This window comes from Anolis carolinensis, chromosome 1 (genome assembly GCF_035594765.1).
Source record: "Anolis carolinensis isolate JA03-04 chromosome 1, rAnoCar3.1.pri, whole genome shotgun sequence".
NCBI lineage: Eukaryota > Metazoa > Chordata > Lepidosauria > Squamata > Dactyloidae > Anolis > Anolis carolinensis.
Window position 1 is genome coordinate 218162622 of NC_085841.1, and position 144179 is coordinate 218306800.

General features: G+C 39.2%; 1 long non-coding RNA gene across 1 annotated transcript; it reads left to right on the forward strand.

Annotated features, from left to right (window-relative positions):
- Window positions 1–1597: 1597 nt before the first annotated feature.
- LOC134294390 (uncharacterized) lies at window positions 1598–117325 on the forward strand. Its single transcript, XR_010001312.1, has 3 exons — window positions 1598–1793; window positions 82176–82275; window positions 116597–117325. It is a non-coding gene; the product is annotated as an uncharacterized LOC134294390 (long non-coding RNA).
- Window positions 117326–144179: the final 26854 nt, after the last annotated feature.

The following is a 144179-nucleotide window of genomic DNA, read 5'->3' on the forward strand; positions in this document are numbered from 1 at the left end:
ATGTATTTCGAGTAGGATTTCTCTTGTCTCTCTCTGTTGCTGTTTATTTTGCTTTCCTTCCAAATATTGAATTATGTGGTTGGTGTATTTACTAAACAATTACTATTTTCAATATTGTCTACCTTCTCATGAAAAACATTTTCTTTTTTAAAACACAAAAATTAAATGCCAGAAGCATTCAAACTGATACATCACTAAAAATGTAGCATTCCTTGTAGAGACACCTTATTCATTTGGGAGGAAGGGACCATATGTTGACACTGGGTTGCTTGAACTGGTTTAAACTAATTACATAGCTGTAATTATGGTTCTATAGGTACAAGTGCCTGAAAATAGCTTAATACAGGGATGGGCAATCTTCAGTTTTTCAATATGGATGTTTTCATTTAAAAACTGAAAAATGTAAAGACCCAGATAGATTTTATTTTAAAAAATGTTTCCAAGTTATTTTACAAAACAATAGCATATCAAAAATGTTTTAATGTAAACATAGATAATAGATAAATAGATAAACAGAAAAACAGACTGTGGAATTAAGCGGAAAGCTGACATTTTTTAAATTAAAGAATTCTTGGTAAAGTTAAAATGCAGAGTTTAAAGCTCACAACACAGACAAACAATGTTGGGGCCCTTAGATTCTGAATTGTATTATCTTAGGCCTCTTCCACACAATTGAATAAAATCCCACATTTTCTGCTTTGAACTGAAATATATATACAGTAGAGTCTCACTTATCCAACACTCGCTTATCCAACATTCTGGATTATCCAACACATTTTTGTAGTCAATGTTTTCAATACATCATGATATTTTGGCGCTGAATTCATAAATACAGTAATTACTATCAGCATTACTGAATATTGAACTACTTTTTCTGTCAAATTTGTTGTATAACATGATGTTTTGGTGCTTAATTTGTAAAATCATAACCTAATTTGATGTTTAATAGGCTTTTCCTTAATGCCTCCTTATTATCCAACATATTCGTTTATTCAACATTCTGCCGGCCCGTTTATGTTGGATAAGTGAGACTCTAATATATATATATCCAACATATATATATGGCAGTGTGGACTCAGATAACCCAGTTCAAAGCATATATTGTGGGATTTTCTGCCTTGATATATTGGGTTATATGGCTGTGTGGAAGGGCCCTTAACTGGAGAAGCTGTTTGTTTATAAAACCTGAATTTCAAGCAACTTTTCATTTCTCTATATTTCTGCCTTTAGTGGAAAGCCATTAAATCTGCAAGTGGGTAAAGCAGCACATAATATAACACAACATATTCCATTCAGTGGTATTTTCAACAGATGTCTGTGTGTGCGTGCATACACACAGATCCATGAAAATCCCTCAGGATGCCTATGAGAGAAACTGCCATCTGATTCACAGAGCAAGATGTCGAGGACAAATAGGAGTAATAGAATGGAAAAAAAGCATTGTCTGATTTGGTGGAGCAATATGAACATTGAACTAGGACTCTAGAGACCAGGATTCAAATCCCCGCTTGGTCGTAAAAAGCCATTGGGTGACCCTGTGCAAGTAACACACTCTCGGCTACAGAGGAAGGCAAACGAAAATTCCCACTGAACAAATCTTGTTAAGAAATCCCCCGAAAGGGTCACCATAAATTGGAAGCAACTTGAAGGCATACAAGAAAAAAGAAATAATCTACTTTTCTCTTTCATTTCTCATCAAAGGAGAGAATACTTCTGAAATATAGCCATACAGTCTGGAAAACATACAACAACCCTGTGATCCCGGCCATGAAAGCCTTCGTTCGACAACACAGGTAATGTGGATTTTATATGTCAGTGTAGATGGAGCCTTAGATCTGTCTGTAAAGTGGTTGCAAGCTGCAAAGGTAATATTCATGACTTGGTCCTTTCCTGCCTTGATTATTGTAATCTCCTTTTGATGGGTCTTCCATTACCTCATCTTACCCCTCTGTTTTCCATTAAACTGAGGTCGTATATTTTTGGCCTATCGTTTTGGCCATATTATCCCATTTTTGTTATCTCTTCCTTGGTTGCCTTTTTCCTATTTTGGGTTCAATGCAACTTCCTTGTTTCCATTTTAGAAGCCTTGAATTCTTTTTATCATCCTGCTTGTATCTACATTGTAGAAACAATATGGTTTTGCTTCAATGACCATGGTACAATAAGATGGAAAAATGAAAATTGTCGTTTGGTGAAGAAATCAACACTTTTTGGCAGAGAATGCTAAAAGCCTTGTTCTGCTACAACTCCCATTATTCCATAGCATTGAGACTTGATGGTTGGAGTCAAACTGCAATAATTGTACAGTGCGCCTTGCACCTTGAGTTCAAGGCAGTTTAGGTATTTCATTCAATTAAAAATTTCATCTTCCTTGGATTGGCTTTCTCCTTTCTCTCTTGCTGTTCCTATCCTTTAGAATTGCTTTCGCTTTCTGTGTAAATGATTGTGAGCTCAACCCAGATTTTGTTCTGAAATTTCTAGGCTCAGAATGTGTTTAGAAGTACCATAGTTTTGGGTCATGTAGTTCTAATCAAAAGGCAATTTAAATTTGACACGTCCTGTCTCTTCACTCTATCCAAAAATACAAGTCGAAGAGATGTCCCTGTTCTTGGGTTGTACATCTCTAGGTAAAGGTAAAGGTTTTTTCCCTGACATTAAGTCCAGTCATGTCCAACTCTGGAGGTTGGAGCTCATCTCCATTTCTAAGCCGAAGAGCTGGCATTGTCCATAGACACCTTTAAGGTCATGTGGCCAGCATGACTGCACTGTTACCTTCCCACCAGAGCTGTACCTATTGATCTACTCACATTTACATGTTTTTGAACTGCTAGGTTGACAGAAGCTGGGGCTAACAGTAGGAGCTCATCCCGCTCCCCAGATTCAAACCAATGACCTTTTGGTCAGAAAATTCAGCAGCTCAGTGTTTTAACACATTGTGCCACTGGGGACTCCCTGTATGTGTCTAGGTATTAAAAATTAATTCCTTCTCTTCCTTCTCATTTGACCCTGGTATTATTCTGTACAATAAAGTGAAGAGATAATTGTTTCTTATTTGAAGACAGGGCTTTTTCAGTGAACCAATAGTCATATAAAAAGCAGAGAATTTAGAACAAAGTAGTGGCAAAGAAGAGCTGTTTTTCCATAGTCTAATTCATACAACTGGTATCTAACTGCATGCTACACTGTTTGAAATCTCATCTATTGTTTTTTGGTCATTGTCCCTTTCTGAAGGAACTTTTAATTTCTGTAGAAAAGCATTGAGCACTCAGCTATGTGTATATTTGTCTCATCATATATATTTGCATCATATTTTTTTCAAAATTGGCATTTGACAATCTTCAGCTCCATTTCCAGAAACTTTGGAAATGTGAGTGGATTTCTTCTTCAACTACAATTAGGCTTAGTGATAGTAGAGTAGAAGTGATACATTTCTTCAGTGCACCAGTGAGCATGGCAGCTTTAGATTTAGCAAGATCTGAGATGTGAGTTTTCTCATCTATTTCTCTCCAGTCCATAAATGTACTTGACCTCTCTATTTTACTTACCAGATGGCAGCAGCAACTACTTTTTGCCTACTTTTTTCTAAATTTGTGTATCTCAAACTGCTTTTTTGGTGATCTTCTGACCCAACTAGTAATTTATCATCATTGAACAGATTTACAGAATTTACACGGAAAATGCTCTTTTTCACTCCCTCTCCAAAACAAATGGAAATATTTTCTTCTGCTAAAACTGACTCCCACACCTTATGGTGATGATTCTTTCTCCAATCTCCACATTACCATTCTCTAGCCACAGAGTTGAAACTAAATTAACAATCCCACACTACCATAACTTGAACCTTACAAATTCCATCGGACTCTACAATCTGTATCCCATCTGAGGCTGAGAAGGCCTTTAAATCAAAGTGACACATTTTGTATTATTCCAATTTTTTGGAGTAAAGTAGGAGTATTACTTCATTAACTAAGGAAGAAAAAGAGAGCTCTCAATCCTTTAAAAAAATTATTTCCTCTTGATGCAGTGAGGAAAACAAAGAATTGATCAGATAGGTGACTCTTTTTGTAGGGAAAGAAAGGGAAGGAGCAGGGTTTTGATAGCAGAGATGGAAAGGACTTCTCTTTTAAGTGATGACATGTGCTAAAATATTTGCACCCCAAAAGCAAGAGATAAAGGTTTATACTACAGTAGAGTCTCACTTATCCAACCTTTGCTTATCCAATGTACTCTATTATCCAACGCAGTCGGTCTTTAGTAGTCAATGTTTTTGTAGTCAATATTTTCAACATATTGCGATGTTTTGGTGCTAAATTTGTAAATACAGTAATTACTACATAACATTATCATCTATTGAACTGCTTTTTATGTTGATTTGTTGTAAAACATGATGTTTTGGTGCTTAATTTGAAAAATCATAATGTAATTTGATGTTTAATAGGCTTTTCCTTAATCCTTCCTTATTATCCAACATTTTCACTTATCCAACGTTCTGCTGGCCTGTTTATGTTGGATAAGTGAGAATCTACTGTATAAGAAAGAAACAATCCTTGTTCGAATGTGCAGATCCTGCCAGTTATCCCTTCTAGAGTAGACCCATTAAATCCCTGGGATCTGCCTCCATCCCAACATTCAACATATTAATTCAGTGTATCTGCTCAAATACAAACTGACCAACTAGACTCACATTATTCTTCCATTTGTGTAGGGCTAACCCAACATTTTGTCTTCTTGTTGCATCAAGGCATATTCAGTAGTTTCCTACACTGGAATAGCCTAAGCAGGATCATCCCAGAATAAGAAATCTATTTCCTGGCAAATAAAATACAGTATTAACCAACTAAATAATGATTTGCTATGCTTTTGTGATATGAAAAATCGGCTAGCTGAGGCACTCACTTCACTTTGCCTGGTGGTAGGCCAGCCCTGATCATAATATGCAGTTTAGGTAACCCCTGCAGTTTAAGTTATAACAGTTATATGTCAATTGTAGTATTTTTAAGCCCTTGGATTAAACTGGACTTCCCTAGAATACATCTACTGAATCAATAGGATATATTGACTTATCATTCAACAGTTTATGAATGGTTTTATTCCAGTTGGCACAAAGCTAGAAAACTGGCTTGGCTGAATGTCCATCTGTCTATAATAATAATAATAATAATAATAATAATAATAATAATAATAATAATAATAATAATAATAATTTATTTCTAGACTGCCCTCTCTCCCCAGAGGGACTCAGGTGGTTAACATACATATAAATGGCAAACATTCAATGCCACAATTTCTTCATTATATCAAAATTATAAAATGACAATAACATACACGTTATAATAAAATTCCACATTAGAAATAAAACAAAAAATTTAAACATGACAGTCAGTAAAAACATTATTGCACAGAGCGAATGTATACCTGGACCAATTTAAGTTATCAAGTTGCTGACGATGTTCAGTCCTTGTTAGAGTTTCACTTATCTACCCATCCATCCATTTCAATCAGTTTTTGGAAACTCATTGAATCATAATGAACATTGATTACATAAAAAGGTTGGATTTCAGCTCCCATCAGTGTAGAGCGTGGAGCTCATGTGATGACTTAATAGGATTTACAGTCTAGAGAGGTCTTCACAATAATAGAATTCAGCTATATTAATTTAGCATTTTCTTTTATACTTTTGTATTTTTATGAAAACACATTGTATACACTTCTATTATGTGCCTCATCACACTAGGCATGACTCCACTTTAAATCCAGTTTCTGCCTTCTGCAGAATTCTGGTGTTTGTGATGAGGCCCAGAATCTGTCTGGCTGAGCTATTGAAAGCCCCCTCCCTAAAGTGGATTTAAAGTGGATTTAAAGTGGATCCAAGCTCTAGTGTGATGAGGTCCACTTGTGAATCAATATCGAAAGGTAGTTCAGAAAGACTGATGAACATTAATTTTATTGGGTCTTACTTTCTGGTAATTGCATGTAGTATAGCAATCTTAAGTTATATTTAATAGTCATCAGATATAAAATTTGTCTTGATATTAATATTTTTGGAGACCTATCTTTTGCATTATTTTAATTCTAGAGTTGTTTGTTTTAATGTTTCAACATCCTAAACTTCCTCAGTCTTTCTAAACCACTTTTCAATATAGGTATACAAGAAAGTGTATGTAATGCTTTTAAAAAAAGTATAAAAGGAATCACAAAGATAGGCCCTTCCTATCTTTGTGATCACATCTCCCCCTGTGAACCTGTGTGGGCTCTAAGATCTGCCAGGGAGTCTGACTTCCAGCAACATCGCAATCACGGTTGGTGGCAACGAGAGAGAGAGTCTTTTCAGTGGTGGCCTCCCATTTCTGGAACACCCTCCCCAGGGAAATTAGGCAAGCTCCCGCACTGTCCTCCTTTCGTAGGGATCTGAAAACCTGGATGTTCCAGTAAGTTTTAGAGAATGATTCGTCCCTAGGTAACCAGATAGTACTCTGTCCTGCACTTCATCCACTTTCCCAGCCCTATGATACGTTGATCCCTGGCCCAGCCCTTTTATAGTTGGCCATGATCATTTTGTAATCCTGGCCGTTTGTTTGTTAAACCTTTTACTAAAGGAGCTACAATGAAATGGGTTTTTTAATATTTATTTTTTACTTCAAGTGTGTTTTAACAAGTTTTTGATATTTTAGAATGATAGTTTGGTTGTTTTAAGTTTAAAAAAAAGTTTTTTAGGTTTATTATATTGTTGAATAGGAGCTCCTAGTGGCACAGTGGGTTAAACCGCTGAGCTGCTGAACTTGCTGACCGAAAGGTCACTGGTTCAAATCTGGGGAGCAGAGTGAGTTCTCGCTGTTAGCCCCAGCTTCTGCCAACCTAGCAGTTCGAAAACATGCAAATATGAGTAGATTAATTGGTACTGCTCCAGCAGGAAGGTAATGGCGCTCCATACAGTCATGCCAGCCACATGACCTTGGAGGTGTCTACGGACAACGCCGGCTCTTCAGCTTAGAAAATGGAGATGAGCACCAACTTCCAGGGTCAGACACGATTAGACTTAACGTAAGGGGAAAACCTTTACATTATATTGTTGAATGTGTTTATTTTGATGTATTGTTTGTACGGTTTTCTTTCTAGCAATTGAATGTTTTGCCTTACATGTTGGAAACTGCCCTGAGTCCCTCCAGGGAGATATTTATTTATTTATTTGCGACATTTATATCTCGCCCTTCTCACCCCGAAGGGGACTCAGGGCAGTATATGGCAATATACAAATAAAGTTTATTATATTATTAAACACTTCATTCTCTAATTTAATATAGATGAATTTTATTATTGTGAAAACCCTTCTGGATTGCAGATCACATTTACTCTGTTCTCAGATATCACTGATGGGAGCTAAATCCAACAATTCCTGGAAAGCTATAAGTTGCTCACCATTGTATCAGAGAATTTTCACAAGAAAAGGTTCACATCCATACCGTACTTCCTAGATCAATTTGGTCGTTGTATTTGCTGGCCTGTTTGAATCTGGAAACAATCCAAGTTTTTGCATATCACAAAAAAGGAAGAAGCATTTCTAAAGACCCAACACAGCCATACATGCAGAAAATCTGAGAAACCGAAGTTTAGTTAATGGGATTTATAATGCAGGACAGTCATGTAACATTTCCTGTGTTGTAGCCCCAGGTCTTGACCATGCTGTTCTTGAAGCAGAGTTGCTATAAGCTTTTCCACAAAAAGAGCATCAACACATTTTCAGCTTTAATGATCTCCACTTTAGATTGTGATAGCATCAGACAGCTCTCATGCTTTCACACTTAAGTTGCAATGTGGGTCAAATTGAATTTGTGTGCTGCAAACTGATGCCGAAGTGCTACCAAGTGTTTGCTATGTACTTCTTCCATGTGTTTCCTTCCACTCATTTTGAGAAGTGATATTGACCTGGTGTGGCCCCTGAGCCAGGAGAAATTCCAGTGAAATAAATACATCAGATTTTCCTCTGACACCGATAAAGACCATGTCAGCAACATGCTGCTTGATTCTCTGTGATACATCTTATAGTGCAGGTTGAGCATCCCTTATACAAAATGCTTTCGACCAGAAGGATCTTGATTTTGTTTTGGGTAGGGGGAGATTTTGAATACATATATTTGCATATATGTACATAATATTATCTGAGAACAGTTACATATACATAATGATCTCTCTTGGAGAGAAGATCTAAATCTAAACATACATATTATACACATAGCTGAAAGTAACTTTACACAGTATTTTAAAATAATTTTGTACATGAAACAAAGTGTGTAGTAACTGAATCACTAGAAGACAAAGATATAAGTATCTCAATCACCCATTTGGACAATTTTGGATTTTGGAATATTTAGAATTTCAGATAAGAGATGCTCAACCTGTACCCGAGCCCTTCATTGTCCAGTCACAAAATATTTTTGTGCTTCTCTTGATACTAAAATTAGATAAAAAATTCAACACGGCAAAGAACTGTGTATTTTGTGTGATGTTTTAGATTAACTTTTAGATTTCAGTTGCTATCAGTAGTATCTACAGAATCGCTTATCTTGCCTTTGCATGAGATGTGTTAAATATTTTAAGAAACTGAAAGCTATGATTTAGATAAAAAAAGGCCTTTCCCCTTTTTAGAGATGAAATTAAATAGTTTGCCTTTTTCAAAAAAGGTTTGAGCAGTTCGTCATTTGGCTGTTTTTTTTAAGTAATTCATTGCACAGTTAGTAAACACACTGAACTATGCTTTCTGGGTACAGAAACATAGAATTGTGCAGTGCTGAATAACACATGTAAAAATATGCCATACTTCCAAAAAGTGGATGGATTTCTTCTATGATTTTTTAAAAAAATGGTTGCAGATATCACTGAGACCCTTGGTATGATTTTTCTTCTTCCCTGAAATAGTGACTCAGTCACAAAGATAGGGAAGATAGAGTTCATATCCTTTGAAACTCTTAAATATAGGGACAGTGGGAGCTGTATGTGAGTGTGCTTCAACCTGGATGCCCTCTAATCATATATAAAATCACTAGCTGTGCCCGGCCACGCGTTGCTGTGGCGAAGTCTGGTGGTATGGGAAATAAAGTATTGAGGAATTGGTGGTAGTTAAGGTAAAGGGTCAAGGTTTTCCCCTGACATTAAGTCCAGTCATGTCCGACTCTGGAGGTTGGTGCTCATCTCCATTTCTAAGCCAAAGAGCCGGCGTTGTCCGTAGACTCCTCCAAGGTCATGTGGGATGACTACATGGAGCGGCGTTACCTTCCCGCCGGAGCAGTACCTATTGATGCACTCACATTTGCATGTTTTCGAACTTCTGGGTTGGCAGAAGCTGGAGCTAACAGTGGGGGCTCTCTCCGCTCCCCCAATTCAAACCTGTGGCCTTTCGGTCCAGAAGTTCAGCAGCTCAGCGCTTTAACACGCTGCGCCATCAGGGGATATTATTTCCTAAAGGTTGTGAATATACAATATTTCTGATTGGTTTTTTTTGTTTGTTGGAGGCAAGTATGAATGCTGCAATTAGGAAAAATGATTAGGATGTAATGGCCTTGCAGCTTTAAAGCCTGGCTGTTTCCTCCCTGAGTGATTTTTTTGTTGGGAGGTGTTAGCTGGCCCTGATTGTTTCCTGTCTGGAATTCCCTTGTTTTTAGAGTGGTGTTGTTTGCGATATTTTATGTGCTTCTACTGTCTGTGGCCCTGAGAAAACAGAGGATTTTCCAGACTTTGATGATGGGAATACTTTGTTGGGAGGTGTTAGCTGGCCCTGATTGTTTCCTGTCTGGAATTCCCTTGTTTTCAGAGTGGTGTTGTTTGCGATATTTTATGTGCTTCTACTGTCTGTGGCCCTGAGAAAACAGGATTTGCCAGACTTTGATGATGGGAATACTTTGTTGGGAGGTGTTAGCTGGCCCTGATTGTTTCCTGTGTGGAATTCCCCTGTTTATTTACTGTCCTGGTTTTAGAGATTATATTGTTCTGCATTATTCTATCCCAGTAATTATTTCATATTAAAGAAGAATCTCACTTATCCTACATTCGCTTATACAATGTTCTGGATTATCCAACGCAGTCTGCCTTTTCATAATCAATGTTTTTGTAGTCAGTGTTTTAAATTCATTGTGATATTTTAGTGGTAAATTTGTAAATACAGTACAGTAGAGTCTCACTTATCCAACATAAATGGGCCGGCAGAACGTTGGATAAGCGAATATGTTGGATAATGAGGAATTAAGGATAACCCTATTAAACATCAAATTAAGTTATGATTTTACAAATTAAGCACCAAAACATCATGTTATACAACAAATTTGTCAGAAAAAGTAGTTCAGTACACAGTGCTATATAGTAATTACTGTATTTATGAATTTAGCACCAAAATATCACGATATATTGAAAGTATTGACTACAAAAATGCGTTGGATAATCCAGAACGTTGGATAAGCGAGTGTTGGATAAGTGAGACTCTACTGTAAATACTACATAGCATTACTGCGCATGGAACTACTTTTTCTGTCAAATTTGTTGTATAATATGATGTTTTGGTGCTTAATTTGTATAACGATTACCTAATTCGATGTTTAATTGGCTTTTCCTGAATCCCTTCTTATTATCCAACATATTCACTTATCCTGCCGGCCTGTTTACGTTGGATAAGTGAGACTCTACTGTATATTTCTAATCTTATATTATCTGCTCAGAACTGGATTATATGAGGCTCCTTCTTCACAGCTGTATAAAATGCACACTGAAGTGGATTATATGGCAGTGTGGAGTCAAGATAATCCAGTGCAAAGCAGATAATATAAGATTATAAATGGGTTATATAGCTGTGTGGAAGGGCCTTGAGTCTACACTGCCATATAATCCAGTGCAAATTAGATAATCTGTGGAAGAAGTCTAAGTGAGGCCTAAATCTGCCTGTCCCCTAACTGAAACCTGGCTGTCCCTTGGTTGCTAGGCAACCAAGTGGGCAGAGATTAGTCCTCTAAACTGGCAGCAATTGGATAAAAAAATTATTGCTCTCCCTCCAATTAGGACTTTATTTTTCTTTTCTTTTTGTTGTATCAACCTTGAGGCGTGGATGATGGGTTGTGTTGTCAAATTTTGAGGTTGGGGGGCCTGTACTTTTGTTGTTTTGTGCATCGCCGTGATGCCATCACTCTTTTATATATATAGATTGGATTGCTGTATGTTTTCCGAGCTGTATGGCCATGTTCCAGAAGTATTCTCTCCTGATATTTCGCCTACATGTATGGCAGGCATCCTCAGAGGTTGTGAGGATGCCTGCCACAGATGTGGGTAAAACATCAGGAGAGAATAATTCTGGAACATGGCCCTACAGCCCGGAAAACATACAGCAACCCTGTGATCCCGGCCATGAAAGCCTTTGATAACATTGCTCTTAAAATCTTTTAAGAAATGGAGATGAAGTCAAACCTATCAAAAGCTCCTTCTTTCCATTTTATATCTATTTTATAAGGTCACTTAAAAAGTTATTAGACGCAAAGGGGTCACAAGTGGAAAAAGTATAAGAAGCCCTGGCCTAAATAAACTAAAAGCAGTAGATTCCTTCTGAGAGTGGAAGGTAAATACAATTAAGTCTTTAGATGGGTGACCACAAACAAATATATAGCTGTAGGCTATATATCAGCGGAAGGAACTGGCAAAACCACCACTCGAGTACTCCTTGTCCAAGAAAATCCTAGGAAATCTCTGGGATCACCATAAATTGACAGGTGTCTTGAAGGTACATTGTTTGGCTGATGATGATATGTGGTGGAACATGCAACATTGACAACCAATCCAATTGTTCAATGAACAAAACATATCACAAAGGGTACAATCCAGTTTTATTTTTAAGAAAGGAAAGTTGTATACCTTCCTGGGATTAAAACCCCTCTAGTATCTTTTTCAGGACAGATAGTTAGAGGACTGAAAGTGAATGAAGGACTGTCACAATAATGGAAGGGCACCTAAATACATATACATTATGAGTTACAAGTGAAATTGACTTACTGTAGGATAAACTCTTGATGACCATTATAAGATCTGCATGCCAATTTGATTTTGCTTGACTGAAAGGCACACTTTTATTTCTGCAACATCCACTAAACTTTATCTGACTGGTAGCCAGAACAAAAGCAAAAACAAGCCAAATGGGAAAGAGGTTGAAAATGCAACATGTGCAGACGGGAAAATGTGAAAGCGCTAAACGTTTTAAACAATAGAACAACTTAATACAAGTTGTGAGGTCTTCTCTGTGGGAGATAAGTTAAGTGTCTGTCAGAGGTTATTTAAATGCAGCTAATCTTGCCAGTGGAAAGATTTGGATGGAATTTTTTTTGCTAAAGTTCCTTCCAACTCCATGTTTTATCAAATTAGAATTTGTGAGCATCCTGGGTAGTTGTTGTTATTATTATTATTATTATTATTATTATTATTATTATTATTATTATTATTATTATTTTATTATGACACAGCAAACAAGATAGATATGCTGGATTTCGTATCACAAAATCACAAGTCGAACGCTTCCCAAGTGTCTAGGACTGTGTGATGTATTTTCGGATGATGCGTGCAGATTCCAGTAGGGTGGCCTTTTGCAGTTGGCAGATCGTAATTTTGTCCATGTCTATTGTTTCCAAATGCCGGCTGAGATCTTTCGGCACGGCACCCAGTGTGCCCATCACACCTGCACTGGTTTCTGCCAGAGTCTTTTAAGTTCAATCTTGAGGTCCTGATAGCGGCTGAGTTTTTCCTGTTGTTTTTTGTCAATGCGACTGTCACCTGGGATGGCAACATCAATGATCCAAACCTTTTTCTTTTCCACAACTGTGATGTCTGGTGTGTTGTGTTCCAGAACTTTGTCAGTCTGGATTCGGAAGTCCCACAGTATTTTTGCGTGCTCATTTTCCAATACTTTTGCAGGTTTGGGATCCCACCAGTTCTTTGTGCTGGGAGGTGGTACTTGAGGCATAAGTTATTAATTATAATAATACGTATATAATTAATTATTATTAATAATTAATATTTATTATTATTATTATTATTATTATTATTATTATTATTATTTCTTATCCATTTCTCCTTGTGACTCGAGGCAAGCTACAACATAGCTAAAAGCACATCATCATCATAAACATTATATGAAATACACAAGTATAAAATGTATTTCTACAAAATACATATATTTAAAATACACAGAATAAAGATAGTTCACTAAGACGTGAGCTTAAAATTTGTAGTTAAAAGTAACTGAGTAGGCCTGCCAGAAGAGGTAGGTCTTCAGGTGTGTTTTAAATTTTGACAGCTCAGGTGATTCAGTGCCCCTGCGTGCCAAAATACACCCTTTTAAAATATGTGAATGTGCTTCCAAGGCATAGCTGTACAATCAATGAAGTACCAATGTGAATCTCTGAAAGATCAGGCAGACAAGAGATATGCTATTTCTTGATTCTATCAAATGCTAACTGATTTTGACAGATCGATAATTTCTAAAGACCTTTTCCATTAAAATCCATCACAAGTGTTTCAAGCAAGAACCTGCCAAAATGTTAGCTTTTTCAAACTAATCACACTTCTAAAACTGCAAACCAAATAGCGCATGGAAAAGGAAGTGAACTGTGTTGCAAAGGATGGTGTTAATTTTTCCATAAGGGTAAAACCCACTACTTTTAAACTTAATATTTAATTAAACCAGTCTTTGTTCTAACACTGATATAACATTTGCTGCTACAAATACTAATTCAAGCAGTTCTTTTACAACAACTAAAATACCCAGATAACTCTCCAAGATGTTTGGCAAATATCTAACTGCATAACACTGTTTTTGTCAACATGAAGAGCATAGAAAGAAAATATCAACACTTAGAAAGGGTTACCAGGTATCATAAATTTGTGGTACTGGTTCAATGGATGCATGTAGTTCTCATTGTAAAGAAAATCCATGTGCATCTGGAACCCTTCACCCACAAAACCCCGTTATGCAGTAAATGTGTTGGTGTTTATGACCATTATGGTACTTGTTTTACATCAGTGCATGACTGTCATGGTAAGCAACCATCTCTTATCTTTAGCACTTGCAGTGTTTCGCAATTAGAACATAGAAACACCCAGAAAATGTGCGGCTGGAAATATGATCCCAAAAGGATAACTTTTAAAAGCTATTAGAAATACAAATTGCATGATAGATGATGCGACCATACCCCATATTTCCCAGTCATTTAAGTATCATTCAATGAACTGGAATGTGTGATAGGGAAACCCAAGTATGATGCCTCCAAGGCTTGTGTTTTTGTATACTAAACATTCCTGGAAGTGTAAAGGGTGGAAGAAGCTTAGTGATTTCCTCTGTCAGTGATCATGTTTTGCTCCAACTAAATTTGTACTCAAGGAATTGCAATACCATTGTCATCGGTAAGGAATGTAAGTTCAGGTTCAGTTGCAAACAGTTCAAATAGCTCATGCAACCACTATAGGGCACCCAATTCCCCCACTGTATTTGAGCCCCAGTGGCGAAGTGTGTTAAAGCACTGAGCTGCTGAACTTGCAGACCAAAAGGTCCCAGGTTCAAATCCCGGGAGCCGAATGAGCGCCCGCTGTTGCTCCAGCTTCTGCCAACCTAGCAGTTCGAAAACATGCCAATGTGAGTAGACCAATCGGTACTGCTCCGGCGGGACGGTAATGGTGCTCCATGCAGTCATGCTGGCCACATGACCTTGGAGGTGTCTACGGACAACACCGGCTCTTCGGCTTAGAAATGGAGATGAGCACCAACCCCCAGAGTCAGACGTGACTGGACTTAACGTCAGGGGAAACCTTTACCTTTACCTTATTTGTCATCAAGTGCATGTAATCATGAATATTGCTGAGCTGAGCATAGACATCTATTTTCCCAAGTGTACTGAATATTGAAGACCACCAGGGAATGACTTTCTATGTGCAACATATTGTCAGAGAGTGTTTTCTGGTTCACCATAGAATATGAAATCCCAGGAGGATCCTGGGAACTATAGTCTTGAAAAGTAACTTTGCCTAGCTTATCTTAAAAGCTACAGATTCAAACCCTTGTATGTGCTTTCGACATGTTACAGATGGGCCTTCCTACTAATTTGGCAGTAACAAATTACCAGGGTTGCTGTACTTCTGCCTATATAGTTTTTCAGATACAGAACTAGATATCTGGAGAATATTATTATTTTAAGGTAAAAACGCTGAGCTGCTGAACTTGTGGATCAAAAGGTTGCATGTTCAAATCCGGGGAGCGGAGTGAGCGCCTGCTGTTAGCCCCAGCATCTGCCAACCTAGCAGTTCAAAAACATGCAAATGTGAGTAGATCAATAGGTACCACTCCGGCGGGAAGGTAATGGCGCTCTATGCTGTCATGCCGGCCACTTGACCTTGGAGGTATCTACAGACAATGCCAGCTCTTCGGCTTAGAAATAATGGTATATAATGCAAAAGTATCTTACTCAATATTAGAAATCAAACATGATGATATAAGTCTCTGCAGTCCTAGAAGGATTTAACTGGCTTAAAGGCAAACTGATTCAGAGTCTCTGTAGTACTGGAAGGATTCCTCAGGACTCCACAGGTTTAGAATCAATAGTAAAGCCAAGGAGACAGAATCACTGCAGAGACTTATATCATCATGTTTGATTTATAATATTGAGTAAGATACTTTTGTGTTATATACCATAGGACTGAGCATTGATTTTGTGAATGTAATATGTATATGCATATTATACATATATATACTAATATACATATTGTGTACTACTTATGTTTTGAACCATCATTGTGCTTGGTATAGCTCATTACATTATTTAGAATAGACATCTGGGTTCATCTAGTAGTACGACTGGACTTAATGTCAGGGGAAAACCTTTACCTTTACCTAAGATTGCTGAACTAAATATCTAGCTGACATTATACACATCTCAAGTGTGATTAGTCTGACATTTCAGTCAGTCAGAAGTGATACTCATTTCTCCTGCATCTGTGTTTTGGATCAATCAAGTGGCTGGTGTGTAATGGGATACTGGCAAAAGTGTCCACATGTGTATCAGAAAGTGCTGGTGTGCACCTGCTTCTGTTATGTTTCAGTCCCAATGCATTTCAGTTCCCTAAGCTCTTTGGCCCCATTGTGCATCAATCCCCATGTGCAACAGTCAATGTCTCCTCCATGCAATAACACCAATATGGAGCTCAATTCTATTTCACAGAGACATAATTCCATTTACAAAGATGTAAGCCCCCAAGTGGATTCCAGCCAGTGTTTTTCGCCACCCTCCCTTCATGGGGTTTCATAAAAATACAGTTGTATAACTTTTCACTCAACCATTCAATGTTAAGTATGTTCCAAAAGAGGCATAAAATGGCTTATGCTGGAAGCTGCACTTCAAAGAAAAACACAGTCATATCTGTGCATATGTCTTTACTTTTCAGAAAGTATTTTTGTCCTTAATTAAATTCACAAGGACTTGCTTCAAAAGTATGAGTTCCAAGAAAGTGTAGAAAAAGCTATATACTGTGCAAATGCCACTGTGTCGAGAACAGGAATAGGAGCAGGAAATTTGGCTCTTAAGCACCTCTGCTTTTCCAATTCAGAAATATGGACATTAGCTGTGCTGACTGATCCCTCGGTGGCACAGTGGCTAAAACTCTTACATTGACAGAACTGCGAATTCGAAGGTAGGGTTGCTGACCTGAAGGTTGCCGGTTAAAATCCAGCCTCGGGAGAGCGAGGATGAGCTCCCTCTGTCAGCTCCAGCTCCATGTGGGGACATGAGGGAATCCTCCTCCAAAGATGGTAAAAACATCAAAACATCCAGGCATCCCCTGGGCAACGTCCTTGCAGACAACCAATTCTCTCACACAAGAAGTGACTTGCAGTTTCTCAAGTCACTCCTGACATGAAAAAAACCCTCTGCTGGACCAATCTTGCTGCTGGTATTGGAGCCTAAAGTGTTCTTTGTACCATCCTCAGGTTAGTATTTTATGAAATCATGTTGTGTAATTTGAGCACCATTTCCTGCCCATATCTTTCCTTTTTCTTACTCCCCTGTCATGGAATTACCATTTGCACCACAATTCAAGGAAGATATGGACAAGCTGGAACATGTTTGGACCAGCGTGACCAAAATGGTAAAAAGTCTGGAAATCATGTCCTATTTGAAGTGGGGTAGGGAGCTGAGTTTGTTTAAACCACAGTAGTGAAGGTTAACATAGGACAATGTTCTCATACCTTCCAACCATTCACAGATGAAAAACGGAAGTTACCTCAAAGAGATCACATTTCTACATCTTCAAATGGGGAAGGAGATAGTAGCAAACAGGAAGAGAGGAGTAGAGACAGAAGGCCCTTATTGGAAGGCATGTATGGAGGATGGGGTTTTTCAACAATATACAATAGGGAGGGTTTTTTAAAAAAAATTACCAGAATTGCAGAGGTTTCTATTTCTGCTGCCACCAAATATGTAGTAGATTCAAACTCGCTACTTCTATCAAATGCTGCCACCAATGCTTTATTCAGGAGTCTCTTCTATTTTAGGATATTGAGAGAGAGAGACATGAGACACTTTATGTGAGAAGGAACAAGAAAGGATGCTCTGGCTCCAACTATCAATTTGACTCCGCCCATCTCCAGTTGCAACTTCTCATTTGCATTCAGCCAATCATACTGCAGCTATGGTAATGGGTGCTTGACTGCTCCTGGTTGGCAGACTGGTTGGCAAGAGTGACCAAAATGCATAGGTGTTTACTTCAAGTCATTTTAACCTATAAGCTATAACCACCCTAATTGCACTCCATGCAGTCATGCTGGCCACATGACCTTGGAGGTGTATATGGAGAATGCCAGCTCTTCAGCTTAGAAATGGAGAGGAGTGCCAATCCCCAGAATTGGGCACAACTAAACTTAATGTAAGGGGAAAACATTTACCTTTACTTACTCTAAAGCAAACCTAGTGTTTTCTTGAAAAGATTTGGGCCCCATCTACACTACCATATAATGCACTTTGAAACAGCGTTATATGGTCAGTGTGGATTCATGTAATTCCATTATATGGCAATGTAGACATACAGTAGAGTCTCACTTATCCAACATAAACGGGCCGGCAGAATGTTGGATAAGCGAATATGTTGGATAATAAGGAGGGATTAACGAGAAGCCTGTTAAACATCAAATTAGGTTATGATTTTACAAATGAAGCACCAAAACATCATGTTAGACAACAAATTTGGCAGAAAAAGTAGTTCTATACACAGTAATGCTATGTAGTAATTACTGTATTTATGAATTTAGCACCAAAATATCACGATATATTGAAAACATTGACTACAAAAATGTGTTGGATAATCCAGAATGTTGGATAAGCGAGTGTTGGATAAGTGAGACTCTACTGTATAAGAAAAGCCTTCCTCTGAATTGTCCAAACATAGTAACAGAAAATGAAGAATAAAGGGCAGGAAAAATTCATTGTACCAAACATGTCACTTATACACAGTTATACATGTTATACATAATGTGTTTTTTCTTCTTAATGTAACAAAGTGACTTTCAATCTGTCAAGAAGACTCACATTGCATTGTTGAAAAATAGACACACTCTCAGTTGCAAGATTTCAAGAAACATTTTATATAAACCTCCCAAGCCAAAAACAAAACAAACCACACCTGTCAATTTTAGTTAACCCAGGCCCAAGTGAACAAAAAATAAATGCAAAATTACAAATTCAATTACATAGAAACCCTATTAGAGGAAAAGAAAAAGGAGGGACAGAAGCATCTGTTAAAATATAAGTGCATTCCTGTTATTTTCTAGAACTTAATTGTTTTGGTTTGCAACCATATCAAATATTTCACAACCATGTGTATTTTTTACTTCCTCAGAATACAGTGTTCCTTCACTTATTGCTGGGGTTAGGTTTCAGGATCACCCGCAATAAATGAAAATCTGCAAAGTAGGGACTCTATATTTATTTTAATATTTATACATTATTTTGGTAGTTACACACTATTTTAAGTTTTTATCAACCGATCGTGTGTTGATAAATCGCCTCCTTCTCCTCCCGTTGCCACTTGGGCTCCTTTTCTCTCCCTTTGGCTTCTCCTTCCTCCTTTCCTTAGGCTGTAAACTGTAATTTTTTATGATAGTCTATAGTTTATTGAAAAACCGCAAAACAGGAAATCCGCGAAAAGTGAACCGTGAAGTAGTAAGGGAACACTGTATAGCCAAGAACCATGTTACTATTATTTCTCCAGATTCCAGTTGCCTTTCAAGGAAAATTAGGATGGCTCCATCTTTGCCTTTCAGCAACAGGTTAAGACTTTTACTTTCCACTAGGCATTTGGAAACTGGTTTTAACTTTAACAAAAATAAATGGATTTCATAGTACAGTAGACCCTTGGTATTTGCTGGGATTTGGTTCCAGGACTCTTGTGGATGACAAAATCCATGGATTTTATACATAGCATAGTAAAATGATGTCCCTTACAAAAATGGTAAAATTAAGGTTTACTTTTTGGAGGGTTTGTTTGTGTGTATGTGGCGGAGAGATGTTATGTGGTTTACACCTACACATGCTGATTTGCGTTACTATTTCAAAGTATCTTGCAATTTTGCTTATTCTTGCTTAACACTTCTAATGCATGTTCCTGCACATGTTTGCGCCATATGATATTAAAATCTGTGTTTTTGAAATGCCTTCAATCCATCTTAAGTGGTGAATGTAGGTGTGTTCCCACTTTGTCCCTGAACAGAGCTTGAAGTATTGGATTTTAAAAGATGATAGCTCCCAGCATGTCCATCTACAAGCTAGTATGGATAATGTTTGTGTTGGCTGGGATATTCTGAGAGCTATGTGAATATATTCTGGGATACATTCACTTTGATACCAAATAGCCAACCAAAGTGCAACTGATTCATGGCTAAAGACTGAACATGCTTGTAACCTCACTTTTGGGGAAACTATTGTGTGATTATATTGAGTGCCATGGTACCTAGGAAGTTGTCTTACATCAAGACAGACTATTGGCCTATTAAGACCATGGCTCTTCATAGTTTCAGACAATACTCCTTCCTAATCTAACTTGGAGACAGAGGGAACTGCTTAAAACTTTCTCTAGGTAAAACAACTGCTCTACCACTGAATTGTGTTGATTACAGAACATGGTAGACTAAGCATTTAAATCTTTGGGGTGCCCGATTCAAACCTCACTTCAACCCCAAAGCAACCACTTCTGATTGTAAAAAAAAATGCCATATGTACATGAAAAGCAAATGCATTCAGTTTGAGGAGATGTAATAGTTTGGAAAATTATGCACAACTAATTAATGCCAAACTTTGTTTATCAACAGTAATCCATAGTTGCTGTATCTTGTCTCAAAGGCATTCACAAAGACTTATCACCTGCTTCTTTGTTGGAATTTGTCTCAAAAGCAAATTAATAAAAGGGATAGATCTCTCTAGCAAATCCAAATTAGTTAGCTTTTCCAGCTTGAAGTTACAAGTGATGATGAGATGTGCTGAAAAACCTCCTGGTTTGTTTTTGTATTTCTGTTATATAAAAAGGCATGGTAGAGCTTAGTACCTGACAGACACCTAGCTGCTCTATAATAATCTGAGATGTAACCATGATTTGAGGAAAATAAGAGACTTTGCTCCTCTCAGGACTGAAAGAAGGTGGTTTTCAGCTTCCTAGAGATCCCACAGAGATAGGAGGGATACACCTGATGTCACTGTTGGAATGGGGAGTCAGAGAGGATGTTTGGGGAAAAGAAAAGAAAAGGTAGAATTTAAAAGAAGGACTGACCTTCTCTGCTCAATGGTGCCACTTTTGGCTGGATGGGGAAATGTTCTTTGATGCTTTCCTCAAAAGGAGCTCTGAGAAAGTAGAGAGAGTAGGTGCATATTTTAGGTTCTCCCAGAATACACTATTACTCTCCTCTCCTGATGGCTAGAGGCAGGGTACAACAAATTAAAAAGCAAATGAACATTAAAATACAATAAATTACATAGATAAACACACACATATATGAAAACTTATACCAAACACAGAATTTATGTATAGTGTCAATAGAATATAAATCAAAACTCACGATTAAAACTGGCTGGGTAAGCCTGCTGGAAGAGATGGGTCTTCAATTGCGTTTTAAAATTTCACACCTCATTTAGCTGTCAGAACTCTTCCAGCTGGTTGTTCCACAATCTTAGGGCAGTCGATGTAAACGTCCTCTGGTGGACAGTCACCAATCGAATTCTGTCTGGTTGGAGTAGCCTCCCGTCCAGAGGACCTCAGTATCTTAAAAGGTCGATTGTGCAGGAGAAGGTGATCTTGTAGTAACCTGGACCCAAACCATGCAGAGCTTTGAAGGTCAAAACTAACACTTTGTACTTTACTCAGAAACTAATTGGTAGCCAGTGGAGTGACTTTAATACTGATGTAATATGCTTACTCTTGGATGTTCCTATAACCAATCTGGCTTCCATGTTTTGAACTAATTGGAGTTTCTGAACATGGTACAGAGGTAACCCAATATACAGTGTATTGCAGAAGTTCAACCTTGAAGTTACCAGTGCAATCACTACCATCTTTAGGTCCTCCAAATCTAGAAAGAAACCCAGCTGGTATATCAGCCAAAGCTTGTAACAAGCACTCCTGAACGTTGCATCTACCTAGGCTGACATTTGGAGATTGATCCAGGAGCACTCCCAAGCTGCGAACACAGTCTTTCAGGAGGAGTGTAATCTCATCCAGAATTGGCTGACACACCTCCATTCCTAGGTTAAGACTCCTAATGACAAAGATTTCTGTCTTGTCTGTATTCAGTTTCATTTCCCCCCTCATCCAGCCCATTACCTCCTCCAGTTATTCAGAAGAGACACAGTATCTTTAGATGAGGCTATTTTTGAAGGCATGGAGAAATATATTTGGATGCCATCAGCACACTAATAACACCCCACCCTGAGCCTACAGATGATCTCTCCCAGTGGTTTCATATAAATGTTAAAAAGCATTGGAGATAGAATGGTCCCTTTGAGATGCCATATAACAGCTCCTTTTTTGAGGAGTAGGTATCCCCAAACATCAGCATCTGGAACCTGCCAGAGAGATACAACTGGAACCACTGCAACACAATGTCTCCAATTCCCAGCCCCTCCAGGCATTCCAGAAGGATACCATGGTCAATGGTATTGAAAGTCACTGCAAGATCTAGAAGTACCAACAGAGACATACACCCCTTGTCAATGTTAAGATGGAGATCATCCACTAAGGCGATCATAGCAGTCTCAATGTAGCCGGTTTGAAATGGGTCAAGGAAGTGTGTGGCATCCAAAACTGCCTAGAGTTGGAGTGCAACTGCCTTCGCAATTACTTTTCCCAAAAAAGGAAGGATCTGTAGTTATTAAGGTTCAGGGATCAAGAGAGGGGTTTTTCAGCAGTGATCTAACTACTGCTTCTTTTAAACAGGATGTAAAATTCCCCTCCCTGAGAGATGAATTAATAATATGTTGGGTTGTTGTATGTCTTTCGGGCTGTGTGGCCATGTTCCAGAAGTATTCTCTCCTGACGTTTCGCCCACATCTATGGCAGGCATCCTCAGAGGTTGTGAGGTATAATATGTTGTATTTGATATATAATTGCATCTTGTCTCTGGACAACCAGCCAAGAGGGGCAGGACTCAAGAAAGCAGATTGACCTCCTTACTTGTTCCAGCATCTTGTCCACATCAGCAGTACTCACCAATTGAAACTGATCCAGTGTAATCCCACTCACAGAGTTGCTGGGTACCTCGTTGTGGGCCTCTGCTCCAATGACAGCATCTGTCGGCTTTTATGTAAGGGAATTTTTCTGCAAAATTGTTATTAAAAGCATCACATTGAGCCACTGAACATTTGAATAATGGTTTTAGAGGGGAGGGTACTTGAGTTAAACCTCTCACTGCTCTGAATAGCTCAGCTGGACGTGAATCTGCAGACACAATGCATGCAGAGAAGAAAGTTTTCTTTGCTGCAAATATTGCCACCTTATAGGAGCAGAGGTGCCCTCTAAACCATGTTTTGTTGCCTAAAAGTCGAGTTTTCTGCCATCTTCACTCTAGTCATTGTCTTTCCCATTTCAGTACCCTGTGGGTCTCTGTATACCAGGGAGCCTTGTTAGTAATAGATCAAAGAGGATGTTTGGGAGCGATCATGTCAATAGTTCTGGTTAAATTTTGTTTCCACTTATTGACTAGGGCTTCAACAGTATCGTCAGTGATACCAGCCATAGAACCCTCCAAGACCTCAAAAGTTCCATTAGCCTTCAAGGGCGAACCATTTTAGTAGGCCCTCGACCCCTGCATAAGAAGGTGAAGGTTCTTTTTTTGACATGAGAAGGTGATGGTTCCTTTTTCGATCAGAGTTAATACCACACCTTGACTTTATTTTTTTAAAATGCACCCTCTTCTCTGAGTAGAGAAGGCCTGGATTGGGAAATAGTGGTGGAAACTGAGGTGTCTGCCCGGCTGGCATTTTCCTCTCTCAACAGAATTAACCTCAACTTATCTATGTCAGGATGTGAAAGCCCAGCATTCATAACAACTGTACTCTCCACATCCTGCCAGAGCAATAGGGGGTGGGAGATAATCTAAATGATAAGAGCCATCTGGCCAGGGATGGGTTTTATGGCCAGCTCTGGATTTTCAAGCCTGGGAAAGGACTATATAACAGATACGTGTGAATGTGGAAAGCGGGGAAGGTAGGAGGAAGTGGATATACTCTGGGTTTGGCGGGAATACGTCAGTTCTAGCTTCATTTCCATCTTGTAAAGAAGATCTTCAATAAAACGTTTCCATGGAACTGCCTGTGTGAGCCTGCTTCGAGTCCTATAGCTTTCAAGAGCTGACAATCTATGGGTCATATCAAAATCCAAAATTCTGGACCTCAAACCTGCCATTGACTTATATAAGCAGCTGACTTATGCACAAGTACAGAAGAGTTTCTCTTATCCAAACTTCGCTCATCCAACATTCTGTATTATCCAATGCAGTCTTGCCTCCCACCCGGATTCACAGCTGTTTCTCTAGGCAGCAACACGCAGAGGGCCAACATGCCTAACAACAACACAAGTGCAGCCACGCTCCCAAACAAGTGACAGACATGTTGTAAAATATGATGTTTTGGTGATTAATTTGTAAAATCATAACGTAATTTGATGTTTAATAGGCTTTTACTTAATCCCTCCTTATTATCCAACATTTTCGCTTAGCCAACGTTTTGCCGGCCTGTTTATGTTGGATAAGCAAGACTCTACTTTATATACAATATATTCATGGGGGCCACTTTTGAATAAGCATGTGCAAGATCAGTATCTAATACGCAACATCACAGAACGTATTAACTGAAGATTTGAAAGAAGCAAGCATAATTCAGGCACACTCTCCCCGGTGGCGAAGTGTGCTAAAGCACTGAGCTGCTGAACTTGCAGACCGAAAAGTCGCAGGTTCAAATCCCGGGAGTGGAGTGAGCACCCGCTGTTAGCTCCAGCTTCTGCCAACCTAGCAGTTCGAAAACATGCAAATGTGAGTAGATTAATAGGTACCGCTCATGCAGTCATGCCGGCCACATGACCTTGGAGGTGTCTATGGACAAGGCTGGCTCTTCGGCTTAGAAATGGAGATGAGCACCAACCCCCAGAGTCAGACATGACTGGACTTAACGTCAGGGGAAACCTTTACCTTACCTCTGTGTGTGCATTAAGGGTGTGTGTGTGTGTGGGGACGGGGCAGAAATACAGTATTTCAAATATATATCATGTTTATAATAGCTGGAATGCTTAAAAGTCCAAGATATGAACATTTCAATCCAAGAATAGAACTCACTTTATAAATAAACGACATGCTGCATACATTAAATAGATGAGCATGTCAACCTCAGTACCTTCTTCTGACTGAGAGCTATTTCTACTGATGACAAACTTCACAAACACGACTACTTTGAGCAAAATGTGAATGTTACAGAACTCTCCACTTGTCTATGTTCCTGGCTCATATGAAGAAGAAAACACAGAGGTGTGATCAAGGGAAGTGATCACAGAACAGTTAAATTCCCCAAGTTTTCAGATTAATTTCTTATCATTTTAAGAGATTGTTAAATGTCAAAAAGTGGGTCCCCCCCTTCTCAGCTATCAGTATAAAACTGAACATACTGTGAGACATAAGGTAGCAGGTGTCTTGGCTCTAAACTATCAAGTCTGTGGGCATTCTGTTATAACAGGTGCTCCAAAAATTTGAACAGATTTTAACAAGACTGTATGGGCTTTTTAATTAGCCTGGTTACTCAGCATGTGTAAGAAAGCGCTAGGTATATGCTTAAGACACTACTGTGTCTTACGGGGGGAGTAGGAGAGAAAGAAACCTCAGATGGCCATAAAATATTGCCTTTTGAGCTCTCTCAGGGCTTCTTTTCTTCCTTCTTGTTGATGCAAGGATTTTAATCCTCCCTTTGTGAAATAAAGGTGCATAGCGATGAAAAGCGGATGAACATGACCTGGCTGTATCCTCCTTGAAGAACAATAGCGTGGCAAACAAGAGTAAATTCTCTTTCTGTCACATCTTGAGCACCAAGGCACCATATTTTCCTTTCTGTTTTTGCCTAAATCATGATCACAATGTGCATTAAGAGAATATCTGAAAAAGCCTAAGCTAGAAGGGAAGGAAAATACGTTTTATTTGATATGAATGTTCAGTTGGGAGGGGGAAAATTGCTTTTGCTTAGGGTTGTGCAGTAACAGGGAACAGAATGACTTACGATAGAATATAAATTTGTCTTAAAATGCAAGTCAGTGACTGTTTCTTCAAAGAACAAAATAAATTATAGGTTTAAAGAATGGCAATAGGGGTGATACTTGTGCTAAAACTCTTTGATATCAAATGAGTCTATTTTTTTTTTGGTTTGTGCAGCTCTTTATTAGCAACTAAAATAGAAGATATTCGTTGTACAACATGGGTAGTAATTGACTATACTGGGAGTTTTATTATATTCTAATACAGGATCTTTTATAAATGCATCTTTTATTAAAAAGCTTCCAACCTTTTTTTGTTTACAACTTGCAAAACTATTCTGAAAGCGGAGTACATGTGCTCAGGTCTGCAGAGTGCAAATCTGGGGATGTGGTAAATGAGTCTATTCTAAATACAGATTATTTCTATCTACATTTTTCTATATTTTCCCTGTTATATTAGACAGTATTATGCAGAAATATCAAAATATTTAAAGTTTATTATAGTTTAACCCATCACAATTATTTCAGTCTCATAGATTCAAGATCTTTTGCTTTTTAAAACACCTTTTAATATACCTATTTATGTGCTAGGTTAGGAACCACAACTTGTGCCTTCTATGAAAATATTGGGCTAGTAATTTGAACCAGATAAATAATTTCTGTATACATATACATGATAACAAAATCTATATAATCTAATGTGGCTTATTTTGCTATATACTATACAGTACTTTCCCACCACACAGATTCTTTCAAAGATCAGATATTTACAGTATTTTAATTGTGTGTGTGTGTGTGTGTGTGTGTGTATGTGAGATACTGTGATACTGCTTTGTGTATGCTGTAAGGATGAAAACATGTTTTTAGAACTAAATGTTAAACAGTTTTAGAATTACTCAACTCAGAGAATTCTGGAAATTATGTTTAGTGGAATTTCTTTATATCAGTATGCACAAAACGTAAGGACCAGAAACTTGAAGGCACACAACAATGAATCCAATTGGATGCTTAAATAGCAATCCTATTAGGGATGAAGATTCAACTTCATTTTCTTCAATTAATTGTTCAAACTTTATTCTTGATTCAAGCCTGAAAAAAAAGCAAAAAAAGAAAGAAAAAGCTGTGATTCATCCATTCAGTCAAGCCCAGGGCCTTAAGTCCCAATTCAAGGTGCAGACCATCACCTATAAAGCCCTAAACGGTTTGGGACCCACCTACCTTCGTGACCATATCTCCTATCATAAACCTGCCCGATCCCTTCGATCTTCAGGGGAAGCTCTCCTGTCGCCACTGCCAATATCTCAGGCCCGCCTTGTGGGAACAAAGGAGAGGGCCTTTTCTGCTGTGGCCCCCCGATTGTGGAACTCACTGCCCGGTGAGATTCGGCAAGCCCCCACACTAGCAGCCTTTAAGAAAGACCTGAAAACATGGCTCTTCCGTTGTGCCTTTGGAGAGTAATCACTACATACATCCCTTTTGCTGCTCTCCTTCAATATTTGTCCTCCAGATTGCACCGCCACTTTATGACCCTGTCCTCTGTGGTTTTTACTCCTACTTCCTTTCTCACCTCGAGTTTTAATCTAGTGTTCATGTGGCCCGCCCTTGGTTTTATTGTTCTTTTGATCTTGTTTAATGTAGTGTATATTTTCTTTTATTGTGTTGTTTAATGTGCTATGATTTGTTGTTCTGTTATATTTTGTTATATTGTATTTTTCTGAGCATGGCCCCATGTAAGCCGCCCCGAGTCCCTGTTGGGGAGATGGTGGCGGGGTATAAATAAAGATTATTATTATTATTATTATTATTATTATTATTATTATTATTATCTCTTAATGAAATAGGTTCAACTACTTGTATATTTAGCCAAGTTTAAGGGCTGAAATGGGTTACCGTTTGTTTTCTTTTACTCTTTCCTGAAATACTCATTATCCTTAGCATTTATTATTATTATTATTATTTTATTTTATTTTATGACACAGCAAACAAGATAGATATGCTGGATTTCGTACCACAAAATCACAAGTCGAACACTTCCCGGCTGAGTTTTTCCTGTTGTTTTTCGTCAATGCGACTGTCACCTGGGATGGCAACATCAATGATCCAACCCTTTTTTCTTTTCCACAACTGTGATGTCTGGTGTGTTGTGTTCCAGAACTTTGTCAGTCTGGATTCGGAATTCCCACAGTATCTTTGCGTGTTCATTTTCCAATACCTTTGCAGGTTTGTGATCCCACCAGTTCTTTACTGCTGGGAGGTGGTACTTGAGGCAATGATTCAATGAATCATTTGGGCCACATAGTTGTGCCTCTGTTTGTAGTCTGTCTGTGCAATTTTCTTACAACAGCTGAGAATATGATCAATGGTTTCGTCAGCTTCCTTGCACACTCTGCATTTTGGGTTGTTGTTGTTGTTGTTGTTGTTGTTGTTGTTGTTATTATTATTATTATTATCATCCTTAGGTACAACACAGGCCTTTCTGTGCTGAAAACAGCAATATACAGTAGATTCTCACTTATCCAGGCCTCGCTTATCCAAGCCTCTGGATAATCCAAGCCATTTTTGTAGTCAATGTTTTCAATATTTCGTGATATTTTGGTGCTAAATTCATAAATACAGTAATTACAACATAACATTACTGCGTGTTGAACTACTTTTTCTGTCAAATTTGTTGTATAACATGAAGTTTTGGTGCTTAATTTGTAAAATCATAACCTAATTTGATGTTGAATAGGCTTTTCCTTAATTCCTCCTTATTATCCAAGATATTCTCTTATCCAAGCTTCTGCTGGCCCGTTTAGCTTGGATAAGTGAGACTCTACTGTAAATAAAAAGATTCTATTCTCCATTGGGGTTTTTTTATAAAGTTCCAAATCATATTTAAGGCTTCTTCTGAAATTAATATTGCCATGTTAAATTATTCTTATTTCTCTTCTTTCCATAACATTTTGTCATTCCTATGATTTTCTCTGTTTGTTTGAATTCCCAAGCAATGATATTGAGCCAAAAAATATATGGCATGATTATCATATTGTGTGTGCAATTTTAGTAGGGGAACGGTGTAAAAATCAAATTCCTTATCTGTTATTAAATAAGACAGAGATGAGTTGAACTACTTGTTTTCTCCCCAACTGCATTGCTGAGTTGCTTATGGAATGTACAAATGGACTGGAGATTATGCAAAGTTACACAAAACAAAATGTCTAACAGCCCAAAGACCTTTAGAGCAGCGTGAAATGTCAATTTTAAGGAGTGTGTGTGTGTGTGTGTGTGGGGGGGGGGGGGGTATTGATCTGGGAGTTATTGCCTAGACAGGTTGTAAACATAATTATCCCATTTACATGCACAACATCTTTGATCTCCTTATTCTGAAAATGTAAAAAGCAGATCAAGCCCCTTGATACAAAAAATATTGTACTGCACAAATTTAGATTCAGTTTGTCCAAAAGCCCTAATCAGTGAAGCTATAGATTGTGTTTTGGGTTTCTCTCTTGCCTAATATTTCTCTAATAGGATTTTTTTTTTCTTAGAAGTAGATGATGTTGTGATTCTGGCTGTTCACATACAGTAAGATGGACATACAATATCTGTATGTTTAAAATTAACTTTTGAACAAGATGTTGCATTTAAAAGCAATACTTAAAAACAATAAATTGGGGAGTAAGGAGTTAAGTTACTAATTACAGTTTATTTATCTTCCTTATATTTCATTTGGCAGTTCTGATTATCTTTTTCACTGTACAGTGTTGGAGGTCAATTAGAATTCAGCTGATCCTGGAGTCAGTTGACAATGATATTTATAATTAGATGGCAGAAAGTAAAGAAGCCGATGTTTTCTCTTTTCCTCCCTCATTAGGGCTGGTTAGCTGAGCCAGTTTTATTGCTAGCTTAAAGTCAAGGAAAAAGTTCATGCAACTGTTTCCTAAATGAACTGCTTTGCAAAGTACTGTTCTCTTTTTTTAAAGAATGCCTCTAGCTTCGTGAAAAAGCAAAGTTCTCATTTTTTAAAACAAGTAATATTCCTCATTGTTGATTGCTCTCAATAAATTACACCAGCAAAATTCAGTTTAGATGCCATTTAAAATATTCTGTTTTCTTTCCCCCCCCCTATACCTCCATCTCTTACGTTAAAACCCTAGAATTAGCCTTCTGGCTTTCTTTCATTTCACACCTATCTCTATGAATCAGAATGCAAAATGTTCTGCAGGTGATCTCTCAATATTTCCACATACCATATATACTCGAGTATAAGCCGACCCAAATATAAGCCGAGACACCTAATCTTACCACAAAAAAACCTGGGAAAACTGATTGACTCGAGTATAAGAAGAGGGTGGGAAATGAAGCAGCTACTGGTAAATTTCAAAAATAAAAATAGATACCAATAAAATTACATTAATTGAGGCATCAGTAGGTTAAATGTTATTGAATATTTACATAAAACTGTAATTTAAGATAAGTCTATCCAACTCTGATTGCCTATATACTCGAGTATAAGCCAACCGGAATATAAGCCGGCCATCACCCTCACTTGAAGGGCTGAAAAACTCAGTTTATACTCGAGTATATATGGTTCACATGGAATTGTATATATTCAAATATACTGCCCATCTCTTGGCCCTAAGATATGTGCATAAGTTTGATCCATGTTATGGTCCATGTTAATTTATTTATAGTCAATGTTAATTTTCGCCCTTGAGCGAAGGTTCTGACTGTGATTGTTTATTTTATCTATTGTTATTTTAACTGAACTGCTCTGTCTTGTTTGAATGATTTGTTTTATTGTATCAAGTTACTGTATATTGTATGCTGTTTCGCACTCATTGGAAACTGCCCTGAGTCCCTGCGGGAAGATAGAGCAGTATATAAATAAAGTTTTATTATTGTATTATTATTATTATTATTATTATTATTATTATTATTATTATTATTATTATTATTATTATTAATGATTTATAATTTGAGTAAATGGTATTTTATTTTAATACTTGATTTCAAAAATCTGTTAGTTAATTTCCTTGTTTTTAGTCAAAGGCTCCTCACCTCAATTCCCAAGTCTTTACTCATTTTCCAGAGAGCTGGTGCATCAGCTGAACTGAGTGATGGAGGATGTCTTCTAATAGGTATAATTCAAAATTAATCATTTGGGAGAAGCTTACTTCTTCTGCTATGTCTGAGAGCTTTACTGAATGGCACCTAGCATTTAATATCCCCACTGTGATGCCCGTGAAGGTGCTGCAATGTTGCCAAGATGCAATGATGGACTAAATGACTCCTGACAAAATGAAGATGGGTAGATGGTTCTTGAGTCCAACAGGCTGGTGTTTCTTCTGTTTTGGATGTGGTTGCTCTCTTCCTAAAAGAACAGGCACAATACACCATTTGGGAGTATACATTTATCCCACTTTGTCCTATGTGCTCTTGGTGGGATGGAACATCTCTTGCCAACTTTGGCCGATGCATCATTTGCAGCCATTCTTGGACAGATCTGGCCACATAATCCATAATCTGATGACATTGCAAATTGCACTGTTAGCATCAGAATAAGGAATATTATGAAAATATTGGCCTTGTGATAACTTCTGGGCCTAGTTAAGTAATGGTGCTTATCCTTAAATTCTTAGGAGTCACATAATTCTGTAAGCTGCTTTGGAAGCTCCCTAGACATGAATAAAAACACTTGCTACCACACAACGTTATGCTAAACACATCCCAAACCAATTTTCAAGTCATGCTAACATTTTATTAAATGAAACTGCACCCCCCATTTTCCTATCTCCCAACTTCTGAGTATACATTCAAACAGCTTTAGAAAATAGGTACTATAGTGCGCCAATTGTATATTTATATGTACCGTATATACTCGAGTATAAGCCCGAATATAAGCCGAGGCACCTAATTTTACCACAAAAAACTCTGGGAAAACATTGACTTCAATATAAGCCAAGGGTGGTAAATTTCAGAAATAAAAATAGATACCAATAAAATTATATTAATTGAGGCATCAGTAGGTTAAATGTTTTTGAATATTTACATAAAGCTCAAATTTAAGATAAGACTGTCCAACTCTGATCAAATCATTATTCTAATCTTCTTCAATGTAAATGTGCTTATGTATCCTTTTAATAATAATAGAGTAAAATAATCCATGTAATAATAATAATAATAATAAATACAGGAAAATAATCCATGTAATAATAAATAGAGTAAAATAATAAATGCAATAATAATAATAAGATCAGAGTGACATAATAAATGTATTAATAATAATAAAAATAGAATAAAATAAATGTAATAGTAGCAACAATAATAGAGAAAAGTAATAAATGTAATAATACCAATAATAATAATAGAGAAAAATAATATATGTACCATATATTCTCAAGTATACGCTGACCCAAATATAAGCCAACCAGGACCCTCACCTGAGTATAAGCCGAGGTGGGCTTTTTCGGTCTCAAAAAAGGGGCTGAAAAACTAGGCTTATATTCGAGTATATACAGTATATTTTTATCAATGTTTAATGTATTAAACTTTAATTGGTTGAATTGTTGTAATATTTTTATATTGTGTTTTATTGTAAGCCGCCCTGAATCCCCTATGGGTGAGAAGGGCAGGATATAAGTATTGTAATAAATAAATAAGTTGAATTAAGATCTACAATGCATTTTGGGGGTTGTGATGCCCATTGTGGATGTGCTGTGGGCTGTCCTTTTCTCTGTAAAGCAAAAAGTCAACTCTTTCTCCCTGATTGTCAAGAAAAAATAAATAAAGGAAGGGAGGAACTGCGATGGTCCGTGACTGCACCAAGCTTCTAATATGAATTTCCCCTGTAAATTGAACAGTTCCTTTTCTGGCAAGGCAACAACTTCCCACTCATGCGTGTTTTTGCCTCATTACAAAAGCTATAAAAGTTCAAACGTCACCTCCCACTTGCGAATAAACACAATATGAAAAATATTTAAATTGCAAAGTGGTTTATAAAAATATTTAAAGTGTGCTCATGCCTGATGCTTAAGTACAGTGGAAACATGGAAGTTCAGAGATGCACAACTTTAAACCCGTGAACTCTTGAAGCTTTGCAGTTCTTACATAAAACAACAAAAATAACAGTTAAAAAGGGAGGGCATGTTTGAAGATCGGGATGGCATGGATTGGGAGGAGTTACGCCCCTGCAACTGTCAATGTGCTTTGAGTTTTCTCAAAAATGCTTTGTGCAGAAAGAAGAGGGGCTAGGCGGGCATGCTCCAATCTCAGGTAAGACAAGTTTACCACAGCAGAACCTGTTTCACGAGACGTGTGATAACGTCCTTAGACTGTCTGGGACCCTGGAACAGAAGGATGGGCTCTTCCCAAAGCAATCTGCCTGTGCTTCAATATACTTTGCCTGGGCTTTTCTCTGTGTGCATCTTTCTCTGAGGTACATCATCTTGGCAGAGGCATCCAAGGGACAGCCCAGTCATTTTTATTCCTACTTACTGCTTCCTAAAGGAACCATTTTGATGCTAAGCTGAAATTTAATTATTCACCAAATGATTTAAATTCGTTGTAATTTTTTAAACAATTGAGGCTTTTATTGCAGAAATGTTTTATTATTTGTAGAATAAATTGTGGTTGTACACTACCCAAAACCTTAATAAGATGAAGAACGGTACAAAAGAATTATATAAAAAACTACCGTATTCATATTTATAAATGGTTTCTGTTAAACACTGTTTTAAACACTTTAACTAGGATACAATAGATACATTTTCTGCAGTGTTCATTTAACAGGTGTGTGTGTATCTATTTATCTATCTTTGACATCACCTTGAAGGCATGCCATCAATTATAGGTAAAGGTAAAGGTTTTCCCCTGACGTTAAGTCCAGTCGTGTCCGACTCTGAGGGTTGGTGCTCATCTCCATTTCTAAGCCGAAGAGTCGGCGTTGTCCGTAGACAGCTCCAAAGGCATGTGGCTGGCATGACTGTATGGAGTGCTGTTAACTTCCCACCGGAGCAGTACCTATTGATCTACTCACATTTGCATGTTTTCGAATTAGGTTGGCAGAAGCTGGAGCTAACAGCAGGCACTCACTCCGCTCCCCTAATTTGAACCTGGGACCTTTGGGTTTGCAAATTCAGCAGCTCAGCGCTTTAACACACTGAGCCATTGGAGGCTCCTGGTGCATCAATTATGCACATACATATTTAATTCTCTAAAAAAGTAGTCTTCTAAAGCCTGATGAAAGCAAGGGAAAAGAGGCAATAAAACATATAAGTCCAAAACAGTTTTAGCATTTCAGGGACATGCTAGTTTTTTTTGTAAAAAATTATTAAAGTAAAATAATCATAGAATCATAAAATAATAGAGTTGGAAGAGACCTCATGGGTCATCCAGTCCAACCCCCTGCCAAGAAGCAGGAAATCGCATTCAAAGCACCCCCGACAGATGACCATCCAGCCTCTGCTTAAAAGCCTCCAAAGAAGGAGCCTCCACCACAGTCCGGGGCAGAGAGTTTCACTGCCGAACAGCTCTCACAGTTATTATTATTATTATTATTATTATTATTATTATTATTATTATTATTATTATTATATAATCATAATAATAACAGTTAGGAAGTTCTTCCTAGTAATAATAATAATAATGATGATGATGATGATGATTATCATTGATGTCACCATACCAAGTGACAGTCGCATTGACGAAAAACAACAGGAAAAACTCAGCCACTATCAGGACCTCAAGATTGAACTTCAAAGATGCTGGCAGAAACCAATGCAGGTGGTCCCGGTGGTGATGGGCACACTGGGTGCTGTGCCAAAAGATCTCAGTCGGCATTTAGAAACAATAGACATTGACAAAATTATGATCTGCCAACTGTAAAAGGCCACCCTACTGGGATGTGCGCGCATCATCCGAAAATACATAGACACTTGGGAAGTGTTCGACTTGTGATTTTGTGATACGAAATCCAGCATATCTATCTTGTTTGCTGTGTCATACAATATAATAATAATAATAATAAATCTTTATTTATATTCTGCTTTTCTCCCTCACAAGACCCAAAGCAGCTTACAACATATTAAACTCACATAAACAACAATCAGAGTATATCAACCACAAATATAAGTATAATAAAATAAACAAATTAAGAAAACAACTACAATATACATTCAAAATTCATGTGGCATCGTATCGAGAAATGTATTGCACTTTACTCCAGTCCATAACATATGATATTTCCTGATTAATCTTTGCTAAATGCCTGTTTAAACAGAAAGGTTTTTAGTTGGTTCTTAAAATAAACCACAAGATGTGTAAAAATAATCACCCTGCATCTTATTCCAAATAATCTAGATTAATTACCCCCAGTTTCATTAGTATCATTATATTAATATCATCCAAATTAATTACAATATTCTACATTTGTCAGCAGTCTATTTCCATAAAGTACTGTGTGGAGCAGGTGGTCAATGCTGCTTACTGGAGTTAGAATAATTAATACGTGGAATGAATTATGGGTGGACTAGTTTCAATTGGGAAAATGCTCTTTGCTTTATATATTGTCTGTTTCTATTCACAGCACCATTTTTTCACATTATTCATTTTTTCATATACTCCATTCATCACTTTTAAAATTATGGGTTAATGGTCACCCCTATATTTAGGTGGGACAAGCCTGCAGATTATGAATTACATGAAAAGGCTGTAAATTGCTTATTATTTACTTTGTTGTTGTTTTGCATTCATAGAATCCTAGAATTGGAAGAGAGCTCATGCGCCACCCAGTCCAACCCCCTGCCAAGAAGCAGGAAAATCTCATTCAAAGCACCCCCGACAGATGGCCATCCAGCCTCTGCTTTAAAAGCCTCCAAAGAAATAGCCTCCACTGCTAGTCATGGAGAGAACTACTACTGGGACTTTCTGCCCAGGTTCAAAAATAACGGTTCTGTCTTTGGAAATCTGTGTGGTGTAGTGATTTGAGCATTGGCATACGACTCGGGAGGAAAGGGTCCAAATTCTTCATTGGCTATGAAAAACCACTGGATTATTTTGGTCAAGTCACATTCTCTCAGCCTCAGAGGAAGCCAAAGGCAAGCTCTCCTCTGAACAATATTTTGCAAAGAGAGAACCCAATGATTAATTGACATGAGATAGTTATTATAGGTTCACATTTGGGTTGTATGAAATCGGAAACTACATGAAGACCCACAACAACTTTGATTTATTATATGGCTCACATAAGAAGAATGCCTTGGGCCATTTAAACTCTTCCTCCAAAGAAGAGTAGTTTATCCATGGATCACAGAACATATCCTATTGAGGTGGTTTCCTGTTTCATTTCACCAGTTTTGTATCTCTTCTGTTCATTTCTCTCTCTCTCTCTCTCTCTCTCTCTCTCACACACACACACACACACACACACACACACACACACACATACGAACACGCTATCCCCAAGCTGGTGATCAGTATGTGTAATTGCCAATCCGGGATCTGCCACTAATAAATACAGTACGGTTTTAGAACACAGATGGATCCACAGGTATGTTTAGGTGTGTTTTCAGGTTGTCCAGAATAATGACACACACACACACACAAATCTCACTTGTCCTCAGATTTTCTTGTATCTGATCATCTCAGCCTGACAAGGCAGCAAAAGCCTCAGAAGATTTGGCATGAAAACAAAACTACAAACTATTTTTTTCTTATTACACTTTCCATAATGTTCATAAATTATAAACATAGTTTGTACAAACACCTAATCACTACATGTAAGTATAGGCTGCTTTTTAAGAACAAAGTTTATTTCGGGATTTTTCTGTACGACAGCGCCATAACTCAAGGGATGGGAAGTACACCCAAAGCGACTAAGTTTGCACAACACCCTGGAAGGTGACAGTATTTTCCTATACTGTGCATTTTCCTCCATTTTCATTATGAACCATGTGAGAAGAAATCTAATCAGGAATTACAGTGTGTCCGGAAAAAAATACGTACAACATTAACAACTTACAATTCTGGATAACAATTTGAACATTGTACATAATATTGTCATTTAAGATGGAATTCTGAATAAATAATTACTCTAACATTTATTCTTCAATATTTCCTTAACCTTCATCAAATGACCATAGTTTCTTTTAGCTGTTAAATGGTGTAAATATTGGGGGGGGGGGGGATACTTTGTATAGGCACAGTCCAGACACATACACACACCAGTGTGATATGAAGCCTTCATGATATTCAAACCTAACCTCTTTCTTTCTCTCTTTTGCTTGCTGCTGCTTCTCTTCCTTCACTCTCTTCTCACTCTACCAAACATTCATACATACAGTAATATATCTATATTTATATCCTGCTTTTTTCCCTCTTAGGATCCAAAGCACATATAGTACTCCTGTAGCAATTTGCCATCTTTGCCATTATAAACTGTCAAATCAATTCTGCCTTATAATGATCCTCCCATAATGGTTTTCTTGGCAAGATTAATTCAGAGGAAATCTGCTATTGCTTTCCTCAATCAGGGGAAACCTTTACCTACCTTTACCTTTAGTTGAAGACCAAAACATCTGGGGACCCACAGGTTGAGAACCACTGATCTAGAAGAAAGGTGTCTGATGCTTTGGAGACTGAGGTCAGCTTAAATCCCATTATATCCATGGGGATTATTAGGTAAAGATTTCCCCTGACATTAAGTCCAGTTGTGTCCGACTCTGGGGGTTGCTGCTCATCTCCATTTCTAAGCCGAAGAGCCAGCATTGTCCATAGACATCTCCAAGGTCATGTGGCCGGCATGACTGCAGGGAGCGGTTACCTTCCCGCCGGAGTGGTACCTATTGATCTACTCACATTTGCATGTTTTGAACTGCTAGATTGGCAGGAGCTTGGACTAACAGCGGGCGCTCATTCTGCTCCCGGGATTTGAACCTAGGACCTTTTGGTCTACAAGTTCAGCAGCTCAGCGCTTTAACACACTGTGCCACCAGGGGCCCCATGGGGATTATTGGAACATGTTTTTGTGGGTGGGCCTGCTCAAACCATCTCATCAATAGCAATGAATAACATGACCCTAAATAAACTAGTCCTCATTCAATGTCCTGATTTAAACAACAGTAAAACCACACAGAGGAGCAATGACATTTCTTGAAAGTAGCTCAAACTGGTCTGAAACCTCATGGGCAAGAATAGATCCCAGTAAATAATTTCCTCTGACAAAAGCATTTAAGTGTTTACTAGCATATGAGCTGGGAATGGGTCTCATGCTATGTAGTTTGATGTCATATATGGCTGTATTTGTACCTCATTAGACATGTACAGTACCTAAATTGCACAGGTATCTTCAGGAAGGAAGTCCTGTGTATGCATTATTAGGAAGCCTGGAGGCATAGCGGTCAAGTCATTTCCATCTTATGGCCATGCCAAGGTAACCATATCATATTTCTTTTCTTGGCAAAATTTGTCCAGAGCAAGTTTGCCTTCCTTTTTGGCAAAGAGGGGGTGATTTGCCCGAGGGCACCCAGATAGCTCCCATAGCTAAATTGGTATTTGAACCCTCGTCTTGAGAGTTGTACTCCAATACTAAAACCACTACACTACACTGGCTTTCCTGGTTTAAAATACGGACACCATTTTTTAAGTTTTGGAAAAATACTTTAATATGCCAGCTTATCATTCAGCCTTTGGGGCAGCAACCATAGCCATGATGCCAAGATTTCCTTTATAGCTGGAAGAACTAAACTAGGCTTTTGATATTTTTTTAATGCCAAAGCCTTTTTTCCATTTCTGTTCTTCTTGTTTTTTTAAACACCACCGAAATTACTGAATCTATTGTAAAGATAAATCTCAATGATGTGTCAAAATACTAAAGCCCGAGCCAGTTGGCTGCTCTGGCTAGCATGACCAAATGCCAGCACAATGAAAACCTTGTCTAAGAAGACCTCATGCTGAATGTGAAGCTGTTCCTACATTGTACAAAGAATTCATCTTTCTTTTGTGTTGACTTTGCCATTAGATAACACATTTTAGGGGACGATGGAAAATTTCCATCAATCCTCCTCTCTTATTTTTGATGAAGAAGCCCACCCTCTCGAAGCAGTTAGAACAAAACTGAAGTGTTATGCAGTCCAGAAAGGTTGCACTCATGGAAATGTGTTACGCTCAATGCCGAGTGAAGATGGTGGACCATCATAAAGGACAAAAAGGATATGCTGATATGTTACCTGAAGATATATGCTGAGCAGCACTGACAAGTCGACAGTGATCTTCAAATTGTAGTGGATGTTACTTGTGCCATTTCTAGGAAAACATTTCTGAACATGGTCCATAACGTCTTCAATGGATCCTCACGATATAGTTCCATCACCAATGGACACCTTCCTCATGAAAAGCCTCCAAGGAATAAACCAGGATTTGGCTTGTTGTTACTTTAAAATTGCAACCTTTAGCATATACAGTGTTCCCTCACTACTTTGTGGTTCACTTTTCGTGGATTCGCTATTTTGTGTTTTTTCAATACATTCTAAAAGACTATTATAAATCATAAAAATTACAATTTACAGCTCAAGGAAGGGAGGAAGGAGAAGCCAAAGGGGAAAAAAAGACCCCAAGTGGCAACGGGAGGAGAAGGAGACGATTTATCAACACATGATTGGTTGATAAAGATTTAAAATGGTGTGTAACTACTAAAAATGTATAAATATTAAAATAAATATAGTGTCCCTACTTTGTGGATTTTCACTTATTGCAGGTGGTCCTGGAACCTAACCCCAGCGATAAGTGAGGGAACAGTGATGTATAATGTGGTATGAACTGCATTATATGGTCATTGTAGTATATAATGCAGATTGAACTGCTTTTAACTGGATTATATGAGTCTAAACTGCCATACACTGGAGCCCCAGATGGCACAGCGGGTTAAACCACTGAGCTGCTGAACTTGCTGACCAAAAGGTTGGCAGTTTGAATCTGGAGAACGGAATGAGCTATTAGTCCCAGCTTCTGCCAACCTAGCAGTTCGAAAACATGCAAATGTGAGTAAATCAATAGGTACTACTTCTGTGGGAAAGTAACTGCGCTCCATGCGGTCATGCCAGCCACATGACTTAGGAGGTGTCTACAGACAATGCCGGCTCTTCGGCTTAGAAATGGAGATGAGCAATAACCCCCAGAGTTGGGCACAACTGGACTTAATGTCAGGGGAAACCTTTACCTTTACACTGCCATATAATCCAGTTCATTCTGATGTATAATGGCAGTGCAGATGGGGCCTTTGACATAAGTAATCATGTTAAGGATTGGACTAAAAATATGCACCAGATTTTCTTTTGGTGGAAAATAGTGCTGACATTTTTTCAGTCTGATCAGGAGGTCCTTCTATCCAGGACTACCCTCAGGGGTAAAAAAAAAAATAGGCATTCCAGCTTTCCTTTAATTAATGAGAATATGGCATTACACATTTGTTCATTCTGATGGATCTGGTCCCTATATGGAAATGAAAACAAGTATGTACGTCTGCGACTGAAAAAAAAAAAAAAGAACTCTGAGTGTGCTCTGATAATACTGAACTGGAACATTTGTCCAAATGCAATTCCACAAGAACAAATCCTCAATTCATGCTATAATGAAAAGCTCAGTTGTTTGGATGAGATGCTTTTGTATGTACCCACAGAGATGAGATGTTTTTGTATGTATCTAGGGAATTGTATCTGGAAAAGCTGCACCACAGTCTCTGGTGACTAAGAATTAGGCCGCACTGACTCTCTAAAGAACATAGGAACATACTTGTTCATGTGATCTACCTTGATTTCAATTTTAATTTTGATGAAAATTGAAATGATTTCAATTTTAATTTTTAATTTAAAAAAAACCCTCTATAAAATAAAAAGAGGAAATAATCACTGCCTTAGCTATCACCAAATCTTAAATGGCTTCTTTATGTTTTCCAAATACAGAATGATCATAAAAATAAAATATCTTAATAATTTCTGAAGTGGCAGCGAGGAAGTAACGATTTAAATAGATTTGAATCTTTTCCAGATTTGTCTTCCAAGCATCACTTCAGAAACTATTTGTTCACTTTCATATCAAGAGCTGCCAAAATACTTAGTGCCAGCGCTGGTGCCTGATTGCAAAATAAACTGTGGTCACTTAGCAGTATATAAAGGAAGTTTTTTGTTTTGTGGGCAAAGTTTGGAGTGTTATTCTAGTTTTTTCCCCTTTTCAAAAGTAAATTGCTCTGTTGAGCTGTTAAGAACCAACTGGGTTTTGTTCAGCTTTTCACGGCTTACCATAAACGTATTTAACTATGGTCTGGGGGATTTACAGTCTGTAAGCTGTTGTGCTGAGCTTCAGCTTACATTCATAATGATTTTTGTAGCATAATAGGCTGTCAAAACAAATCTGTCTCTTTATCTCCCTCTCTCTGTCTGCTTGCTTTCTGTCCATCTCGCTGAATGTTATTCTAAAGAGTTGACTATAGGGCGTGTCAATTTTAAATGCAGATAATATTGACCAACTTGTAAGCAAAAGATAAAAAATTAAGAGAACAAAGTAGTGATTGCATGCTATCAGGAGCAATGTGGGACTTGATCAGGTGTAATGTTTGGATTTGTAAGCATAATACAATACGATAAGAAACAGAGTTTCATTGATACGCACATTCATCTAATTCTACTTAATTTTTAAAAAGGAGAGGTGTAACAACATGAACTTGTTAATTTGTGTGAAAAGATCTGGTAATGTCTTTTTTTTTAAGAGAAAAATTAAAGAAAGGCAGCCAGATTCAATAAAGAGCTAGACAAAATAAGAAAGTCTTGTTGATTATTATCAATATCCTGCTTATTCTGAGAATCTCCAAGTTTAGTTAATTGTGTATATATGTGTATATGTCTGTGTCAATAGATAGATATAAATGACACAGCAACTGTGCAGATCATAAGCATAATACAAAGAGCTGAGTCATTTAAAAACTATTTTACTGGGAAATGTCTTAGAGAGCAAGAAAGGGATAGAGGATAGGGAATAATTTTTGAATAATCTGAGTACTGCATTAAATGTTTGCCATTGTATGTTGGAATCTGTCCTGAGTCCCCATGGGGGGATAGGGCAGAATACAAATGTTGTTGTTGTTGTTGTTGTTGTTGTTGTTGTTGTTGTTGTTGTTATCATCGCTCAAATAAAATATAAAAGGAAACATTCTTGGTGACTCGGCTGCACTAAGCTCTAACTGGTAATTGTGTCTAGTCACTGCTTATTATTTTATAAAGTGCTAATGCTCAATATTGTTTCCCAATGGTGTGTTGGTAAATTCTGAAGTGCAGAAATGTCATCATAGTGGTCCCTATAGTTCAATGCAGGCAAACATGTGGACATCAATTAACCAATTCTTGCAGTTTTTAAGTTTTCAAGATCAGGAACAATCTTTGTTGTTGTGTGCCTTCAAGTCATTTCTAATTTAATGGCAACTCTAAGGTGACAGGATTTTCTTGACACAATTTGTTCCTCTGAGGCTGAGAGAGTGTGATTCGCCCATGGTCACCCAGTGGCTTTCCATAGCTTAGCCAGGGTTCAAACTGTGCTCTCCAAAGTCGTAGTACAACACCCAAATCTCTACATCGTGCTGGCTAGTGGATCTGAAATGCAAAATACTTCACCTTACTCAAGACCTAGTGCAATATCTTATACTATGAAAAATCCATCATGTGCACTACTCTAGCTACCAAATTCATTTTTGGGATTGGAGTTCAGCACCTTAAATATCTCTTTTAAAGTTTGATCTAAAACTTAAGAGTGGGTTCATCAACATAGAGGGCACAATCTACACCGCCTTGGAAGACAACATTACTATGGAATAAATAAGAATCACAAATTGCAAATGTTTTCTTTTTCTTTCTGCAACACAATCATTATCAAAATGCAACATTTACACCTAATCGGTGTTGTGGGCCTACAAATAATTTCTAATTAATGGTGATAAAAAGTAAAGGTTTCCTCTGACGTTAAGTCCAGTTGTGTCCAACTCTGGGGGTTGGTGCTCATCTCCATTTCTAAGCCGAAGGGTCGGTGTTGTCCATAGACTCCTCCAAGTCATGTGACCGGCATGACTGCATGGAATGCCGTTACCTTCCCGCCGGAGTAGACCTATTGATCTACTCACATTTGCATGTTTTCAAACTGCTAGGTTGGCAGAAGCTGGAGCTAACAGTGGGCACTCACTCCGCTCCCTGGGTTTGAACCTGGGACCTTCAGTCTGCAAGTTCAGCAGCTCAGTGCTTTAACACACTGAGCCACCGGAGGCTCCGATTAATGGTGAACCTAAGGCTAAATTAAGATTTGAACCCTGCTCTTTCCGTGTCCCAGTCCAACATTCAAATGACTACACCACGCTGGCTCTCCAGCCACCTAAAACCCTATATTACCTCACAACCTCTGAGGATGCTTGCCATGTGGGCAAAACGTCAGGAGAGAATGCTTCTGGAACATGGCCATACAGCCCGGAAAATGCACAACAACCCATCCTGTATATAATTTAGTGCTCTGTCAAGATATTCCTTCTCCAGGGAAAACCATCACTACCACAACTGTGTTTGTTGATCAGTCAACTTGCTTATGATATTTTTTTCCTCAACATTATTATTTCCACCACGAGAATAATATGCAGTTAAAGTATAGCACTAAAAATTCACTGAGTTTGCGGCATGACTATTTTCCTGCTAAAAATACATGGGGATGGTGAGATAAGAACCATACTCCCCCACCTCCACAAATATTGTGCTTATCACCCCATCTGCCACCCCAAATGCTAGGCTTTAGCAACATCACTGCTTTCCAATGTGGTTTATTACTCAAATTGTCAGAGATGGAGAGATACAGGCAGCACAGATATTTCAGGATTAAAGGAGCACAGTGGAAAATGTGGACCTCGCATAAACAGGGATGCTACTTTGCTGAGGATTTTGTCAGGAATTACAAAATTCTCCCTCTGTTCGTCTGTATGCGGGTTGCGCTGTATGCATCCTTATATAATATCTATACTACATCTAGAATTGCTTTAAAAAACCCAATGGATTCTGGTAAGCAGAGCACTAAGAAGAAAGATTCACGCACATCAGTTCCAAGAGGCTGGAGATATTTATGTAGGCTATGAACATATGGCAGAAGTAAGCGAGCCTGTAAGAAAAAAAGTCAGTCATGGAAAATGCATGAACGTTCCGACTATTCACTATGAAACTGTCACGAAATGTGAGCACTAGGATCGGATCCCAGTTTGAGAATGTGTTCTTGCTAAGGGAGAAGCAATGCAGTTGGAATAAAATCAGCTCCTGATAAATGCGAGTCGAGAGAGAAGTGGACTCCGAGCCTGCTTTGAAACACTTATTGATGATGTCTACACTTGAGTATCTTGTCAAAATATTTTCATTTTTGTTACCACTGTGAGATCCTCCAGGACTGGCTCCCGGAATTTTGCTCACTGTATTTAAGACTCTTTCTATATGATACACAATGTAGAATTTATTTAAAAATAGAGCTTCATTGAAATAACCATTTACAATTCATTCCCCTCCCCACTGTGTATGGTAGGTTTTTGATATATCCCTTTTCTAAAAGTGATGCATACTGTCTAGTTTATTGCATACTTTTCCAGTCCTAATTGGAGAGAAATTCCAAGAATGATGAGAACAATAGGCTAACATGGTGTGTATTTGTTGCATATTTTTGTGATGCCCTAGACCAGGCATGGGAAAACTTTGGTCCGCCGGGCGTTTTGGACTTCAACTCCCACAATTCCTAACGGCCGGCAGGCCATTAGGAATTGTGGGAGTTGAAGTCCAAAATGCCCAGAGGGCCAAAGTTTTCCCATGCCTGGACTAGACAGAAGATGGAGAGGTGTAGGAGATGGAAATTCATTTGGCTGTTTAGCCATGATAATCTCTGTATGGTATTCCGTAAACTAAACTGTTTTAAAAATTATTATTAATAGTTTTCTCAATTCACACCATCCTTTCTTGAAATGTTCCCAAAACGTTCCATAGTTTTGCTATTTCTTAGCATTGCAAAGGAAAAGGAAGCTGTCATTAAGAGATGTGACTACTGTTTCATTCCTGATAGGTCTGTAATCACAAGCACCACAGATAGACAAAAACACATTTAGCTGGTGAGTATCCCAGAATCTATATACTGACAGGCCCCAAAATAGTTCCTCAAAGTTGATTTTGACAAGATGAATAACCAAAATTATAAATCTGGTTTTAAAAACTCCTTGTGTGGGAGCTGATGAGAAATCCCCCCAGATAGGGACAGCTTTAAGCATGTTGGCTATACATATACTTCTTTAAAGTAATGTTTGGCTTCAGCATATATTTAAGGTAAAGGTAAAGGTTTTCCCCTGATATTAAGTATAGCCATGTCCGACTCTGGGGGTTCGTGCTCATCTCCATTTCTAAGCTGAAGAGCCGGCGTTGTCTGTAGACACCTTCAAGGTCATGTGGCCAGCATGACTGCATGGAACGCCATTACGTTCCCACCAAAGCGGTACCTATTGATCTACTCACATTTTCATGTTTTCCAATGCTAGACTGGCAGAAGCTGGGTCAAATAGCGGGAGCTCACTCCCTGGATTCGAACTGCCGACCTTTCGGTCAGCAAGTTCAGCAGCCCAGTGGTTTAACTCACTGCGCCACTGGGGGCTCCTAGGATATATTTAATAGGGCCTAAATACTCTAAAGCCACCAGATCCTGTCATATCTTGGAATCTAAGGGCCCTTCCAGGCAGGCCCTCTAATCCCGAATCTAATCCCAGGTTTTCTGTTTATCCCAGATTATCTGGCAGTGTGGACTCATATAATCCAGTTTAAAGCAGAAAACCTGGGATCTGATCCTGGGTTGTAGGGCCTGTCTGGAAGGGCCCTAAATTAGGCTAAACCTTGTTAGTACTTGGACAGGAGACTGCCAAGAAATACTAGGTGCTATAATAATAATATAATATAAAGTAAAGGTAAAGGTAAGGTAAAGGTTTTCCCCTGACGTTAAGTCCAGTCGTGTCCAACTCTGGGGGTTAGTGCTCATCTCCATTTCTAAGCCAAAGAGCCGGCGTTGTCCATAGACACCTCCAAGGTCATGTGGCTGGCATGACTGCATGGAGCGCCATTAACTTCCCGCTGGAGTGGTACCTATTGATCTACTCACATTTGCATGTTTTCGAACTGCTAGGTTGGCAGGAGCTGGGTCTAACAGCGGGTGCTCATTCCGCTCCTGGGATTTGAACCTGGGACCTTTTGGTCCGCAAGTTCAGCAGCTCAGCACTTTAACACACTGTGTGTTTATTTATATACCGCCCCATCTCTCCTAGAGGACTCAGGGCAGTTTCCAACAAAGCAAAACATTTACCGTATATACTCGAGTATAAGCCGACCCGAATGTAAGCCGAGGCACCTAGTTTTACCACAAAAAAATTGGGAAAACATTGACTCTAGTATAAGCCGAGAGTGGTAAATTTCAGAAATAAAAACAGATACCAATAAAATTACATTAATTGAAGCATCAGTAGGTTAAATGTTTTTGAATATTTACATAAAGCTCTAATTTAAGATAAGACTGTCCAACTCTGATTAAATCATTATTCTCATCTTCTTCAATGTAAATGTGCTTATGTATCCTTTTAATAATAATAGAGTAAAATAATACATGCAATAATAATAATAATAATACAGACTACAAACAGAGGTACAACTATGTGGCCCAAATGATTCATTGGAACTTATGTCTCAAGTACCACCTGCCAGCATCAAAGAACTGGTGGGATCACAAACCTGCAAAAGTATTGGAAAATGAGCACGCAAAGATACTGTGGGACTTCCGAATCCAGACTGACAAAGTTCTGGAACACAACACACCAGACATCACAGTTGTGGAAAAGAAAAAGGTTTGGAACATTGATGTCGCCATCCCAGGTGACAGTCGCATTGACGAAAAACCACAGGAAAAACTCAGCCGCTATCAGGACCTCAAGATTGAACTTCAAAGACTCTGGCAGAAACCAATGCAGGTGGTCCCGGTGGTGATGGGCACATTGGGTGCCGTGCCAAAAGATCTCAGCCAGCATTTGGAAACAATAGACATTGACAAAATCATGATCTGCCAACTGCAAAAGGCCACCCTACTGGGATCTGCACGCATCATCCGAAAATACATCACACGGTCCTAGACACTTGGGAAGTGTTTGACTTGTGATTTTGTGATACGAAATCCAGTATATCTATTCTGTTTGCTGTGTCATACAATAATAATAATAATAATAATAATAATAATAATAATAATAATACAGTAGAGTCTCACTTATCCAAGCTAAATGGGCCCACAGAAGCTTGGATAAGCGAATATCTTGGATAATAAGGAGGGATTAAGGAAAAGCCTATTAAACATCAAATTAGGTTATGATTTTACAAATTAAGCACCAAAACTTCATGTTATACAACAAATCTGACAGAAAAAATAGTTCAATAAGCAGTAATGTTATGTTGTAATTACTGTATTTACAAATTTAGCACCAAAATATCACGATATATTGAAAACATTGACTACAAAAATGGCTTGGATTAACCAGAGGCTTGGATAAGCGAGGCTTGGATAAGTGAGACTCTACTATAATAATAATAATAATAATTGCTTCCTGTTGACCGATGCCTGCAATTTTTTTTGGTGGCAGCAGGGTTTTGGTGACAGTTCCTCCATGAAGTGGCCCTGGAAGTACTTTTCTGGGGTGTGATGGGAGACACAAGGCTCCATGGAAGAACGGCTAAACACCCACTGCTGCCGCCAAAATATAGCCTGTGTGAAGTGGTCTTTGGAGAATATCTAATCTGCAGACCTGGGATTTCATGGGGATTGTAACCCCATCCAGCACAGGCAGAATTCCTATGCTCTGATCTGTCTCCTGCTTAACCAAGAGCACAATGTCTTGTCTGGATTAAGCTTCAATGCGTCATCCAGTCCATTACTGACTACAGACACTGGTTTGGGCATGGGGACAGCTTCCATGGAATCAGATGAAATGTGATAAGAACACTCTTGGCCTGGCTAAAATTAAAGAAGAAATCAGGAGGAACACCGAATTTGGCCCAATTAATAAGGCATCTCTCTATCTTTCTCCTTCTCTCTTACACATACACACTCTCTCACACACAGGCAGAGTTACTTCCCAGCAGAGAAGCAAAGAGAAGTATTATCACATTGTCAAAGAATCTTTTGATCTTGGAAAGATTTAATCTCCAGCCCATAACCATCCTTGACTGAATCACTAAAGAAATCTTTTGTTTTAATTGCTAATTCACAGGATGGAGGAGTTACATCTGCTGAGAATGGAGAGGGGCCACACACAGGCCCATTTGTTACCTGGAAGACTTACTAGTGGCATTCCCAACTCAGTGGGAAAGCACTGGGACTCACACACCGTCTGCTGCCTAATTGTCTTTTGGCTCCATTTGGTGCATGCAAATAGGACTGGGCTGCAAAAGATGGTTCAGGAAACCCTAACAGGATATCAAATACCAGGCAGCGCAGAGCAGATGGCAAAATAATTTTCTACAGCATTCTTCAGGAAGTTTACAGTAGACTAGAGAACGGGAAGATAGCAGGTGGGTAAAAAACGGAACTGTAACAGGTTAGGAATTGTCAATAACATATATTTATATTGTCTGTGGTGATGAATACATGGGGAAAATCAACAAGAATGATGCTAAGAGCCAAACGTCTACGGTCCAAGTTGACAACATTTGCAAGAACAGGGGCTAGAGTGGGTAGTGTGAGATAGTTTCAGTTTGAATAATGCCTGGTTCATCATTTGGTGGTTGCCAGATCAGACAATAATAACATACATGTGTGAACGGACCATTATAGAAATATCATGGACAATTCTTTCATTACTCCTCATGTCATCTCAAGCTCAGCAGTCTAAATGCTATCAGCCAATCTTGACTACAGTTAAAACAATAAATTGGCCCTTGAAAGGTGAACCAACACATCCCAATGAGTCCACTCCAGTCAGAAGGAACAATAGGATCCAGTCTATTGCTTTTTAGTGTAGTCGGGACAAACCTTTAGCTGCAAATAAGAAAAAAATATACCTCCCACTCTGGACCTTTCATAGATATATAAATCTTCCTTGCTTAGTTTTTCTAATATACAGTAGAGTCTCACTTAACCAAGCTAAACGGGCCGGCAAAAGCTTGGATAAGCGAATATCTTGGATAATAAGGAGGGATTAAGGAAAAGTCTATTAAACATCAAATTAGGTTATGATTTTACAAATTAAGCACCAAAACCTCATGTTTTACAACAAATTTGACAGAAAAAGCAGTTCAATACGCAGTAATGTTATGTTGTAATTACTGTATTTACGAATTTAGCACCAAAATATCACGATATATTGAAAACATTGACTACAAAAATGGCTTGGATAATCCAGAAACTTGGATAAGTGAGGCTTGGATAAGTGAGACTCTATTATACCTCACAACCTCTGAGGATGCCTGCCATAGATGTGGGCAAAACGTCAGGAGAGAATGCTTCTGGAACATGGCCATACAGCCTGGAAAACACACAGCAACCCTGTGATTCCGGCCATGAAAGCCTTCGACAACACAAAAAAACCAAAAACAAACCCTGTTTCTAAAGTATCATTGATATTATACCAATTTGTGAGATTTGCTTTAACTTTAGCTAGATGAAAATCAACACTGGGTAAAAGTGATCAAATAAATCAGAGGTAAAGAAATGAAATAAAACATGCATCCAAACATTCATGGTCTAGTGTCATTTACATTTTATCATTTAGCATAAGAACAGATGGAATTATGAGAACTATCAATCAGTATTTATAAATGATTTGAAGGCACATAACAACAACCACCTGTTTATAGAGTTTAATTTATACTAGTTTGTGAGTTTTGCTTTAGCAAAATGCTATTTAAAAATCAAGAAGTATACATTTCCAAAAGGAATGGAAAGAATCCTAAAAGGCTTATCCTGACCCTGTCCATAATGGAAGCATCTGATGACATTATGGCAGAATTTTTGACCAAAAGTGTTATATCAGAATATTAGGATTACTGGAGTACAAATGGAGATAGTGCTTATGACTACACAATGGCATTATTAAAATGTACACAAGAGATGAGATATTGTGTGTGTATATCTATCCACTATATCCTCTCAAAATGACAAGACTTGTTGGCCAATCTTAAATTGCAGAGAAACAGAAAATGCCATTTAAAATAGACTTAAAACTTAATCAAATACTACGTGAAAGTGACCATTCTTCAAAGGCATAGGAAATCTGACACACTGAAGGGCCTCCCATATTTGCAGGGCTTTGTAGGTCTATTGCTGCATTCTGTTGCACCCTTTCCTGTGACTAGGAAATACAAGCAAATTATCTGAATTCAGAATTTCTCTCCGCCAGAACAGTCTTTTATCGAACCACAGTGTTATCTCATTATTGCTTGATGCTTCCATGCAAGATACAAGGGATGATTTACAACACTTTTCTACTACAATCAAAGGACAAGATGATACTCCCTGCCTGCATCAACCTCCCCATGTACAGAAGCTGGTTGGCCTGGGAGCTGAACCTCGTACTTTTGTCAATCTTTATTGTTTCCAAATGCCAGCTGAGATCTTTTGGCACGGTGCACAGTGTGCCGATTACCACTGGGATAACCTGTACTGGTTTATGCCAGAGCCGCCGCCGCCGCCTTGACACAGCAAACTAGATAGATATGCTGGATTTCATACAACAAAATCACAAGTCGAACACTTCCCAAGTGTCTAGGACCGTGTGATGTATTTTCGGATGATGCGTGCAGATCCCAGTAGGGTGGCCTTTTTGCAGTTGTCTATTGTTTCCAAATGCTGGCTGAGATCTTTTGGCACGGCACCCAGTGTGCCCATCACCACTGGGACCACCTGCACTGGTTTCTGCCAGAGTCTTTGAAGTTCAATCTTGAGGTCCTGATAGCGGCTGAGTTTTTCCTGTTGTTTTTTTGTCAATGCGACTGTCACCTGGGATGGCAACATCAATGATCCAAACCTTTTTCCTTTTCACAATTGTGATGTCTGGTCTGTTGTGTTCCAGAACTTTGTCAGTCTGGATCATCATCATCATTATCATCATCAACATCATGTCCTCATAATGAACTGTATCTAAAGCCCCTGTCCATATTATCCATTTTCTGCTTTGAGGGTAGCAGGCCAGATCACAGAAGCATCTCTTCACAACCAGATACACATGTTGACATTCGTGCTGAGATTCACTTCTCCAATCCTGTCCACTCCAGTAAACGATGGACACACAGGGAGCTTAAGAAACTGTTTAGTAAGTCAAGGAGATGGCATATGGCTCATCCAAACCACACCGAGCTACATAATATTTCAGCCAGTGCATTCTAAGGACATTTGTATCCAATTGTTTCTGTCTTTGTTAACGGATTCCTATCCTAATTTGCAGTCATCCACTTTCTCTCTATACAGTTGGGCAAAACATTTCATAAAGCTGCATCATCATCATTATCACCACTACCACTATCCTACTTAACTTTGATGCTTAAAAAGAATACATTAAATAAATTGCTACTTAAAAAAGAAGATCCCAGAGATTTCATTAAATGTATAATTCCTGGACATCTGCAGGTATTGTTTTTTAGTGAAGGGAACCTTCACTATAACAGAGACCTCCAAACCAGATGACATCAGCTTACAACGAGTCTGTATTGATCTAGAAGTCCATATTTAACAGATTAAAAAATGAAACAAAACAGTAGCATCCTGATAGGCAGCTTGCTTTTGCAGATAGTTCCTCACATTTTTTAGTAGTAAAACTGAAAATTGGGAAGTCTTACTGCTGCTTTGCACATGTACAGTGTTCCCTCACTACTTCTCGGTTCACTCTTTGCGGATTTGCTGTTTCCCAGTTTTTCAATAAACTCTAAAAGACTATTATAAATCATTAAAAAATTACAATTTACAGCCTAAGGAAGGGAGGAAGGAGAAGCCAAAGGGAGAGAAAAGGAGCCCAAGCAGCAATGGGAGGAGAAGGAGGTGATTTATCAACACACGATTGGTTGATAAAGACTTAAAATAGTGCATAACTACTAAAATAATGTATGAATATTAAAATAAATATAGCGTCCCTACTTCGCGGATTTTCACTTATTGCGGGTGGTCCTGGAACCTAACCCCCGCGATATGTGAGGGAACACTGTACTGCATGTACAAGAACATAAGAATCTGGCTCATATTATGTCAAGCTTTTTTCTATCTAGTTCAACACTGTCTATTTTGTCGCAATGTGGCTCTTTCACATCATCTATCTGATCCTTCTCTCTATCGAGGTCATTGGTTGAACACATGCCATGTTCTCCACCATTATGCTGTGGTTTGTAAAATTTGAGGACTCCATTAAATTTGAGAAACATTTGAGTGAAAATAATTGTGTTTTAGGGGTTTTTTTTTTCGTGTCAGGAGCAACCGGGGTTGCTTCTGGAGTGAGAGAATTGGCCGTCTGCAAGGACGTTGCCCAGGGGACGCCCGGATGTTTTGATGTTTTTATCATCCTTGTGGGAGGCTTCTCTCATGTCCCCGCATGGAGCTGGAGCTGATAGAGTGAGCTCATCCACACTCTTCCCAGGTGGGATTCGAACCTGGCAGCTTTCAGGTCAGCAACCCAACCTTCAAGTCACTTAGTCCACTATGCCATCTGGGGGCTGTGTTTTAGGTTACACATTCAGAAATTGATGGTTATTATGAGATTGTGCATTTATATATCTGGAACCACTGAGCTGCTGAATTTGCTGACCGAAAGGTCGGTGGTTCGAATTTGGGGAGTGGGTGAGCTCCCGCTGTTAGCCCTAGCTTCTGCCAACCTAGCAGTTTGAAAACATACAAATGTGATTAGATCAATAGGTACCGCTCTGGCAGAAAGGTAACAGTGTTCTATGCAGTCATGCCAGCCACATGACCTTGGAGGTGTCTACAAACAACTCTGGCTCTCCGGCTTAGGAATGGAGATGAGCTCCAACCCCAGAGTCGGACATGACTAGACTTAATGTCAGGGGGAAACCTTTATCTTTACCGATATCTGGAAGTCATAATTACTTGATGGGTGTGAGGGCCGGGCTGTGGCGCAGCCGGCTAGTAACCAGCTGCAATAAATCACTACTGACCGAGAGGTCATGAGTTCGAAGCCCGGGTTGGGTTAAGCCCCCGACCATTAAATAGCCCTGCTTGCTGTTGACCTATGCAGCCCCGAAAGACAGTTGCATCTGTCAAGTAGGGAAATTTAGGTAAGCTTTATGCGGGAGGCTAATTTAACTAATTTACAACACCATAAAACTGCCAGCAAAACACGAGGAAAGGAATGAGGAAGTACAGCCCTAGTGGATGGTGAAGCAACAGCTCCCCCTGTGGCCGGAATCGTGAAGCTGGAAAAATGTTAAATGCCTCTGTGTCTGTCTATACTGTATGTTGTTTGTCTGTTGGCATTGAATGTTTGCCATAAATGTGTTCATTGTAATCCGCCCTGAGGCCCCTTTGGGGTGAGAAGGGTGGAATATAAATATTGTAAATAAATAAATAAACAAACAAACATACCTTTGGGAACCTGTCCTATGTCATCTATTTTTCCACTCTATTACAAATCTTTCAGCATTGGTAGCCTGAAACAGCCATTTCATCATTTTTGTCAGACTTCCATCATCCATTTTGGATAACCTTGAGTTATTTAATCTGAAAATGATTTTGACGGGGCTTCCAAGTTGTATAAGGAATTCTATATGTGTGAACCATTCTCAGCAGGGAAGCTAAGTCTTTGGGTGGTTTACCCATTGAAAGCCCAGAATCCTTGGAATAGTATCTGAACACTACTGATTCACACAGTATGTACCATAATGTAATCAATACAAGATGCTGCTTATAAATAAACTGTTTAGATTCTCACACATTTTAAGATTAGAGAGGGCACCATTCCCAGCAGTATTCCCCCTCCCTCAGAGTTCACACCTTTTAAGGGGAAATGGTTGCAGAGTATTAATTTAAGCCAATAGTGAAAGCTTATGTTATTCGTTTTTTCAGTGATATACATAGTGCTCTTTTTGTATACTATTAACTATAGACATATGTTTTTCATTTGACGATGCTACTTACACACTAGATTCTTTTAAAAAAATATAATGTAAGATGTAACAGCTGTCACGAGAATATTTTTAGATCATTGAAACATGAGCTTCTTGAATCTGGTGGACCATGGAAAGTCTTATCAGTTTTCTGTCACCAAAAAGGTGGGAGGGGTGGCAGTGGGAACCCTAACAATGGATCTGGACATTTAATGGTTCTCAGTTTCAGCAGCATTGCTTGTCTAGGAATTTTGAAGATAACGAAACTACTCCACCTGTCTCTTCCATGGAAAGGTACACATGACAACTCTTGACAGCAGTAAGAGTATAGCAAAACTCCTTGGACCCCACTTCTGTGGCTCCCGAAGTTCCTTAAAATTATGTAGGAAATTATGAACATACCAATAATCCACCCCAAGAACCCTAGAAGCCCAGAACTATCTCAAATACTGTCATGAGTCCCTCTAAAAACAGTGTGGTCACTTCACCATTTTGAGAAGTAGTCCTGAGAAAAATAACAACAACAACAACAACAACACAATCCAGAGCAGAAGAGAAAACTGGCAAAAGAAGGCTCTCCATGGGCAGTTCCTGTGAAAAATTGAGAGCCAAATTGTCAAAGAAAAAACATGGCTGTGGCTCACAAATGGAACTTTGAAAAAGGAGACGGAAGGCCTAATTCTGGCAGCCCAAGAACAAGCCATTAGAACCAATGCCATCAAAGCCAAAATTGAAAAGTCGACGACAGATTCCAAATGTAGACTCTGCAAGGAAGCAGATGAAACAATGGATCACATCCTCAGCTGCTGCAAGAAGATCGCACAGACAGACTACAAGCAGAGGCATAACACCGTTGCTCAGAGGATTCATTGGAACTTGGGCCACAAATACCATCTGCCTGCGATCAAGAACTGGTGGGACCACAAGCTGGAAAAAGTTACAGAGAATGAACATGTCAAGCTACTCTGGGACTTCTGAATTCAGACAGACAGAGTTTTGGAGCACAATACTGGAGACCTCACGATTGTGTTAAAAAACAAAGTATGGATTGTCAATGTTGCAATTCCGGGTGACAGCAGGATTGAAGAGAAACAACTGGAAAAGCTGACATGATATGATGACTTAAAGATCGAATTGCAAAGACTCTGGCACAAGCCAGTCAAGGTGGTCCCAGTGGTGATCGGCACACTGGGTGCAGTGCCTAAAGACCTTGGCCTGCACTTAAGCATAATCGGCGCTGACAAAATTACCATCTACCAGCTGCAGAAGGCCACCTTACTGGGATCTGCACGCATTATTCGCCGATACATCACACAGTCCTAGATACTTGGGAAGTGTCCAATGTGTGATCCAATACAACAGCCAGCAGAGTGTCTGCTGTGGACTTATCTGGTTGTGTTTCAAATAATAATAATAACTTTATTTTTACCCCACCACCATCTCCCCGAAGGGACTCGGGACGGCTTACACAAGAAAAAACATGAACAACAATATAGCGTTACAATACACACAATCTAATTAAACAATAAGATTTAAAAACAATGCAAACCAAGATAAAACAACATCACAGTTTCATAAAAACTTAAGCATAAGATTGTTCTGCACAGCAGAGGGAGACTTGTGTAGAGTTCCATAGGGTCCAAGGCTAAAATCCAAGAGAGTAAGGGTGGAACATGGGAACAATTCCACTTAAAGTGCTATAACAAATAGCGTGAGGAGCAAGATAAAGTGCCAAACAGATTAGTAAACATGATATAGAAACCGAGTCTGATGGGCAGTATTTCGATACAGTGCTTGGTTGGTGTGCGTATATGTTCAGTCCCAGAGAACCGAATTCTCTAAGGAGAATTGGCCTCTGGTCCATATGCAGTTGTCCTCTCTTGGTCTAAAATATTTCTGGCAATCCTACTGTGCAGGGCTGGTTCTCTGCTTTAATTGGCAAGAGGGTTTTCACAATGTGGCCAAACATACATTTGCTGCCAGAAAGTACATTTATCCATGTATAAATATGTGAGGGGAAGTCATGGGAAGGAGGGAACAAGCTTGTTTTCTGGTGCCCTGGAGACTAGGACACGAAGCAACGGCCTCAAACTAAAGGAAAGGAGATTCCACCTGAACATTAGGAAGAACGTCCTAATTGTAAGAGCTGTTCAGCAGTGGAACTCTCTGCCCTGGAGTGCGGTGGAGGCTCTGGAGGCTTTTAAGCAGAGGTTGGATGGCCATCTGTCAGGGGTACTTTGAATGCAATTTTCCTGCTACTTGGCAGGCGGTTGGACTGGATGGCCCATGAGGTCTCTTCCAACTCTATGATTCTATGATTCTAGTCTTACAAAGATGCTCTAAAGCTATCTTGGAGATATAATGACATGAGCATCAGATTATATGCCCCCAGTCTTTGAGGGGGATTAATGTGTCTTCTTCAGCTACCCCTCTTTCTTTCTGGGAAAGCTTTGTAGGTGTTTTTCATTGTATAGTTAGGCTTTTGGTCTTGATGCACTCCAAGTTCTAGTGAAGCCAAAATATCTCCATGGCCTCAAGCTTCCTCCTCCTGCCCTATTTATGGCTGCAGCGCAGCCCCTCACCACAGCTAACTAAATATCCAGCGTCTCCTTTGCAAAGCTAGAATATTTTCTTGTGACTAGTTGTTGTTTGTGTGTCTCTGCTACAGCTCCAAAACTGAAAAGCTAAACATCTCAAACTGATAAGATTGATACTAAGCTTAATTTTGCTCTTAAAATATTTTTTTAAGAAATTGCATCTGTAGGCTGCAGTACAATCTTCAGTCACTAGGTGGCAGATAGATTTCACTTGTCTTTCTTAACCAGCAGAAAAGAAGAAATTGTCATCAGATGGGATAAGTCTTTCTCCAAAGTACCTTTAGGAAACTTCACCGGTGCTTTTCTCTGAAGTGCTCCCACACTACTGTATTTAAAACATTAAAATACAGAGGGCCCTTCCACACAGCCATATAACCTGGAATATCAAGGCATGAAATCCCACAATATCTGCTTTGAACTGGAATCTAAGTGTGGACTCTGATAACCCAGTTAATGCAGATATTGTGGGATTTCCTGCCTTGATATTCTGAGTTATATAGCTGTGTGGATGGGCCCAGAGACAGGTGGTCATGTTGGGTAATGTGGGATGATGGAAGAGTTTCTAACCAATAAAAAGCTGCATGTATCTGCTAGACTTTGTATGCGATAAACTAAAAATTGTCAAGCTAATTTCGAAGTGACATTTGCAAAAGTGAAGCAGGAGCTCTTGCCACAATGTTTATGAAAATTAGGCTTCATAATAATAATAATAATAATAATAATAATAATAATAATAATAATAATAAACTATATTATTATATCTTGCCCCATCTCCCCGAAGGGACTTGGGGCGGCTCACATAGGGACCAAGCCCAGCAATACACAATAAAATGTAATCACATAAATACATTTAAACATATAAACATAAAATCATAAACCACATAATACATTAACACAGACCATAGGATAAGTCTGCCTGAAATGCAGGCATTTATATTCTATCATCTAAGGAAATACATTAAAAAGTATTCTTAATGTACTAAAAAGCAAAAATATACTATTCTAGGAGTAAGAACATGATTTATTACTAGCCTTAATGAAATATAGACTTATCATAAATGCACGTTATATTATCCTTCTATAGCTCTCTGTTAACCAAATGATGACTTTTTGCTTGGAAATCCTGATTATTATTATTATTATTATTATTATTATTATTATTATTATATTTTCCAACTGTTGTACCAGAACAACAATGATTGTTTAGTTTAACTTTAACAGTTTTTGGCAGTTCTTTGTTAGAACATTACCAATGTCAGCTGCTTCTAACCTAGCGATTTTAATCAAAGTGTTTAATGCCAGTGCTAATGCTTTTTTGCTTTTGCTTTTTGGTGTGTTTCTTTGCCAAGTACTTTGCCATTTTTATATCGCCATTTGGATAGATTTATTTATTTTATTTTTTATATAAATATGGACAATTTAGCTTTGTTTTTGGTTTTTAGTTTTTTTCTCTCTCTCTCCCTTTTTGATCCTTTTTTAATCTCAGTTTTCCTACTTTCTATACAATCAAATGTTCTCACTCTTTTGATGTTAATTTACTCTATCTTATAAGGTAAAACTTCAATAAAATATATATATATATTTTAAAAAACATACTCAAGCCATAGCTACTAGTCAGACACAGTGAACATATTCCACTGGGTGCAAGGCAAATGTTGTCTAATTACAATATTTTATAAACCTCTACTGAATGGACAGGAAGAAGAGCAGTAACTGTGTCTTAGTGGAGATAAAGGACAGTTGTCAATTTATGCCAATTTAATCAAAATTATGAGATATCAGAGCAAAAGTAGCCCAATAAATTAAAAGTACAACAGGGAGCCAGGAAACAATCAATCATGTCTAAAGCCCAACAAAGCAAAATAATTTCAGTAGCCTACCAAAAGGCTTGCAGTTTACTATCTCTCAGGAAGGTGGCTCTATGTCCTCACTGTTAAATGCAGTTCATAATCCCAGTCCTTTTTTTCTGCTAGTAGTATTCTCCAATCTCATCGAAGGTGCCTTTTTCTAAATTAGGATTATTCATTTGATCTATTAAAAGTTTGTGACACTTGAATTTGTCCGAGTGTGCCTCCATGTCAAAAAGTTTCCGAGTTTTATGCAGCATGCCTTAATACTTTTTTGTAATTGTCTCTTGCCTGTTTTACATTTTCCAGGTATACCTATAATCCCTTGGCTTGAAAAGCATATAACCTTTTAACAATGCTGCTGTTCCAACAGCACTGCCATATAATTTCTGCATTTCAGACTGTGTGCCTGAAACATTTCCAAAGCGACTTCATTCCCTATGATTCAAAACAATGCATGACAGCAACACTGCTACCTGATTGTTGGAGAGCAATGTGATCCTACAGTATGAAATCCACTAAGCTCCAGTTATGTGAGTTATTTTGAAAATAAACGTTGCATTACATCTTAAGAAATCTTTCTGTAGTAACAGATTTCTTTGCAATAAATATCAATGAATAACTATAATATCAAATAGGAATCAGTTAACTGAAGTCCATATATCAAAATGTGACATGAATAAAAACAAGAAACACAAAAAAAACTTTTTATGACAAAGTGGTGAGTTATCATGCTTGTTAAGAGAATCTTTCAAGACAAGGCTTTAGAGTTTTGATAGTGCTCCTGCTTATATTAACTGGGATCATTTCACTATGTGGTGCAACGGGTTGAATCCTTCTGCCTCTTGTGCCAGAAGGATTGATGACTTAAAGGTTGGGTTGCTGACTTGAAGGTTGCTGGTTCGAATCCGGGGAGAGCGGGTGAATTCTCTCTGTCAGCTCCAGCTCCCCATGTGGGGACATGAGAGAAGCCTCCCACAAAGATGGAAAAAACATCAAACATCCGGGCGTCCCCTGGGCAGATGGTCAATTCTCTCACACCAGAAGTGACTTGCAGTTTCTCATTATTTATTATTCTCAGTTATTATTATTATTATTATTATTATTATTATTATTATTATTATTATTATGCTTGGGCTGGAAGGGGTCTTCCAAGTATCTGTATAAACATCTGAGAAAGCAACAAGAGGACAGCTGGGGTGGATCAGTAGTTTATGAACAGGGATAGGGAGACTTCTTGATGCCATGGAAAATGTTGTTTGAAACTCTTAATTCTGTTCGAAGCCCTATATTATGGACCACAGCTGATTATTAAACTTAATAGGTTAAGTTTAAGTAGTCAGTCGAGGTCTGGAAATATGAGGTTCAACACTAACCATGACTTCAGGCTTTCATGGGGAGTCATGGAATGTATCCTCTATAGATATGGGAGCCTTAATTTATACTAAATCTCTTTACTGTATTATGGTATATGTAAGGAACTGGCTAAGTTTGATGGGATCACTACCAGGTGTGTGTGTTAAGAGAAAAATACTCACCCTGCTTACACAAGTTGGGTGAATGAGATAGTTAAGGTCAGCACATTTGGGCCACTCCGAAGTGATTGTTATTCGACTTCAAGCTTACTGATTGTTTGCTCCTGAGCTTACTCTGTGTTAGCTCCTTGCTTGTTGCATATTTTATGTAAGCAAGTTTATCTTCTCTGCTCATCTCCATGTTCAAGAAAGGAAGATTGGAAAAGGCACATTTTCTGTGGGAAGAATTGCATGAGTTAAATGAGTGTGCTACTCCAGAGGAGTGTGCTACTACTGAGCCCCGGTGGCGCAGTGTGTTAAAGTGCTGAGCTGCTGAACTTGCAGACCGAAAGGTCCTAGGTTCAAACCCCGTGAGTGGCCGCTGTTAGCTCCAGCTCCTGCCAACCTAGCAGTTCGAAAACATGCCAATGTGAGTAGATCAATAGGTACCGCTCCGGCGGGAAGGTAACGGTTCTCCATGCAGTCATGCTGACCACATGACCTTGGAGGAGTCTATGGACAATGCCGGCTCTTCGGCTTAGAAATGGAGATGAGCAACAACCCCCAGAGTCAGACATGACTGGACTTAGCGTCAGGGGAAACCTTTACCTTTACCTTACTCCAGAGGGACTGTGACTGTATTATTGCAATACTGCAAGATTGTGTTGAAGTTACTGGTTTTTTGCACACTGCTGCATAAGAGTAAAAATTATGTTTTCCTTCTTCTACTTGTGTTGCTCATATGAAAATACAAAAGGACGAAGCTTCTGCTGTTCTGCACACATTGTCACCTGTAACAACTATATGAGCAGCACATAACCAAATTCATGAATATTCAAAATATAAATTCCAAGAATAGGAGGCACAGTGGACAAAATAAACTTCTTTGTTCTTTGAGTGTGTTTAATAACTTTAAAATGGAATCTGTCACATCATCTTAGTCAAGTAAAACTTTGCATTCAGGTTTTGAGCTAAAATCTTCTGCCATCTGAACCAAGACTGGAAACAGGGCCTTTTCAGAAAATGGCACTACATTTGTGGAGCATGACTATCCATGAGTAAATTCACCAGCCACTACAACCCATTTGTTCCAATGATGTCAGGTGAAAAATTGTCATTTGCCCAGGTATTTTATATTTTATTTTTACATTTATGATTTATGATATTTTGTGCCTGATATTTGTTCTTCGATGACAGCAATCACTGTAACATCATTTAACTTACACAGAGCAGACAACCTGGGAGAAGCTGCAACAGAAAGCTTTTGTTTGAGGATGCATCTACACTGTAGAATTAATGCAGTTCAACAGCGCTTTAACTGCACTACTAAATGTGATGGGATCATGCAAGTTGTAGTTTTACAAAGTATTTAGCATTCTCTACCAAAGTGTCCTGGTGCCTCACCAAGCAAAGCATTTAGCTTTCTTTTTCAAAGAGGTCTGATGCTTCACCAAACAACAACAGTGATTCCACAGCATTGAGCCAGGGCAGTTAAAGTGGTGTCGAACTGCAATAGTTCTACAATGTAGATGCACGTTCAGACAGAACCTGTGACAGCCTCTCCTGCATCAATAACCATCTCAACTACATTTTGATATTGCTCTGCCCTGTGTTTTCTCTGAAATGCCAGAGGTTATGAAATGTGGGCAAGACAGAGAATGGGTGGGAAAAACATTCTTGAATCTAGTTGTAAGGATTATTTTAAAAAGAAATGGCCTATACAATAGCTTTGGAAAAAATAGAACAAAGCTGCGGTGAAATAACATTTTTTTAAAAAGAACCTGAAAGTCAGGAAGGCACAAGAAACACTCTTGTCTTTTTGACTTTAAAAAATAGGAAGCAAAGGAAGAACGAATGACTAGGAAATCTATAGGCCTGTTCACCAGGGATAAGAATTTACACTAGGGGGCAGCCTTTAACTGATATACTAGATTAGCGTAAAGTCTATTATCATCTGATTTCAATTAAAAATTGGCCCAGAAAGCAATTACACTCCCTGCACAGTTTCTAGGGGAAAATTTATGCTTGTAGAAACTGTTGAATCAGCATGCTCTCACAATTGTAAGTACAGGAAGGAAAAGGTCTTGCATAACATTAGTATTTTAGTGCACACACATACAAAAAGTAGAGTAAAACATACAGCACACCATGGCATTTTTGTACGCTGTAAAAACACTGAACACCATTATTTCCAGCTAGCAGAAAACAGTTCCAGGTTTTCTTCTACTAATATTACAGTTCAAGCCAATTGTAAAGGGAGCCCTGTGTTGCTAATCTGGAATGGGTGACCAAATGGAAAGATTCTGGAAGCCTTTAGCTGCCTGATGTTGCTAAAGATTTAGTTAATAAAAACACCCTAGCTATTGAAATGAAATGAGTATGCATGCCTTTTGCAAACATATAGAATTGTGCTTGGTATAATCAGATTTCTTCATGACAGTTTTATAAGAACTTCAATGACTGACCTTTTTCTTCTAGGTATAATTCAATATGGTGGTATTTACCATTAAAGTACTAACCTTGGGATATAAATATTTGAAGGAGAGCCTCTTATACCAGTTTGCAGCCAGTTCAGTCTTCCTCAAAAAGCGTCTGGGGCTAATGGGATACATGAGATTTGAACCAACCTTGCTAATCAGTGATTGACATTCATGTGGGAGATGTTTTAGGGCAATATACTTTCATCTTTCTATGATTACTATTATTACTACTACTAATATTATTAATTTATTTATATAACACTGTCAGAGTTTTATATTATTTAGGTCATTTCTTATGTGAAAATGGATAAGTGTTTGTAAGAATCATGTCCTATCCATGTATGACCAGCAGCAATCAAGACACCTGCTAAAGACTGAGGGCTATTAATAGAGACTAAGTAAATCTTGTGTTAGTGTTATGTGTTTGTGTTATGTGAAGTTGAATGTGAAGATGCTTGTGATGGTGGCAAAGATGGTATTGCTGCTGAAAAACTATTGAAGTGGAACCGAAGAGAGGTTTGAAGAGGTTTGAAGATGGAGAGTCCAGAAACCAGAAAGGTTAAAGCTTGGAGATAAGAAAGCTTTGTTTTTGCTGCTGATAAAAGCAAAGGACTGTGTTTTGTATGTTTTGTTTATATAAATCTTTCTTTGCCAAAGGACAGTTTGTTTTTGGGGTTTTTCTCCTTGGACGAGGGTGCAACTTCCGCAGAAGGGGTTGAGAGTTTGGAACCCAATTTGCTAGCTGTGACAACACCATGTATTAGACTTTCAATGCTCAAAAGTTTCATCTTTCTATTATTATTTATTTACCTGTACATAGCACAGCACATATTTGCATTAGGTCCAAATGTCTGGGGTTCGTCTCTGAATATCGGGCTCTTTCCAAGGACCTAGGATATTAGAGGTAGTTTTGTAGACGGTGTGCTGTTCAAAGAAGAGCTGTCTTCTGCAGCATGTAGATGGGTGTTCTGTCCAAATTAAGGCTTTTCAAGTGCTTTTTGAGGTTTCTTGGAATGCCTTCAAGAGCACTAACCACTATTGGTACCACTGTTGTTCTCTTTTGCCATAGTTGCCCAATTTCAATTTGTAAGTCCTTGTGTTTCATGGTAGCTCTTTGTCCTCTACTCTACTGTCTCCTGGTACTGCAATGTCTATAATAAAAACATATTTCTTTTCCACAACCATTATATATCTAGTGTGTTATGTGGCAGATGTTTATCTGTTTGAATTCTAAAACCCCAGATTATTTTTGGTTCTTTGTTTTCCATGGTCTTTTCTGGCAATGGTAAAAAGTGCACACTTTGTAATTTGGCCATTAGAGTTGCTGCCTGCTAAGAATTCCTTCTTTAAAAATAATTGTGTTCGAACACCAAAACTTCCAGCAATTGAAAGAAAAACTGTGGGGTATATCTATGCTGTAGAATGAATCCCCTTCAATTGCCTTGGTTTAATGCTAGGGAATCATGGAGGCTGTCGTTTCACAAAGTCTTGAGCCTTCTCTGCCAAAGAATGTGAATGCCTCACCAAACTACAAATCCCAAGATTCTGTAGTATTGAGCCATGGAAAATTAGAGAGAACATCCTTCAAAGAGGAGCTCCAGGTGCTCCCGAAGCAGCTTCCTCTTTTGCTTGGGCTAAGAACTAAGATGACCATATTATGCTAATCTAATGTCCACCCTAATTTTGGAGAGGTAATTATTTAGCCAAAAAAGTGAGTATTATATTCAAGTGAATGCAGCATTTATATTAATGGATGATGATGGTGTGTAACATGGTGTCTAAGGTTATTTAACAATATGTTAAAGGTTACATTTATATGTTCTTGCAATCACAAATGGACCTTTGAAGGCAACCATAGCACTGATGTGGCGCTCAGTGAAAATGAGTTTGACACCCCTGGCTTAGTCCATCCTGGGAGAGCATTAAAAAAGCACCGATCCTCTCTGGAGTTGTGCTCCTTCTGACCTTTTTGAATGCCTGGTTGGGAAGTGGCAGTGGTGGCAAAGGGCAGCTGGCCCCAGGCAGTGTGGCCATCTTTGTTCTCTGCAGAATGGTCCCAATGTATCTAAAGGTCAAATCAAAATCCATAATTTTGGCTCCAAAGCTTGCCCTTCATTTATACATAAGGTTGAATTATACATGAGCATATACTGTAATTCCCATAGTAAGCCTGTAAGATAGGTTTATTAAGAGGCAGTGGCAGCCCAGAATCATATACTGTATATACTCGAGTATAAGCCAACCCGAATATAAGCCGAGGCACCTAATTTTATCACAAAAAAACTGGGATAACTTATTGACTCGAGTATAAGCCAAGAGTGGGAAATGCAGCAGTTACGGGTAAATTTCAAAACAAAAATAGATACCAATAACAACAACAACTCTTTATTGATTAGTCAATTTTGACCATATCAAAACATGTGAAACATACAAAACGTACACACTTACCTATACATACAGTAAAACCATGTATAGATACAAAGCATCCCAGCCTACTAGCCTACCAACTCACTCCTAGGTAGTTGTGCAAATACAGAATAAAAAGATTAAAATTAATTATTCCCGTAAGGTAAGGCTTAAGAGGGGGCAAGGGTAAGTAAAACTAGTGGCTTGTCCATGGTAAATTTTAAATTTGGATTTTGTTATTGGCATTAATATCACAGCTCTCTCCTTCCATCTTCTTGCGGATGGCCAGCGCTTTTTGCACAAAAAGGGTCAGTTTTACCAATACCAATAAAATTTCATTAATCGAGGCATTAGTAGGTTAAATGTTTTTGAATATTTACCGTATTTCAAAGAAAAGCATAAACTAGCTCTATAAGTGGAAAAGTAGGGGCAACAAAAACAATATGGTATCAACAATAACCTAATAATAATAATAACAACAACAACAACAATAATAAAAACTTCTTTTGGATCCCACCCTATCTCCCCATGGGGACTCAGGCCAGCTTTCAACATAGTAACAGGCAAACATTCAATGCTTATATAAACAATGGAGAGCTAGATATAGATCTATAATTATAGATACTAATTTCACATATGCATTTCCCCCTGAAACGTTTGCAAATCCAGGGTTGTTGTATGTCTTTCGGGCTGTTGTCGAAGGCATGAAAGCCTTCGACAACACGTTTGCAAATCCCTCTGTGTGTGCATTTCCCCTACAATATTTGCAAGCCATATATATATACACACACTGTGTATGTGTGTGTGTGTGTATGTATATATATATTCATATCTATCTAGACATGTCTATATATATTTGTGTGTTCATTTCCCCCCTGTAATATTTCAAAGCCCTAAGAATATATTCATATCTATCCAGACATCTCTCTTTATATAGATATTTGCAGAGACTTGCAAACATATGAAGGGAAATTCATATATAAAAATAATGTATATGTATGGCTACAGATACACAGGTACATGAATCTATATGTATAAAGAATTTGCAAAGACCTGCAAACATATGAGGGTAAATTCATATATAAAATTAATGTAGATAGATAGATACACATATACAGGTACATAGAGATTGCAAAAGCTTGCAAGGGGTTAATGCCTATATATCTGTAGGAGAGTTTAACAAATATTTCAGGGGAAAATGCTTTCATAAGATTAATGAATATATATTTTTCTTCTTCCTGACTTGCAAGGGTGTCTCTCTTTTGCAAAAGTAAACACACTGATAAGGGAGGAGAAGAGAGAAATAGATCACATATTGCAAGCAATAGCCTGCAGGCTCCTTTGCCGGCCTTGACCTGATTATAAGCCAGGGGAGGCTTTCAGCTCATAAATAAGGGCTGAAAAATGATATACAGTAATTAATTCCATGACAAAGCCGAGATATCAATTTGGGTCTCCCTATTTCAGGTCCAGCACTTTAAACATTATTATTCACAGATTTGCTCAGATCAATTATAAAAATGGCATGAAGTTTGAAACCTAGTAGGAGGGAATGCAACCATTAATGTGTTTAATTTGCATAATAATTATTTCCATAATATGCATATTAGATGTCCAGATTTCAGAAAACAGAATAAGGCAACTCTAAGGAAGAATCAGTAAATAGCAGCAGATTCTTTTGAAGGTGAAATCTTTCTTTGTGTTCATTCACTCCTCAGATAGGTAGATGTGTTAACTCTTAACTAACTACAGAAAACTACATCCAACTGGAAGTAGTGTTATATTTTTCTGGAGCATCTATACAAAGTGAAATAACATGTTTTCTGGATGATGGGGATCCAACATCACAACAGGGTCACAACAAGGGAAGATGTTACTGCTGCAGAGAAGTCTACAGAAGAGAAAGAATTGGGAAGGGAAATCTATTTGAGCATGTTTGCGACGCTAGGTGTCAGAATTCTGCGGAGACAAGACAAGTCTAAGTGAATGCATACATTTTCTATTTTCTTACCAAATTTTAAAAGATACCTTTTGGGGAATAAAGTGATATATTTTTCTCGCATTTGTTTACTTTTCTGCAAGTTCCTGAGATGGCTAACATGCTAGTTGTTAACCACGCCATCTGCTCTAGCGGTTCTCAGCTAAATGAATCAATCCGTACTTCCTCTCTCTCCCCACCACACACTTTCTACTCAGTGTTTTATGAACAATATGTTTGTGTCTATTACCCCCATCATTTGGCAGTGTAATATGAGATATTTTAATTTTCCTATTTTTCCATCTCCAAATATTTTTTTAAAAATATGCGTACACCATGGAAAAGCTGTGTCTATTGCTTCCTCGAGCGTTGCAAACAGTGGGAAAATCTGTTTCTTTCGGCTGTCAAATTTCAACCATCTGATTATATTGCAATGAGTTGGTTTCAATATGTTTCATCTAAATGACCCTCTGTAATGGATTCATCTCTTGAACTGAAGATGGCAGTAGTATGCAGCATATCAGAGAGACCTGCCTTGGGAAAGTTTTATCAGTGCTTTGAGTATTCATTACAAGCAGTTACATTGTGAAGTCCTGATTCTGTTTCCATTTATGCTGTTTCAGTTCCAGCTCCTTCTTCAAACTTGCAATTGGATAAATTAAAACAAAAACTCCTTCTTTATTTCTTTTCCTCCCTCCTTCCTCTCCTTTTTTGGAACAGGTTAACACTTAATACAAATGGCTTTAAATCTTCTCTAGAATGCAAGCCAAGCACTCTTGCAAGTCCAAAAGGTTATACCATTTTGTTGTGTTTATTCTTTGCATTCCTCTCTACTCCCTTGCCTCAGCTGAGACCAGCAACACAAATACCGCAAGGGAGATTGCTTCACAACAGGGCCGGGGATTGCCAAAACACAGGCACGTTTGAAGTACCCAAGAATCCTGGGGAATGATTCTTGGCTGCACACTTTGATAAGCTTAGATAAATAGCCTCAAATCCTACATTGGGGTTTTTTTGACCCAAGATATTCTTTGACTCTTTTTTTTAAACGGTAAGAGGAAAAAAATGTAGGCTAAATAGCTGATGGGGTTGGGCAGAGGCTTGAGAAAATTCTTCCCGAGACTCAGATCCCCCATGTCTGATAGGCTTGTTGGGTGGTCTAAGTCTGCCCCTTCTCTTGTTTTGGCACAGTGCTCTGTTGATTTGGATTGCTCTGATATATTATTTTTAGTGGTTGGCTCCTTCCACATATCTGAACTGTATCTTTATCTTCAGGAATATGCTTACAGAATCAGTTCTAGCTTAGGAGATGATGTTGGTATAGCCATCTGGGGATTTGGGAGTTTGTAGTCCAAATTGGCATCTACTCAGTACTGTGTTTATGGTCATTTCTGAAGAAAGGGGCCCCTGGTGGTGGCGCAGTGTGTTAAAAGTGCTGAGCAGCTGAACTTGCAGACCGAAAGGTCCCAGGTTCAAATCCTGGGAGCGGAATGAGCGCTCGCTGTTAGCCACAGCTCCTGCCAACCTAGCAGTTGGAAAACATGCGAATGTGAGTAGATAAATAGGTACCGCTCCGGCGAGAAGGTAACGGCGCTCCATGCAGTCATGCAGTCATGACCTTGGATGTGTCTACGGACAACGCCGGCTCTTCGGCTTAGAAATGGAGATGAGACCAACCCCCAGAGTCAGTCACGACTGGACTTAACGTCAGGGGAAAACCTTTACCTTTACCTAATTGAATCATATTTGTTCTATTTGTTTAACATATCATGAGAACTGGGAAAAGGGAAACCATGGCAAAGAAGGTTTAAATGTGGTGCTGTGTCAGACAGGCACTTGTTCAGTCATGTTCAACTCTCTAGAGTAATAAGACAGGGTAGAGTCATTTAACTCTCCAATTTCAAAGTAAGCTAGGTGGCCCTTCCTGGACATTTTATCACTCAGCCTGGGGCACAACATACATCATTGGTGGCCCATGCTTCCCACTGGAGAGTTCTTTGTAATAAATAAGCTCTTCAGCTGACTGCAAAGCATGGTCTTTTCCCTTTGTATCTGTTCAATGTTAAAAGCAGCCCTTCATTCATGGCATTAATGTCATCCAAACATCACTGTAGGATCAGTGGCTAGGAATGCACTCACTACCACCCTCGATCCCAAGGTATTTGGAGGAGCAACTAAACCGTGTACAACACAAAAACTGTCATCCCTGCAAAGACACTTGTTTCTTCCTGAAGCACCCACGTCCCAGAAATCAGTCCACACCCAAATGACAAACCCAACTTAATTGAACACTAGGAGGAGAAGCTCAAATATTTGCAAGCATGAAATCACTTTATGGCAAACATCAAATGAATAAAAGAGAGCTTCAGCTTCATATCAACCGTACTTTTGATGACATTCATCATATTAAATCCTTTTCACAAGCAAAACCACACTGATTTACCAGTTCTTGATGCAATCTAGAGTGAAACACATGTACATGCAAGCATGTGCATAGACATACACACAGTTCTTTCCTCTGCAAGGGGTTTTTGGGCAAAACACAATTAACAACTGCATAAATGCGTTAGGTTACCACTTTCAGAAATATAGCATGTTATCTACAGTGCTGGTTGCATTATTATTATTATTGTATGACACAGCAAACAAGACAGATATGTTGGATTTCGTTTCACAAAATCACAAGTCGAACACTTCCCAAGTGTCTAGGACTGTGTGATGTATTTTCGGATGATGCGCGCAGATCCCAGTAAGGTGGCCTTTTGCAGTTGGCAGATTGTAATTTTGTCAATGTCTATTGTTTCCAAATGCCGGCTGAGATCTTTTGGCACATTGCTCATAAGAATATAATTTGTATGTATTTTTTCAATTTATCATAAGGTTTGGAAAAAGAAGAAAATCTTATAAACTTTGGACATGACTATAGCAACATTAAGACCTTTGGAGGTACTATTGGTCTCAAGAGGAAGCTACACATGTACTCAAATTTCCCGCAGTAATATCTATGGAATTTTAAAGGCTTAATTTTAGTTGGATATTGTTCCTTGTTTTCAGGATGTGGTCTCCTCAGTTGATAGCCAACATAATAAAACATGGAAAGGAATATAAGAAGAGCTGGAGACTGACTGCATGTTGGATTCTAAATTAATTGGACATGCTGCACATGTTCCACTTGTTGTGGATGGTGGAAGCAAGACAAAAAAGCACCATGAATGGGTGGGCAAGACAACCAAAGACTATCTCCACTCTCCATAATGTGCCAGATTGGCTTCAGGTGTTAATTGAACTGGCCCACTGTAATAGAAAAGTGAATTTTTTGCATTATGCATCTTTAGACAAGAGTCTAAAGATGCATAATGGTACTGTTTTGTAGCAATTTAACTGCCATGGCTGCAACTTTTGAAATTATAGGATTAGTAGTTTGGTGAAACACCAGAGGAGCTTTCTAGTGTGTATACATATGTGCCATCAAGTCACACAGCAATCCCATGGATTTCATAGATTTTCTTAGCCAAAGAATATTCAGAGGTGGTTTTGACAGTTCCTTCCTATGAAATACAGTTGGCCCTCCATATTTGCTGGGGTTAAGAGTTCAGGAACCCCAAGAAAGTGGGGGAAATGTGAATTAGAAATGCTTTTTACATGAAAGAACATCCCTTTAGAAATCTCTAGACCTCCCAGGTTGATTCTATGCTCACCTTCTGGCAGAAGTTAGCCAAAGAGTTGCACTGGATGACCAAGAGATTACTAGAGAGACTGTATTAATCATATCTCCAAATAATCAAACTTGTAAAAGGTAACAAATGTAAAGGATCAACTGTATAGGTGATACAGATATTTGATCTAGATTGGGACCTTGTTAACAGCTTGTTTATTTTAACTTCTGTTGTACCACGGGTGGTATGTCTATGTGTTAAATGTTTTGTTACGGCCGATGGGCTAATCAATAAATGTGTTGTTGTACAACATACAGCATGGGGTATTAGTTTGTAGTCGTCCATACAAATACTAACCAGACCTGACTTTGCTTAGCTACCAAGATCAGGTGGGATCTTTTGGGGTACCTCTTCCCAAGCTGCATGTCCCAGGATTCCATAGGATGGAGTCATAGCAGTTAAAGTGGACTCATAGTTCTATAACCGAATAATGTGAACAGGCTGGGGTCTTGGATTTTGTCTTGCAGTTGGCTGTATTTGCTGTGACATTCTAGGACTAGAGGTCTAAAAAGTGGCCTTTCCCAAATCTCGCTAGGTATACCAGAATTTTTCATTTTAGCATTTAAATTATGGTCCTCACAATTTATTAGTTCAAGTCAACCAATACTGATATGTAGCAAATACTTCTGCCACATCAGTATAAGAGTGAGAACAAGAAACTGTGAAAGTAGTGGGGATAATGCAAGGTGAAGAATGGGACCAAGTCAAGTCTTTCTCTGTAAGCCTTATATTTGGGGGAACGTCTGAAAAGAGGAGCCTGATCAATATGTCCAGATTCCTTCCCCCTGGCAAAATTTGAAAACCGTATGGTCAGGGGAAAAGCCTGGAAAAATTATTTGTTGGAATTGCAGTATACTTCTATTGTATTAAATCCAAGGATTTTAGATTTTTTTTTTTTTGTAAATGCATCTCAGCGATTGATAATGGCTAGTTAAAGGTAAAGTTTTTCCCCTGACATTAAGTCTAGTCGTGTCCAACTCTGGAGGTTGGTACTCATCTCCATTTCTAAGCCAAAGAGCCGGCATTGTCTGTAGATGTCTCCAAGGTCATATGGCCGGCATGACTGCATGGAATGCTGTTACCTTCCCGCCAGAGCGGTACCTATTGATCTACTCACATTTGCACCTTGGATATAAACCGTTCCTTTTAGTTAAAAGCATCCCCAGCATAGTCACTGCAATATCAGAAATTAGTCTTCCCCAGATTTTCTGTGCTGCCAGGGCAAAAAGAGTCACATTGTGAGTAACCATAGGGTTAGTGTCAGCCAAAAGGTAGAAAATCTTTTCTGACGCAGTATTAGTTTGAAGGAGATAAAAAGAATAGGCCCTAGGATTTTAGTTCTTGGCTCAGAATCCAGCCAAGTTTTAATAATGCTATATTTACTTGAGGAGCCCCGGTGGCGAAGTGTGTTAAAGCACTGAGCTGCTGAACCTACAGACTGAAAGGTCCCAGGTTCAAATCCCGGGAGCGGAGTGAGCGCCCACTGTTGCTCCAGCTTCTGCCAACCTAGCAGTTCGAAAACATGTAAATGTCAGTAGATCAATAGGTACCGCTCCGGTGGGAATGTAACGGTGCTTCATGCAGTCATGCTGGCCACATGACCTTGGAGGTGTCTACGGAAAATGCCTGCTCTTTGGCTTAGAAATGGAGATGAGCACCAACCCCCAGCGTCAGACATGACTGGACTTAACGTCAGGGGAAACCTTTACCTTTTATATTTACTTGGTTTTACCTGGTTTTTAATTATGCAGGTTCTAGTCCATGCAGCACCTTATGAAGTAGTTTAAAGGCATATCTCGCCATTGATATATGTAGCATTTTAGTGATTTATATAGGATTTCAATAGTGTATTTTATATTGTATTTAATAATTTGGTTTTCATGTAATTATTTGTTTGCCTTATATGTGAAAGACCTATGGTCTAAGCATTGAATAAAACTTGAAACTCACATATGCATGTTTTCGAATTGCTAGGTTGGCAGAAGCTGGGCCTAACAGTGGGAACTCACCCCGCTCCCTGGATTCGAGCCGCTGACCTTTCGGTCAGCAAGTTCAGCAGTGCAGTGGGGATAATGGCTATTAGTTTTAAAATACTGTAATGGAATATTTATAAATGATTGCTTCACAGCATGAATTTCATATGTATATAGGTTTAGGATTGTATGACTTCCTTCTTCATTCCCTATTTCTTGACAATTTTCTGTGACAAGTTTATGGAGGCCTAGTGAAGTGGAGTTTATCTACCAAGACAGAATCAGGCCAAATCCTTGGTGCAAAGTTCTGTTCTCATGGCTGTATGCAATCCGTTTACTCTATAGCTGCAAAAGGAATTGTGCAGTCTTCCCCATATTTTCCTCTCTTGGTCTCTGTGGAGATGTGTTTAAGTTTAGAACATCAACTAAGAAATTGACTTATTATGTCTGTAATGGAGATCCTGTGTGGCGGAGAGATTAATGACACCAGTCCAAATCTTTTTATAGTTCTTTGTTTGCCAGACCACAGAATGCAGTTATGTAGTATTTTCTTTCCCAAAGTTAACCAAAAAGGAAAAAAAAAAAGAAAGAGAAAAGCCTTACTTTGAATTAATCCCTTTTTTCAAAAATGAAGGCATATCCAAATTATAATCCAAGGAAGGCTAATATCACTCTTTTTACAGTATCATATAACTATTCTGTGTTACTTTTATATTCGTAAGTGGAGGTCTTAGTGATTCTTTGTACTGCAAGCCCATCACCTGTAATTTTGCAACTGATTTTTAAAGAAGTAATTGGAAAATCTATTCTGATTTTGTGTCTTTGAATTCTTGTTTATGCTGGACTTGGTCCCATGTAAGCCATCCCAAGTCTCTTCTATGAGATGGAGACAAGTTATAAAAGTAAAGTTCTTCTTGTTGTTTTGTTGTTGTTGTTGTTGTTGTTGTTATTATTATTATTATTATTATTATTATTATTATTATTATTATTATTATTATTATTATATAAACCTTTATTTATATACCACACTATCTCCCCAGGGGGACTCAGGGCAGTTTCCATCATAGGTAAAACATTCAATTGCCAGAACAAGAAATATACAATACAACCATAAGCAAAACACTGACACAGTTACTATTAGTGCCATAACAAAAACATCAACACAATTACTATTAGCAAAACATATTCATTTAAAATTAAAGCCGTTTCAGTACTAGTCCATTGGGTGAGATTCAACTGTCAATTGACAGTTGTTGTTGTTGTTGTTGTTATTTTTATTATTATTCTACTTCTGAATATTGATAATTCATTGAGTTACTTTTAAAAACAGCAATGTAACAGTAACTAACTAACATTGTGTTCTTAGAATGTACCTATAACACTTTCCTTTTATAAAATAACTCCCAACAGCTGGAGATGAAAATTAAGTATTTTAAAAAGCATTATTCCATCCCACTGGTTTAAGCAGAAACTTTAAGTACGTGCTTAGACCTCTCAGTGAAACCAGAATAACACAAATATACAGTACTTAATTTTAACAGGATTATCCTGCTTTCCAGATGTGTTCTAATCAGTTCTGAACAGTTGACAAGAAAAGTGTTAAAAGTTCTGTGCAGTCATTTACCTGAAACACCAGAAGGCCTAAGCTGGTTGTGCACCCAAGTCCTGCTCTTATGTCCTCAAATAACTCATTGCCTTAGGAATCTTACATATTTAGAAAACACCCCTTTTGGAGGAAACTTGTTTTTCAAGGTTCAAAATTACAGGATTACGAATGTATTTGCCTGAATGCAAAGCAAATTAGGCTTTCTAAAGTAGCACAGGGATATGATAAGGACGAGGCTTGCACATGCATTTATGTTGTGTCGCCTGTTTAAATTGAGTGAAAATTACATTTTGACTTTGACTTTAATTTGTGTCAATAAAGGTATGATAAGAATAAAGTAGAAAAGTGGGAAGAGGAAAGAGAAACTGGGACCACATGTTCATAAAGTCCTGTCTGTAGCAATCACACTTCCTAATATCAGGTGTTGGAAGAAGCAGTGGTCATGCTTTCCATCCGACATAATAGTTTCTTTAATAATAATAATATAATAATAATAACTATTTTCCTGGGAGACTCATTGTCCTCACTGCTTTTCATTATTGCCATGATCCTTCTGTCAACAATCTTACAAAAAACAAATTTCTGCTATCAAACATCTAAGAAATCTCACAAAATTTCACATCTGATGTACATGGATGACCTGAAGCTGTATGGGAAAACTGAAACTGAAATCCAGTCTCTGATTAACGCTGTCCGAATTTTTAGTGCTGATATCAGCATGTTTGGTTTGGACAAATGTTCGACAGTGGCACTGAAGAAAGGAAAAATCATTGAAAGTGAAGGCATAAATATGCCTAATGGCTAAACGATAAAGTGTCACCAGAGGCATGTAAATATCTGGGCATATTACAGCTGAACGACATCAAGCATGAACGTGTGAAAACTGTGGTCAGCAAAGAATACACACAAAGGGTCAGAAAAATTCTCAAAAGCAAGCTCAATGGAGGCAATACCATCAAGGCCGTACCTGTCATAAGATACACTGCTGGATCATAAATTGGATGCAGGCGGAACTGGACAATTTGGACAGAAAAACAAAAAACTCATGACCATTCATCATTCACTGCATCCTCGCAGTGATGTTGACCTCTATATATGCCAAGAACATCTGGTGGCAGAGGACTCTTACAAGTAAAACAAGCAGTCAAAGAAGAAGAACATGCCCTGGCAGAATATGTAAAGAAAAGTGAAGAACCTGCTTTGATTGAGGTCAAAAATCAAAAACTTCTCAAAACACAGCAGACAAAGAAGCAATACAAAACTGCACTACAAACTAGAGGTGACAGCTGGCACAACAAAGCATTGCATGGACTGTTCCTTGAAAAAATTGAAGGAAAGGTTGATAAGGAGAAGACCTGGCTTTGGCTCACAAATGGGGCCCTGAAGAAGGAGACAGAAGGCCTGAGTCTTGCAGCCCAGGAGCAAGCCATCAGAACAAATGCAATTAAGGCCAAAATCAAAAAATCAGCTGATGCAAAATGCAAAATGCAAACTATGCAAAATGCAATATGCAAACTATGCAAGGAAGCTGATGAAACCATTGATCATATCCTCAGCTGCTGTAAGAAAATCGCACAGATGGACTACAAACAGAGGTACAACTATGTAGCCCAAATGATTCATTGGAATTTATGTCACAAGTACCATCTGCCAGTAGTAAGGAACTGGTGGGATCACAAACCTGCAAAGGTATTGGAAAATGAACATGCAAAAATACTGTGGGAGTTTTGAATCCAGACTGACAAAGTTCTGGAACACAATATACCAGACCTCACAGTTGTAGAAAAGAAAAAGGTTTGGATTATTGATGTCGCCATACCAGGTGACAGTGAAATAGATGAAAAACAACAGGAAAAATTCAACTGTTATCAAAACCTCAAGATCGAACTGTGAAGGCTTTGGCAAAAACCAGTACAGGTGGTCCTGGTGGTAACTGGTGCACTGGGTGCCTTGCAAAAAGATCTCAGCTTGCATTTGGAAACAGTAAACATCGACAAAATTACTATCTGTCAACTGCAAAAGGCCACCTTATTGGGATCTGCGCACATCATCCGAAAATACACCACACAGTCCTAAACGCTTGGGAAGTGTTAGACTCGTGATTTTGTAATACGAAATCCAGCATATATATCTTGTTTGCTGTGTCATACTGTGCATAACTAGTTTATTCTTATATCCCACCCCATCTCCCCAAAGGGACTTGGGTTGGCTTACATAGGGACCGAGCCCAGTACTATACAATAAAATAAAACAACAACAACAAAATACAATCAATTACAATAAAATTAATACATAAAAATATATAAAGTCATAACACAGCATGGCAGCAGCCTAACCAGTAACCAAAGGCCGACAAACTGGTGTGTCAAATGAGTGGAGGCACGGGAATAAATTATGGTTGTGCAATATATTGTGGGCACAATAACATGGGGCAGTGGTAAAGTGCAATGGTTGGATATGGGTGGAGGTAAGGACTCAGTCAAATGTCCAATCTAGTCAAAGGCACATTGCAATAGCCATGTTTTCAAGTCTTTTCGGAATGAGGCCAAGGCTAATCTAATTTCTCTCGGGAGGGAGTTTCAGAGCTGGGAAGGCACAGCCGAGAAGGCCTTGACGGCATCTCTTTTCTGTTCTTGCTCCAAGGATGTAGCCCCACAAGATTGTTTTTGCAGCCCCTAAACCACCCCAACTCTCCTTGGAAATTTTGCAAATAGATTTTTGTGTCCCCAAAAGGTGAAGCACCTCTTCTGGAATACTGCTTGATCAATGATTCACATTTTAAATTGCTCACTAGTGGTGGGGGTGTCCACGGGTTAGTATTAAAAATGCCAGTTTCTCAAAACCCGGAAGCACTTCCAGTTTTGTTTTGTTTTGTTTCCATTGTTGAGTTGTCTGTGCACCTGCCAGAGGAAATAACATGGTCTTCTAAGCCTAGCTAAGTTGCAAAACTTTGCTTTATTCTGATTGGCTTCAGGAGAGTTCTAGATCAATGCTTCTTAAGTGATCTGATTTTGGGGACAGGACAGATATCTTTCACAATGTGCCAGAAAGTGGAACTACATTTAGGCCCATTGACTGCAACAGTTTCATCCATTCTTGGAAACTTGTTATGGACCAGCAGCAAATAGCTCACCAATTGGTTTGTTCCACTGCCCACAACATTCTAGATATCATAGTCATGAAGTTTAGCTGCGTGAGCACAATAGTTGATGGCACAGTAGAGTCTCACTTATCCAAGCTAAACGGGCCGGCAGAAGCTTGGATAAGCAAATATCTTGGATAATAAGGAGGGATTACGGAAAAGCCTATTAAACATCAAATTAGGTTATGATTTTACAAATTAAGCACCAAAACATCATGTTATACAACAAATTTGACAGAAAAAGTAGTTCAATACGCAGTAATGCTATGTAGTAATTACTGTATTTACGAATTTAGCACCAAAATATGATATATTGAAAACATTGACTACAGAAATGGCTTGGATAATCCAGAGGCTTGGATAAACGAGGCTTGGATAAGTGAGACTCTACTGTAATACCTTTTTCCTGACTGAAGATGTCCTTTGAATAGGAGGGAAACTTGCACTGAAAAATGAAGCCTATCACCAATGGAGAAAGTGACTGCCACCACCAAATTGTTCACTGCCCTCTTTCATGCCTGCTTCTGGCTTTTGTAGTCTTTAGACAAGGTGGGTGAGGTTGGGGTGGGTGCCATTGGATTTGGGTCTTTTAGTTTGCAGAACTAGCAGGATAACAGAGGTGACATCTGTTATTCATATTCATAAAATTGACTTACATATCTATGATTTATTTTGTGGCATTTTTTAAAAATATGGGAAAAATTAAATCCTGTATGGCTTCTTGTATGAAAACATGAGACAAACTATGATGAGAGACACAGAACTATTGGAGATGATTTTTCCAGACGGAGTCCTTGGCTGGCAATGATTTCCATATTCTACAGGGCCGGAGTGCCTTTGTTAGTTTAATAGGAAAATGGCGATCTCCCCAGTTTTATTGTAGACTTGAGGTCTGAGGTTAAGGGAGCATTAATCCATTTGAACAGAATATCTATCTTTAGGAAAATGCTTCAATAACAATTTAATACAGCCAGTAGTCTATAATAAAATGGAGCCTCCGATGGCTCAGTGTATTGATGTGCTGAGCTGCTGAACTTGCAGACCGAAAGGTCCCAGGTTCAAATCCGGGGAGCGGAGTGAGTGCCTGCTGTTATCTCCAGCTTCTGCCAACCTAGCAGTTCGAAAACATGCAAATGTGAGTAGATCAATAGGTACCGCTCCGGCAGGAAGGTAACAGCGTTCCATGCAGTCATGCCGGCCACATGACCTTGGACGTGTCTACGGACAATGCCGGCTCTTCGGCTTAGAAATGGAGATGAGCACCAACCCCCAGAGTTGGACTTGACTGGACTTAACGTCAGGGGAAACCTTTACCTTTACTAGTCTATAATAGTCCATTGATAGCAGGGGAAAGAAGTGTTGCCTATGAGACACACATGTCTCACTTTTAGGGCCCCTGAAAGCCCAGGTCATCCCTCCACGACCCCTGGGTCTCCCAAATTTGTTTTCAATCTTTTCATTTCTGATTTCTAGGTATTTTGTATCCAAGAACCACCCATCCCACCAAGCAGTACATGCCACTATGGCAATTAGGCAATTTTAACCACAAAGGGATGGGAAGAATGCCATGCCACTTCCAGTACACCCCCCCCCCCCCCACACACACACACAGCAACACCTAGTTGGAATGGAAAAGGATTGTGAGTTTAAATATTATTTTAAGTGTCTTTATTATATTTTAACTACAGTAGAGTCTCACTTATCCAAGCTCCACTTATCCAAGGTTCTGTATTATCCAGCGCAGTTTGCCTTTTAGTAGTCAATGTTTTTGTAGTCAATTTTTCAATAAATTGTGAAATTTTGGTGTTAAATTCATAAATACAGTAATTATTACATAATGTTATTGTGTACTGAACTGCTTTTTCTATCCATTTGTTGTAAAGCATGATGTTTTGGTGCTTAATTTATAAAATCATAACATAATTTAATGTTTAATAGGCTTTTCCTTAATCCCTCCTTATTATCCAACATTTTTCTTATCCAATGTTGTGCTGGCCCATTTATGTTGGATGTGAGACTCTACTGTATATTTTAATCTAAATCGACATCGTGCCATTTAATTGTTTTTTTTTAAATTTTTGTATTTGCTTTGTTTTACATTGTGACCAAAGTGTGTGAGTGTCCACTGCCATAAGTCCCCACAGGGAGAGAGGCAGGCTATTGATAGAGTAAGTAAATCAATCAATATTAAAATGAAGCTGGCAAGAAAGAGATTGGACATTATCCCATGGGCAGGAGGAAAGCAGGGGAAATTGTTTGGAAGAGTGGGGACTCATCTCATCTTACCCTGGCAAGGCCCGTCTTCAGGGATGGCCAACTATCCCAGGTCCTTTCCCCGTCTTCTTCCCGCTTCCCCCCTTTCTTTTGTCAGGAGTTGGCTAATACAGAATTGGCCATGCATCGTGGGATGGCCTCTTCATTTTGCCAGTGTGAAAAGGCAGAGAGAAAATGGGGAAGATGTTGACAAGCTGGAAAGCGTCCAGAGGAGGGCAACTAAAATGATCAATGGTCTGGAGAACAAACCCCATGAGGAGCGGCTTAAAGAGTTGGGTATATTTAGCCTGCAGAAGAGAAGGCTGAGAGGAGACATGATAGCCATGTACAAATATGTGAGGGGAAGTCATAGGGAGCAAGCTTGTTTTCTGCTGCCCTGGAGACTAGGATGCGGAACAATGGCTTCAAACTACAGGAAAGTAGATTCCACCTGAACATCAGGAAGAACTTCCTCACTGTGAGAGCTGTTCGGCAGTGGAACTCTCTACCCCGGACTGTGGTGGAGGCTCCTTCTTTGGCGGCTTTTGAGCAGAGGCTGGATGGCCATCTGCCGGGGGTGCTTTGAATGAGATTTTCCTGCTTCTTGCAGGGGGTTAGACTGGATGGCCTGTGAGGTCTCTTCCAACTCTATGATTCTATGATTCTATGAAAACATACAAAGGATAAGCCCTGTAAAATGGGTTGATGGACACTTCCTCTGCGATGCTGTTTCTCCATCTGTTCCAAATGGAATGACATTGCTCCAGGAGGCAGGTTCATACCTTGAGAGTGTGCCATGATTCGAAATTATTACTAGAGACTCAATAGACCATTATTTTTTGCTCAGAGCAAATGTTAAAAACTTTTGACAGGTGCTGGACCCCGCAAGCATACTACCTCCCTGCTAAAGTAACTGCACTGGGTACCAGTTCCTTTCTGGGCCTGATTCAAAGTGCTAGTTTGACTTTTAAAGCCCTAAAAGGTTCAGGTCCTACTTACCTATCTGACCACATCTCCTCATACTAACTTGCCCGAATGTTAAGATCTTCTAGCGAGGCCCTCCTCTCATCACAAATGCATTTGGCCACCCCAACTCCTTGGAACTTCCTACCCAAGAATGTTAAAACAGCCACCTCCCTGACATCTTTTAAAAAACAGCTAAAGACCTTCCTGTTCGCGCAAGCCTTTAATGAAGATACTTAGCTGTAATGACAGGAAGGCTAACTTGTATTGAGTTGTGCTAAGTTTATCATCTGTCTGTTGAGTTGCCTATACTCACTGGGTTAGATAAATGTTTTAAATTATGTTTATTTATTTTTATTGTAAATTGTTTTTATAGGTTTTGTTTTACATATGTATGTTGTCTTGTCTTGTTTTTACATAATGTTGTGAGCCACTTGGGGTCCTGCTTAAAGAGAAAAGCGGGATACAAATAAAAATTTACCACCACCACCACCACCACCACCACTACTACTACTATTATTATCTGAAACACAACAAGATGAGTCCACAGCAGATACTCTGCTGGCTGTTGTATTGGATCACACGTCGGACACTTCCCAAGTGTCTAGGACTGTTTGATGTATTGGCGAATAATGCGTGCAACTGGCAGATGGTAATTTTGTCAGCGCCGATTGTGTTTAAGTGCAGGCCAAGGTCTTTAGGCACTGCACCCAGTGTGCCGATCACCACTGGAACCACCTTGACTGGCTTGTGCCACAGTCTTTGCAATTCGATCTTTAAATCCCCATATCATGCCAGCTTTTCCTAGTTGTTTCTCCTCAAACCTGCTGTCACCTGGGATTGCAACATCAACAATCCATACTTTGTTTTTTAACATGATTGTGAGGTCAGGAGTATTGTGTTCCAACACTCTGTCTGTTTGAATTCTGACATCTCAGAGTAGCTTGACATGTTCATTCTCTGTAACTTTTTCCGGCTTGTGATCCCACCAGTTCTTTGTCACAGGCAGATGGTATTTGTGGCACAAGTTCCAATGAATCATCTGAGCAACTGTGTTATGCCTCTGCTTATTATTATTATTATTATTATTATTATTATTATTATTATTATTATTATTATTATTATTATTAAAAGCATTGATGGTATCCAGTTTAAAAAAACATAACAGGTAACAATTGAGGATTTGATTATTCCAGGTGTTTGCAGCAGGAGGAAAAAAATAAATACATGTCTTTTTAAAAGATTTCTACATATTTATTTCTCTGTTTATTTATTCAAAGGATTTCCTGGCTGCTGTTAGGATGGGCAAGCAAAGCAGACATCATCCCTGAAATGCTGGATCTGGAAGCTCTATGTTGTCATGAAATGGGGAAAAAATCAAGGAAACATCAACAGAAAAATCCACCCTTAGTTAGGACTCAGGCCCCATCTACATTGCCCTTATAATCCAGTTTCTGAATCCAGATTATCTGCATTGAACTGGCAGTATAGACTTGTATAATCCAGTTCAAAGCAGATAATATGGATTCAGAAACTGGATTATAAGGGCAATGTAGATCCACCCTCAGCTTTGGTGTGTCTGTGAAGACTGTGGATGTTATGATCTGCTACACAGCAGAAATTGCACCTGCTTCTGTCTCCATTTACTTCCAGAGTTTGAGAACCTGCTTTTAGAAAGAATGTGTGAACAACATCCTGAAGCTACCCTAAAACAGCTATGGTAGGATTATTCTCTGGGGACCTTATCAAACAGTCTTCGTGTCTTCTCTCCTTTTTCAGGTCCTGGAAAAATAGAGTCCCATGGAGGTCATCCCACGATGCATGGACACTTCTGGTGGCTGCCCATGGGAATTTTATTTGTCAAATAAAGTCACGCACCGTGAGTACGTTTTACCTTTGCTCAAAGAATCAGGCTGTCCATGGGAATGCATCTCTTATACCAGTCTGCCTGTTTGGTCAGAAATGCAGACTGAACCCAAGGGATTACAGAGGGACATCTTTCCCCCACACACTCTTCTTTTATGGCCCTCACCTTGATGCTGTTTCAATCTCTGATGAAAACATGTTGATGCAAGCATTTGCTGATTGCTTGTTGAACTCCTTTATTGTTTATTGTTGTATTCGTATTTTAATCTAATAGTTATTTTAATGACTTCTATGTACTATCTTGAAAAGTGTTAATAATACATATATGCCCAAGATGAAATTGTTCTTTCCATTTTTATTTCTGCAGAAATTAGCTTCTTGTTCTTAAAAACACACCAACAAATAAGAATCCTAGCATATATTATGGGCCGTTCTGCCATGAATTCTATTAGATGTTTCAGCACAAGCACTTTTAAACAAGACTGCTTAACAGTTTCTTCCAAAAAGGTTGAGAGATGCCATAATTTGGTCTCACCGTTGCTGTTCTTTCTATTCCAGTAGCTAATTTCTGACAGCCGCTCAACAATTGTTGATGTTAATATTTGCCTTCAAGATGACTTTGAGTTACAGGAACCCTATGGATGAGAGAACTACAAGAGCCCCGGTTATTAACAATCCTGAGTCTTCCAAACTCAGGCACCTTCTACACTGCCATATAACATCCAGATTACCTACTTTGAACTGGATTATTTGACAGTGTCTTCTTCTTCTTTATTCGTTCAGTCATTTCCAATCTGAATCAATCTACAGTAGAGTCTTGCTTATCCAACATAAACGGACCGGCAGAATGTTAGATAACTGAAAATGTTAGCTAATAAGGAGGGATTAAGGAAAAGCCTGTTAAATGTCAAATTATGTCATGATTTTACAAACTGAGCACGAAAACATCATGTTTTACCACAAATTGACAGAAAAAGCAGTTCAATACATGGTTCAATACATGGTAATGTTATGCAGTAATTACTGTATTTACGAATTTAGCACCAAAACATCACAATTTTTTTTACAGTATTTATATTCCGCCCTTCTCACCCCGAAGGGGACTCAGGGCGGATCACATTATATACATATAGGGCAAACATTCAATGCCCATAAACACATCGAACCGAGACAGACAGACACAGAGGCAATTTAACCTTCTCCTGAGGGGATGTTCAATTCTGGCCACAGGGGGGAGCAGCTGCTTCATCATCCACTGTGACGGCACTTCCTCATTCCAATGTCGTAAATTAGTTAAACTTGCCTCCCCACTTTTTTATAAGTGGTACCTTATTTCCTACTTGATAGATGCAACTATCTTTCGGGTTGCTAGGTCAGCAACGAGCAGGGGCTGTTTTTTATTTTTAATTGACGGGTGCTCACCCCACCACGGGCTGGCCTCGAACTCATGACCTCATGGTTAGAGTGATTTATTGCAGCAGGCTGCTCGCCAGCCTGCGCCACAGCCCGGCTCCAATGTAGTGAAAACATGGGTTACAAAAACATTGCCTACTAAAAAATTGACTACAAATAAAGATAGAATTGCATAAAATGAACTTACAGTAACAACATTGCCGGAAGTTAAATCCGTAAAAAATTCAGTCCTATGAAGGCAGACTGTGTTGCATAATACAGAAAGTTGGATGAGCGAAGGTTGGATAAGCGAGACTCTACTGTACCTCCTTTTCTTCTGCTGTCTTCCTCCGTCTGGTGCCATTTTCCCAACATAATTAGATGAAAGTCTCTTCTCTCTTAAATTACATTGTCAAAGAAGAACACTTCCTGGGCAAATCAGGAGTGATTAGTGTGGAAATTTTGTCAGCTCAAAATCCTAGACACATCTGTACAGAAACAGTCTGCTACTCATTTTTTCCCCACTTGGCTCCATGAAGTGGGCCTCAAGGTTCTACTAAAACAGTGGACCTTAACCAGTGGGTCCCCAGATGTTTTGGCCTTCAACTCCCAGAAATCCTAACAGCTGGTAAACTGGCTGAGATTTCTGGGAGTTGTAGGCCAAAACACCTGGGGACTCACAGGTTGAGAACCACTGTACTAAAAGGAAAGTCCCATGGAGATCCCACAAGATGGTATATGTCTACTAGTGATGTGATTCACAATTGCATAGATAGGCAACTGTGGTAAAGTCAAAGAGCTACACTTTATTTTTAAAATCTGTTATTATTATTACAAGTTGAGTCTTCCCTATCTGAAACATTTGGGACTAGAAGTGTTTTGAATGTTGACTTTTTCAGTTTTTCAATAATGCATGTATGTACATAATGAGATATCTTGGAAATGGGACTCAAGTCTAAACATGAAATTAATTTATGTTTCACATATACTTTAGACACATAGCCAGAAGGTAATCTAAATGCAATACATTTAATCATTTTGTGTACATCAAACCATCAAAAAGCAAAGGTGTCATTAGCCTAGCTACCCAAATAAACAATTTGGAGTTTTGGATTATTTTGGAGCACTTTGAACTTTAGATTTCTGGACGAGGCATATTCACCTTGTTGTGATAGTAGTGATTGTTATCACTCAAACTGGTTTTCATCTGAAGTTTCTTTAACCACTTTCAGTCATTTTAACTAGTCGGATTAATCAATATTAATAACAGCAACTATGCATACAGCAATAAAATGATCTGGTTCTCACTATCACTGCCAGATTATTATCTTTTCAAAAACCTGTCAATTCTTGTCTGTGAGGAAAGGCCTTTTTCACTTGGTCATGGGGGGATTGCTTTTTTTTAGTAAGCAGAAACCTCAGATCTTAGAAGAACCCTCCATTGCCACCGGAATAGCAGCAGCTTAATAGCAAGAAAATCCTGCCAAGTCTTCCACGGCTGTATGATGATTGCACACAAAGCTTTGGAGGACTTGTCAAGATCACTCCACTCCTTCCATGTAATGAGAAAAATTTCAAAGGCACTTTTTTTACTTGCTGGTTGGCCAATTTCCCAAAAACTGGAGGGTCTGCATTATTTCAAGGCCTCCATTATGCTCCATGCCTGGACTTTTAAAATTATTTCTCATCCGTTTTTTTTTTAAATATGGGGTTCTGGGAGTTGGAAGTCCACAAGGAGTAGCTGGAGTTAGTTTGCCATACTACACTTCAGCTGGATTTTATCAGTGTTGGTCTAGATTCAAAGCTCACATTTTCAAAGAGTAAGTCTCTTAACCCTTTGAAGAGGAGGTATGAGACAAAATGGGCAGTTAACAATCAATCCGATTGTTTGAGAAACAAATATGCCTCTGAATATGTGTATATGAAGCTAATAAGAAAAGTGTTATGCCTAGAGTTGGCATTTGTAACTCTGGGCCCTTGTATACAGCTGTATAAAATCCATATTATCTGCTTTGAATTGGATTATATGGCAGTGTAGACTCAAGGCATTTCCAGACAATGTTAAAACACGGGATTAATATGTGGGATAAACAAATCCCGGGACCTCACAGCAGTTCCCCATACAGACCTGCTTTCTTCCCCCACCGTTCTCACAGCCTTCTGTGCCTTGGGATAAAATGGAGGGTGGACAAGGAGACATCTGCCGTATTTTTAAAATAATCACTCAATTATATGCTGATGCTTATATGCGCATATGTGAATATCCTAATACAAATATGGAAAGCTTCCTATGTGTGCATATACACATCAGCTCATTATTTTTTTAAAAATATCACCTGATGTCCCTTTTTCACAATTGCTTCTTTAATATTATAAAATCTAAAACAAACACTTTCAGAGACTCTAATGTCTCTTTGCTTCTCCTCTCATGAAACCAGCTGGAAATCAGCTGTGTCTCCATGGAAGTCTGAACAGCTGATCAGAAACAGTCTCAACAGGGGTAAAGAGGGAAATCCCGAACTTTATATAACTGCAGGACCACACAGCCATGGGAAAATCCGCTTTTTTCACCTGGAATCGGGATAAAGGAGGACTTTTTTTAAACAGGTTTTCCCTCTGTTGCTGTGATTGAGTGTTCATTTAGCACAAACGTCATTTGGCCATCTCCCTTTTAAACCCGTCCTCTCCCAAATTATAGGTACTATGTGGAAGTGTCCTTAGATCATCCAGTTCAAAGCAGGTAATGTGGATTATTTGCCTTGATATTCTGGATTATATGGAAAATAAGTGCCCCTGGTGGCACAGTGTGTTAAAGCACTGAGCTGCTGAACTTGCGGACCAAAAGGTCCCAGGTTCAAATTCCAGGAGCGGAATGAGCACCCGCTGTTAGCCCCAGCTCCTGCCAACCTAGCAGTACGAAAACTTGCAAATATGAGTAGATCAATGGGTACCGCTGCGGCGGGAAGGTAACGGCGCTCCATGCAGTCATGCCGGCCACATGACCTTGGAGGTGTTTACGGACAGCGTCAGCTCTTCAGCTTAGAAATGGAGATGAGCTCCCACCAACCCCCAGAGTCGGTCACAACTGGACTTAACGTCAGAAGAAACCTTTACCTTTACTTTTAAGTGAAGCAAAATGCAAGAGTTAGCATGGTTTGTAAGTTTGTCTTCTTTATTTTCCTTGCATTTTTCCCTGTGAATCAAATAGCAGTTATTCCCAAGGGCTTCTTGTGATATTTACATGGATTTGTACTTTTTGCCATCAGGAAACAAAAAGCACTGATAGCAAATAATACTATAGTGGTTTTATGGGAATAGATATCCCTGTGCATGGCAAAATGTCATCACTGCCAAACTTATTTATTTTTTTGCCCTATTTATACCCCGCCTTTCTCACCCTGAAGGGGACTCAAGGTGGCTGACACATGGCACAATTTGATGCCCCAAAACACATATCAAATTAAAACTTCAAATATTAAATATTTAAAAAATTTAAAACATACAAATTTAAAACATTACAAACAGTTGAAAATCACGCCATTCAAAAATTGTGGTCTAAAGTCATTCCGAGGTCATTATACATATTAGGCATCCATTATTGCACTGCACAGTTATCCAAAAGCTTGATCCCAGAGACAGGTCTTCACTTTCCTTCTGAAGGCCAAAAGGGAGGGGAGTTCCTTAGGGCAAGATCACACTAGAGCAGTGGTTCCCAACCTGTGGACCGCGGCCCGTGAGACATGCAGGGAAAATCAGCTTTAGATGATTAAATATGGTTTTCTGTGGGTGAGCAGATGGTGACTATTGGATGGCATATGTTCTGTATCAGAAACTAGAGCTAATGTGGTCTATCCAATGCAGTTTTCTGAATCAGCACCCCAAATAACCAAACTGTATCTAAAGTTGATCACAAACTGATTTGTAACTCTTTTAGTACTAAAGTTGGGAAGTGGTCCCTGGTCAAAGTGGTCCCTAGTCAAAGTGGTCCCTGGTCAAAAAAAGGTTGGGAACCACTGCACGAGAGCATAAAGAGTAGAGAAAGAACATGCATCCCATCTGAAAACCTTTGGCTTCCTAATTTTATGTCATACAGTAGTTCAAATACCTTTGTATCTTTCGAATGTTATAAGATGGGCACCTTGATGGGACACTTGATATGGTGGCTGTCTTGCTATAAATCCTCACAACAATACCATAAGGTAGATTTGCTAAAAGCCATTATCATATAGTAAATTCCATGACCAAGCAGGATTTTGAACTTTGGTCACTTTTCTCCAAGTCAAGTACTTTAAACATGACTCCATGCTAATTTTCACAAAAAAGCAATTATTATAAAAATGGCATCAAGGTTGAAATGTAGTCTAACTATTAAAATGCTAAATGTGCACAATTACCATGTATGTTAAGATATGTAATTGTAATAAATGAAATAATGTCCTTAGATTTGAGAGGCTGGAATATGGCAACCCTCGCTGTATGAAGCATGCGAGTTGTCCTTACCTTAGCCCTGACTTAAAGACAAGTTTACTAAGGGCTTTATCACATGACCCTGTTGTTCTGTTGTAATCATGTTGTTTAAGCAAATGAAAACATACTATTATTGGAACAGTCACTTCCATATCTTTCTCTGTGAGCACTCTGTTGATTTGAATTTCTGCAAGCAGTCTTCGGCACAGCTTTGCTTCCTACACATGTCTGTTGTATCCAAACACATGCACACTATGCTTTTTTTCTGTCCCCCTATTTTGCCACAATTGTGTAGTCACAGTTTTGTCATTCTTGTAAGACCTTCTTCTGCTTTGCAATATTAGCAATACAGTGGAAGGAAATGATAATGCAAGGAAGAATGGCAGGAAACAGGGATATTTGATTCATTGAAGGGTTTTTCCATCAAAGGAAAGAGACACTCCATCACAATTCAAGCGCAATGCAACTACAGGAGGGATATAATGTCATGTCTATCAAAACTATATTTTCCTTCTGCTATAATCGCATTTTATCAGCCTCGTGTGATAAAGCCCCAAGGCACTCCTCACAGCAATTTTGTATTTCTACCCAGTGTTTCAAAAGAAGGAAGAAAATGGAAGCAGAAATGAATCTACCTCAAAATATGGCGCAAAAGCACACAGGCAGCACAAAACTTATGACTGCTGATTCTGTAAATACAGTAGAGTCTCACTTATCCAAGCTAAACGGGCCGGCAGAAGCTTGGATAAGCGAATATCTTGGACAATAAGGAGGGATTAAGGAAAAGCCTATTAAACATCAAATTAGGTTATGATTTTACAAATTAAGCACCAAAACATTATATTTTACAACAAATTTGACAGAAAAAGCAGTTCAATACGCAGTAATGTTATGTTGTAATTACTGTATTTACAAATTTAGCATCAAAATATTACGATATATTGAAAACATTGACTACAAAAATGGCTTGGATTATCCAGAGGCTTGGATAAGCGAGGCTTGGATAAGTGAGACTCTACTGTACTATGAAAAATCAGATTGTTCTCAGGAACATTTTAACCAACCTTGCCAACCTGTTCCAGTTTGCTAGTATGCAGGGATTTCCCCCTTTTACAAGACTTTTGTTAGTGTCATGAGTGACTTAAGAAACTGTAAGTTACTTCTGGTGTGAATGAATTGGCTGTCTGCAAGGACGTTGCCCAGGGGATGACTGGATGTTTGATGTTTTTAGTTTTATCATCCTTGTGGGAGGCTTCTCTCATGTCTCATGGAGCTGGAGCTGATAGAAGGAGCTCATCCACGCTCTCCTCGAGTGGGATTCAAAGAGCAAACTTCAGGTCTGCAACACAACCTTCAAGTCATCAGTCCTGCTGACACCAGAGTTTAACCCACTGTGCCACCGGGGGCTCCTTCACATGACTGTCTGTATAGCAATATTTTTTTACATGACTGGACATACAATATTGCTGTACGTGACTGTCTATATAGCAATATTGTTTTCCTGAAGCTTTCCAAGCAGGGTGACATGACCTATATTCCAGGAAGTTAGAAAAGCCAACTGGCCATTGAGCATCCATCCATATATCACTATTGGCTGCCTGGCCGTACAAAAACTCCATAGACATTGGACGTTTCCTGTTAGGGAAATCATGGCTATAACAACATTTTGAGAATTTGAACATTTTCTTCCTCTAGATTTCTCTTTGGGGGATATGGGTATAAACTTAAGGGATGCCTTCTGATATTCTCATAGCTTGATTTTAGAAGTGTCAGCAATTAGTCTTTTCATTTTTGTAACTAACACAGTCTTTCTGTTACTTTTGGTATTACAATCATAGTTCTACTTTGCTAGCCACACTTTACAACACTTTACACACATTACTTTTTCAACTTATTAATTTCTGAGGTGCAACAAAGAAAGGGCAGTATGGAAATATTTGATTTAGAATATGAAGCAAAATAGATAGTTTTAAAAATGAGAGGGCTGTCTCTTTAATACCATTGTCCTACTATCAGTAATAGCAACAAGAATATTTCCATCATCACCACCACTATAAGCAACACTCTTTGATGTATTTTTCTTTATGCTTTTCCAAAGCATTTCCATAATAGGAAATGGCATGACAGTCCTATTAAATGAAGTACTATTTTATCTCACAGAGTACCACTGGAATGTCCTTCCTAATTGTTGTGTATATACAGTTCAATTATATCACATAGTAAAGAACAGGAAATGTGATGTTTTTGTTACAGGGGAGTATGTCTTCCATTTTCTCTTTCCTCTTCATTATCAAATAGTTAGTGGATAAGTCCTTGATCATTTTTAATTCTCCACTATACACCGTTCCTTCTTCTCTTAAGAGAAAGGAAGTCTGATCTCATCAGCCTTTCTCGGTAATGAATCAAAAGCAACAATCTCCTCCTACATACATTTTTGTGCTGTTTTTGTCCTGAGAAATTCTCTTTGTGTAGAATAATATTTCTACTTAGACTTAAAAGCTATTATAAGCTCAATATCCTTTATCCAAAGTACTTGGGACCAAAAGGGTTTGGGATTTCATTTCCTCCCCAGATTTTGGATTACTTGCATTTGCATGTAAGTGAATAATGGAAGGAATAATGTCCTTGGAAATGGACAAAAGTGTAAACACAGATTTCATTTATTTTTCCTATCCATTTAGTGTGAAGGTATTTTTAATAATTTTAATAATTGGGGCATTTTTTTATCATGTCAGAAGCGATTCGAGAACATACTGCAAGTTGATTCTGGTGTGAGAGAATTGGCAGTCTACATAGACATTACCCGATGTGTTAGTTGGGAGGCTTATCTCATGTCCTCGCAAGCTAGAGCTGATAGACGGGAGCTCACCCAATCTCATGGATTCAAACTGGCAACCTTCAGGTCAGCAACCCAACCTTTAGGTCAGCAGTTCAGCCGCCACAAGGATTTAACCCATTGAGCCACCACAGCTCCATAATTTTTGGAATGGGGCCACATCAAATTTTGCATACACTGATACAACAGAAAGCAAAAATGTCATTATTTCAGACCCTCACAGGACAATTTCAGATTTCGAATAAGGGATGTTGAACTTGTACAGCGCAGAAGGATGAATCTGAAATTGAAAATGATAGGACTAGAAAACCATTTCCCAACACTGAAAATAGACCCAATAGGATTTTGCCACGAGATTAGATGCCACATATCCTGCCAAAACAAACAGGAGAGAAATGACACAAGGGTCAGCCACTTCTGAACAAAGCCACAGTGATTATGACTTTCTGTCCCCTTGTTCGTGACTCATCCTTACCCATATGCTGCCCTTCTTCTGTTCACAAAATGTCGAAAGAGATTGGTATTGTTGTTGAGTGAAACCACATTTATGCTCCAGAAACATTTCAGCTCCCTGACTCACGGGAAAGGGAGAAAAATGACACAGCCTCTCCAATCTCAAATGAATCTTATACTTAAAATCTTATTGCTACACCATTATCCTGTTTACACTGTTTTTTACATCATTTCTCACCAAAAAATTTTAAAGCTTTGGATTCAAATCTTCGCATGAATGCCAGAAAGCTTTGGCAAGGAGATGGTCTCAACAGACTCAGGGATATTTCATGGAGAAGCAAAATATGTTTGTAATCAGGGAAACGCAGAAGTGTTCTGCCTCCATCTGAACAAACCCAAGCCAACCAGCATTGCCTTCCAGAAGAATGAGTGTGTGATCTGAACTGAATAAACACAGTTTAGGGTAGAGTCACTAAGAGGAATAAAGAACTCCTGCCTTCTTTCTTCCCTCCTCTTTAACTCTTCCTTCAACACTTTTTGTAGCCTATTCTTGATTTTAAAAAGGTAGTCCTACCAATATAATCCCTCTGAATTTAAAAATAAAATAAAATTACAATAAGAATCAGAGATAAAAAAGTATGGAAATAAAAGGTAAAGGTAAAGGTTTTCCCCTGACAAATATAACCATTATATATTTATTGGAGCCCCCAGTGGCTCAGCAGATTAAACCGCTGAGCTGATGAACTTGCTGACCGAAAGGTTGGCGGTTCGAATCCAGGGAGCAGAGTGAGCTCCCGCTATTAACCCCAGCTTCTGCCAACCTCGCAGTTCAAAAACATGCAAATTTGAGTAGATCAATAGGTACTGCTTCTGCGGGAAGGTAATGGCACTCCATGCAGTCATGCTGGCCACATGATCTTGGAGGTGTCTACAGACAACGCCAGCTCTTCAGCTTAGAAATGGAGATGAGCACCAACCCCCAGAGTTGGACACAACTAGACTTAATGTCAGGGGAAACCTTTACCTTTATATTTATTGCATTTTAAATCAGTCTAGCAACTATGTGATTTCTGGAGAAGTTTTAACATAAACAAAGTTCATATTTACATAAATATGGCATTTATGCCTAAACTCTGGGCCATTTCACATTACCTAATTATGGCACAAAGGGTGCATCTGCATTGTAGACTTAATCTAGTTTAATACCACTTTAATTGCTGTCCCAAATTAATCCTCTTTTATCTGAGGCATCGTTTGGACGCTTCAGGTAAAAATACAACATGGACCGCATTTTGGGCCCTGCTTGGAAGCGCCCTAAGAAGGCGAAAAGGTCTTCCTCAGCTACAAATCCCAGGATCCCATAGGGTGAAACAACTGCAGTAAAAGTGGATATATAGTGCTATAACTGTATAGTGTGAAAAGACACCATATCCGGTCTTAACTATAATTAATGTGGCTTATTGCAATTACGGAAGGACAGATTTAGCTTTTTCTTGGATCTGTCTCTCTCCCACAGCACTTCTTTTCTGTTACTGATCTATACCACATCTGGAATTTCCATATCTTTGGGACTATAGTAGCAAATATTCTCCTTCTTAAGCATTAAAATTACGTTTCTGAACGTTTTATATCTCTTTGCATTGGTTACTTGCTAATATCTGTATTAGCATAAGTAAGGAAGAGGCTATCTAATATTTCTGATATCCCATCTTATTATGCACAGTTTTGCCTTCTTTCCCTTTTCTCTTCTCTCCCCTGCTTTGTTCTTTTCTGTGCTAGGAAGACTTTCCTCCTTCTGCCCATTTAAATCATTTCCCTTTCTTTTCTTAATATATTTCCACATCATTCACTTTCAGCAAAGCCTTTATTGAACTATTAAAACTGATACAGTTCAATTTTTAAAAAAAAGGGGATATGGGGAGAGAAAACCCAAAAAGATGGTAATGTAATTTCTAAAGGTGCAAGTAAGCCCTACCATTCATTTGTGTGTGTGTGTGTGTGTGTGTGTGTGTCAGGAGCAACCTGAGTTGCTTCTGGAGTGAGAGAATTGGCCGTCTGCAAGGACGTTGCCCAGGGGACGCCCGGATGTTTTGATGTTTTTTTACCATCCTTGTGGGAGGCTTCTCTCATGTCCCCGCATGGAGCTGGAGCTGATAGAGGGAGCTCATCTGCATTCTCCCCGAGTGGGATTCGAGCCTGGCAGCTTTCAGGTCAGCAACCCAACCTTCAAGTCACAAGGCTTTAGTCCACTATGCCATTGGGGGCTCCACCATTCATGAGATAAGAACATCGTCTTAGGTAACTGATGCTGAATATAGAGAGTGCCATGTATCAATGCTATGGGAGTTGTAGTTTGGTGAAGCATCAACCCTCTATGGAAAAAGGCCTTGAGAAACTACAACTGCCATGATTCCATCGCATTCCATCTATATATATAAAAGAGTGATGGCATCACGGCGACCCACAAAACAACAAAACTACAGGCCCCCCAACCTCGAAATTTGACAACACGACCCATCATCCATGCCTCCAGGTTGATACAACAAAAAGAAAAGAAAAAGAAAGTCCTAATTAGAGGGAGAGGAATAATTGCTTTTATCCAATTGTTGCCAGTTAGAAGGCTATGCTCCTCCAACTTGGTCTCCTAGCAGCCCAATAAAAAACACTAAAAAAAACTAAAAAAAAAACACTAAAAAAATTAATACAATAAAATACTATAATAACAGAAAATAACTAAAACTAATACAAGAAAATAATAAAATATAATAAATAAAAAGATAACTTACAATAAAATTAATTAAAAAATACAAATAACGTCAAATAAAAATTGCACAACAATTTTTAACCAATACCACCACCACTTTGCCACAGCAACACGTGGCCGGGCACAGCTAGTCATTTTATATATTTATTAAAGGGTTTAGTTTTGATAGAGTTTGGGGTATAGTTGCTGCTAGGTCCTTCCAAAGCCTCTAGCGCAGGCATGTAGCCAGCCCCCCCCCCCCCCCGCCCCGAAATTCTCAGGGTGGTCTGCGATAAGGCTTTACATTTATTATTTAAACTGTTATGTTTATTCATATCATGATCTGACCACCATGCTCAATATATCCCATAGGCATGGGGGTATTGGGATAACAATACAAAAGGTTTGCTAGGGTAGATCCTCTCTCACTTAGACTCAGCCCCTCCCCCGAATCAAAATCCCAGCCCCCCCCCCCCCAAATCATAATCCTGGCTACGGGCCTGGTCTGATGACTCCTAAGCTACTCTCCTGCCAATCTGGTGCTGTGAGATTTCTGTCCCAGCTGCTGGGATTGACAGGAATCTGTTTCCTCGTCAATTGAGAAGCAGCTGCTTAATGTTCCCAAACACTCACAGGAACTATCTTTGGTGCAGCCTGCAATAAGAGGACTCCATCACAGATCCTCTATATGCCAGAGATTGTTTAGAAATGGTGGAGTAGATATGTGAAGCAGCTGTTTTTCATTTGTACCCCATCAATCCCAGCAGCTGTTTACCAGGATTTGGGGATTTTTACAGTACCTATGTAGCCTCTAAATTAGGGACTATGTAGGGATTGTGAATATATAGCAGTCACAAATGTGTAACTGTAGGTTATATATTTGTGACTGCCCAACAAAATTCAACTATATGTGTGTGTGGCAATCCTCATTCAGGCCCACACATTCAACATGATTGAATACTTAAGGATTTAAAAGCTAAACTTTCAAACTGTATGGAGTAAAGCTGCTAGTTTTGTTTTCTCTCATATTCAAACTTCTGCAATCTCAAATCTCTTTCATCTGGCCTTTACGGCGAAAAAAATGTGAAATTGTTGGCAAGCTCTTCTCAGAAATAATAAACGGAACAAAGTCTTCAGTCATTGGTAGTACCAGAACATCCAAAGGGATGAACGTATTGTATTGCATGCAGATTTGTAGTCCCAAATGTTCCTCTAAATAGGTTTTCATAATAGATCACAAACTGATAATAGTTCATTCTTCCTGCACCCTGAGGCTACTGGTCCAGTGAGCTGACAATTCACATGAACGGCTGTGACTAACAAGCATCCCATCCCTCACTGGTGCCCATGCTGCTTTGAAGTACACTCAGATTGAACTGAGATTGCAAGTACAGACACTTTGTCTGTGGAAGAAACATTTTGGGAATTTGGGAGCCAAAAGAGAAATTGGACCTTTCAATACATAAAGTTTTATGTGCTGCCGCAGTCAGGGTTCTCTGAAGCTTGTATCTTGTCTCCTGCTGGGCTAACAAATTAACATTCTTCATATAAAAAAACCAAAGCACTTTCTCAGGAGAGAAGCAAGAGGGAGGAGACTGATTTTTACTGGATCCTGGCAGGGTGTAAATCTCTAGAGATGCCTTGAATTCCAGCCAATGAAGAAAAGCCTGTTGCTCATGGAGATCCTTCAAATGACCAGCCCTATGAGTGAAGTCCCTGACCAGGCTGAGGAATGAATGTTACACACACTACTACATTCCTATACAATCCCTTCTCCAAGCTTGGAAAGTTACTCTTCAAAAATAATTCACCTTGTGACGTGTAACATTGTTTTGAAAGTACAGTCAGCTCTCCATATCTATGGGTTCTGTATTATTTTTTTTTTTACAAATATCCAAAAAGCAAACTTTGATTTTGCTATTTTGTTTAAGAAGCACCATTTTAGTACACCCTTGTGTACTTGAGTGTGGGACTTGAGTAGTCATGGATTTTGGTATCCCTGAGGGGGCTGGACTCAAACCCTAGTGGATACCAAGGCTCACTGTAGTCAGTTTTTGTTATCATGATAATGAGATTAAAGTTTATCTAGTTTTCTACTTGTTATACTGCTCGTTACTTCCCACTATTATCTCTCAATTTCTTTTTTAAGGATGGGAGTTGTATGCCATTCCATTAAATCTGAAAAGGGAATTGCATGAAACTTGAAAACTCCCTGTCAAAAAACTTCTTAAAATCTTCTTTTTCTTCAGCATTTGTCCTGCTTTACTGGTTTCTTCAACTCGCGCCTCCCGGGCTACTCCATCCATTCAGCCTGATAGACCGGGAGGGGTCCAGTCAACCAGGACTCTAGTAGACTGGGAGGGTGGAACGAGAAAGCAGCACTGCCATATACCTGGGGGTACATCCCATGGTCCTTCGGCCTGGGGTCCGTGCGTGCCCCCCAGGACCAGGATGAGACGGGAGGGGCGGCCGATCCCGCAGAACCCAAAATGGCTTGTGCGCCTGGTCAGGGTATATGCCAGCAGTCTTTGGATCGATGTGCAATGTGTTCAGCCAGTGTTGTTTTGGCTGTCCCTTTGGTCTCTTGCCAAGCACTTCTAAATCAAGAACAATCTTGCGAATGGACTTCAGGGAGTGACCATACTATCTGAGCCGTAATTCTCGTAGTTTGTCAGCAATTGGAGCAATGCCAAAGCATTGCCGGATGTCAGTGTTACAGATGAGGTCAAGGCGTGTAACACCAGCTGTAGATCATGGCATCCTCATCTCCATAACACTGAGGTGGAGTTGTATTAATCCGTGTGGTGACTTCATCAAAAAGGTTGCCATCTGAAGTTATCATCGATCAGAGATACTTGAAGGTGTTGACTTTTGGGAGATCCACCCCATCTGCCTGGATGGTACCAGTCTCCTCCTCATTAGTTGTCAGGTACTCCGTCTTTTTGATGTTGAGGCGAAGACTGAAATGCGCCAACTGGTCACAACATGCTTTCACTTGACGTTCTAGTTCTTCCTTGTCCTCAGAAGCAAGTAAAACGCTTCTTAAAATGAACTTGAATTAGTTAATATTTACACCAAGAATGGGGAATGCAGTCTATGGACTGCATTTTGTTCTTGTGTAAAAATGTTTCATGTGTTCTTTTTTGGAATCCAATGATAACAAATGAATCAATCCCTACCTCTCAATCCCTTCCCCATTAACAATACAATTGCAGTTGGCCCTCTGTATCCTAGGTAAAGGTAAAGGTTTTCCCCTGACATTAAGTCTAGTAATTTCTGACTCTGCGGGTTGGTGCTCATCTCCATTTCTAAGCCTAAGAGCCTCTGTTGTCTGTAGACACCTCCAAGGTCATGTGGCTACTGGGGGCTCCCTCAACGTCAATGAATTCCACTATCAGTGGCCTGAAAACATCCCCCCACAAAAATGCCTAAATGGCCATTTTACAGAAGGAACAACATTTCACTACACCTTTGTATATAATGGGACTTATTCATATATATGGATTTTGGTATCCACAGAAGGTTCTGAAACCAACAACCAGTTGGTATCAAGGGTCCAATTGATAAAAATGGCCAACATAATTAATCACAGTCTGTGAAATGCAATATTCATTGCTGGAGTACAAAACTAGTTCAGAATTAAATCTCTGACATTATATGCTTAGATCCAGACTTTTCGATTTTAAAACTGCCTCATAGAATGATAGAATAATAGAGTTAAAAGAGACCATCTAGTCCAATCCCCTGCCATGCAGGAAAAGCACAATTGAAGTACTCCTGACGCAGGTTAAGGGGCTTAACCCCCCCCCCCCGAAATTCTCAGGATGGTCCGCGAGAAGGCCTTACGTTTATTATTTAAACTGTTGTGTTCATTCATATCATGATCTGATCACCATGCTCAATATATCCCATAGGCATGGGGGTATTGGGATAACAATACAAAAGGTTTGCTAGGGTAGATCCTCTCTCACTCAGACTCAGTCCCCCCCCCCCCCCCCCCGAACCAAAATCCTGGCCACGGGCCTGCCCTGACGGATAGCCATCCAGCCTCTGCTTAAAAGCCTCCAAAGAAGGAGCTTCCATCACACTCCAAGGTAGTAGATTCCACTGTTGAACAGCCCTCCTTACGGTCAGGAAGTTCTTTAGAACATTCAAATGGAATCTGCTTTCCTGTAATTTGGACCCATTGCTCTGAGTCCTTGTCTCCTAGGCAGCAGAAAACAAGTCTACAATGTACAATGACAATAAAGTTACTCTATTCTATTCTATTATCCCTCTTCCTTATAATAGCCTTTCAAATATTTAAACATGGTGATCGTGTCTCTTCTCAACCTTCTCTTCTGTAGGTTAAACACTAAAGATCATGAAACCTCAATAACTTCAAGATCTGCAAGGGTGGGCTTTCTCTTGATCCCATCCCTTTAGTGAGGACACAGGAAAGAGTTGTCTTAGTAGCCACTAGAGTACGGCCTGGTATTTGTTTCATATGTTTTATCTCTGCTTGGTACGGTATAGCAGATCCCTCTCCAAACGGATGAAGCAGTGAAATGAAAGTGAAAGCAGCACAAAACCATTTGCCTTGCTGCTATTCACGTGGCTCCCCTGAGTGGTCCTGGGAGCATATCCTGGTTTTCTGAGCCAGTTTTGGCCAATCAGAAGAACTGAATGTTCTGACATCGCCATTCAAGGCTCTGGCTATTTAATGGGGTGAACGCCCCCAAAGAGCTCATTGCGGGCGAGTCCTTCTTAGCTGCTGGGTGGTGGTGCTGCTGCTCTGCCTGCTGCACTCATTGCATCTTGCATCCCTCAGTGCCTGCCTTGCAGCCTGCTTATTTTTTAACCTTAGGTCTCCTCTGCAGATCAGCAGGAAAACCTCTCAGAATCAGTGGTACAGTAGAATCTCACTTATCCAACACTCGCTTATCCAACGTTCTGGATTATCCAACGCATTTTTGTAGTCAATGTTTTCAATACATTGTGATATTTTGGAGCCAAGTTCGTAAATACAGTAATTTCTACATAGCATTACTGTGTATTGAACTACTTTTTCTGTCAAATTTGTTGTATAACATAATGTTTTGGTACTTAATTTGTAAAATCATAACCTAATTTGATATTTAATAGGCTTCTTCTTAATCTCTCCTTGTTATCCAACATATTCACTTATCCAACGTTCTGCCAGCCCGTTTATGTTGGATAAGTGAGACTCTACTGTACCTAAAAACCTGTCTTTAACCTCAGTTCTCCTCTGCATATGGAAAAGATAACCTCTCAGAATCAGTGCTTTCTTAACCCCTGCCTTTAACTTCAGGTCTATTCTGCAAATCAAGAGGAAACCCTCTCAGAATCAGTGGTAGCTTAGACCCTGTCTTTAACCTCAGTTCTCCTCTGCATATGGAAAGAAAACCTCTCAGAATCAGTGCGTCCTTAAGCCCTGCCTTTAACTTCAGGTCTATTCTGCAAATCAAGAGAAAAACCTCTCAGAATCAGTGGTACCTTAAACTCTGTCTTTAACCTCAGTTCTCCTCTGCATATGGAAAAGATAACCTCTCAGAACCAGTGCTTCCTTAAGCCCTGCCTTTAACTTCAGGTCTCCTCTGCAGATCGAGAGTAAAACGTCTCAGAATCATTGGTATCTTAAGCCCTTAAATTAGAGGGCGGGACCAGTGGGGAAAGAGCAAATGTTTTTAAGGAAATTTTATGTATAGAAAGAAAAAAATTCCTAAAATTCAGGGGATGATGCAAGCCTTGTAAAAGTTGAAGGGCTAAAAGTGGTAGATATGCCCTACATGTGTGGGGATTTTCACCCCTCTAATCCTAAAACTGAGTGGAAGGGGAGCCTGGGCCGCCAATGGGACAAATGCATTTGTATATTTGGATGGTGAAACACAAGAGGTCATTTGGATGGGCACCGGTTTCAGAAGGACATGGAAACAGGACCATACAAATAGAACAAACAGGAATGGGTAGCGATTTTATACAAACGCACAAGACTAGTAGTCACTTCTCCTAGGCTACAAAACTCCCTTTTTGCCAGAAGTCTAGCTGAAACCCTCCCTTCTCTCTTACACCCCACAAGTAAAGGCTCTTTTATTTAGGGAGGTGTTTGGTTTTTAATGTGTGGCAGTGGATGGAGCTTTTAGTGCGGTCGTTGTGTCTCTATTTTATTCTGCTCTGGATGTATTGTTAAGACTTTTAACTTTAGTTTTTGAAATAGAGATTTGCTTTGATCATGTTTTAACTTTTCTCTGAATTGTTTTTAATGGTGCTGCATTTTAAGTGGTTGTAAGCCTCCTTGAATCTCATACTGGGAGAAAGGTGGGGTGTAAATTAATTTAATGAAGTGAAATAATGTTTGAAAACACACAACCAAATAGTTAGAGGATTGCCACAGTGCACAAGGAGGCACTATTAGAGATGTCCTGTTGCTCAGTGGGACTCTCATTCCACAATGGGGCACCATGACGGGCTGTGGCGCAGGAGGGAGAGCAAGCCAGCTGCAATTAACTGCAATGAATCACTCTGACCAGGAGGTCATGAGTTCGAGGCCCGCTCGGAGCCTATGTTTGTTTGTCTTTGTTCTATGTTAAAAGGCATTTAATGTTTGCCTATATGTGTAATGTGATCCGCCCTGAGTCCCCTTCGGGGTGAGAAGGGCGGAATATAAATGCTGTAAATAAATAAATAAAATAATGAAAAATGAGGATATTTTTATCCAGATGGGTACAGGACACCCCCCAAAATTTCTACCTGTAAATTCACACCAAACTGTCCGAATTCATGCAGAGGTGCAGCCATTTGTCTTTTTACTCTCCCAAACTATTTATCAGCTTGTTTTTCAATCCAAAATAATGGTTAGAGATGAGATTATGTCACTTCCATCATGTGGCGATGCAACTTTCAGGGTAGGAAATGAAAACTGTATCCCAGTTATCCATTATTATGCACTACGCTAATGAACAGGAAGATTGTTATATCATTACTCAGAAAGTAAGGATTTACAGATAGCAATGATATCTGCATTTTGTGTAGTTGGTTAACCCTCAGCATGCGATTGCAGGTGTGATATTGGCCATCAGCAGGAAGCTGGAATGGATAGCAATGCCAAGCAACCATCATGTCTATGAACCACATTTTGGCAAAACTGGCTGCTTCATCTTGATCTGCAAAAGGTGTTCCTTTGATGTTTCTCATAACATCATTGCTTAAGGCTATAACTTGCCACAATCCATAAGAAAGTGTGATCTTCTCCTGAATACTTGGCTAGCAATTATGACCAACAAGCAATGAAATTAGGGTTACTCTTGTTACAACAGTTATGGTATTTCCTAGGGCAATTGGTAAAGCAATTCATGTGATATATATACATACTCCTGATTTCAAAGGAACTGAACTTCATCAATATAATTACAGTATGTTAACATATGTTTATATGTATACACACACACACACACACACACACACACACACACACACACACATATACAGACAGTAATTACTATATTGCTGAAGTCAAGTTCCTTTGAAAAATCAGAAGTTTTTCTCTTGGCTAGTCTAACAGCAGGTTATTAAATGATGAAAGGTAAATTCAAATTTTACATGGCTCATGTGTCAAATTTTCTGTGAAGCACCACATGTCAATCTATTGACGCCTTCCATTTCATAGTATGCATTAAAAAGTTCTTTTAATCTGTGGGTAATATTATGCTATAGTAGTTTGCCACAAAGGATGTTACACCCACACAGAAATTCCTTAAATGCAAGCCAGATTCCTGTGGAATCATATAAAAGAGTCTCGAAGCAGCTACATAATGCTGGCTGGTCCCATTTCTCCATTATTCTCTGGAGGACTGGCTTATTAACTTGAGCCATCTGAGCCATTATGTACAAAACATAGTTTTTACCTGGTAGGTTGTATTATTCACTCCTATCATTTGTTGATTCTTTATTGTACCTTTTGATTCACACACAATTATTCTGTTATTTCAGCTAATACGCTAGGTTTGGCTACAGAGTCTCATGCTTTGATTCCTTTCTGTGCAATATGAACTCTTTCTATTTTGCTGGAGAGCTATCATCTATAAAGATCACTGAAAAGAGAGACTGAGATAACAAATACATCTTACTTGACAAGGAGTTCTGAAGATCTCAAAAGTCTTTCCACACATTTTTGTGATCTTTTGGTAGTCTTGGTAAAAAAAAGTTATTTTTCTTATGGCCTACACTGCTGCCTCAGTTTTTGAATGATTGATTGATCAATTTCTCCATGTCATGGAAAATCATAGAACTGGGATGGGAAACATGTAGCACTCAACAAGATGTTTGATCTCAGCTCACATCATCTCTAGTCCCCTGGGCAACGTCCTTGCAGACGGCCAATTCTCTCACACCAGAAGCGACTTGCAGTTTCTCAAGTCGCTCCTGACACATACACAAAAAAAACCCATTGCCAATGTTGAGGAATACCATAAGCTGTAGATTAACAACACAGGGAGGATTGCATGATTCCAAGTCTCGACTTAAAAGGAGCTGTGACAAACATGCAAAGTGAATACTTAAAATGTTGTTCTTCTCAATGGTTTGAAAAGATGAATGTAGAAAAGTCAGCCAAAAACTGAGAGCTTACTTTATCTATTGTTAGTGCTGTGAACTGAATAGCTGTTAAGCCATCAGTTTTCAACAGCTTATGTACAACAGATTTCCAGTGACTTCTGAGTTACTATTAGTTGAAATACATCGCCAACATGGACACAACCACCACATAACCTTAGATGAACCAGTAAAGACCTAGCCCGATAGCCTGTGTTTGCCATGTGAGCCATTTCCAATGCTTTTGTGTCATGCTGGCAGCTCAGAATAAATCATAGTGGAAAGTTTCTCATTTCTGGCAGCTTTGTGTTTAAATGAATTTGAAACTGAATTCAGCTATCCTCTTAAGGAGCAGTGTGGATCAATTGCCCAGGGCACCTTGCTACCATGTCAGCCAGATGAAGAAACACAGACCGGGTTTGAAGGCAGCAAACAGAGGTTTGTTAACTTTCAGATCTGAAAGGTTGTCTGATACTGAATCTCTGCTCTAAAACAATCTGTTATACCCTTGCAACCGAATGCAAGGCATTTTATCTCCTTTGACAGCCATTCAAATGACCAGCTCCTTCCCCTGATTGGCTCAGAAATAGTCAAGTTAGGATCCAGGCTTTCATTGGTTGTGGACTCCTGCTAACATCAGAGATTGAAGGAGTTTTCTCCTGAGAGCTGCCATTTGTCTGTTTGAAGTTGGAGCTGTTTATATACTCTTCCCAGGCTGGCCTAATCATATAGTTTAAGGCAATAACCACAAGTATTTAATTTAAAAGAAACTAAGATTGGAATTTATAGCTTCTGATATGAAAAAGAAGAAGGAACTAGTCTTGTACATCAAATACAAGTTCCTACCAGAACAGATAAAATCAGATAAGGATGGTCGCTACCAATTAATTACTATAAAAATTGCAAATCAAAAATCTTGATCGTAAATCTATATGCCACTAATAGTGCCAGGGTGATTTTTCCTCAAAAAAATTACACAAAAAATTGCCTCAACAAATTATACTGATATAGTTCTTCTTGGAGATTTTAATGCTGTAATAAACAACAAACTGGATAGGAAAACTAGCAAGGGAGGATTACAGCAAAGTGGCTAAGTATCATCCAGCTTTCAGAGAATGGCAAAAGACTATGCACTTAAAAATATATGGAGGTTTCAAAATCCAAAAGATAAGGATTAGACATTTTATTCTAAACATCACCAATGCTATTCCAGAATAGACATGATCTAGGCCTCCAGCAAAATTTACAACTGGATAAAAAACCTCTACGATCTGTCTAACACTCATCCCAGACCACTCCCCCTATATCCATGGAAATAAAATTAATACCAAGAAAATTTACATGGACACCAAATAAAAATCTAAGACAAAAAAACAATGTAGAAAAATGTAAAGACAAATTAGTGAATTTTTAAAAACTAACCTGACTCCGGGAATGTCACCAAGACCTATTTAGGACACGATGAAGGCCTATATGAGGGGCATTTTCACCCCAAAAAATAAACTGCAAAAGAAGAAACAACATCAAATAAATGAAATTCAAGACAAAATTAAAGATAAAGAAAACCAAATTAGATCCCTCTGAGCAAATATTAAATTAAATGATGACCTAAAACAATTTAAAATACAAACATCAATGCTCCTTAAGGTCGAAACTGAAAAAAAGAAATTTTAAAAACAAATTCATTTTGAACCACAAATAAACTTGGAAGATGGCTTGCCAATAAATTAAAAACAGAAAATCAGAAAAAGATAATTGTAGTGATTGAAGATATTGGTCAGGAAATCGTGGGAGATACAAATATACAAAAAGCCTTTGTGAAGTACTACCAAAACTTATACCAACTAAAATCTGTCCATCAAACCCAGATGGGTTAACTGCCATCTTCTACAAAAAATAAAATAAAATAGATGTTCTAATTCCCCAATTACACACATTAATAAATTGGATCCAGAATTTCTGGTAAGTTCTTTTTAATGTGCAGTTTCTGGCTGGACGCAAGTTGGAGGTCTCATTGAGGGGTGTACATTTTACAGACACCCTAACCTTGAGCCGGCTTTAAAGTGGTTTATAATGCCTGTGTAGAAGGGCCCTAGATTAAAGTAAAGGCTGTTTCTATGCCTTTACCATCTACTTTTATGTAAATCATTTGTGGTCATTTTTTGTTTATTTTTGTTCAACTTAACTCTGCTTTTGCACTTTCTTCCTTTACTTTCCTCAATGGCTGTTCTGAGTCACTGCTATTTCTGCTAATAGTTATGGTGTCATCAACATATCTTAAATTGTTGATGTTGCTTCCTCCAATGTTCACAGCTCCTTCCTACAAGTCTAATGCTGTTTTGCATAACATGTGTCAGAAGGCAAGTTAAACAGATAGGGTGCTAAAGGGCACACTTGGATTACTCTTGCCAATTCGAAACTATTTTGTTTCTCTGTATTCTGTCCTGATGGCAGCCTCTTCTTTTGACTACAATCAGGAAAGTCAAACGTTGCACTCTTAGTAAGAGTGAGCCATAGTTTTTCATGATTTACATAATGAAAAGCTTTGCTGTAATCTATACTGACAGACTGATTTTCTCCTGAAATGTTGGAATAATACATTATTGCAAATTTGTAATACCTTTAACAGACACTTCTCAAAATTACAGCTTTTTCTCCCAACCATGGTCACTGTAGAAGAGTGTGGGTGGATTCACATTTTCCTCCTCAACCCAATGCGTATTATGATAGGTTAAATCCAATTTTTTCAAAAATATTCATATGTCACTTAGAACCAATTAGCCTTTCAACGTAACCTACTTTCTTAAGACAGAAATTGGGTGTTGGGGGGTGGGGGGTGGGGAGTATTTTTAGTTCCAGGAAATAAATGGAATAAAATTAATTTTAAAAACTTATAGTAAAAAAATATGACTATCATATGCATTCCCATTGTTTTTTAGAATGTCTTACTTAAGCTGAAATCTTGTAGACATTTTCTCAGGAGTAAATCATTCTGAAATCAGTGGGGGCTTGTTTACTTCTGGGTTGATATGTGTACCAATTGCATTGTTAATTTAAATGGGACTTTGCTGTATAGGAGAAGATTCTTGAAAACAAACACAAGCAAGCAAACAGATCTACAGAACTGAAGTGGGAGGAAGAATATATTCACCCTAGCTCCCTCTGATAAGGTCCCTAGATTACTGTAATACGCGATACTAATGAGCACCTTAATTTTGTCCATGTGTTTTATCCCAAAAAGATGTACGTTAGACTCAATAAATATGGCAGTTAAAATACATAGATAAAACAAAGGACCATCAAAATACATGTTTTAAAAACAAAACAAATATTAAAACCCTAATATTAATACAATGTGATTTTTTTTTAAAAAAATTAAAAATTGTTTAAAATTGACTGGGTAAACCTTCCAGAAAAGATATGTTTTCAATTCTGTTTTAAATTGTGAGAGCTTATTTAGTTGTTGAAGCCCTCCTGGCAGGTCATTCCACAGTCTAGGGGTGGCTAACGAAAAAATCCTCTAGGTGACAGTTGTCAGTCGGGTTTTGGCTGGCTAGAGTAGACGTCCCTCAGAGGATCTAAGGCCCCTACTACATGGTCATATAATCCAGTTCAAAGTGGATAATCTGGATTTTATATGACAGTGTAGAAGGTATCTGAGTCATCTTAGCCATGGGTCAATGTAAATACTATACCTTAACCCTTGCCAAAAAGATCCTATCCACTTCTCCGAGTAGAGTTATGAAAGGAGAGCGCTTACCCTGTCCTGGGAGGACCTGAAAGAAACTGACCCCCTCTACACTCTCTGCTGCACTGCCACTTCTAGCCTTTTTGAATACTTGGGCAAGAAAATGGTGGCCAAAGACAGCCACTCCAGGATGGAACTGACAATTTCCTCTTTCCATAGAATGACCCCTGACACATCTACAAGTCATACCCAAATCCATAATTTTGGCCCCAAAACCTACCCTTGACTTGTAGATGTAGTTGACATGTATTAGTAGGATCTGAGTTCTTATTGCCTCCTAGTGTCCCATACATAGTCCCTAGTATAAGCTTGGTTGTACGTCACTACAGTCTCGAGAAGAATATTATCATAACTTAATTTATATTATTATATTTTTGTGCTATTACTTTAGTGCATCAGTATTTCATTATCAAAGCAAAAGCATCCCTACAAAGAGCTAATCATTCTCTCTCTTGGCTCTTGTGTTATATGGCGTTGTACCACACACCTTCAGATAATAGCCCTTCAGTCATTTTCATTAATGCAAACAAGTGCCTGCGTGGTGCATAGTGCAACATCTTCAATTATAGCACTTTAACAACTAGGAAAGAGCAGCAGTGTAGGGAGAGGAAGAGAAGTGAAAATGACTTTTTAAGTTTACAACTCAAACAATCCATATTGGCTGAGGAATTTAGGGTATTGTAGTCTAAAACATAACTTTTCCCAAATTGTGGCTATAGCCCCTTGGGCATACCGGTATTTGTACTTCATTAATTAAAGATCACAAGAAGAGTCTAGTGAAGCAAAGCAAATGTCCAACATCCTGTTTTCTACCATGAATAGCCAGATGTCTCTAGGAAGCTTACAAGTAAAACCAAAGGTGTCTACTTGTGCATCTCCCTAGCCCTAGAACATTATGTTTCTGAGCACCATGGTTCAGAGAAATGGTGATATGTGACATTTTAATGTAGAAAACAAGGAGCTGGTGACTCATCATGATGCAGCAGATGAACCTGGGAGCAGCTGCTCTTCTAGGTCTGTAGAATTCCTATCTATTTTCAGTCTCTGCAACTGATTCTGTCTGCTCTCAGAAGAAAAGTCAGGCAGACATGGGTGTTTATAGGCCAAATGACAGAAACATGTTACCCCAAGAAGCTGAAGTTTGTTCAAGCTATGCCTGCACAGTATGCCTTGCCTCCCAAATAAATTAAAATAAAACAAAGCCCTATTCTTCCCAGCTCATCCAGTTCTCCAATTCTCACTGAACAGGCTATGAGAGTATGATGCTGATGGCTCATACCATACCATACTGTACCAAACTAATGGGTGGCTCAAGAACTGCATTACAAGTGATGAGAAATTATCAAAGACTAACTCATCAGGTTCCTAGAGTCTCAACTGAAATCCAGCTCCTAGTCCCAGCTACACTTGGCCCTTTGAATCAGTAGGATTTACAGAAATGCTGATTTATAAATTCAATACTGGACATAGTCTTATTGGGACTAGCTAATGTATTTAGGTCTCAAAGTTTAGGAAAGGTAAGCCAAGCCACAGACACTTCCAGACAGGTCAGAAATGCGTTCCAAAGTGGGTTTTTAAAACCTGCTTTGGCACACATTTCTGTCCCCACAATCACCTCAAAACCCAGGCTTTCCTGGGGAGGATGGCTACATGCCATCCCAATTACTATCAGGATGGCATGCAGCCCCCCATAGCCCCCCCCAAAGAACCCCTAAAAAGTAAATAAAACTTACTCAGTCACCATTACCGTTATTGTCTCCCCCCCCCCCCCAAAAAAAATCTCCTGGTGAGTAATTTTCTCGAGGATCATAATGGTGGACAGGTAAGTTTTATTTACTTTTTAGGGGGAAATGAGTAGGTTGAGAGAAAGGGGGATATGCCATCCTGGACTTTTGAGCTCCAGGAGCCCCAAAGGTTCAGGATGACAAATGGGGACTCACCCCCAGGTAGTTGTGGGACTACCCAGAAGTGAGTCCACACAGGCCCAATACCCTATTAGACCTGGGCCTTTCAGGAAGGCCAAGATCTAATGGGTTATTTAATTAATTCAGAATAATCAAGGTTATTCCAAATTAATTCATTTTTACCCTTGGTAAAAACCCAGAAAAGTCCTGTGTTTTGGGCCTGTCTGGATGGGCCCAGAGTAGCAAAAAAGATTAAAACATCATCCCACTCATTCTTAGGAGGACAGCCCATTTTCTTTCTCACTTCTCTGCCTCCAGGATCCTTCCAAGATCCAAGTGATCACTACCCAGAAAATATAGTCTGAAAATGTGACTTGTCTTGATCTAAACTCATAGCTGGAGTGAAACTGATCAAATAATTCTTCATCCAAGCTGTTGGGTCTTCAGAGTATACTCTTGAACACATACGTGAGCTATGTAGAGCTACTGTCAACAATTTACTAAAGACAGAACCTAGACTTTCCTCCCTAATAGATTCCCCAGCATGGTAACTTTTGTGAAAACAGATGAGATTGTGGAATGTGCTCACATTATTCCTAAAACCATAATTTCACTTTGTTTTACATTCTATTTTTTTTTTGAGAATAAGCTTGAAAATCCCAGATGTTTTATTGATATGCCTCATTATGCATCACATTTTAAATCATTTTTAAAGGTGTGCTGCTGCTTTTCTCACCTGCAATATTTTATTGATGTAACAAGAACTCAGAAGTGTATTGGTATAAAGGACACTGGATTACTGGGTTCCTCTCAGTTTCCTGACTGGTATTAAATCAATGCCGGCAATAAAATAAGAGCCTTGACTGTAAATACTTTTCTCTGAGAGTTTTCTGGGATTGATTAAATATTTGCATGGTTCAATTTCAGCCTTTACAATCAGATTCAAGGGCCGGGAATGTGCTGAACTAGAACATGGCACCCCCAGATGGTGAATTTTCTTTATTCATTTGCATGTAGTAAAATAAAAAACATTAAATGAACACCTGAAAGTTATCTGAGCAGATACATACCCTGTTTCCCCGAAAATAAGACAGGGTCTTATATTAATTTTTGCTTAATTTTTGCTCCCAAAGATGCACTAGGTCTTATTTTCAGGGGATGTCTTATTTTTCCATGAAGAAGAGCTCACATTTATTGTTGAACAACAAAATGAACATTTATTATATACTGTAAAGTAGTTGTCATCACAAACCAGCATAACCAGACAAACTATGAATTCTATCAAGAATTTCTTGTTACTACCATTATTTACATGTACAACAATCTATGGTACCTCTTGCAATTTAGGTTTCACAAGGTTTCCACGCTGATTTCTCTCTATTCTAGTTTCAATGTAGTCATGAATGATGAATAATATAATATACTATAATAATAATATGATAATATAATAATAATATAATGATATACAATATATTAATGAGATAATATAATATAGGATATAATAATAACAGAATATGATAATAATATGGTATTAATAGGATAATATAATAATGGGATATAATAACAGAATAGCATAATAATATAATAATAATATAATAGAATAATAGAATGGAATAGAATGATATAAAATATATTAATAGGATAATATAAAATGGACTATAATAATAATAACAGAATATGCTAATAATAATAAAATAATAATATGATAATATAATATAATAATAGTATAGAATATAATGATATAAAATATATTAATAGGGTAATATAAAATGGAATTTAATAATAACAGAATAATAATATAATAATATGAAAATATAATAGAATAATAATAGAATAATAATATAATGATATAATAATAATAGAAAAATATAATATAATGATATAAAATATGTTAATAGGATAATATAATAATGGGATATAATAATAGTAACAGAATATGATGATAATAATATGGTAATAGAATAATAGTATAAAATATGAATGAAACTGATGTTTCATGGCATAGGATAGGAATAAGGATGAGAGGAGAATCCCAATGCGTCCTGTACCTTTAAGGAACGAAGCCTTGGGAAGGAGTGGAAAGCCCTCTTCCTTCCTTCCCTCCCACCCTCCCTTGCCCGGGCTCCAGGAGCCAATCAGAAGCCTTGGGGGCGAAGGCAGCATGGCCAGGAGGGAGACGGAAGGAAGGAAGAAACGGCAGCAGCCACGGAAGGTTCTTCAAGCCTCGGCTGGGGGACAGGCAAGGAAAGGCAGGCAGGCAGGGAGGGAGGCACAGAAAGCAAGCACTTTCCCTCCCTCCCTCCCTCCCTCCCTCCGGTGTATGAATGAGTGCTCCTTCTGCCTGCAGCCATGCTTCCCAATGGAACTCTGCTGCAGCCTTAGTTGCTAGGTCTTACTTTCAGGGGAGGCCTTATATTTGGCAATCCCCCCAAACCCCTGCTAGGTCTTATTCTTTGGGGAGGTCTTATTTTCGGGGAAACACGGTAACTAGGCTTTGTAATTGAGAATTTTCTTTTTAAGCAACCTTTTTATTCTACTTGTACTACATATAATCATATATCACTTATACTAATAGAAATATGTTGGGAATTCATGCTATATTCATGATATAATGATATAATGAATGTTGGTTCCCCTACAGGCCAAAACAGAGGGACCAAAAAAGGACTATTTACTGAAAATAGCACATATAATAATAATAATAATAATAATAATAATAATAATAATGCTTTATTTATACCCCACTCCATCTCCCGAAGGACTCGGGGTGGTTTACACTGCGACAGTATTATATCAATAAACATGGTAACACAAAAAATCATAGTACATTATGCCAAGGAAATTAAGCTAAATGTACAAAAACACACCAAAAAAAACTGTTGGAAATGTAAGGATCAAGAGGGTAGCTTTTTTCATATGTGGTGGACTTGCAAAGAAGTTTAAAAAAAATGGGACAAAATACATACAGCATGCCAATATATCTTAAAGACTAAATTCCCCATGAAACTGGAATATTACTAGGTATAATAGATTTGGATATACAATTAGACTCTAATGACAATATTTTATTTACTTATATGACCATAGTTGCTAGAATCTGCTATGCAAAACAGTGGAAGCAGAAGGAAATACCAAACATAGAGGATTGGATTCAGAAAGTAAGAGAGATCAAGGATACGGATAAATTAACAATTCTATTAAAGAAAAACTTGGGAAATCCAATTAGATATACAGACTGATCCAAGGTAGAGGAATATGAAAGAAAGGGAAAATAAATAGCACATCAAAGGATGTAATTTTTTTTCTTACTCTTATTAACTGAGAAACAAGAAGAGCCAATTTATTTTAGGTTAAGGTTAAGAATCTTTACCCTCAACAAAGAACATTTATGAAGAGAGAAAAAAAGACTCAGAAAACTACCTTGTTTCCCCGAAAATAAGACAGTGCCTTATATTAATTTTTGCTCCCAAAGATGCTCTAGGTCTTATCTTTAGGAGATGTCTTATTTTTCTATGAAGAAGAATTCACATTTATTGTTGAACAAAAAATGAATATTTATTATCTACTGTACAGTAGTTGTCATCACAAACCAGCATAACCAGACAAAGTGTGAATCCTATCAAGAATTTCTTGTTACTACTATTATTTCTATGTACAACAATCTATGGTACGTACATTTACCAATCCTGTATGCTCTGGTGTTTTGTTTGGCAGGCATGCTTCCAAACAAAATCTTTGCTAGGTCTTACTTTTGGGGGAGGCCTTATATTTAGCAATTCAGCAAAACCTCTACTAGGTCTTATTTTCAGGGTAGATGGATGTCAACATCAGGGGTTTTTTTGTTCTTTTTTCTATCTATTAATCTTTCTTTATGAATTTCCTACTATAAAATAAAATAAAATAAAATAAAATAGAATAAAAAAGTGTTACTAGAGATACTTTTGTATCTCTAGTAACACTTGCAGTATTAAAAGGTCTGGGGACCTGTTAAGAAATCATTCAAGTTAGTAGGTAGGATCCAAAAATGGAGAGTCCATGATAGATCACACAACAGAGCCATCCCATTTCTTCCTTCCCACTGAAGCACACAGAGTCTTTAAAGTAATTCTTGATAGGAAGGGGTTTTTTTTTTCTGGAATGGCTTGAATTATGGAATTGGGACAGATTTCAGCCAGAAGGGAGAATCAGCAAAAATACTTATTTTGTAGCCCGTATTGTACTGTATTGTATTGTATTGTATTGTATTGTATTGTATTGTATTGTATTGTATTGTATTGTATTGTATTGCTTTTACTGTTAGGTGCTTTGAGTCTCCTTTTTAGAGAGATAAAGCTGGATACAAATAAAAGAAAATTTATTATTATTATTATTATTATTATTATTATTATTATTATTATTATGCCATAAGTACCACCTGCCAGCAGTAAAGAACTGGTGGGATCACAAACCTCCAAACGTAGTGGAAAATGAGCACGCAAAAATACTGTGGGACTGGCTCTGGCATAAACCAGTACAGGTGGTCCTGGTGGTAATCAGCACACTGGGTGCCATGCCAAAAGATCTCAGCCGGCATTTGGAAACAATAAACATTGACAAAATTATGATCTGCCAATTGCAAAAGGCCACCTTACTGGGATCTGACGTATCATTCGAAAATACATCACACAGTCCTAAACGCTTGGAGGTGTTCGACTTGTGATTTTGTGATACAAAATCCAGCATATATATCTCATTTGCTGTGTCAATAATAATAATAATAATAATAATAATAATAATAATAATAATAATAATAATAATAATGAGTTCCTGATCAAATAGACTCCCTGAATCAACTTCTATAAACTTGATCCACTGTGTTCAATCTTGTTGGAACTAGCAATGGGTTTAAGACATTATTCTTTGTTGTTCAGTTCTAAGATATCAGCAACTTTTTCCAGGGGGAAAAAGTCAGAACTGAGCTTTTCATTAATATTATGTTCAAATGTATTCTTGATTTCCCTCATATACACACACATATATTGTACTGAATATGAAGAAATGTTTCCTATTCAGTGACCCTAGGTGCTTCACCATCAGCTAAAAAGCATACGCAAGAAAAATGAAAGACGCAAGAGGACAGGCATAAGAAGCCTAATGAATTGTTTTATACTTCTCGACCACATTTTAACTGCCTTTTATTTTCCTTTCACTTCAGCTATGCTCACACTGGTCAGATGCTAAGGATTAATTTGTTGTGATGTATTTGTTCTAACCTTAATGTGACCTTTAAGCTTTTCCACTCTCTTTTCTTATACTCTTGTCTATCTGCACTGTGCAGCCGAGTATAATTTAAAAGCATTGGCTCCCTGCGGTATTTTTTTTCTTTTTAGCACAGTCCTCAGTGGGAGGATACCACAAAGAGTGTTTTCCCTCAAGATGTCCTCACTGCAAAGATCCTATGTTATACTGCAAGGGATATGTGCTAGATTTTGCAGAGAGGGCATGTAATATAATCAGTTGCTCACTCTGGCCAGGACTCAAGAATCCTGTAGTATATTGATGACATTACAATGCAGAACAGGGCTGGCACTACCATTACTCAGTGTGAATTAGTTGGCTTAGGCAGATGCTGGAGGAGGAGGAGGAGGAGGAGGCAGTTTTATAGAGTCCATAAAGGTAAAAAAAAAAGACTCCAGTTCCTTGCCCTGCATGCAAAAGAGTATTTTAAAGATCTTGGAAAGTTGCATTTTGGGCTTTAAATCCGAAAATCTCTTGGCCAACATGGAATTTTGTGAGTTGTCCAAACAGCATGTTGCCCAAGCCCTGGTGTTCTTTTTAAAACAATATGTTCCTTCTTTCCTGGTCCTGCACTGCATATTTCTTCACATGATCAATTTGATTATGTGCGTGTGTGTGTGTGGAGCCCCTGGTGGCGCAGCGGATTAAACCGCTGAGCTTCTGAACTTGCTGACTGAAAGATCAGTGGTTCAAATTCGGGGAGCAGGGTGAGTTCTAGCTTCTGCCAACCTAGTAGTGGTGTGTATTTGTATGGAATCACTGTTTGGTTTGTTTTGTTTCATTCATTTTTATCAATATTGTATTTGTCCCCGTTTCCAAAAATGGGGTGCCTATACGAACAGAATTTTGGTCTCGCTTACAAAAAAACGTAAATTTTCAAACCATTGGTGGCAATGGGAGGGCTTCCGAGGCTCACCTCCCTGTTCAGTTTTTGGGCTAGAGGGGTGAAAATTGCCACACACAGAGGGCATTTCAACCCCTTTTAAGTCCACCAACTTTTAAAACGTTTGGGTCTTCCCCAGAGTACTACTGTTATTATTATTATTTTATTGTATGACACAGCAAACAAGATAGATATGCTGGATTTCGTTTCACAAAATCACAAATCAAACACTTCCCAAGTGTCTAGGACTGTGTGATGTATTTTCAGATGATGTGTGCAGATCCCAGTAGGGTGGCCTTTTGCAGTTGGCAGATCGTAATTTTGTCAATGTCTATTGTTTCCAAATGCCGGCTGAGATCTTTTGGCATGGCACCCAATGTGTCCATCACCACCGGGACCACCTGCACTGGTTTCTGCCAGAGTCTTTGAAGTTCAATCTTGAGGTCCTGATAGCGGCTGAGTTTTTCCTGTTGTTTTTCATCAATGCGACTGTCACCTGGGATGGCAACATTAATGATGCAAACCTTTTTCCTTTCCACAACTGTGATGTCTGGTGTGTTGTGTTCCAGAACTTTGTCAGTCTGGATTCGGAAGTCCCACAGTATCTTTGCATGTTCATTTTCCAATACTTTTGCAGGTTTGGGATCCCACCAGTTCTTTACTGCTGGGAGATGGTACTTGAGGCATAAGTTCCAATGAATCATTTGGGCCACATAGTTGTGCCTCTGTTTGTAGTCTGTCTGTGTGATTTTCTTACAGCAGCTGAGGATATGATCAATGGTTTCGTCAGCTTCCTTGCACAGTCTGCATTTTGGGTCATCAGCTGATTTTTCGATCTTGGCCTTAATTGCATTTGTTCTGATGGCTTGCTCCTGGGCTGCAAGGATCAGGCCTTCTGTCTCCTTCTTCAGGGTCCTATTCGTGAGCCATAGCCAGGTCTTCTCCTTATCAGCTTTTCCTTCAATTTTGTCAAAGAACCATTATTATTATTATTATTATTATTATTATTATTATTATTATTATTATTATTATTATCACCCATTGGCACACATCAGCTGGCATGGAGAAGCAGCCCTCTCTCAGACCCAGCTTAGGGTCCCAGAGTAACTATTGTTAATATTCATACAGTAGAGTTCTGGTTATTTGACATATGCGCACGGGGTGCCTCCAAAGATCTGAGTGCTTGCCGAAGGGATGAGGTTAGTCCCTCCAGCGAGCACTCGGTTTTGGGAACCGCCTGGTGTGTGTTTCATTCAAATACCGGACTGTCCCTTAAAATCTGGGACGCTTGGCAACCCTGCCCTCCTCCCTCTAATATTTAGTTTCTTTCAGATGCTCTTGTGATGGACACAGATATTCCATGCCAGTGTCAAGAAGTGTGAAATGCACTAATGTTCAACATGGTTGACTTATAAATCTTATGGTAAAGGAAATGATACTTGTTCAGGCCTTGGTGGTGGGGTTATGTGTTCATAAAATGTTCATTGTTTTGTGTTCTGTTTCACTATAAGTTGCTAATATATGTAAATAAAAATTAATTAATAAAAAATCATGCATCTGTATAAGCTTTGAATTTAAGGCACATGGTCCAGTAAGACTTTCTGATGTTCTGTAACTTTTTTTTGGGGGGGGGGGGGTTGGATTTAGCAATTCTTTGTAGCACTTACATACAAATACATAGTATGACTTTTCGTGAGAAGTGTTGTTTCTTATGCTCTTCTGACCACCTCACCTGCCCTCTGTTCATTAATCCACTTATCTAACCAAACAGGCAGTGCTGAAAAAGTGTAGCAGCATCCAGATAACTGAACACCTGATAAGAATTCAGTTTATCCTGTAAAATTTTACTGTAGAACAATGAGACTTTCCTGTTAACTTCACTTAAAAGGATATTCTCTGTGCAAAAGAAGATTCCTTTTGATGCATTTCCTATTGAGAAGGTTATGATTTGAGCTTTGGCACCATTTGAGTCCACCCTCTGTTTCTACATCTCAAAACCATGTCCTCAAAATTACTATTTTTCTTTTCTTTTTTTCCCCCAGCTCAACATCTCAGCTAAACAAGCTACGCATTAGCAAAGCTCCAATGTACAGGCCTCTTTTCAGTAGCAATTCATTCTGGTACTACCAGTTTTGTAGTTAGGGACCAATTCAAAAAGTAACTGATTACATTTATACTTCCAATGCCCCTCAAAGCTATTCGTTGCAAAATACTTGCAACTTTTACAGGCAATTCATTAATTTCTTACTTTTAAAAATTAAATAAATTAGACTTCTTAATTATACTTTTGTTATCAAGACCGCGATTTAGCAGGGATCTGCCCTGTGAGGGAGATCCAATCCGTCTCCCAGAAGAGGGAACGAACCTTGGCGAGCCGACCGAAAAGTAGGAAATGAACCGGATTATAATTTACCTGAGACCGAAAGGAAAAGCTCTGCCAAGTTGAAGGAAAAACCGTCAAAGTGTTTATTAAAGCGATTCAGCTGAACGGACATCGAGCAGCGATAGATCGACATGCAAGTTGTAACGATACATTGGAAATAAAGCCATTTTATACACTTGCAAGTTTGAAGTCTATTTGAACTTCCCGCCCCGTCCCTCCGCTCATCTGGCTGCTGATAGGTCGAGGGTGTCACACTAGGCGGGAGCTAGGCTTCCCGCTCTGCGCCTTAGCCAATGAGGGACAACCTTCGCCTCTGCCAGGGCCAATCAGGTTGGGGAAGGCGGGAATCAGCTAGACAATGGGTTCTGGTGAATGAATCATTGGAGTTATCTTATGCAAAGCGATCACCCGAGGCTTTTAAACTTTTAAATATTGAATTGGCTTGCCTGTTATACATAAAAAAATCTCTTCCTGATCACCACAATCTCAAAAAACACAGCAGAAAATTTGCGTAAAGGACCAGTATTATCTCTTGTTTATTTACAAATGAAATGTAATTATACGTATCTGAATTATTGGTAAAAGGAATTGATTATAATGAATTGTGGGTGCAGACATTCATCAACTTGTCATGGACAATATATAAAGTCAGTCTGACCAAAATCAAATATATTTGACTTATATATTTGACAACTAGCATGAGTCTATGATCCACTTCCACTAGAGGTTGACCATACCTTCATGTTGGAGGACCTAAACATTTCTAGGAAGGTGTTCCCTCAGGTTAAAAAAAATTTATTTGCTGTTTTTCTACTTCCATAGGGATCCTGAGCTCCTAACCCCCATGAAAACAATTGGTGCAATGTTTGTAAACCTCAGCTGGTGCTAGACCTTTGATATATTATAATCATCTGAAATATTATTTATAATTGATATGTATATGTTCTTTACAGGTAAAGGTTTTTCCCTCACATTAAGTCCAGTTGTGTCTGACTCTGGGGAGGGGGGCTGCTCCTCTCCATTGCTAAGCCGAAGAGTTGGCGTTGTCCGTAGACACCTCCAAGGTCATGTGGCCAGCATGACTGCATGGAGCACCGTTACCTTCCTGCCGGAACGGTACCCATTGATCTACTCACATTTGCATGTTTCCAACTGCTAGATTGGCAGAAGCTGGGGCTAACAGCGAGAGCTCACCCCACTCCCTAGATTCAAACCACCGACCTTTCAGTCAGCAAGTTCAGCAGCTCAGCAGTTTAACATTCTACAGCTCCGGGGAATCCTTTTTATTTGTTTTTATAGTTTTATAATATTGTGTTTTACTGTTATTGTCTGAATCTGGCATCTAATTATTGCAATAGTTTGTAGGTCACCCTGAATCCCCCTTCGGGGGTGAGAAAGGTGGGGTATAAAGGCAAAGGTTTTCCCTGACATTAAGTCCAGTCGTGACCGACTCGGGGGTTGGTGCTAATCTCCATTTCTAAGCCGAAGAGCCGGTGTTGTCCATAGACACCTCCAAGGTCATGTGGCCGGCATGACTGCATGAAGTTCCATTATCTTCCCTCCAGAGCGGTACCTATTGATCTACTCAGATTTGCATGTTTTCGAACTGCTAGGTTGGCAGAACTGAGGCTAACAGCTGGCGCTCATTCTGCTCCTGGGATTTGAACCTGGGACCTTTTGGTCCGCAAATTCAGCAGCTCAGTGCTTTAACACACTGTGCCACCAGGGGCCCCTATAAATAAATCAATACTAAAATGATAATAAATACTAAATGATAATCAGACATGCTCTGAATATACAAACATAATAAAAATGCTGCTGTTTTGAAACACCACTGGGATAATGACTTTTTCAAAAATGATTATGAAAGTTTACTCTTGGAAAATGAAAGTGGACTATTGCAAATTCAGAAGGCAGTGAAGGCTGCTAAATGCAATCAATAAAAGTACAGTAGAGTCTTGGTTATCCGATTTCTGGTTATCCGACACTCCGTATTATCTGACGCCACAGGGCCACCCTCCCTCCCTTGCTCACCTACCCTCCTGGATGGGTCCGGGTTCTGCATAAGTGAGGGAGGGCAGGCAGCAGTGCAAGAGCCTGGCTTCTCCTTCCTGCCTCATTCGGACCCCGGCTCCCTACCCTGTTCGTCCTGGCAGCAAAGGCAGTAGTAGTGTCTACCTTTGCCACCCTCCCTCGCTTGCTCACCTGCCCTCATTCACCCGACCAGGTAAATGAGCGAGAGAGCAAGGGAGGGCAGGTGATTGAGTGAGAGAGGGAGGATGGGAAACAAAGGCGGCAGCAGCAGAAGCAGGAGCCTAGAAGAGGCGGCCAGGCTCCTACTTCTGCTGCCACTGCTGCATTTGCCACCCTCCCTTGATCATTCACTCACTCACGGGCCAGGGGCCAGGTCTTAGTGACAAAGGCAGCGGCGGCAGAACCAGGACACAGACGGTGAGTGAGCGGGTGAGCGAGGGAGGAAGGTAAAGGCAGCTGCCGTCACTTCGCCTTTGCTGCTGGAACAAGCAGAGTATTTATTTACATTTATTTATTTACAGTATTTATATCCTGCCCTTCTCACCCCGAAGGGGACTCAGGGCAGATCGCAATGTACACATAATTGGCAAACATTCAATGCCATATACACACAGAACAGAGACAGACACAGAGGCAATTTAAACTTCTCCAGCTTCCAGCTTCCTGAGGGTATGCTTGATTCCGGCCACAGGGGGAGCAGCTGCTTCATCATCCACTGCGATGCCAACTTCCTCATTCCAAACGCTTGCTGGGCGATTTTTATGGTGTCATAAATTAGTTAAATTAGCCTCCCCACATATAAGTGGTACCTAAATTTCCTACTTGATAGATGCAATTATCTTTTCGGGTTGCTTAGGTCAGCAACGAGCAGGGGCTATTTATTTTATTTTAATGGTTGTGCTCATCCTTGTCTGTACATTGAATATTCTATGACAATAGCATATATAGGAAATACTGTCTTATAGTTTATTAGATTACATTTCTGGTTATAGTGGCCTCTTGCCTTTACATTGCCATACAGCCCAGAAAATGCACAACAACCCAGTATCTTCTGCGACTTCATTTCATGCATGGCAGGGGAGGAAAGGGGAGGATTGACATAAACTGAGATTAACTCACGTTCTTATTTCTAAGTACACATACAAGATTTCTCATAAGCCAAGTACTTATTGATAAATGTTTACTTTAATGTTTGATCTTTGTGCAGATTAGTGTGTTGAAATTCTTGGATGCCTCAATACAACAGGAATGAAGGAAATCTCTCAAGGCTCGTGTTTCCACCAGATAGTTTTCGATTCAGAACACATACTACATTGGTCAAAAGATAGTAGCAAATAAACTTCCTAACTGGGCTTTTTAAGAATAAAATGTCTCTGGGAATAATATATAGGAATACACACACTCTCAGACGCTGCAGAGGAGAGCGAGACGAAGCTGTGGGCATGAATATTCAGAACAATCTGCAAAGGCTTCCCGTTTGTGGTTAATGGGATATCTCACCAAGCTTTGTCACCATGGCGAATATTTCATAATAAATAAACATTTGCTGCGCTGAAAATCCACCCACTTTTGCTGAAGGATGGCCAGGTTTTGCAGAACTGCATTCAACATTCCATGCATTCAAGAGAAATGTGTGAAAAGTAGTGTAGAAAAGCATGTCTGCTTTTTGCCACAGCTCAAGTTGTTATCATTTCATGAGAGAAACTAGTTTTTAAACACATATACACCAGAGAGACCTCTCCCCCTGCCACACTAGTTTCCTCCCTTTTTTTTCTAGGGTCATGTTGGGAAGTCCAATTTTATCGTTTCTGGTTTTTAGTTCAAGTAGGTATTATATTACAGGTTCTGCTAACCTAGTAGTTCGAAAACATGCCAATGTAAGTAGATCAATAGGTACCGCTCCGTCGGGAAGGTAACAGCATTCCATGCAGTCATGCCGGCCACATGACCTTGGAGGTGTCTATGGACAACGCCGGGTCTTCGGGTTAGGAATGGAGATGAGCACCAACCCCCCAGATTCGAACAAGACTAGACTTAACATCAGGGGAAACCTTTATCTTTACTTTTAGGTATTATATGAGCCCCTGGTGGTACAGCAGATTAAACCGCTGAGCTGATGAACTTGCTGACCGAAAGGTCAGCAGTTCGAATCCAAGGAGCAGGGTGAGCACTCACTGTTAGCCCGAGCTTCTGCCAACCTAACAATTCAAAAACATGCAAATGTGAGTAGATCAATAGTAGAGCAATCATGACCTTGGAGATGTCTACGGACAATGGCAGCTCTTCGGCTAAGACACTGAGATGAGCACCAACCCCCAGAGTCGGACACAACTAGACATAATGTAAGGGGAAAACCTTTACCTTAAGTATTATATGAATCCTGCAGTTATACCGAGATTCTCCCTTACTTTAGATTTTTGGCTGTGCATCTGACAATACAACCCCAAAATCAGATACTATTCTATAATCAGGACAATGGAGATACAGTAGAGTCTCACTTATCCAAGCTAAACTGGCCGGCAGAACCTTGGATAAGTGAATATCTTGGATAATAAGGAGGGATTAAGGAAAAGCCTATTCAACATCAAATTAGGTTATGATTTTACAAATTAAGCACCAAAACTTCATGTTATACAACAAATTTGACAGAAAAAGTAGTTCAATACGCAGTAATGTTATGTTGTAATTACTGTATTTATGAATTTAGCACCAAAATATCACGATTTATTGGAAACATTGACTACAAAAATGGCTTGGATTATCCAGAGGCTTGGATAAGCGAGGCTTGGATTAGTGAGACTCTACTGTATTTGTGGAATGTCCAGGGTGGGAGAAAAAACTCTTGTTTGTTTGAGGCACGTGTGAATGTTGTAATTAGCCACTTTGATTAGCATTGAATTGCCTTGCAGCTTCAAAGCCTGGCTGCTTCCTGGCTGGGGGGATCCTTTGCTGGGAGGTGCTAGCTGGCCCTGATTGTTTACTGTCTGGAATTCCCATTTTTTCTTCTTCTTCTTCTTCTTCTTCTTCTTCTTCTTCTTCTTCTTCTTCTTCTTCTTCTTCTTCTTCTTCTTCTTCTTCTTCTTTTGCTTTCCTGATTTTCGAGTTTTTTTTAATACTGGTGGTTAGATTTTGTTCATTTGCATCGTTTCCTCCTATCTCTTGAAATTGTCCACATGCTTGTGGATTTAAATGGTTTCTCGTGTTATCTGACATGGTAGTTGTTAGAGTGGCCCAGCATGTCTGTGTTCTCAAATAATATGCTGTGTCCAGGTTGTTTCATGAAGTGCTCTGCTATGGCTGACTTCTCTGGTTAAGTAAGTCTGCAGTGCTATCTTGCTAATGTTTTGGTGGAATCTATTTTCTTGTCATTTAAATCCATTGCTCTGTTCCCTGGTCTCTGGAGCAGCAGAAAGCAAACTTGCTCCCTCTTCAATATGGCATGTATTGCCATATTGTTCCATGTTCAATAGACATGTATCTCCATTTAATATGAAATATATCACATTGTTCTGTTGCTTGGCAGGCTAATCTGTGTGATTTCTTTGAGAAGACAGCAGGGAGGAGAATGAAAGCACTTTCTTGAGCCCAGATCAAATACTTTCCAGTATGTAGCAGAAAACTGACTATGATTGAGAAAAAAAGAACAGAGTAAGAATTGGAAGGGAATTAGAGTGGGAGAGAGTGATTTGTTTGCACAGCAAGAGACCAAGGTCAGAATGCTCCTCCATGAGCCTGTATGGGGGAAAACATCTGGAGTCTTTCTGGCAGTGAACTGTGGCCCCTTCTACATTGCCATATTATCCAGATTATCAAAGAAGATAATCCACATTATCTGCTTTGAACTGGATTAAATGAGTCTACACTGCCATATAATCCAGTTCAAAGCAGATAATCTGGATTTTATATGGCAGTGTAGAAGGGGCCAGTGTTTGTCTAGTAACACAGGTTCCTTTATTATGTTCATGGTTTGTTTTATACACTATGGGCCCTTCTACACAGCCATATAACCCAGAATATCAAGGCAGATAATCAACAATATCTGCTTTGAACTGGGTTATCTGAGTCCACACTGCCATATTATCCAGTTCAATGTGGATTTTATACAGCTGTGTGGAAAGTTTTTGTTAGCCTAAGTTTTTGTTAGAATTTTATTGGATTTTGTTGTTTTGTAATAGCATTGTGGGTTTTTCTGTTTTTCTGGAAATATATAGCATATACCTTTGTTTCAGGTGCTGATGGAGGAGTGGGGATTCAAAGAGTCCTAAATTCTGTGCCTACTACTAATCTTAAAAAATATTTTACAACCAGAAGCATAGACTCTGGGGATATATACATTTCATTAACCCAGTTTCTCAGATCCTTAAGTGTATTTTCCACAGAAGATCTTCAAATATTTCTGCACTGTAATTTTACAAGCTTCCTGGCTGTGGATATAATCAAGCTCTATTTCATGGAGGAGAGATCTATCAGTGGCTACTATGCCTGATAGCTTATGCGGTTTCCCGAATTTGGAGCTCTTCTGAGGTTCTTATGTAACCTGGCAAGGTCAAACATTTCACCTTCCAGAGGGTTTACTGTGCTTTGTTCCTGGAATGCTTGGCTTCATATATTGAAAGCTGTAGCCCAAACTATTTAAAGATCATCAGGGTGCTTCAAATAATATTCACACTACTGAAAGAAAAGACCATGGGAAGTTCAGAGAAGTTTCATGCCTCTTGAATCTAATAAACTCTCAACTAAGAATAAGTGTTGTCAACAAGGCACTGAAAGTTCGTGCAAATTTCTTTTCTTTTTCAAAAAAGAGATCATTAGAGGAATTGTAAAGGTATCACATTTGAAGAAGACACATACACTAGATGACACTCACATAATGTATTATTCAGCTTTGGACAGGATTTCCTAATGATAAATTGCATGTGAGAGTGACTCTAAAACTAGGCCATTCTGAGTCATATTTTGCAGACCCTTTTCTGCGAATTCTGAAGCAAGGAAGCACAACGCAAACACTATGTATTGTCCAATTATAAATAGGCTAGTTGGGTGACAGGGATAAAATCTTTGGCTAAAACATAAGGAAAATTAATATTTCCTTTTGCAACTTTAGTGTCTTCTTTCAAGAACAAGATTATTCAGGTAGAACAGGAAAGTCACGTTTAGGTCATATGAAATATTTAAGGAATGCAGCCATTTGCATTGAAACATTCATTTCCTAATTGTGTGAGAGCATGAAATCGGAGCCTTACCTATGTTTTCCAATAAATAAAAAGCACGATAGAAGCTTAAATACAAAGAGCATCTGGTGATTCAAGTTGCCCCCTTTTAATACTAATTTTAACAACTCCCAAATGTGGGTAGAAATACCACTTTATACTTTTGTTTAAAGTTCATTTCCTGTCCCTAGGCTATTTATTGACCCTTTAATGCTGGACATTTCCACTTTTCACTTTTCCTGTGTGTCCTATACTCGTTTTCATTGACTTCATTCCATTCTTGACCTTTTCCCCCCTCAAGAAAATTAAACACAGCCCAAGACATGTTGGACACCAATTAGTTTTACAGCTCTTCTTACCTCCCCTCCTACAACATTCTTTAGTTCATTGAGTCCACCCAGAATGTTACACTTCAAACCCAAAGGAAGAAAGAAAGAAAACTTGCGAGTTACAGGTAATTAAATAGACTTTAGGGCAGGAAGAAAAAAAATCCATTAGGGTTGTTTATTTAAAAAAGCATGAGTTCCATTTCATCCACTTTATCTTTTCTTTAAAAAATGTACATTATGGGAAAAATAAAGCTGTTCATAAAAGGAAGTAGCATTAAATTTATTGATTAAACAACATGCTGGCATCCTGTTAGTAACATATGCAGCTACAACTGGAAATTCTGTGTACGTATTAAACTTAGAATTAGAGAATCCTAAAGTTGCAAGAGTCCCCAAGGGCCATCCAATCCAACCCCATTCTAGCAGTTAGGAACACAATAAAAACCTTCCTTAAACATGATCCAGCTTCTGTTTAAAAACCTTTGGAGCAGCATTTCTCAAACTGGGGTCATTAGGGGGCTTCGGGTCGCGGAAGACCATCAAAAACACATAGGTCTGATGGTTTCAGGGATCTCTCCGCCTGTCCTTTGGCCCAGTTCTATTGTTGGTTGGGTTCATGGGGCTCTTTGATTGTAAGTGAACTGTAAATCCCAGCAACTACAACTCCCAAATGTCAAATGCTTTGATAACCTCTCCTGATACACAATGATGTGTGATCCCTGATGCGTTTCTGCCACTAGGTGTACCTTCTCTAACACTAGGTGTACCTTCTTTGCCATTAGGTGTACCTTCTCTGCCACTAGGTGTACCTTCTCTGCCGCTAGGTGTACCTTCTCTGCCCTTAGGTGTACTATCTCTGCTGCTAGGTGTACCATCTCTGCCGCTAGGTGTACCATCTCTGCCCCTGGGTGTACCTTCTCTGCCACTAGGTGTACCTTCTCTGCTGCTAGGTATTCCTTCTCTGCCACAAGGTGTACCTTCTCTGCCACTAGGTGTACCTTCTCTGCCACTAGGTGTACCATCTCTGCCGCTAGGTTTATCTTCTCTGCCCTAGGTTACCTTCTCAGCCACTAGGTGTACCTTCTCTGCTGCTAGGTATTCCTTCTCTGCCACAAGGTGTACCTTCTCTGCCACTAGGTGTACCTTCTCTGCCACTAGGTGTGCCTTCTCTGCCACTAGGTTTACCTTCTCTGCCACAAGGTGTACCTTCTCTTGATTTGGCCACCTTGGTCGCCTTGGCCGCCTTGGCCGCCTTGGCCGCCTTGGCCGCCTTGGCCGCCTTGGCCATGTCCCTTGGCTTTGATTTGGCCGCCTTGGCCATGTCCCTTGGCTTTGATTTGGCCGCCTTGGCCATGTCCCTTGGCTTTGATTTGGCCGCCTTGGCCATGTCCCTTGGCTTTGATTTGGCCGCCTTGGCCATGTTCCTTTGCTTTGATTTGACCACCTTGGCCATGTCCCTTGGCTTTGATTTGGCCGCCTTGGCTGCCTTGGCCGCCTTGGCCATGTCTCTTGGCTTTGATTTGGCCGCCTTGGCCACCTTGGCCACCTTGGCCATGTCCCTTGGCTTTGATTTGGCCGCCTTGGCCACCTTGGCCACCTTGGCCGCCTTGGCCATGTCCCTTGGCTTTGATTTGGCCGCCTTGGCCATGTTCCTTTGCTTTGATTTGACCACCTTGGCCATGTCCCTTGGCTTTGATTTGGCCGCCTTGGCCACCTTGGCCATGTCCCTATTGGTCAAAGCTATTGGTCAAAGGACATTTCGTATAATGCCAAGTTTTTAAAACTTTGTTTGTGTTTTCAAATACATTACAACTGGTACCCTCAATTTGCTTCTGCACAATAAATAAACAAACCAATAAACAAATAAATAAATAGGGTTTGGCTTCCAAACCTTTTATAGTTTTGGTCGCCCATCTCTCAACATGTTCTAGCTTGTCACTATCCTTCTTGGACATAATATTCCAGGTGAGGTCTGACCAAAGCAGAATAGAGTGATATTATTACTTATTTTGTTTTTATTTGCTTTGTTTTTGTCCCACCTTTTTCCCAATATAGGGACCCTGGGTCTTCCCTCAATTGTACTCCTATTAATGCAATGTAGAATCACATGAGCTTTTTCTATGATTCATGTTCATCTTGTAGTTTATTGTTTCTGTGGTCTACTTTTTGATAATCCTGAAGGAAAACGGTCCACCTCTCTAAAGCACATTCAAGGGAATGTGTGGAGTGATGGAGGGAGGAATCTAGCAGCAACTAAGTGATACATTTTAACATGAACGTTCATGGGGTTCAAATCACTGCCAACCCTGTTGTCTCTTTGAAAATGACATTCAATTGATTTCACTTCTTAGAACTGATTACAGATGCTTTGATGTTTACTGATTCAAACAGATTTTGCCCTGGAAGTGAAGTTTAAACAAAATGGTTGGAATATATTAGCTTGATATCTAATGCTAAGTTGTCTGAATTCTAGACATACCTCTCTTCCACTGACCCGTTTCCTTCTTACTTTCCTCCAGGTCAAAAAGCTCATGTCTGTGGTTAATCTTAAGCAGATGAATGATACTTTTAGTGTGATGAATTGAACTCGCCACAGCTTCCAAACAAAGGCTCAGAAAAATACATCCCAAGTGATTATTCCACTAGATAAGATGGATCTGTGTTTTTCTAAAATATTACATTGAATGGGACTGCATTCCAAAACAGAACATCGGAGACAATTATTCTTTCAAGCAAAAGATATCTGGCAATCATGTACAGGAATTAGGATGATGACAAATATTGTTGTTGGAGGAGGATTTGGTTTTTTGACATAATCCCACACACAAAAGGTGTAAAGCAATGTGAATCTTTAGCTGTATTAAACAACAGAAATAGAGTCAACCATGTTTATTTCACTGTTGCTACAATAATTTGCGGGAAGGGCAGGGCAAAACTCTAAACCAAATGAGATCCTATGGGGAAAAATAAAGAGATTGGCTGAATAATATGAAGTAAAGGTCAAAATGGAATGATTTAACAGTAGGCAATTTTCAGTGCAGATACACAATTATGCAAAAATAAATAGCAAGATGTTATTTGGACTTTACTATTACATATCATTATATGCACAAACTGCTTAATTTAGGATATTAAGATGCTTATAATTCCTAATGGAGCTTAGTCCAAGAAAGAAACCTTGCCAAAATACATATAAATTACTTTTATTTTGGACTGAAAGATACCATATTTAATCGCATAATAATCACACTTTATCAAAAAAAGGGTGCAACTATTAAGTGAGAAAAATTATTTTGTTTTTTAAATAAATAAAATGCCTACCCTTCAAAAGGATCCAGCCTCAGAAAAACAGCTCAATTTCTGTTTATTTGTTTGTTTTAATCTTTAGAACCATTTGGGGCTGATTTTTCCTTCCTTCCTTCCTTCCTTCCTTCCTTCCTTCCTTCCTTCCTTCCTTCCTTCAAGGAAAATTAAAAACTATACAATGGAGGTTTCTGGAGTTGCACTCTTCCTTCCTTCTTCCAAGATAAGGTGGTTTACAAAACCTGGAATTGGGTTCTTTGGGGAAAGAGAGAAGATCAGCAATCCCTAGGTCTTCATTTCGGGTTTTTTAAAAAGGCCCTGCCTCAGAGAAAGGTGAAAAGAATTTAGTTTTAAATACTACCTTGCCTTTGGAGGAAGAAGGAAGGAAGGGCTAATAAGCATCTATAATGCAAGAAAAACAAAAATACCATTTTTGATACCCAGAAAATGGAGGTTCTGCTATTATGTGGTGGCGACTATTATGCAATGAAATGTATTCCTTCCAACAAGAGACACATTCATTATGCCTCTCAATGACTTTGCCAGGACAGGGAGAAGGCTATTGCACTGGTATCTTCCAGCATGTGAACTGGTGTGCTTCAGCATGCCAACTGGCTGGCCACTGTGGTGAATGAGATGCCAAGTTAGATAGGCATTTGGTTTGATCCAGGATGAGCCATTTTGGTCCAATGGCTGTTGTGTTTTTTATTTTTTGGGCTGGATTCAACACAGCCAAATACAGTTGAGTCTTGCTTATCCAACATAAATTGTCCGGCAAAATGTTGGATAAGCAAAAATGTTGGATAATAAGGAGGATAATAACCATCAAATTATGTTATGATTTTACAAATTAAGCACCAAAACATCATGTTTTACAGCAAATCAACAGAAAAAGCAGTTAACGTTGTGTAGTAATTACTGTATTTATGATTTTAGCACCAAATATTGCAATGTATTGAAAACATTGACTACAAAAACATTGACTACTAAAAACTGACTACAAATAAAAATAGAATCGCATAAAACGAACTTACGGTAACTTTTTTTTTCGTGTCAGTGAAACTGACCGCGAGTTTTGGGAAGTCTGCCCCAGGGAGGAGAGACAATATGATCCCAACAAGGAGGGATCGCTACTTTGGCGAGCCGGGGAAGCCCAATCTATAGATCTATTAATTTTCCTGAGACGAAATGAAAGACTCAGCCAAAGTTGAAGGAAATGCCACCGAGGTGATCTTTATTGCGATTCAGCTGAAACGGATGCAATTGCCATGATAGTTCGTCAGGCAAAGCATGTGGATACAGAGAAAAATGCCATTTTTATACAATTTTCCAAGTGAAGCCTCTTCAAATTTTCCGCCCTCTTCCTCCCGCCCACTGGCCGCTGATTGGCCGGCGCGTCCCATTTTATTAGGGGATTTGTTACAAGGTTGGGGTTAAGAAAGAGATCAGAAGAAGCATTAGAAATGAGTGGCTGCAGACTGGATCACGTTCCCGCCCCATTCCATCCAATTGTGGGTCTTGGGACCTGTGGAACTGCCTGCTGCAGGTCAGATTAATTTGAAGGCAGGGGTCTGCTGAGTTCTCGATGACATCAGGAGCAACTGGAGTTGCTTCTGGAGTGAGAGAATTGGCCATCTGCAAGGACGTTGCCCAGGGGACACCCAGATGTTTTGATGTTTTACCATCCTTGTGGGAGGCTTCTCTCATGTCCCCACATGGAGCTGGAGCTGATAGAGGGAGCTCTCTCCGGTTGGGATTCGAACCTGGCAGCCTTCAGGTCAGCAACCCAACCTTCAAGTCACAAGGCTTTTATCCCCTAGGCCACTGGAGTAACAACACTGTTGGAAGTTAAATCCATTAAAAGTTCAGTCCTGTGAAGATTTAAACACATTTTTCCAGATCTAGGCCAGTTATTCCCAATCTGCAGCTCTCCAGGTGTTTTGGACTTCAACTCCCAGAAGCCTCAGATGCCTCGGTCAATGAGCAGGGATTATGGAAGCCCATCTTTTTGGAAAGACTGGACTAGGAAGTGTGTAAATCTGGAACCTGAGAAGTTTCCTTATTCTCAGTCCTCTGTGATTATCACCCAGCCAGATTGGCAGTGGCCACTGCTATTCCCAGTTGCTGTTCACTATCTAGTTCGTGTCCCATCCTCTAGTAACTCCTAGTGTGTGGTTGTTGTAGATCAGTTATCTCAAAGTGATGGTCCTTGGACTGGTGTTGATCCCTAAGCAAGTGGCTATTGCTCCCTGGAGATATTCAAGGAAAGAAAAGGAACAATTCTATCCAGTGGGCTCTAGTTCCTGACATAGAGATGGGGAAATCCACTTCTCCACAGCAGATAGAATAAGAAACACTGTTATAGAGTACTTTTTACTCTATCTTAACCAGGGCTGTAGCCAAGGGGGGGTTAAAAAAAGGTTTTAAAAAATCCTGGTTTACTCATGAATTTTAACTGATTAACCAAATTCCCATGAGTGTCCACTGAAGTTGTTTTGCCTTGAGTTTCCACTAAGGTTTATCGATGGAGCCAAATTTCTAAATTATTTTGTGTTATGGAACTATTCTTCATGATTTGCTAAAAAAAAAAGTTTCAACTCCCCCCCCCCCCACACTGATTTTTTTTTTCTGGCTATGGCCCTGATCTTGAACTATACTTTTTGCTTTTCTTGTTTTGCATCCTACATGTCCATTTTTCTCCCTCTCCCTTTTCCCAACCTATCCTGAACTTTCTGCAGTTCACTTCACATGCCTCTGCCTCACACGCTTTAGAAATTGCAAGATTGGTTTCAGGAGGTCACGCTTTAAACTCAAATGTACACTTTGCATAAGGTGGGGCTGGATCTGCAGCTGCCATTGATGTGAAACTGTGAAGACTTTCTCTTAAGATAGTAAGGTAAAGGTAAAGGTTTCCCCTGATGTTAAGTCCAATTGTGTCCGACTCTGGGGGTTGGTGCTCATCTCCATTTCTAAGCTGAAGAGCCGACTTTGTCTGTAGACACCTCCAAGGTCATGTGGCCGGTATGACTGCATGGAATGCCATTACCTTCCTGCCGGAGCAGTACCTATTGATCTACTCACATTTAGTAACTGCTAGGTTGGCAGAAGCTGGAGCTAACAGCAGGCACTCATTCCGCTCCCCAGATTTGAACCTGGGACCTTTCGGTCTGCGAGTTCAGCAGCTCAGTGCTTTAACACACTAAGCCACCAGAGGCTCCATTCTCTTAAGATGGGGAGAGCAAATTCACCTCTGTTATATATATTTTTCTTGTCTATAGAATATGCATTTTCACATAAACCCCAAATGAATTGTTACAATTCTTTAGCACCATAGCCACACAGTTCACAATGGCTTATTTTTAGTATCTAGAGACGTTCCCAGCTTAGAAAAAGGCAGATCCTCTCCGGGGATCGATCTATACAGGATATGATGAAGTGAGACATTTTCCATGTCCCATTGAAATATGAAGCCTGTGACCATCTTGCTTTTTACCCATTTCCAGATAGCACCAGAAATAGTCTGCGTGACCCTGGTGACCTCAGATTCTATCATCACTTGTCTTCTTGGCAGAATCTTGTTCCAGTGCCTCCAGAGTTTGTACTGCTGGGTGACCTTCTGTTCTCGCAATTCTATTTCTTGCGGCAAGGAAGCCAGCCCTCTTTCCCTTGGCTAGACTGGAGCTTGCCAGGGTCTCGAGACTGTCAAAAAGAAGTGAAGAGCAAAGCATAAAAGGAATGTAAATGTAATCTCCTAGGGTAGCACATGCGTGATGAGGAAACAGAATCTGCGGTGCAGGGCTCACTTATATTTTTTGAAGAAAGCAAGCATGTTTCCCATAAAAGGGCATGTAGCCATGCTCTTGGATTTAATATCCAGTTCTTCAAAGGACCATCTCACTGCTTGAAAGTCCTTGTGAAATAGGTATGGGGAGAGTTCCCGCCCTGCTATTTACAGACTGAAGCATAGCTAGCTAATGGGGAGTTTAATGGGGACAGCAGGAATATTTTGACTTCCCAGGAGTTGTCAGGGCAACTGTGCTTAATTTTGAGAGAAGAAATGGCAAGAAGAGATTGACTCAGAGAAGGGGGAATTAAAAATGAACTGTCCCAAGAAAAGCAGCTGTTAATGCTTTGGTTTCTTTATATTTTAGCATGGCTTGACTGTACCATGTCAAGGATTTCTGCTTTCTTAACCTTGATTGTAATTCTTAAAATCATATTAACAACAATATTTTGCAGTTGCCCTTCTCATTTGCATATTTTACTTTTGCAGGTTTCAGAACAGACAGAAAAGAGATATGTTGTCTCAAAGTCCAGTTTCAGTGCCTTAGAGGTTGAGTTCAGATTCAGTCACGGGGGGAGGGGGTGTTGTTGCTCCATTCTCTATGATCAAGAGCCTTCAGGACTTCCTCCTTCCACCTTCCTTTTGGTCACTGCATTTCTGGTCTTGTTCTTTATGGTGCCGTAAAATGCCTCCCCCACTAATTAGCAGTACCTAATTTCTCAATTTACAGCTCTAAGCTGTTTTCGAACTTCTTAGGTAAACAGTGAGCTGGACTTGATGGTCAGGTACTCACCCTGACCGGGCTTCAAACTTGTCACCTTTCAGTTGGTAGATCTTATTACTACTGGTGATTTACCAGCTGTGTTAACCCAGCCCTTGAGTTGATAGAGGGAGCTCATCCATACTCTCTCCAGGCTGGATTCAAATCGGCAACCTTCAGGTCAGCAACGCAACCTTCAGTCATCAGTCCTGTCAGCACAAGGGTTTAACCCGCTGCACCATCAGGGGCTCCACCGCCTACAGTTTAAGAAGCTGTTATCCAATGCAATTGTATGTTCAGCTGTTGTTTATACCCAATTTTTTCTCTCTTAAACAAGACTTAAAGCAGCTTACAACATTAAAGAAAGCGCTTTTCTAGGCATTTATACCAAATTCCTTCAGAATAATTTTGTTGGAAATTGGTTATAGAGTTGCACTGCAGAACCTAGAGCTTCCCAGAGAGTTATTCTCTCAGATAAGAAAAAATAGTGGGTTTTTTTTTAAATTTGCGATTTCCATTTTCATGGCAGTCCTGTGTCCCTAATCCCAGTGAATGAGGAGGGATGATTGCGCTTTGGAAAGAAGTAATCCATAACTGCATTATTAATCATTCATTCTCATTCGTTTATGCAGAAGAGAGGACACAACTCCATTTATCTGTTAAGTTGAAATGTGTTGCATCTGTATTTCTAACATTATTAGACTATGAGGTGTGTTTTTTTTTATAACAGAGCAAATTCTCAGTGAGAATTATTAAGTAAATATACATGTGGAATATTTAGATCCTTCATATATTTTAGACTGTAAATCCTTTGCCATAGGCACATGCCCTCTCATTTTCTGTACAGCAATGTTTGCACTAAAAACTAGGAGATTCATTAATTTTCCCAAGGAAAGAAAAAAGTCCTTAGAACTTCCTAAATTATAATTACATGGAAGAAAGTGGTAACTACCTGATGCCAGCTATTACAGAATGAAACATTAACTGTTATGATAGTCACACTTGTTTCCATAGGTGGTAATGTTACAGACTGGAAGCAGAAATCTTTTTGTTAGATACACGATTGCTTATTTATTTATTCATTTCCTCGAGGCAGAAGGACAGCCATAGTAGCTTCATCTGCAAACTCAACATCCTACTTGTGCCTTAGAAAAACTTTAAAATGTTAGATACAGGCTTGAGAAAAATCTCGCTCTTCGTATGTTTTTGTTGAAGAAATACGAAAGCCACAAAATGGTAATTGCCTCTGCATCTGTCTCTGTTTTGGTTCTATGTGTATATGGGCATTGAATGTTTGCTCTATATGTATATAATGTGATCCGCCCTGAGTCCCCTTCGGGGTGAGAAGAGTGAAATATAAATACTGTAAATAAATAAATAAATAAATAATATTTTCATTGTGATCAACTAAGTCTCATATTAATCAAGAAGGCACAGCTATGTAAGAAACAACCACACAAATAGGCAGATAAATTGTAAGTGTAGGGAGGACCATTCCCTACACTTACATCTCAGGTTTCCTGGGATGTCACCGGATCCCATTTCTCATTCCTTTGACACTGGTATGTTGGGATTTAGGTGAATCATTCCCTCCTTTCTAATTAGTACTAATAGCCTGTGTTATGTAAATCCACCTATCTATCAATAAAGCCTATTGTAAGACTGCACTTCTTGCATCTTATAGACCTGCTTGAGGCAATTCATTCACATTTAATCTAGAGGGCAGGAGTTTCAAAGGAATTGTTCTCAACTGGAATCTTTTCTTTAAAAAAAAGATTATTTTTCTCAAGTTACCATGTTTTTCTTTAAGTGACTCTTTTGTTTTGCCTTGTTTCACATGCTGAATCTAAACATATAATTTTTATAATGATATTCTGGTTTTTCTTTCAAAAAATACATTTCCACTAAAAATCGCAAAGGATTAAATGTCTGCATTGCCCTAGTTTCTAAGCAACCAACTTGCTCATAAAGGAAGGCAAGAGATGTCTGGGAGAATTAGCAGCATCCAGACAACTACCACCCTTCTAAAATGATCAAATATAAACTACTGTTCTTTATATTTAGATTCTTCAAAGATATGATATGACATAAACTTAAAAAATGTTTCCTCAGATGTTGTTTCCTCAATATGAACATTTTATCTTGCAGTGCTTAGGTTTGAAATCTGTAGCAACAAAATATTTACAAGGAAGTTTCTCAATATTGGAGCCTCCGGTGGCTCAGTGTGTTAAAGCGCTGAGCTGCTGAACTTGCAGACCGAAAGGTCCCAGGTTCAAATCCAGGGAGAGGAGTGAGTGCCCGCTGTTAGCTCTAGCTTCTGCCAATCTAGCAGTTTGAAAACATCCAAATGTGAGTAGATCAATAGGTACCGCTCCAGCGGGAAGGTAACGGCATTCCATGCAGTCATGCCAGCCACATGACCTTGGGGGTGTCTACAAACAACACCGGCTCTTCGGCTTAGAAATGGAGATGAGCACCAACCCCCAGAGTCGGACACGACTGGACTTAACTTCAGGGGAAGCCTTTACCTTTACCTTCTCAATATCAGTCAGACAATGTTCTCTAATGCTCAACCTGGGTACTTCCATTTGCTTCACAACCTTTCCCATTTATTATACCCTTGAGATGTGGCATACTACAACTTTTTGTGAGTCCTCTTTGGGGGAGATAGAGCAGGGTACAAATAAATATAATGATAATAATAATCATCATCATCATCATCATCATCTCAATGACAATGTGAACTGGAGACAACGGGGATTGTAGTACAAGGGTGCATCTAAACTGTAGATTATTTTTTTTTATTGTGTCAGAAGTGAATTGAGGCAAGTTGCTTCTGATGTGAGAGAATCAGCTGTCTTCAAAGACGTTGCCCAGGGGATGCCCGGATATGTTACTATCTTGTGGGGGCTTCTCTCATGTCCCGCATGGGAAGCTAGGGCTGACAGATGGGAGCTCACTCCATCTCATGGATTTGAACTGCCAACCTTTAGGTGAGCAGTTCAGCCGGCACAAGGGTTTAACCCATTGTGCCACCCTGGCTCCTAACTAGAATTAATGTAGTCTGACACCATTGTAACTGCCATGACTCAATAGTATGAGGGTTATAGTTTCGTAAGGCACCAGCACTGTTTGGCAAAGAAGGCAAAAGACTTTCTAAAATGACAATTCCCATGATCCCATAGCATTGAGCCACAACAGTGAAAGTGGCGTCAAACTGCATTGATTCTAGTGTAGATGCACCCCAAGACATCAGAAGAAAACCTTAGTCAGAAAGCCAGCCTAACAATATTGATAGTCTATGTGCAATGTCTAATACTATCTTAAACATGCAGCAGTATAACCTAAGGCTATAATACATTGGACATGCCATGAGATACATGACTCCTTGAAAAAGACGCTAATGCTAAGTACATGTAAATAGTAGAGATAAAGGTTTTCCCATGACATTAAGTCTAGTCGTGTCCGACTCTGTGGGTTGGTGCTCACCTCCATTTCTAAGCCGAACTGCTGCCGTTGTCTGTAGACTCCTCCAAGGTCATGACTACATGGAGCGCCATAACCTTCCCATCAGAGCGGTACCTATCGATCTACTCACATTTGCATGTTTTCGAACTGCTAGGTTGGCAGAAGCTGGGGCTAACAGTGGGAGCTCACCCCACTCTTGGATTCAAACAGCCATCAAGTTAAGTTCACCTTATGGCAACCCTATGTATGAAAAGCCTCCAAGTCAACCTGTCATCACTAGCCCTTCAGAAGTTCTGAAGACTCAGGGTTGTAGCTTCCTTGATTAAGTCCATCAACCCACCCACCCATCAATCCATCCTACAGCATACTGACTTATATGTGTGTAAAAGGTAAAGGTAAAGGTTTCCCCTGACGTTAAGTCCAGTCGTGACCGACTCTGCGGGTTGGTGCTCATCTCCATTTCTAAGGCGAAGAGCTGGCGTTGTCCATAGACACCTCCAAGGTCATGTGGCCGGCATGACTGCATGGAGTGCCCTTACCTTCCCGCCAGAGCGGTACTTATTAATCTACTCGCAGTTGCATGTTTTCGAACTGCTAGGTTGGCAGGAGCTGGGGCTAACAGCGGGCGCTCATTCTGCTCCTGGGATTTGAACCTGGGACCTTTTGGTCCACCTGCTCAGAAGCTCAGTGCTTAAACGCACTGTGCCACCATATGTGTGTATGCGTCATCAAGTCACCTGTTGACTTATGGCAAAGCCATGGATTTCCTAGTGTTTTCTAAGGTAAATAATACTCAGTTTGCCAGTTCCTTCCCTTGAAATATAGACTTCAACACCCTCTGTAACAGTAAAAAAAGTGTCAAATGAGAAACAGAAATAGTATAGGAATTTAAATTAAAAGTAATAGTAACAACAACAATTTATAAGCAAGGCACAAATATAGCCCATTGTGTTTCACAGTAACAAGAGAAATAGGATATTCTGCTTTGAAGGTTGCGCTCCCCCAATGATCTATCCCAGTGAAACTCTTTGGGATTATTCCTGAGTGAGTGGTTTGTAGACTAAAGCCTATATAAACTTTCTGTCTTTTAGGAAAGCATTTAAAGACTCGGGTCAAGTGACTTGTGGCTTAATCTTTTAATTCTGTTGCTTGATAAGATTCTTGGTGGGTTCATTGAGCAAGGAATGCAGACTTTTTCTTGTTCCCTAAAAGGAGTTACCCACTGGAACCACTGGAAAATGAGTTGCAGTTATAGAAGGGACTTGAACCAATTTGCTTCAATAGCACGTTTTCTAAGCAAGGGAGAGAAAGAGAGAGAAATCCCAGCCTCCATTCACGACCTTTTGAGCAGGAAGCAAACAATGTGTGGAAAGGAAGCTCACAGGAGGTCCTGAATATCTACGGTGTGATTACAGTCCTGAAGAATCATGGCTTAATCTTGGGGTTTATTCTCTATATACAGTTATTTTCTTCTCCTTAATCTCTCTTGTTACAGTTTCCTGTTTCTCTGTCATCTACTTATCTTTTTCACCCCTCTGCTATCCCATTCCATGTTTTCTTTTGTCACTACTGCTTGTGATCAAGTTGGTACTCTTCTTTCCTATATAAAATCTACTATAATGGGTGCATGGATGGGTTTGAACTCTTGACCACACTTTTTTGCTAAACCAGTTATGGATTCAGATGTCTGTCTGTTTGTCTTTCCTTCCATCTTTCCTTTCATAATTATGATTATAATCTTCGGAATATCTGGCTTGTCCTTTCTGAAAACGACATTGTAAAACAGTTTCAATTCATTTTGATTTTCTGTAAACAATGCCTACCAAAATGGCCAGTGATTACTACCACATTAACCATCAAAAGTTTTATTCAAGATGACAATGGTAGTGATAATTAACCTTTTAAATGCTGTTTTTTTTTCTCATGTCAGGAGCGACTTGAGAAACTGCAAGTCGCTTCTGGTGTGAGAGAATTGGCCATCTGCAAGGATGTTGCCCAGGGGACGCCTGGATGTTATGATGTTTTTACCATCCTTGTGGGAGGCTTCTCTCATGTCCGCACATGGAGCTGGAGCAGATAAAGGGAACTCATCAGTGCTCTCCCTATGTTGTTCATATTTTTTTTAACTTTTCCTTTTTTCCTATCTGATTTAGGGACTCATGAGGCTGACGGTGGCACAGTTAAAGCACTGAGATGCTGAATTTGCTGACCAAAAGGTCGGCGGTTCGAATCCAGGGAGCAGAATGAGCGCCCGCTGTTAACCTTAGCTTCTGCCAACCTAGCAGTTTGAAAACATGCAAATGTGAGTAGATCAATAGGTACCGCTCTGGTGGGAAGGTAACGACGCTGCATGCAGTCATGCCAGCCACATGACCTTGGAGGTGTCTTTGGACAATGCCAGCAATTCGGCTTAGAAATGGAGATGAGCACCTGCTCCTGTCTTCTGGAGTATTGGATACTCCTCCCAATTCGGTGTCGTCTGCAAACGTGATGGTCATGCCTTCTAACCCTTCATCTAAGTCATTAATAAAGTTGTTGAACAGAACCGGGCCCAGGACCGAACCCTGCTTATGTCACTCCACTCATCACTTCTTTCCAGGATGAAGAAGATGCATTGGTGAGCACCCTTTGGCTTTGTTCAGTTAGCCAATTACAGATCCACCGAACTGTAGTTTGGCCTAGCCTACATTTGACTAGTTTCTTTGCCAGAAGGTCATGGGGGACCTTGTCAAAGGCCTTACTGAAATCCAGGTACACTACATGCACAGTGTTCCCTGCATCAATCCAGCTTATAACTCTATCAAAAAAAGAGATCAGATTACTCTGACTTGTTTTTGATAGCAGCTCACTAGATTCAGTCTTCTCATTTAGGGATATTATGAATTTATTGGTAATTTTTCATTTTAATATTATCCTTTGTTGCATAATATTATTTGTTGATAATATAAAAAATTTTCATTTTAATATTATCCTGGTGGTACAGTGTGTTAAAGCGCTGAGCTGCTGAACTTGCAGACCGAAAGGTGCCAGGTTCAAATCTCGGGGGTGGAATGAGCGCCCCCTGTTAGCCCCAGCTCCTGCCAACCTAGCAGTTCGAAAACATGCCAATGTGAGTAGATTAATAGATACCACTCCGGCAGGAAGGTAACAGCGCTCCATGCAGTCATGCCGGCCACATGACCTGGAGATGTCTATGGACAACGCTGGCTCTTCGGCTTAGAAATGGAGATGAGCACCAACGCCCAGAGTCAATTACGACTGGACTTAACGTCAGGGGAAACCTTTACCTTTACCTTTTGTTTTTAAATTTTCTGTGTGCAATGTGAATGTTACTATGGTTGGTTTTAATAAATAATTTAATAATTTCAACCTTCAAGGTATCTTATTTACACCATCTCCCTTTATCATATTGTAGGATGTAGGTAGAAATATAGATACATAAAAGAATGAAAATCTGTCACTCATCTTTCTGTTTGTTCACTTCAAGAAGGTAGAAGGTAGCAGTAGCCGCATCAATATTATTATTATTCTGCCATCTGCTCTTGGCACTTAAGATTAACTTTCTTGACTTCCAGGTAATCCTACATTGACTCTATTGTTATATTTCTCCCTTCACCTTTGGTTTATTATTTCATCCTCAGCACTGGTCTCCTGAGCCATGATCCAAAACTCAAACTACTTTCCACACTGGCTCTCTTCATATTTGAGAAAAGCACACATGAAAGTGTGCTTGAATTTCTATGCAGAAAAACAACTTGCATAGAAAGGATGAAAAGAAAATGCTGGTAAAATTAAGCGGGTGGAGCAGACAATAAACTTGAGACAGACTTTTCACATTCCTAACACAAGTATGCAATAACTAAATCATATTCCATCTTGTCGGCACACCATGTTTCCGCTGCTGGTGTTGTAAGTGGTTTCTCCACTGAAGCTGAACTAAGAAATGTCTGGATGTATTTGAGACGCGATCCTATTACAGTTTCTTAGCAGTGCTGAGAAGAAACTTTTAAGCATAATGATGAATCAACAACAAAGAACACAAAGTGATAATCCTCCATTAACAAATAAAAAGCCAAGAGCTTGAATCTCCCAGAATACGATCTTGTAGCAAGGTACACATTAATATGCTAATAAACAACTAGCAGTTTCCTGCTGTTCAGCTATCACACAGTTAGAATCTCATTCTCTGACAGAGAAGCAGCAACTACAGGCAGAGCTCTGTATCCACAGATTTTGCACTCATGGATTCAACTATCCACGGCTTGAAAATATTTTGTTGAAAAAGGAAAGCAAACCTTGTTTTTGCCAATGTCTAGGTAAAGTAAAGGTAAAGGTTTTCCGCTAACATTAAGTCTAGTCATGTCCGACTTTGGGAGTTAGTGCTCATCTCCATTTCTAAGCTGAAGAGCCGGCATTGTCCGTAGACACCTCCAAGGTCATGTGACCAGCATGATTGCATGGAGCCATTGTCTATAAGAGGTATCATTTCATTATGCCATTGTATATAATGGGACTCGGGCATTCACATATTTTCTCTAGGAAGTTTGCTAGGTTCTATAGCAAAATTGTATGGTAACTTTCATTGAAAGCATGGATCATTGCTTCTTAGACTGTGGGTCCCAACTCTAAATGGGGTCCCTTAGCTCATTGTTGAGTTCGCAAAAAATTTGGCAACAGTGAAAGGTTTCTGAACACCACTTAGTGGCTGTTTAGACATTTACATGGATCTGTTCGCAACAACGTGTAAAAAATCAGCCTGTTTAGCAAGTCTTGCAAATGCTGATTTATTATCAGTAATAGTTTTGTTTAATTCCCAGTTTATATACCTACATAATAAGGATAGTGTAAACATTTCTCCACTGCAAAGGGTGGAAGAGCTAGGAAATTCCTATGAAAGACATGTTTGATCTAATGTGGGTCGGTAAAACCATAGGAACCAGTACTACAGTTACAGGGGTCATAATTTCCTTTAAAGCCAGTAGTTTCAAAACAATTTAAAGTTATTTAACACCATGCACAACTGCATATTTGGATGAAAGCAGTTAGACCTCAAAGACATCAATTAAAATATCTTTACTTGGTGCCAGAATAGCAATTGTTTTGGTGCCAATAAGACCAAAACAATGGTGGCAATGAAGAGAAAGCCTCTTATAGAAAGTCCTAACTGACTGGGACACAGAAAAGGGCCTCTCTGGCTGTTATCAGTCCTTAGGAAGATGTATGGGATGAGATGCAGTCTTCAATGAGAACATAATAAAGGATAATTGATCCTAACTAGAGCCAGACAGTCATTGGAATGATTTCTGGTTAGTTGGAAATGTTTGCCAAGATTCTTGAAATAGCCATTTAATAATAATCTAAAATAGCCTGGAGCCAAGTTATAGCCTGCTTCTCAGCATCTATGACTACGACCCATCATGTGACTCCATTGCTGAGAACAGGATTGGCCAGCACAAAAGATAGGTTTCATAGCATTGGCCCTACCTTTATAGGCTACAATCTCTTTAGTTGTACTCTTTTCCTTTCTGATTTTGGTTTTAATATCTTTCTATGTTGGATTTTTAAAATCTTGTTGTTATTGCTTACTTCCAAAGTAATTTTTTTATCATGTCAGAAGCAACTTGAGAACATGCTGCAAGTCGCTTCTGGTGTGAGATAATTGGCCGTCTACAGGGACGTTGCCCAGGGGATGCCCGGATGTGTTACTGGGAGGCTTCTATCATGTTCCCACAAGCTAGAGCTGACAGACAGAAGCTCATCCTGTCTTGCAGATTTCAACCGGCAGCAATCCAACCTTCAGGTCAGCAATTCGCAAGGGTTTAACCCAATGCGCCGCCACAGCTCCCTTCCAAAGTAATGTGTTGTGAATATGTGCATATGTGCCTTCAGACTGCCTGTTGACGTATGGCAACCCCATGAATTTATAGGATTTTCTTACTCAAGGGATACTCAGAGATAGTTTTGTCAGTTCCATCCTCTGACCCTGCTTATATCCCAACATAAGGCTGGATCTAGTGCCTTCAGATATTTATACCCTCACACATGTGCAAACTTCTAGAAAAATACTTTTCTTTGAAGGCAAAATGTCCAATGCAACCTTTTGCATCATGTTGATAAAGTCTTGGGAAAGTAAGCAAATTTCCATGTTCTGCACAGCTTTTAAAGGTATGAGATCCTCCCAAGGATATACATTGTTTCATAGTATACAAATTCTCCAGTAAAAAAAAAGAAATCTGAAATGCCAGGGCTAATTATAGGGTGAGTCAGAACAGGAGTCTAAATATTTGTTGCATTACCTGCTAAGAAAATAATGAACTACCATGTCAATCAATTGGCACTTTTGGTTACAACTGATCACATCTGAATTTAGCCTGGCAATCTCTTGAATCATTCAGACTCCCACACCGGGTTGCCAGTTGTGTTTTGCTTGCTTATTATTCCAGAATAATATGAACAAACATTCACAACTTTAAAAAAAAAAAAGCAGCTTAATAGTCACTGTGAGTTGGAGGTAAATCCAATGGCAATGGAGGAAAGGGAATGTCAAACTTTTTCCTCTGCTATTTTCCTGATGAAAATTGCCTCCCAGAAGCAATTTCCCCACCTCTAGGGCTGATTTGACCCAAATCAAATAGATTTTAATCATGATTTAAATTGCCTTTCTGAAGGAATTAATTCTAATAAATTAAATCACAGTTTACAACCTCTTGTGAGTGAAATTCTATTTCATCATCTCTTCTTGATATAAGGAAATTATTTTTGAATATACACTTGTTACACATTTGGAAATGCAGCTAGCATCAGAAGGTAGGCAGGTCAAAAACAATTTGAAGGCACCTAAATATAACAATAAATAAATACCATTTTTTCAGAGTGTTCCATTGACATAGAAGGTTGAGTATCCCTCATTCAAAATGCCTGGGACCAGAAGTGTTTTGGATTTTGGAAAAACTGCATTTGCATATCTGTACATACATAATTAGATATCTTGGAGATGGGATTAAACTCTAAACACAACATTCATTCATGCTTCGTATATAGGTTTTTTTGTGTCAGGAGTAACTTGAGAAGCTGCAAGTTGCTTCTGGTGTGAGAGAATTGGTCATCTGCAAGAATGTTGCCCAGGGGACACCCGATGTTTTGATGTTTTTACCATCCTTGTGGGAGGCTTCTCTCACGTCCCCGCATGGAGCTGGAGCTGATAGAGGGAGCTCATCCGCACTTTACCCGGGTTGGACTCGAACCTGGCAGCTTTCAGGTCAGCAACCCAACCTTCAAGACAACAGTCCTGCCGGCACAAGGGTTTAACCCACTGTGCCACCAGTGGCTCCTTTTCATATATAGGTAAGGGGCAAAGTTTTTTTCTGACATTAAGTCTAGTCATGTCCGACTCTGGGAGTTGGTACTCATCTCAATTTCTAAGCCAAAGAGTCAGCCATGTGGCTGGCATGACTGCATGGAGTGACGTCACCTTCCCGCCTGTGTGGTACCTATTGATCTATTCACATTGGCATGTTTTCGAACTGCTAGGTTGGCAGAAGCTGGGGCTAACAGCGGGGACTCACCCCACTCCCTGGATTCGAACTGCTGACCTTTAGGTCAGCAAGTTCAGCAGCCCAATGGTTTCACCCACTGCTCCACTGGAGGCTTCATATATACTTTACCTAAATGTGATTATATACAGTATTATACGTGACCTGTACATTTTCATTAAACAATTTTTGTGTACACTGAACCATCAGAAAGGAAAGGTGTCACTATTTCAGTCACTCATGAGGACAATTTTGGATATCAGAATTCCAGAAAAAGGACGCTCAGTCTGTATTTCAAGCATCCTCCCAAAAAAGCAAGTCAGGTACACACTAAGTAATTTTATTAGTTCATCAAAAATGGGATCCCATGGATTTCTACCCAGAACCCGCCTCCTTACTCAGATTCATTCCATCTTCCCAAATTCTCTGTTCACTATAGTGCAGTGCTTCTCAACTTGTGGGTGCCCAGATGTTTTGGCCTTCACCTGCCAGAAACCCTAACAGCTGGTAAACTGGCTGAGATTTCTGGGAGTTATAGGCCAAAACAACTGGGGGCCCACAGGTTGAGAACCACTGGTTTAGAACAACAAAAACAAGACTTTTTTATGGCCCATGACCAGGGCCGGCCCAACATGGAGGCCACCTGAGGCGGCCACTTCGGGCGCAGGTCCCCGGAGGCGCCGTCAAGCTTCCTCCCCCCAGCGGGGACCATGGGCTCGCTCGCCGGCTAACAGGAAGGCCTGTTCGGCAACGAGCGAGCTCTCCCACTGCAGCATGGCCGGCTGGGCAAGGCCAGCCAGACCAGGGCGCACTGGGCGGGAG